Source organism: Leopardus geoffroyi, chromosome B1, assembly GCF_018350155.1.
Source record: "Leopardus geoffroyi isolate Oge1 chromosome B1, O.geoffroyi_Oge1_pat1.0, whole genome shotgun sequence".
Taxonomy (NCBI): Eukaryota; Metazoa; Chordata; class Mammalia; order Carnivora; family Felidae; genus Leopardus; species Leopardus geoffroyi.
The window spans coordinates 144752704-144896882 of NC_059327.1; the positions used below are offsets into that span (position 1 = coordinate 144752704).

General features: G+C 44.2%; 1 protein-coding gene across 2 annotated transcripts; it reads right to left on the bottom strand.

Moving 5' to 3' along the window:
• Positions 1-8538: 8538 nt before the first annotated feature.
• On the bottom strand, positions 8539-121260 carry PARM1 (prostate androgen-regulated mucin-like protein 1). Of its 2 annotated transcripts, XM_045473743.1 has the most exons (5): positions 121158-121260; positions 48253-48978; positions 46788-46841; positions 26177-26255; positions 8539-12713 (listed from the first exon to the last, which is right to left on the bottom strand). In XM_045473743.1, the coding sequence occupies exons 1-5, from the start codon at positions 121198-121200 to the stop codon at positions 12629-12631; spliced, it is 987 nt and encodes a 328-aa protein (XP_045329699.1). In that variant the 5' UTR covers positions 121201-121260; the 3' UTR covers positions 8539-12628. The 2 variants fall into 2 exon arrangements, with proteins under 2 accessions (XP_045329699.1, XP_045329700.1); XM_045473744.1 differs by lacking the exon at positions 46788-46841.
• Between the last annotated feature and the right edge of the window lie 22919 nt (positions 121261-144179).

Sequence of the window (144179 nt, forward strand, 5' to 3'; positions counted from 1 at the left end):
CCCCCCCCCCCCGATAATTTCAAATATAGATTTATGATACGTGTTTGGTTTTATATATTAAATAGGTATCTGTCAAAGTGGGTATCCAAAGTGAGGGATTTTACTTTTTATGATTAGTATTTGGCATTTTAATTATATGAAATAGATTTTTGGGAATAAAACTCCAATTCAAGAGGCAACATGGGACTCTTAGCTGTCATCCAGAGACTTTATTGTATATCATGGGCCAGTCATATCTGCATTTCTTTTTTTTTTATTTTTATTTTTTTTATTTTTTTTTTCAACGTTTATTTATTTTTGGGACAGAGAGAGACAGAGCATGAACGGGGTGGGGCAGAGAGAGAGGGAGACACAGAATCGGAAACAGGCTCCAGGCTCTGAGCCATCAGCCCAGAGCCTGACGTGGGGCTCGAACTCACGGACCGCGAGATCGTGACCTGGCTGAAGTCGGACGCTTAACCGACTGCACCACCCAGGCGCCCCTTCATTTCTAATTCCAGTTTGTCATTCCTTCTGAGACACAGAAGGGGAAGAGCAGAGATGGGGGTAATGGTTTTTGAGCGCTACACATAAAGGATCTTATTTAGTCTTTATAAACACGATTGCCAAGAAATGATTGCCATCTACACTTTTTTTTCTTAGGTGAGGAATTTGAGGCTCAGGAAGATTAGGTAACATGCCTGGGGTCTTTAAAGTGTGTGATTGACAGAACTGAGACATAGCTGCAGGTCTATTTTCATATGCTGCTTTTGCCAACAACCTATCCTACAAGAAGATGAAGATAATAGCATTGAATTACTAACTTGAAAGTAACTATCGTGACTTTTACTTTGTTTTATCCCAAAAAAGTCTGGCTCAGTGCTGGGTACTGTAAATGACCACAGGGGTAGGTGAGGAGCTGGGCGAAGCATGAAATTTGGAGCTGTGGCACCCAGGCTTCAGAGCCAATTCCCAGGGCTTCCCGGATTCACCACGAACCAAATACGTACCCTCAGGAAAGTCAGCTTCCTCGGACTGCCTATCTTTTTGGGTGGTTGTGGGGATTAATTGAGTTGATGCTAGTAAACCACTTAGGATAGTGTCTCATACATGATAAGTTCTCAGTGGATATTAGTTTTTATTACGATTGATCAGACGGATTGTACCATAGTGTAGGTATGTGAACTTGAGTAAGCCTCCTTTTCCTCCTTGGTAAAATATGGAAAACTCACTTATATGGCTACCATATTTAGCAAACATATGCTTTTATAGTCTTTGATCCATGCTCTGTGCTCTTCAGGTATTAATTTATTTAACTTTCATAATAGGCCCACGAGGCATATACCATTCTGACCCCCATTTTACAGATGAAGAAACTGAGGACCTGAGAGGTTAAATATTGTCTTCAAGGCAATACAACTGGTAATTAGCTGAGGTGAGATTCAAACTCAGACACTAGCTCTAGAGTCTGAGTTTGTCATGTCTAATCCATGCCACGGCTGCAGTGAAACAACATTCGTAAAGCATCTGTCCATTTCCTGGCAAAGAGCAGAGGCTTAGCAGATGTCAGCTCCTCTCTCATTTTCTCAGTATATACCCTTCAAAATTGTCGTGGAGTGCAACATATGCATTTATTAGCTGGCCAGCGTGCCTTCCAAAGATGCCCACGTTTGTGTAATAGCAGCATCCCTGGACTCTTTAGGGGTGCCAGACAATATGTGAACATACCTCTCTCTGATTAGGCCCGTCCTGGATCGTCCTTTCTGTTGCGACGCTGGAGTTCGAGGAAGCGGGACGTCAACATGCACTCATGCGTGTGCAGTGATCTCCTGTAGGGCAGTTGTCGGTGCTAACAGTGTGGAGTAGAGCAGCCGGAGGGCAGCGCTGGTGTTTCCAATGACGGAGAACAAGTAATGGAGATGAGGCAGCCAAAGGGATGGCACCTGACAGTAGTGTGCACACCCCCAGCTGCTGTTCAGGGTTCCTTGATGAAGATGCTAGGAAAATTTTAGGTGAGGCAGTCTGTATCATGTAGGGCTGTCCCAGGAAAATCAACTGTGGATGATTTCATCCACTGAAGGATTTCTAGCATCCTTTACTCCCAGATACGAAATGCTGGTAACTGCACCAGTCATGGCAACAAGCAGAAAACAAAACCCAAATATGCTGCCACACATTGCTACCCGTGGGTAAGGGGCAGTGGTATTGGCCCTATTGAGAATGGCTCCCTATTGGGCCCTTGGGGTCTGCCTGGGATTATGAATAGAAAGCTGCTTCTTCCACTGCCTTCCTGCTCAACATCAGGGGGCAGCGGGGAACCCCTAGCATCAGCACCACCTGGAGCTTATTACAAATGCAGATTCTCACCCCTTCTCCCCGACCTGTGAATCAGAAGCTGCATTTTTTAATAGACTTTACTTATTTATTTTTGAGAGAGAGAACGCAAGCAGGGGAGGGGCAGAAAGAGAGAGAGAGAGTCATAGAATCCAAAGCAGGCTCCAGGCTCTGAGCTGTCAGCACAGAGCCTGAAGCAGGGCCCGAACCCACAAACCAACCATGAGATCATGACCTGAGCTGAAGTCGGAAGCTTAACCGACTGAGCCACCCAGGCACCCCCGAAGCTTCATTTTAATGAACCCCCCCCCCCCCCCAGTGATTTGTGTACACATTAAAGTTTGAGAAGCACCATCATCTAGATAGAACATGGACTTGGGAATAAGAAGGTCCAGAGCTGAAATCAAGATTCTGCCTCTTATTAGCTCTGTCACCATGGGAAGTTCACTTAACCTTTCTGAGCCTCAATTTTCTGGTCTCTAAAAAACCCTTCCTCACCATGTAGGCACTTAACAGGCATTCAACACAGGCCATTTCCCTTCTGTCCTCCTCTCTTCCATCAGACGACACAGGAAGGCCAGTTAAACTCCTCGGTGAACCTTAGCGAATTTTTACTGTAGGAAATTGTGGCAAGATGAGGATAGGATGACATTCTCTCTCCCTGCCCCCTCCTCACTCTCCGGCTTGCTTTCTGCAGCGAGAGATACAATACTTACCGAGTTCCAGCCCGAGGCATCACTGGGCCATGACAAACACTGGAAGCACAGGCTGATCTGGGCGTGTCCGGGTTGGGGAGAAGCCAGTACCCTTGGCTCAAACGGGTCAGTTAGAAAGAGCAAGTAAGATTTCTAAGATAAAATCTTGGACTAATGGTAAAGGATGGATCTTCAAAGGAACAGCCCAGAGGGCAAGTTCAGGTCCAGGAAATTCATTAGGCAGATGGTAGGGGACTGAGGATCAGAGAGATCTCTGGGAATGAGGAAGATGAAACCAAACTTGTCAGGACACTTTCAGATCTTTCTACTACATCCTGTTCTGCGCTCCCAGAGTACCCTGTACATTACCAAGGTACCCATCACTCTGCGTGGAGTCACTTTTTATTATTAGATTGAAAGCATTTTGAGGATGAGTATTATTTTAGGGATCATGTCTTGTTTCATTTGTTTATACATCTAGAATGTATACACGAATACTGTTTGTTGAGTGGTGAATGAATGAAATTTTTGCTTCCAATGCTACAGTTCCACCACAGGCTATTCCTTAGTGGAATCCACGGGACCTTTAATGGAGCAAACAGTGAGGCTCTCAATGAACAACTGCTTCTCTGTTGATCTCTAGTCCCATATGCCTCTACCAGGTAGCAGCCTGGGTTTCCCATGGCCCCCTCTCCTCTTACAGCTAGTGTCCTAAGCACAGAGAAGGAACCGAGGGGAAAGGATACAAAGTGGGGCAGAATTTCTAGCCTACCCGTTCTCCTGTGTCGATGGTTTTGACTCTGGTTGGACTGAGAGCCTGTTATTCTACAGGGAACCAGCTGCCTCATTTCCAGGAGATTATAGAGGCTAGGAAAGAGTGATTTTACTTTTTTTTTTTTTTTTTTTTGGAAGAGCCACCTGTCAGCTCCCTGGATAGCTCAGGATGTCCAGGCCCAAAGGAGCTAGTTCAGGAATTTACCTGAACTCATGGGGGCATTGAAACTGGCCTAGGGGAGACAGACGTAAAATCCAGCCTCTCCATTATAGAGGAGAGGAGGCCAACAGCCAGGTATTGCTGGGAACCCTTGGAGGGTGGAGGCAAAGGCAAAGGTTCCCAGGCTGTGCTCCATGATTAGGGCTGCTTCGTGAGCTTGGCTGCTTTCCAGAAGTGGATGTTCTGAAGGAGAGAGCACAGCCCCTCATGCAGCCCCCGGGGCCTCAGGACTGGAGATTAATTGCCATCGGGGATTACTCATCCTGTAAGTGAAATGTATTTCATTTCGTCTCGTATCGGCTCCAGAGCTTGTTATCATGGTTCAGCAAGACCATCTGCAGCCAGGTGTTTCCTCACAAGGGGAGATGAAGGAGGGGGCTTGTTGGTGGGATGTGGAGGGAGGAATGGCCGGTGGAACTTTGAAAGGAAATCTCGCTCTTACTTTCCCCCTCTCTTCCTAGCAGATGTTTTTATCAAGTTCTGGCTTTCTGAAGAATGCATTATTCTCCTCAGAAGACCCCAAGCAGAGACGAAGGGCAGGGAGGAGTTGGTGGGTGGATGGGGGGTGTGGAATGACCCAGGGCTCTTGCATGCAGCAACCTAAGTGTTGGCAATGGTTTTGAACCCCTTCTCTACCCTAATTTTTGTTTGTTTGGTGTGTGTGTGTGGGTGAGGTGGGGGTGGAGAGAGAAAAGAGCAAGGAAAGTAGGGAAGGGAGAGTATTTGGCACTTACGGACCACGTAGGCATCTCTCTCTCTCATGTTCATTTGTTTGTAGGGTCCAGTTCAGTCGCACCCTTTCTTTTCCAGTCCCCAAGCTTTACTCACATTTTGGCAGAAAGTTTGAGTCACCCTGCCATGTAAAGACCCATGACCAGACGAGACGTTGGCTAAAACATGAGATGTTAGGGTAAAAGAACATGCAAAGGCTAGTGGAAGAAGGAAGTTCTCAATGCCAACAAGGTCTAGTGATCAGTTGCAGAAAGGAAGTCTTTTGTAACTATGTGTTATTCTCTTCCTCAATTTGATATATCTCTGTATCTGCCTATCTCTCTATTTGTCTAATCTACCTACAACCTATTTGTTATTTGAATTCATCAGTTCCTCCTCTCTCCTTCATCCCTGCCATGTCTCCCCGCCCCCGCCCCTTATCCAATATGAAGTGGTTAATCGTATAAGTTGGCATATAAGTCATTGGCTATCAAAGGAAGGTTGCATCTGGACTAGGAGTAAATGTTCCCAGAGCTCAAGTCACACATGGAATACTGTGTCTTTCTTTTTAGGGGGCAGGTGAGTGTGTAAGAGACAGTTGCATCACCTTAGGGATAAAATGATGTTGTTACTCTCCTCTTGAGGGAAGTTGTAATCTGGAGTAAGAAGGGTGGACTGTGCTCACTTATTTTCAGCTCAGTATCCTCACCACCTTGTCTAAGGTCTCCTTTGCAGAACAGAGGGGAAGCTGGGAACCGCATTTCTTTCAATTCCCTTTCCTACAGGGTTCTGGCTAGAGCTTGTCCATAAGATGTTCTCACATGAGATAGGAAAGATGGAAAAAAGGGAAAGTCATTCTCCAGACCGTTGCTGGCAGGTGTGGGGGTAGCTGGGGCTCCCCAGTGAGCTCTTAAGAACCCCCTGCCTCACTGCTGGAGCCTGAGACAGTGGCAGCCTCCCAGAGACCCAAGAATTTCAGCAGTTCCCTGCTATGGCTCCCCTACCCGTTTCTCTTCCTGCTCTTAAAAAGTTTGTGCGAGACTGATTTCTATGTGAAATCCTTAGCTTTGTGTTCAGATGTTCTTATATATTCCAGGAATGCACGGGGAAGTGTTTGTTGTTTTCCCCGATGAACGCCTGTGGCAGGTCTCAGTGTCCTGGCACGGGGGTCAGGGGTGAGCATTTGTCTCTCACACCACCTGACAGCCCCTGGCTTCCGTCGGGCTTGAGCTTTTCAGCACCTTGCCCAGCAGTGTTTGCTGTGGTGAGTTCTGTCCAAGTGCCAAGGCAGACACGGCTAGTGGGAGAACAGGAGTGCTCTGCACTGTCTCACCACAGCTACTGTGTGGACCTCGTGACAAGAGAAGGGTCAGCCCGGAGTCCCCTGCTGTTGAGCTGGAGGTTGTCAGGTGGGTGACCTTGTCTGGAAGGACCAGAATCTTGACAGAGGGAGCCCAGAGTCTGCCAGGCCAGGTGCCCTACGAGGGGGCCCCTGTGGTGACTCTAGAAGCCTCCCTTCAGGTAGGGGCCTTGCTTCTGCGGCGGGTGCCCGGCCTTGGCCACACTGGATTCAAACACGGATGTCTGGCTGAGTGTATGTGCAGGAAACTCGGGCACTGAGTGAGGGCTCTGTGGAAGCGGTCAAGAGCATGGACTCTGGAGTCTGACGGTTGGCACCAGAATTCTGCTCAACTTACCAGCTGTGTGACCTTGGGCAAGTTTCGACACCATTGGCCCTTAGTTTTCTCATCAGTACCATGGGAATACTGTATTAATAAGATCTACCCCCTTGGGATGTTAATCCATGTAAAGTACTTGGAACAGTATCTGGCTCATCGTAAGTGTTAGGTGAGAATAAGCCATTATGATGATGATACCAAGGAAAGACAAGTCAGTGACATAATGGAACAAGAGGGCAAAAGGGGAAGACATTCTGAGGGTAGAATTTCTAGTCCACGCTGCTGGGGATTCACGCTTGTCTCCTACGGAGAGCGGGGTGGCTTCAAGTGGAAGCTAAGAGGGGGGTTCTTCACTAAACTCTGGGAGACAGTCGGGCCAGTGTTTATGCTCTGACAGAAGGGGGGTAAGTAGAGGCAGTCTCTTCCTTGGCAGAGAACACAGCCCAGCAGGGCAGCATGAATTGGCAGAAAGGTGACAGTGCCTGGCAGGGGACATGTGCTTGGGACCTGACTGGGCTTTCTCTGGGCTGCATGCCAGACCCCCTCCAGATCACCTAAAACAGCTGAGGGGGGTACCTCACAAGACGGGGAAGGGCCCATTTTAGTAGAAGGTGTGAGAGTCTTAAGAGCTGGGTTATATTTAGATCGGAAACCAGCCCCTCGAGTGGAAAATAACCAACGGCTCTGGCAACAGACCGACCTGGTTTGAATCCCACTTCTGCCACTTACTAAACTGTAAATATTTGGCAAGCAGGGGCCATCTTATTCATTGCGGAGTACATGGAAGGAGTCCGTACATGCGTGAGTGAATGGAGTATCCTGGCACCTCAGTTTCCACATCTGTAAGATGGAGAGAGTGTAGGTGATCACTGAGTTGATCCAAGGATTACATTAGACAATGCCCACAGGTACCCAAAGTTCCTAATGGATACTACGTTCCTTCTGTTTTATAGTAAATATTCAGTATCTTGCTTAAAATAGGAACACAATACACTTCTTGCCTCCAACGGATTAATGCTGCTTTAGTGCTATAAATGGAGTCCATTCTGTACTTGTCATAGATTAGGTCCTTTAAAAGAAGAGACCGTACTGCTTACAGGCGTTTTCCCAATTTGATCATTGCTTTTCCATGGTCATTTATGACTCAATGCTTTCTGACAAACATCAAAATATAGCCAGCTATTGGTGAGCTGGGTGAGTACTACTGAATTTTAGGAGAGTAAAACATCACAGATAGGTTACTAAAGACTTGAAACATGTTATGATCTGACTTGGAAAAGCTATCATATAGGAAAATATATTGATGGGGACCCAATAACTCATAATATGTAAACACCACCCGTTAGGCTGTTTCTTTCCATGCACGTTCAAAGTGCTTTCTGACCGATTCTGTTCAGACAAGCTTGGTTGGAATCATGGACTGGTTACTTGCTTTTGTGCCCATGGAGGGCCTCAAAAAAATGGCCGAATCATCAACAGGAAAGGGTCTGTTTGATGTCTGGTCCTGTTTTTCCATCTAGACTCTTCCCAGTCAACCCTCCACATCGTGCCACTGGAAACCAGGCACCTAACCTTATGAAATCTGACCTTAAGTTTCACATCATCAAATCAACTTGCTCTAGCTTACAGGTGGCTCCGTTCCTCTCTTGTGTTGCAAAGTGCATGCATCTTGTTGCTGTTCTTCTCCTCAGAATCAGAATAATCTTTGGTTAGCTTCTGAGGGTTGATGGTCTATTCTGAATGATTGAAATTGCTTGCTATTTAACTGTCAGGATGGGTATGATGGACTTAATTTTTTTGAAGGAGAGCCAGCAAGCATCAAATGTACTTGCTGATGTCAAATATGCCTTAATAAGACTTGAGTTGGTCTCACTGCCTACTTACTGAATCAAAGTGTTTATTCTTACATCTACTTTCTAAGACGTGGTGTATTGTTAAGAGCAAAATCACTCCTTAGAAAGTTTCGTTTCTGACACTCTTCAATTCTGTTTCAAGATCAGAGAAGCCTTCCTGCCGTGCAGAAAATGCTATTTATTGGTGTGGGGTAAATTTTCTTTAAGAACAAGTCAAGGCTACTTAATATGAGCAGAGCGACTCAATGGCTTGAATAACAAAACATATCAAAATGTGAATCACTACTGTCAGATGCAGGCTTTTAACAACTTTAATTGATATAATTAGTATACAATATGTCTTACAACAAATGTAGGTACAATGACATCAAATATCAAAGAAGTTGCACATCTTTCCATCTTTTAAGTGATGTTGGCTAACTCACCCCAAGAAAGCAAGCTGGCATGGGTCTTCTGGTTAGCACTATTACCAGTATCAACTAATGCTTTAAAATCAAAGTTGAAATGGTACATTCATTTGCCAACAGGAGGTTAAAGGCAAAGAAGGTGAATCAGTGAATCAACGTGCAAATCAACACGGCCCAGTTGCAAAACTCATTTCCCACCCGTGAGGGTTTGAACCATGCACCCTTGCAAGCAAGACGAAGGGCAAACAGATGACTTCAAACCAGAATCAACTCTGTAAAGAACCCAGAATAACTTCGGGGTGGTGAAGGCCAGAGGTCTACCGCTGTTAGTGCTCAGGTATCTATACTGTGTTACCCTAACCTCCTGGATCCTAACTCAGTAGTCTGGGAAACCTATGTCCTGGGACATCTTTTCATTTGGAGACAGAAACCATTCTGGTCCCGGGCACAGCTAACCCTGCAGTCAGTCAACAGCACGGGGGGTAGCTCATAGCTATGACAGCTGCCTGATGTGGCTACGATAACAGCTGTCGCTTGATAGATGTAAGTGAAAATAACACACCAGTATCACAACAAACAAGAAACTGAAACTGAGATCCCTTATATATATCTGCGTAATACTTTAAATGTCCATAAATATCTTTTCTCCAGAAACTGAAAACACTAGACATCGTTTCATTAATCCTCACAACACGTTTGTGAGGTAGTGTAGGGTGAGGTCAATGTGAAAGCAACACCCTCATTTAAGAAATGAAGACAGACATCCAGGGAGGGCAAGAGACTTCACTGGGGCCAGGAGAAAAGAAGACAAAGTTGGATCCCACTGTTCATCATTTGCAATCTGTGGTTTTGAAGAGGCTGCTTGCCTCCCTCCTGCTCTGACATTCTATTGCTTTATTGACCTAGTCCTATTCCTGGAAGGAATGTGGTTGCGTTAGATCCGCTGAAGCTATTTCCCTTGGGTAGACCTGAACAGACTCTCTGATGTCTAGGCGTCAATTATCAGCATGTATTTCAGGGGTGTGTGTGTGTGTGTGTTAAGCAACCTATGTTGAATACAGTTGTTCAAATTCTTTGGCCAACTCAGAAAAAAAATGCACTTGGCAAAATAAGGTCCAACCTATGGTAGTTTATACTGACATAACACAGAGTGTTAGAGTTTTTATGGGAAGCTGTCACCTTGCCGAACAGATCTTCCTGAGGTCCAGATCTCTCCCTTTGCCATAAGGATTTGGAAAGTAACAGGAGCAACAAACCCACCAATCGCTCTTGAACAACAGAAGACTTTGGTTAGGACAGATGTTACTGAGTCCGTGGTTCATAACTGGTCAGCTTTTCCTGGGAAGAGGTTGGTCCCTCTGACCCAGCATAATGACTGACCCAGTATTTATCCAGAAGAGCACCACTTTGAAGGTGTTTCATGGACATTTTGTCAAAATGTTTGTGGCTGAGGGAGAAAATAAAAGGGATATCCTGTTTTTACTGAATTGTCCTTTGCTAAACTGAGAGCCTCTAGGCTTTATAAAGGGCATGAGAGTAGGGAAGAGAGACAACTATTCAGGCCCATCACGGCCAGAGGGGGCACCACTGGTCATCCCTGGCCATTTTTCTGAGAATGTCCACTTTTTTTTTTTTTTTTAAATCAGAGATATCAGAATTCTTGGCACTCTACTTCTCATTACCTAGTCCTATTGTAAAATACCTCTGGGGGTTGCTCATTCTCCTTTGATATGGAAGGAATTTAAGAATAATTTCTTCGCAGGGGCGTCTGTGTGGCTCAGTCGGTTGAGCATCCAACTTCGGCTTAGGTCATGATCTCACGGTTCATGAGTTTGAGCCCCGCATTGGGCTCTGTGCTGACAGCTCAGAGCCTGGATCCTGCTTCGAGTTCTGTGTCTCTGCCCTTCACGTGCTCACGCTCTCTCTCTCTCTCTCAAAAATGAAATAAACATTAAATTGTTAATAAGAAGAATAATTTCTTTGCAGAGTGTGGGATGGCAGGCTGTGGAAAGTGGAACCCTCCTGGCAACTGTGAACAGCGTGGCAACAATGGTTTTCATGTCAGTACTTGCTGGACCACAGCGAGTGACAGGTTGACCTGAGGGTCAAGTTTCTGGAAACCAAACAGAGCCATGGCAGCAGGTCCGAGTTTAGAAACAAAAACTGATCCCATTTCAAGTTCTTTAAAACACTGTGGGACAACAGAACACATTCTGAAACAGGGCCCAATTTACGTTTCCCAAACCATGGAAGTTTCCCACTCCAATCAGGACAGGAGATGCCATTTGCTAACATCAGGTGTTACGGGAGGATAGAGTTTGAGCCATGAAATAAAGCTATCTAGAGAACACACAGAAATACACAGCCAGCCACGCATGCCAAAACAACCCATAAGCCAACAAACTAAATACTTTTTAGATAACAATTTAACAAATTGCTTCATTTAATTAAAAAGAAAAAATACTACTACTCTGGCAGTGTCCTGTTTTGTTAAGGATGGGCATTTCAGTAACTCATGGTTTCTCAAACTCCGTACTATTGACATTTGGGGCCAGATGATTCTTTGTTGCGGTGGGCTAGCCCGTGCCCTGTAGGTTGTTTAGCGGATCTGTGGCCTCTACCTACTAGGAACACCAAGTTGTGACACTCAAAAATGTCACAAGACATTTTTAAATGTTTCCTGGGGGACACAAAATTGTCTGCCGGTTGAGAACCCCTGCAATAAATGGGTATCTGCAAACATGATCGGTTCCTTCTCAAAATTCAAGTTGTAGGGTCTTAAGACTGTATACCTAAGAGTGCTCATTAATTAAAGGGCAGAATTAGTGAGGTAAGTGTATGGGAAGAATGCACGGATTACTCATGGTGTCTGTTTCCTATGGAATTGCCTCCCTGAACAACTGCATATAGACTAATGCCTTTACCCTTAAAAAAAAAAGTTTACAGCCATTATCCAACAGACCGGAAGGCAGTGGACCAGCTGTTTCATGGGTATAAAGCAAGGATTCCAGACGCCCCTCCAAGCAGTGGATGACTCTGTTAGTTATTGAGGGCTGATTCCTAGTTTCCTTAACGCGGCACTCAGTGCTTGTCTGCTCCCAGCCTGCCCTCCCAGCCTCCGCCACTGCCCCACCGCACGCTCACTCGCTCACTCGCACACACGCTCCCCCTTTCTCTCCGATAACTAAACTCATGTCACAGCCCTCTCCCACGGAGAGCCTGGGGGCCACGATCCCAGCCGCAGCCGACTAGAATGAGCATCCTTAGCAGAGATGGGTGGCCTGGAGGGGAGAACAGATAGAGGGCACGCTGAACTCTGACAGCAACATGCTACTGTCCTTCAGCTTGCTGGCCTCCTCCAGGTCACCTTCTAGTTTCCTCTTCCATTAGTGAGGCAGTGAAGAAGCCAGGATCCAGCTTGTAGAGCCAAGCAGGCATCCTGTCAGATACAACTAGGTAAAAACAGATTAAAAAGGAATCCGAGCAGCCCCTGCTTCCTCACCTGCGGGGCGAAATCCTCCCAGTACTCATTTCCTTGCCCCTCACTGAGATTTAATAGAATTTCCTAAATAAAAGTATAAGAAATGCCACAAACAAAAAGTCCCTCCCAAAGTAACCGCCGCCCCCCCCCCCCCGACACAAAACAACTCAACCCCTGGCCCTCAGTCCCTCTTCCAGTGGATCCTGTGGTGGGTCCAGAAGCCTCCACCACGGTGGTCTGGCCTGTGGCTCCGGCTCCAAGCTGGCCCATTTTGGCTGCAGATAAGCCTCCACTCACCTTAAAACAAAGATTCTTTTTGTACCAGAAAGGGGAAGTTACAGCAGCCAGAGGAGAGGGAGGAAAACAAAACAACCAAACCAACAAAACAGGGCTTAAGATTGTCGCGCGATGCGCATCAGGTACTTGTATTAATTCTACTGGGAAAGCACTTATAAATAAAGAACAGTTATTTCTCATCCCAGCCACGTTCCTTCGTTAGGAGTCGTCGTACAGAGGGTTGTTGTAGTTTCCCCAGGATCCGTAGTCGTGATCATCCAGAAGCCTTCCGTAGGAGGAATGCCTGGTGGGAGGAGGAGAGGGCTGTGGTTATTTGGAGAAGTTGGCCGTCTGGGGCTAGCCGACAGCGGCCCGACAGCCTGAGCAGGGGAGGCCTCCAGGGCCCTCACGAGGGGAGACAGGATGCTTGCACCCACCAGCCGTGGAAGCCTCAGTCCACAAACCCCTGGAAGTTACCACCTGGGAACTGCTCACCTGCTCACCTGGGAACCCAGCTGGCACCTTCCACTGAGACCAGCTGGGTCCTTGTCCCTCTCCTTGACCTCCAGTGCTAGAGAAGGAGGGGGACCCATTCCTATGGCTACTTAATAAGAAGTAATGGCAAAGGGAATGTTGCATTCGGGCATTTCACTTAAGTACTGGACTCAGTTTCCCCGGAAATAATAATGACACCACTGTTCCTCTCTCCACCCCTCCTGACCAGCATATAGTGTTTTACAATCTACAAAACGCTTCTGTGTTCCATTCGTACTTGAGGGTCCTCAAAATAAGGCCATGGACCAGGTATTGCTTATTTTTCTGCTGGGGAAAATTTCTCCCTCAGAGCTGTTGACTGACGTGCACAAAGTCACCCAACTGAGCTATGAATCAGATTCCTACCTCCTGGATCCCGAGCTCTGAGCTCAGCTTCCCAGAGTCCGATTAGCACCCCTCATTCTGGGAACCTGTCTCACAATCATTATTTCTACAAGAAACTGAAATCAGATAGTGATCACTCCTCTGTTTAAAACCTCAGAGTGGCGGGGCGCCTGCATGGCTAAGTTGGTTAAGCATCTGACTTTGGCTCAGGTCGTGATCTTGAGGTTCACGAGTTCGAGCCCCACATCAGGCTGTCTGCTGTCTGTTGTTGGCACAGAGCCTGCTCTGGATCCTCTGTCTCCCTCTCTCTCTGCCTCACTCTGTCCCTCCCCAGCTTGTGCTCTCAAACAAAAATAAACATTTAAAAAACAAAAAAACAACAACCTTGGAGTGGGTCCTCATCTCATAGAGTAAAAGCCAAAGTTATTACAACAGTGTTCAAAGCCCTTCGGGATCTGTCCCCTGTTACTTTTCTGAGCACATCAGCTACTACTACTCCAGTCCTTCTCGCTCTTTCTGCTCCAACCATGCCTCCCTGCTCCTTTCCATCATGTCTGGCACCCTCTTGCCTCAGGGCCTTTGCATGTACCATTCCCTCAGCTTGGAACAGCTGTCCTCCAGGTGTCCACACAGTTCATTCCTTCATCGCTATCAAGTCTTTGCACAAATGTCACCTTTCCAGTGAGGCCTTCCTTAAGAGCTCTATTTAACTTGCAATTCCCACCCCCCCAGCATCCCTGGCTTGATTTTCTCATAGGACTCCTCACCTTCTCACACACTATATAATTTACTTGTTTATTTTGTTATTGCCGCCTCCCTTGAAGAAACTGTAAATACGGATGATTTGCCTACTTTGTTCTTAGCACCGTCTCCAAAGCCTCGAAGAATATCCAGCACATAAGTCCTTAATAACTGTTTGTGGAAGAAACAGTGATTGGAAATAAACTACATCCCGAAAAGCCAATCTGTTCCCAAGACAGAAGCTTCCCAGGGAGGATTATCATCATTTTACGGCTAAAACTAATGTCAGGACTGGGAGAACAGCACAAAATGAAACATAAGAGTGGTTCTGAGGTTCATGCCAGTGTGTGAATTATCACACCTGGCCATTAGAAATCATGTGGCCCCCCCACCTCCCTCCCCCCAATTTTTTTCTCGGCTCAACGTGAAAACTGAACAAAATGAAAATACAATCTGAAAGGCACAGAAAGCGTGCGTTACACTTACATCTCTGGCTACCTAATTGCTGTCGCTCTTCTATATGGTGTTTACATATACCAGGGATTTGAAAAGAGAAGATCTGTTGCAAAGAGCCAGACCCTTGCTGAATTCGTTTTGAGATTCTTAGACCTCAAAATTCTGAGAGCTGGCTCAGCTCACCCAGCCTATGCACCTGGAAATTTGAGAATGTTCCACCACGTGCTTTGTTTCCCCTAACGGCCCACACTCATTTCTGTAGGTGTGAGAAGGAAAGAGACCAGAAATAACACACCGTTGGATCTGATGGACGGGGATTAAGGGAGGCCAGTTTTGGTAAACAAGGTCACAGGCCATGCGTCGCCAACACCTCCCCCACACTTAACACCTCCAGCCTCAAACAAATCCTTCAATGGGACAGTTGAGAAATGGAAGCTATAGAATGAACTAGTAAAAACCTCAGGATTATAGGACTGGAGCTCAGCCTAGATTTCAGCATGACTTACTGTTGCACGCCTGGCCAACATCTACCTAATAAACTTGCTCCGATATTGATAGGGTACTCCTGCCTCGCCTTTGTATGGTAATATAACGTCTCGCAGCATTTTACATCTACCATATAATTTTATTCCCATAAAGTATCAGTTGGGTCAATAGATGCATGTCCTTGAATATGTTTTTAAACCCCTGTTTATTCATCTATAAAATGGAGAAACTTAAAATGTGTTCGAGCTGGTGGGAGGACTAAATGAGGTAATGCATATAAAAGGCCTGGCACATAGTAAATGCACAGTAAATGTTGGCCAGTATCGCTGTTTAATTTTTATTATAATGAAACTTACACAAGCACACGGCAAATAGTGGAAAAGGGCACTGAGTGAAAAGCAAGCCTCCTTCCCACCAAGGACTCCTGAAACTACACTCCAGGCATAGTTAAAAAAACCCGTCTCTGATATTATTGTTATTTGAATTAAAAAAAAAAATATTGTGCTGGAGTGGGGCCAGAGGATTAAAACTCTCTCGGTCATCAGGTTTTACTGCTTATCGTTATTTTCAGGCAAGACTATTTGATCAGAGCCTCCCTGAACCTGCTGTTTTCTAAGAGACATTCACGACATCAATACTAGGAAAATAAAAGCAAAAGATAGATCTTTACTTTCATTTTTCTTTGCTTTCTCATTTGAATGAACAGGGAGTTGAATAAATTACCAATAAATGAGGAAAGTGAAGCAAGAGATAGAGATAAGCCATAAGTGGGAATGTACTGAACTTGTAGCTTGTTTTAATATATTAACAAGGCTAAACAAGAAGAATTGGGTGTGCTGGGATCCCAGCCAGGTTTGGATAAATCGTATAATACTCTAGAGAGAGAAAGACAAACACGTTTGTGTGTGTGTGTGAGAGAGAGAGAAGAAAAGAGAGAGAGGGGTAAGAGGAGAACAATGACCCTTTTAAACTATCTCTCTAGGTCAGAACTTCTTAGATCATGCACGTTTTAGATGGAAATCGGGAGGCTCCAGATCGGTACTCGTGGCATCCAAGAGGTGAAAACAATCTCACTTTCAAGATTAGGAAGGTGAGGCTTAAGAAACCTACATGACTCTGTCCACGTGATTTAATGGTAGAGCTGGTATTGAAACCTGGTCTCCTGTCCCTGTTCTGCAACACCGCTTCACCTAATTTCACTCCGAATAGCAGTCTGTACGAATGTCACCGCTGTCAGGTCGAGGCGGTTTTCTTTACTCAACTTCATGAAGACTGGTACCATTCAACATAGCTGCATTTTCTAACTGCTGTGCCTTGGCTCCCTTAGATGGTAAACCTCTTGGGGGCAGTCTACGTCTTACCTTCCTTTGAATTTTCTGGACATCTAGTATGTTGCTCTTACTGCGGTGGCTCTTTCATAAATATTTGATGACGAGTGCTTACGTCGGGTACAGATAAATAGTGTATATGGAGTTTGCTTGGTCGATACCAGCAGGGATTAGTCTGGCCCGTGGCAATTCATTGTGCACTGTAACCGCGGCAAAGTGAAAATATTAAAGAATACAAAGGGTCAAAGCCATCACTTTGACCTTAATTGTAGGGAGAGGAAAGAGAAGTACAGCTAAATTTCTCTCATGCAGTGATGTGGCTTCAAAGCACCCAGCACCGTGCTCACAGGCCCTGTGAATCAACGGCACTCTGCTGTCAGTGCCCTTTTGCGGTACCGTATGGTTTAGGGAGCTAACAGCAGAACCCGGGGGGACAAAACAGGGAGTGATTTATGTTAAGCCCTGGCTTCAAGGCTTCCTTCTCAAATGGCTTGGCTCTAACAGGAAGCAGCCCTTCCTACTCCCCTCCTCCCTAACTGCTGATGCCTTGTGACAACTGGTACCTGTGGTGGTGACGTTTGTGGTTTGAGGCCTTTTCCACAACTGCAAAATGGTACCTATTTTAAGACAACTGTAGCATCAGTACTTAACGGAACTCCATTGTCTTTGAAAATGAATGAGGTGTTTTACTTGTGCTGAAACAAACTTATTTTAGATCTACCCTATGACCCAGCAATAGCAATGCTAGGAATTTGCCCAAGGGATACAGGAGTGCTGATGCATAGGGGCACTTGTACCCCAATATTTACAGCAGCACTTTCAACAATGGCCAAATTCTAGAAAGAGCCTAAATGTCCATCAAATGACGAATGGATAAAGAAATTGTGGTTTATATACACAATGGAATACTACGTGGCAATGAGAAAGTATGAAATATGGCCTTTTGTAGCAACGTGGATGGAACTGGAGAGTGTGATGCTAAGTGAAAGAAGTCATACAGGGAAAGATACCGTATGTTTTTACTTTTATGTGGGTCCTGAGAAACTTAACAGAAGACTGTGGAGGAGGGGAAGGAAAAAAAAAAGTTAGAGAGGGAGGGAGGCAAACCATAACAGACTCTTAAAAACTGAGAACAAACTGAGGGTCGATGGGGGGTGGGAGGGAGGGGAGGGTGGGTGATGGGTATTGAGGAGGGCACCTGTTGGGATGAGCACTGGGTGCCGTATGGAAACCAATTTGACAATAAATTTCATATTAAAAAAAAAAAGGAAAGAAAACACCTTCCCCTTTGTAAGAATCAGCCCCAGTTCTCAATGAAGGGTCCAGCTTTGTTTATTGTGACACCTCCCAAAGTTCTCACCTCTTTAGTCGAGGAGTGAGTCTTGCCATTCAATTGTTAGCTCTTATTATGTGCTAAGAAGAAGAGATGTAAAGATGAAAAAGATATGGCTTAGTGCTGGGAAAACACAGCCTAACCTGCAGCTCATTAGTCATTGGTAATTAAGCCTTCAGACTCTTATCACCCATTTGCAAAGCCAGTTCGGTGCAGCTGCCACTGTCTCCTTTGTTTCTGTTGGTGACTTTCTCTGTCATTTCCCTGGCTGGCTCCTTTCGTTTCAGTAGTCACTGAAACCTTACGATCTATTAGGCCCGATTCTGGAGCTGGGAGAACGGCCACGATCCCTGTCCTAAGGGACTTTACAATCTCCTGGGGGCCGACACAATAAATAAGACATGAAAAATAATAGGACGAATGGTAATATGTGCAACAGAAGACAACAAAGCAATGAAGGGGAATGAGGAGTTCCAAACGTGAGGTGGGGACTGTAACCACGAATATGGTTGGTGATCAGAAAAGGTCTCACTAAAATGACATTTGAACGGACAGGTAAACGAGGTGTGGGATGGGCCATGTGAAGGCCCGCCAGGAACTGCACAGGCAGAGAGAACAGGAGTGCAGAGGCTCTGAGGAAGGAGCAAACAACACATCTGTGTGGTAGCTACTGAACTACGATTGTTTCAAAATAAATTATTTATTGGAATGATTTTGGATTTATAGAAAAAATGCAAAGATGGTACAAAGAATTCACATATGGCCCCCACCCAGCTTCCCTTGATATTGACCTCTTATTTAACCATGGTGCATTTGTTGAAACTAGGGAATTAACATTGTCAGCTATAGTTTTGGAGCCGAGAAAAACTGCGACTCTTAGGGGTAGATTTATTTGCCCACAGTTCCTGAAGCAAGTTAGTGGCAGAATGAGTATTCTAATTTAGGAATCGGTTTCTGCCTTTCTACTAAAATCCCAATAATGGAAACATTCCAAACATTGATTTTCAAGGTGTTCTTCCCATGGTCTGGGTTTCTTTTAAAGAGCAGCTGTTTTAAATTTATCTTTAAGTAACGACCTCTACTGGGGCGCATGGGTGGCTCAGTCAGTTGAGTGTTCAACTCTGGTCATGATCTCAGAGTAGTGGGATCCAGCCCCACATCAGGCTCCACACTGAGCGTGGAACCCACTTGGGATTCTCTCTCTCTCTCTCTCTCTCTCTCTCTCTCTTTCGCTCTGCCCCCACCACTTGCACATGCTCTCTCTAAGATAAATTTTTTTTAAAAAAATAACCTTTACTTTGAAGGAGTAGATTAAATTTATTTTTTATTTTAAAATTATCCGCCAGTATCATACTGGCAGGCTCTCATCACTTGTTTATTTGTAAACAAGTTCAGAGTCAGGAGGTCACTAACGAAGTGTATGGTTTAATAGATTCCCAGAGCTTCCCCTCCTCTAAATCTAGTTTCCCTTTATTTGGAATAAATGAACACTGCCCACTGCACCCGAAATTTTCCTACCCAGAATTATTCACTCAGCCAGGAACTGTTTATAAAACAATTATGCCAAGGACTTTCTATCCTTCTAGTGGAGGAGCCCGACCAAGAATACAATGATTCCAGGACAGGGAACGGAGTGGTACAAAGGAAAGGTGTGCAGCTAGGAACTCACCCTGGAGAGGGTGGGAGGGAGGCTTCCCAGAGAGGGTCTCTTTTGAGATAGACAACCTGGAATTAGGCAGATAAAAAAGAGGTGAGCCAAACACCTGTGCCCGAGGGATCAACCTGTCCAAAGTAGCCAAGACATGAACCAGCGGGGGCATTGTATCTAGAATGTGTGTGTCTGGTGTGTTGGGAGATGGGGGTAGATCAGGGTCACTCAAAGTATGGTTCTCACACCCAGCGGCACTGGCCTCACCTGTGAGCTGCCACACGGAATCAGAACCTATGGGGACCAGCCCCAGGAAACCACGGTGGCGCTTTTTGTTTTTGTTTTGGGGGGGGAATGTCTTGAAATTTATTTATTCTAAAGACCCATGAATAACAGATATAGGAATGGGGACAATGGTCACAAGGAAGACACTTGAAGAAGAAAAAGCGATGAAATGATTATATAAATGAGTTCAGATAGAAATACAAATTTTTCCAATCATAAACATTTTTATAAATTGGTAATTTCTTTTCTTTTTTTTTTTTTAAGTTTATTTGTTTTGAGAAAAAGAGAGATAAAGAGAGACAGTAAGCATGAGTGGGGGGAGGGACAGAGAGAGGAGAGAGAGAATCCCAAGCAGGCTCCATCCACACTGTTAGTGTGGAGCCTGACACGGGGCTCGATCCCATGAACCATGACATCATGACCTGAGTCGAAATCAAGAGTCAGACGCTTAACTGACTAAGCCACACAAGCGCCCCTAGATTGGTATTTTCTAATCCTACATGTTTTCTCAGATTGGTATTAGCCTATAGGTGGATTAAATTGGTTGCTAAGCTTAAATATGCTGATTTGGAACATGACAATGAGCTGCCTAATGTCCATCAAAGCCTTTTTTCCTGTTTAGCAGACAGACAGGGAGCGCCTAACTTTGCTTAGATAAGCCATGGACACATCCTGGGGATAAAATACAGGGTACTAAATTAATTTTCATTTTCATTTAAGACCCACTTCCTTCATGAAGACTCTGTCTAGTATCACCTCTGAACATCTTCCCCTTTTTTGAACTTCCGTCAAATAAGGTTGAACATTACTAAACTGGGTTTAGGGGAACATTTAGGAGGCGTTGCTAACATTGCGGGGCGATCACATGAAAAGGAACCGTGTTTTTAATTACCGCCCCCCCCATTGATTCTTATGCACATTAAAGTCTCAGAACCACCGAGGTACAGAATCAAGTCAGTCAGACTTACGGAATGCCAAAAGCTGATCCGAAAAAAGTCAGCCCGCAAGTAACAGATTCTAGAAGACCTTAGACTTTATGGCTGGGCCCTACTCTTCAAACCTACCAACATCCAAAAGGAATCCCGTTGTATAAAATGTGGTCACTGAAAGACTTCAAGCAAGACAGGTGACTTCTAAGAGAATGCCCTGTCGTGTCTCTAAATCAAGATCACATTTATTTTTGTGACGGGAACAGCCCCTGTTGTCCGTGTGGGTTACCCACACCTAATTATAGCAGCATCCACATTGCTGGCGACAGCAGATACGGTCTCCTGCACAGGGGATTATCTCGTGGCAGAACAGCTTTGAGCCAATTTAAACACAGCAAACCCGACTTACCTCGTTCTTCAATCATCACTAATTAAAGCCACCCTTCTGCAAGAGGCAGGCAGGGCTCTTGCTTCCTTTTAAAGTTGCAAACAGGCCCTGAGATCAAGAGTGCTCAGAGATGGTTTCTGTTTATGAACATGTAACGTGGATGCAACCGCACGGGCGTTTAGAAGAAGCACAACTGAAACTGCCAAGTGGAACACGGAAGTCTGTACATCGGCGTGTAATTGGAAAACGGAGCTGCTGTGTCATCTTCCCCCCTCACCTCTCCCCTCTCCTTTGAATCCCTGCCTACCCAATAGGACTGTTGGCCGCTACCGTTCTACCGAGCACCTAAGTAGTAAGCGCTGCATTAACAACCATTACAGTGACAGGACGTCGTCCTTCCATCGTGCTCACTTTGAACCCGGTGCTGAAGGTTTCTCTCTGGTACAATTTAATCCTCATACCAATTCCGAGCTAGGTATTAGGTATTAGTAGTAGTTAGGTAGTTGTATTACCTAACCCGAGTTAGGTATTAGTACTATACTACTGATATAAATATAACTATATACGGTTATAGAACACAAAACTGATCACAAAGTGTGTAATACATTTGCCCTAGAGCACATGTTCTTAACCACCCTGCTGCACAGTCTTTGCAGGTGCCGTACGTTCATCACTCCATTTCATCTTCAAAAGAACCTTGAAAGAAGGGTGTTATCCACTCGATGTTTGCAGATGAAGAAATTCAGGATCAGGGAGGTTATCATTTGTCCAAGGCCACTTAAATAGTAAGTAAAAGGGTCAGTGCTGAACTTGACCGCAAAGCCCACGTTCCTCCCTCCGCACGATGCCACTGCAAGCCAAAATGCGGGGTCGGTAATAGAGAAGAGCCCTGGAAGGTTCTGGGCAGCTCATTTTTACGTCGCTTCCAAAAGTGGCTTAGATTACAGCAAGAGCTGGTTCCTTGGGGGGGGGGGGGGTATTGTGACAAAACTAGAGGTCATGGGTCCCTGAAGAACAGGAGTGTGGAAAGAGATGGCTGAATTTACCAACGCCTTCAGAGAGAATTAAGATTTAGGAAAAGGGGCAACTACTGAGCCACCACTGGCAGAGCTGACAGGACGTGCCCCTCGTCTGGTTGTGAGGCTGCCCTTTGAGGAAGACACTTCTTTTGCATTTGCAGGGACACTGGCTGGGCCAGGGTGATAGCCCGTGGTCACACGCCAGCAACTAATGGTTCCCTCACGGGCTGTGATTTCAGTCACTTTCCACCCAAGCCAAGTGAGCTGAAAGACCACAGAAAACAGACCGCTTGTCATGTTCTATTTCTCAGAAATCGGGGATGATAGAAATGGAATAAACTTCCAGCCAAGGAAGTATACACACACACATGCATGCACACAGGCAGGCCCCCATGCACACACGCACACGCACGTACACACACACATTTGTCGACTTAGCCAAATGTATTTTTGATGAATGATCAGTGGGGCTTTCCAAGAATCTGGCAAAACAACACTTGAAGCGCTTCTAGCCCAGCCTTAAGATGCACGAGGGCTCTTAACCTCCTTATGTTATCATTTTGCCAAAATAATTAACAGAGCAGCAGAAAGGGGTTTTCCTTAGGGGGTTTCTAAAGAGGGGTCTGATCACTTTACCCATCTTTAAATGTGTAGTCCCAAAGATAAATAACAACCTCAAACCTATACCACTGGGGCCTTTCTACATTTAAGACAGAGGGCCTACACGGGGAGGGAAGCCATGACGAATTCAGTGTAATCATTCACTGAGTTCACCTCGTGTTGAGAATGCCCAGAGAAGATATACTTTAAATTTTTAAAATAAAACGTGATGCAATTTTAATCAGCACTCATTAGAACCAATTTTTATGATCTGCTAGCAAAATATTCCAAACACAGTACATTCTGTGATGGGAGCACTGTGTCTCATCACTGATGGGACCCCAGTGCTAGAAGGGTAACTGGCACACCGCTAATGCTCATGAACTAGAATGCACCTGTTCCGCTGAGAGCCCTTCCCGCTGACAACTTTGATGATGATGGTGATGATGATGGCAGTGCTAGGTACCTGGGAAGCAAGGTCCATTAATTTTCCCAACAATGCTACCAAGTAGTTAATACCGTGGCCCTTATTTTTACGGGAGAAGGAGAAGTGAGGGCTTGTGAAGCTCCGTGACATTTTCAGGTCACACCAGAGCCTTCTAAGAAGTGGTAGAGTGTGGATTCAAACCGAGGTCTCCCTGCTTCTGGAGTCTGAATTTTTTTTTTAAGGTTATTTATTGATTTTGAGAGAGAGAGAGAGAGACAGAGGACATGAGTGGGGAAGGGGCAGAGAGAGAGAAAGAGATTCCCAAGCAGGCTCCACACTGTCAGCACAGAGGCCGATGTGGGGCTCGAACCCATGAACTGTGAAATCACGACCTGAGCCGAGGTCAAGAGCCAGACCCCTAACCGACTGAGCCACCCAGGAGCCCCTGGAGTCTAATTTTTAATCATGGTTCTAGACTGCCTGTCTGTAGTCAGTGGTTTGAGACAGTAATCTTGAATTCTCGCCTGGAGTCAAGATGAAGAGTCTTTAGATTCTTTCAAGATCCTTTTTGGCAAGTGCATGGAGAGAGGAGAGTGTTTTATTTCACTCCACATTCCAGTGGACGTCACACTTTTTGTGACACAGCCCTTAAGAAACTCACCACTGTGACAACAGAATGGTTCTCAAATTTACCCTTTTCTCAAAGTTCCTTTTCTGCCTCCTCCCACCCCAACACGGAGAAACTGGCTACAAAGGGGGAATGAGGTCCCCAGACTAGTTCACAAAAGCCAACTTAACTCAGAATTAAAATGGTGTATCTGCAGTGATAAACTAGTAAGGAAACCAGCTGGAAAAGAGTACCATTTAGTAAGATATAATTCATAAAATTAAGTTTTCTGGTCAAGGAAATACAGACTTAATGGAGAAAAAGATTTTTTAAACTACGAAGGAGACAAAGATGCTTTTATAAAGGCTTTTAGACACAGGTGACGCTGGCCCTTTAATTCCAATTTCTCTTTGAAACCTGGCTTTCCTGTGCTTTGTACCTTAGATACAGGTGATAGTACCAGGCGCTCTCATATTTAACACCATCGTTCGATTGATCCTGTGCACAATTTAGAACAAAAGATGGAGGGAGATAACAGGGCAAGAAGAGCGGAAGGGCACCTGGGTGGCTCAGTTGGTTAAGCGTCCTGAGTTTGGCTCAGGTCACGATCTCACACTTTTGTGAGTTTGAGCCCCATACTGGGCTCTGTGCTCACTGCGTGGAGCCTGCTTGGGATTCCGTCTCCCTCTCTTTCTCTCTCTCTCTCTCTGTCTCTCTCTGCCCCTTCCCTGTGCTCTCTCTTTCTCTCTCAAAAATGAATAAATTAACATTTTAAAAACAAGGGAAAGAGGCGCGAGAGTTGGTGAGTGTCAGTTTGGGCTGGGGTGGCCAGGGGAAATGAGACAGGGCAGCCACGGAGACGTGTGAAGTGTGATGGAGATGATAAATGAAGTCCGTGAGATCCACGGAGGCAAGCAAGCCAGGAGGGAAGCCCCGGATGTGCACCTCTTGAGGAAGCAGCACGGCTGAGGAGAAGAAGAACCTGTGAGGAGTGTACATGTGTGTGCACGGCAGTGCCCGAGTGACTAGGTATTCTTTTTTATTTATTTTTTTTTAATTTTTTATTTAATTTTTTATTTAATAAATTTTTAATAAATATTTAATTAATATTATTATATTTATAATTAATAAATAAATAAATTAATAAATATTTATAAATATTATTATATTTATAATAAATAAATAAATAAATATTTAATTTTATTTATTTATTTTTTAATTTTTAAACATTTGCCTATTATTGAGAGACAGAGAGAGACAGAGCATGAGCATGGGAGGGGCAGAGAGAGGGGGAGACACAGGATCGGAGGCAGGCTCCAGGCTCTGTGCTGACGCGGGGCGCGAACTCACAAACCGCGAGATCGTGACCTGAGCCGAAGTCGGACGCTCAACAGTGCGTCTAGACAGTGATTAACAGCTAGGACAAAAGTAATGAGGCACTTAGATAGTAAAGAACAAGGGCACCAAACTGGAAAGGAAGCCTTCTGGAAGATGTGATGTGAAAGCTTTGCGTGAGAGGCAGCTAGAAGAAAAGCCTTCAGGGAGGGGGACCAGCCAGAGCCAAGGGCCTGGAGAGAAAAAGAGCCTGGCATAGTCTGTAAGAATTGGGCAGCCAGCCAGCGCACCTGTGGCTCTGTGGTTAGGAGGGAGACGTGTGATGAGTGAGAAGAGGTAAGGCAGGCCCCGCGAATGACCTTGAAGGTCAAGCTGAAGGGTTAGAACTTAACTCTCAGTGCAGGGGGAAGCCACTGGGGGCTTTTAAGGGAGGGAGCACCAGGGCCACCATAAAGATGGCTCCAGCTGTTGAGAAGAGAATGGGTTGGAGGTCAGAGAGGGGCTGTTCTCACCATGGCCGCACGTGCCCTTCTGTCCCTTATTCGAGGCACCTCACAGACTGGCATGGCGAATAAGACTGTTGCTTGCCATGAGGCATGTTTTCGCCGTGAGGACCCTCGGTGTAAGTCACGTGGTTTTGAGCCGTTGGGATTTCACAAAGCAGGAGACAACAAAAGTGGGCGCTCATAATCTACTGCAACTTTCTATTTGACTAGGGCAAGTAAAACCTCAGCTACCATCTGTGATCACCTTCATTTCATAAAAGAGGAGATATTTTGAAACCAAAGATAGGACATAATCTCAGAGGGGAAAACCCTATTTTATAGAGAATACACTACACTTTCCGTGTATTTTCAACATTTTTGCTTTAGAACCCGTGAAAACCTCCTTATCGACCGGGTACATAGCCACACATCAGTGTTCTGTACGTCGATATTCAGGAACCACTGAGCTCACACCTCTACCCACTTCACAAGTGAGAAACCTGAGGTCCAGGAGGCAGGTGGCCTTCTCAGGGTAAAGGGGGTAGTTAAGGGCAGAGGGCCAAGGCTTCAGCCTCCTGACTACAGGTTCATTCTTGTCCCGTTACATCATCGTGCCGCGTATTTATTCTGCTTATTTATTCTGCTTTGCCAACATTCGGATACTGTACCATCTATTCCGGTCCAATGTGTAGTGCACCGGCCACTTTCACTTCCCTGCCAGGATTTCCAAGAACTAAGTACGTATCAGGAAACAAGCACTCAGCAATCCAGCTCTAATGGCATCCTTTTCTTCATAAAGAAGAAAGTGTGGTGCGTCTCACCTGATCTTCAGATACGCTGCAACTCCGAACACCAACAATACGACGGCAATGACAGTCACCGTAATGGCGGCGATGCTGCCTGTGGAGGAGGAGAGGCACAGAGAGAGATGAAGGAAGGGCATTCGTTTCAGATCAGTCTGCACAGAAGTCAGAGCTAGCATGAAACCCAGGGTCTTAATTCTGTCACCAAAATGCTTCTCATTCTAGGAGAGATTTGTTAAATGACCAACACTATTAGGACCTTTTGGCTGGTCCAGAGTTCTGGAAACAAGTCAACAGTAACATTTTTTGCTTTAAGGATGACACAACCTGTTGCTGTTGCTATTGGTGTTTGCGGGGATTTTCGGAGACTCTTGTCTCAAATCTCCTGACACCCTGTTTCCTTCTTCTATAGGCTCAGGCTCCTCTTTCTATCCCTTGTGAAATCTTGGGAGGCTTAGGGTGTTTTATTCAAGGGTCACTACAAAGTAATGTGGTTGGTTTTTAAATAAACCAGACCCACACAGCCGGATCAGTAGTGTCTGCTTCAAAAGGATCACCTTGGTAGGAGAAGCGCTCATTTTAACGATGCCATCAGATCATGTTTTAAAACTCCTTCTTGGAAAGTGTGTCGAACTTTCATCCTTGAAAGGTGAATTCGGTTTTGTGGAGAGTAAAGTCAAGTTTGGTGTAAAAATAAGGTCAAGTCTGATAGGTAACACCACTTTCTGTGTATAGAAATAACCAGATGTAATTATAAAGTAACACGAACGTTTCATTGTGTAGTTTGAAATCTGGCTCCAAAGGCAACTACTAATGAGCAGCTAAAAAACCCTTTGAGCACGTAGCCTTATGAGAATAGTCACACTGCTTCCAAGTATTACGACTTTGGAGCACAATGCTCTTTTTGTGTGAGCTTTGGATTGTGATGTGTATACTTCAGTTTTGTTTCACCTGGGAAATGCCAAGAATCAATTGGGCTCTTGTCCCCTAATAATTAAAGTGACTTTTTTTCGATGCTAAAGCTGGTGTTAGGGACCCCATCAGTCCACTGAGAAACTATTTACCACTGCAACCAACGCATGGGGCCCTTCGTCACACTGGAAAGAGCATCAGGGATCGGGAGTCCGAATATGTAGATCCAAGTGTGGCCCCATCGCGGTTAGCTGCGTATGTAGCACGGGTTATTTCGGTAACACCGACTTGGCATGCCCATCACCTGCAGCAACCGAGAGAGAAGAGCTGCTCCACCCCCCACACAACTTGAGGAGGGATTAAATGAGGAGCCATGCGCGCCAAGCCCAAGTCCTATCCAAAGCGTACTGTCCTCCACCGGTGCCCATCTGTCGTGTACTGGACCTCAAAGGTGATGGATCTGCCCCACGCTTTTGGAGATTTACCGTTTGTAGGTTATTTTGCCATTTCTCCTTTTATTCCTTTCCCTCTCTTATGAATGCCTTTTGTATATTGTTCTTATTAGACCTTTCCACCAAAGGAATTAGAGCAGAGCTAAGAAGCAAATCAGTCTACTTACTTATTAACTCTTTATTAACTCCCCAAAAGCTCTGGGTGAAAGAAGGCTACATCAAACATCCACGCGCTGCTGGTTATGTCTCTCAAAGGGAGCCAAGGAGGTCCGCTGCTAACCCTGAGGCTAAGACCAGAGCTTGACGTGTCTACACAGACTGACCACATTCCACCGTTTCAGAGTTGCCACACGTGTGGACGCTCACATGCCTACCTCCTTGCTCCTGGAATCCTTCAGAGCCAGCTTAGTACAATGATCAGGTTAATCCTTTTCCCCTTGTTACTACTGTAAAGATAGAATTGTGGCACGGAATGGTCCAATGTACAGATCGGATCGAGTAGAGAGAGTTCAAGGTCAGATCCCCTTACGGAAAACTTCCACTCCTCCTCTGAAAGGCTGCACTTGGCTTTGCGGCCTCCAAACTGTGCTGAAATTAGAACAATTCAAAGTTCAAGGAAGCCTCTTAACAGCTCTTTTAAAAGAGCTTGTGAAATGAGGATTATGACTGCAAGGTAAGGTGCTGGGGGCCTTTCAAGACTCACAGAGATACAGTGGTTGCAATTAGGAGCAGTTGAAACACTGACCTTTAAATTTAATTTGCCCCTTTCAAAAAAATGGGAAAAGAGACAAAATAGAGTTGATTTCTCTCTGAGACGACTCTTTCTTGCTCCCGCAGAGTTTAATGCAGGAAACTGTAGGTTTGACCTTTTTCAGAGTTTCTTTCCTAACCCTAGGCAGTTGGATCTTCTCCAAATCCGTGATTTACTGGATATATTTATGTATCGCCTCTCTCCAGAGATAAATCAGGCAGTTCCCCAAGTCAAGTGCCGTTCTCAAAAAAATGGCAAGCGATAGAGTGACCCGCTGCCCCTCTAAGTGGCTGCTGGCTGTCTAGCTCTCGAAGCCCCGATCCTCAAATGGGGCTCTCAAGGTCATCCTACCTTGTTCACAAGAGGGCAGCCCCTGCGACCAGAGCTGGGATTAGCAGGTGATTTTCCCCCTGCTGGGCTCTTGAGGGCAGCTGGGCAAAGGGGCCCTTCTGAGGGTTGGTCCTGCTCCACATGAGGTAGAATAGGTCGTACTTCAATATCTGGACCACTTATGAACTATTCCACCACCCGCTGGCTCTCCTCATAGGGTGCCAGCCAAGGGAGCAAGGGTCCTCTGGAAGTCGATCTCTATCAGGCCCCGAGCCTAGGAGGTCTTGTGTGGCAAGCCTGCTCTGCCCCCCACAGCAGCTACCTTCCGAAGCAGCAGCGGGGAACCTCATCCTGGGAAGTTCCGCACCTCGGGGCATCATGGTTCCAGCATAATGGGTTGCTGAGCCAACATTAGCACAACTTTTATGGTAACTGAAAAGGCTTGATTTCCTCCTGGTGAAAACAAATGTCACTTCCCCCAGAGTTCTGTTTAAACCAAACTGGAATTTCCCTTCTCCTCCTACTTACTCTTTTTTCAAGGAGGGGCAGGGAGAGAGAAAAGGAGGAAGGTGTGGCCGGCCAGGGAAGGCTTTGCCCTGTGAGGAAGGTATGGACACTTGTGGGCAGGGTGCTGTGAGTGGGGGATGGGGAGGAGGCTGGCATTTCACTTCCTCCTTACTGGGGTTTGCCAGTTACCGACTGGGTGTGACTCATGCTGAAAAGCCCTGGAGCCAGAAGGAATTAGAGAGAATTGGAGGAAACTTATCTGTATATTTTACAAGCTGAGACGCAAGAATATTCCACTGTGCTAGTACATTCCACTATGCCAACATGTTCGGCCTGACCGTAGGGCTGCTGAAGATCCACGCAAAGCCTCCTTGAAAACTGGGCCTCTCTGGAGGCTGGGATTTCTCAGGGTGCCATTTTGCCACTTTCACAACAACTCAGAACAAAAATAAACAAGCTAAAGGACAACCATAGTTGTCTCTGCACTCAGGTACTTTGGGCCAGTACGTGCCCAGAGCCTTACGGCCATTAGGTCACTTAAGTCTCTTTAGGAGATGAGTGGAATTATCCCCACTTTATGGATGAGAAAGTTAGGGCTCAGGGAAATGAAGAGCCTGGTTCAGATCTTACAGTCTGGTAAATGGTTACGCTAACATCTGAACCCGGACTATTTCATCGCACGCTTTGTATTTGTAATCACTAATATACGCGTTACGTCCACTGGCCCTTCTCTTAGCTTGGCCAGCTCCTTCTCTTTCCTCATGACCTAGCTAAATATCAACCCTTCCGAGCGGCTTTCTTGACACCCCCACACGAACTACCATGTTACTGTGGGTTCTCAACTCTTCGTGTCCGCTTCTTTCAAATGCTGTGTGTTGCGTTTATAAGCTTCCCCAGGCAGGTTCTAACCATATTCATCTCTTCCTCTTCTTCCTGCCCTCTCAACCCCAGATTCAGTCTCTAGCCCATAGTGGGTACTTGACTCATTTATTTAATGCTGAATGACGAAATGTAATGGCAAAAAAAGAGAGAGAGAGAACTGGCAGTTTTGGAGCCCCATCACTGTGCTGAGAAAGTTACCAAGCAGCAGGTTTTCCGTCTACCCATCTTGGAATCCCCTGCCCCAGGTCTTACCTGATTATCTACACGAATGACTCTATAGCCATGGTCCAACCCCTGCATCATGAGCTTGTGAGTGCCCACGGAGGACGGAGCTGGAGGAGTTATTTGGGGAACAGCCATCCAAATAGAGTCAGATGACATCCTTGTAGTAGGCAGAGCAAACTCCCAGAAGGCTATGCTCCTGGTCAGACCTGGCACTCCAGAAGGCAGGCTGTTCCGGAGGTCATCACTTGCCCTGCTTTGAGACTTTTCTGTGCCCTGTGCTGTTCTGGAATAAACTATGGCATCATTTTAAGGGGTCTTTCTCCTCACACCTGATACTCACGCAACAGGCATGTCCCTTTCTTGATCACACTCCTACTGGTCCTTCACGGACATAGAAGTCTTCATACTCCGAAGGGACTCCGCTCCTATCCCAACTAACCCCTCGCCCCACTTGACCTAAAGAGGCCCGCCTGTCTTAAATGTTCCTCTGGGGACTTCTTGTTGAAGGATTTTCTCTTTTCCCCACTTTAAACATGGAAGAAATGTTTCATATGAAATATTCAGCAGGATACTTGTCAATCTTATGAAGGATGGGAATATTAGGATGTGGCAGGGCAAACACGAACAACCTCTCGAAGAGCTTTCCCAGGCTCTTTAAAGGAGCTGCCATCGCTCTGAGAGCGCAGGAGGTGACAACGGGCAGCTCCTGGGTGACCAAGGTGAGCTGTCCGCAGGCGACTCCTGAACAATGTTTTCCTTGGAAATGCAACAACCGGCTTATTTAGAATGCACTCGTAAGTATTCTGACCAACTTCCTGGGTATGTGTGTGCACGTCTGATCTATTTTGAGAAGTCTGTAACAGACCTTTGGCTGTTTTTCAATATTCTTGCTCTTTTCTTTCCTTTTCCTGGTCCAGAGGGTCGGTAAGACATGGAGAAGAGGAGCAGGTGACCACTTCAGAGTGTGGCGGCCTCTCCAGTCAGGGTCACCAGAGGAAAGGAACATCTTTTCTCAAAGGAATTCTTCCTCTATAAACGCAGGTGTCTGCGCATGTGCTGGAGGAGGGGCGTGGGTAGAGAGTGGGGGAGAGGCTGCAGTGCAAGACCTCCGTGTGTGCCCGATTATACTAGGAAAAGTTCCTCCAGCAATAGTCTCCTATCACACCTCTATCCTCCCAACAACAGCGATAACAGTAATAACGCTAAAAATGATCGCGACTGACACTTTCTTGTTATTGGCTCTGGGCCGGGCACTGTTCTATGAGCTTCACTTACTCGAATTCATGTCATTCTCGTGAGAACTTCGTAAGGCAGCTGCTCTCATTATTTTCTTCTTACAGTTGGGGAAACCAAGGCACAGAGAAACTAAGGGCGGGGAGGCACAGAGTTGATCATTAGAATTGCTGGGACCCCAGCACAGGTTGCGGAGTCCATGTTGCTTGGGGCTGGGCTCTCCTGACACCCCGGGCTGCAGCAGTTAAGTGTGAGTTCACCTGGGGGTTAACTGGTGGCCCTGGCACCTCCTCTGCCCGCTGTCGCTGTCCAGGAACCAGGTCCTAACTCACGGCTGTGTGGCGTTTTGCGTCCTCCTATAGGTACTGGTGAAGTTGGTCAAAGCTCTGCAATTCCGAATACTTGTAGGCAGGACTAGTTAGAAGCAGACAATAGTCACAGAACAGCGACCTAATAAGGCCATGTGCTTGGTTTCCAGCATGTGTTGGGGTCCAGAAGAATCGCCGAGATCACTGCCCAGTGCTATTCACCGCAGCATACCGAGTCACCAGGGGTAGCTGGCAACTGCAATTCACGCTGGTGTGTGTGTGTGTGTGTGTGTGTGTGTGTGTGTGTGGGCGCGCCTGTGTGTGTAGGATGTGCTATGGGGGAGAGAAGGGAAAAAGAAAATCTCAGTTTTTGGATACTCTCACCCCAGTGGGTCCTAATTTTACCATTACTGAAGGTCACTTGGACTTCGGACCTTGAATTCTGCTTGGATTTCACTTCTGTTTTTTTCCCCCGTTCACTCTGTCCCACAACAGGGGAAGCTAAGCTTATCTCACTCTGATCCCAAATCAATCCCGTGAGTTTCTCCTGAATGAGCTGCATGGGCTCCTCTGAGCTAAGGCAGTTGCCGGGTGTGGAGAAGCAACAGGCAGGGCTGTGAGGTTTCACTTCCCAGTTGCAGAGACATGTGTCAGGCTCGGGAACCACACTGGGAAGCATAGGATTGGATGGATAGGCAGGTAGGTAGTTATGCGGGGAGGTGTATGGTACCGAACTCTATTTCTGTCTCTAACTTGGGGATGTCTATAAAAGTTGGAACCTTGGGGAGACATGGGAATGAGACTGTTCTTTGAAGGATGGACAGGACTCAAATAGACAGCGATGAAGGTTTGAGTCTGGGGCCAGGTAGAGGGAGAATAGACACCTAACATTTCTAGGCTGGACATTTAGCACTGAGTCTGGAGACAGAAGCACCTCAACTGGTGTCCTTAAGTAAAAAATGGCACATTTCTTGTCCTCTCCATTTCATAGGAATATTGAGATGGGGGTGCTTTGTAAATCAGCACAAATGAAGGGGACTGTTGCGATCTTTGCAGAGCCCAGCCCCTTGACTTTAGGGTTCAGGAGTCCTAAGTACTGACGGGTTCACTGAGTAACTTACCCAAGGTCACCCAATTTACAGTGGTGACAAAACCAAAGTCACACTCTACATAAAAGGATGTAACGGAAATTAATAGGGATCATGAAATGGTTAGTATTTGGGACCAAATCATGGAGTATTCTCAAAGTCAGACATGGTGTTTGGGGACACCATGACAGTATGGGGAATGGGGACCATGGAAGCGTTTTGGGCAGAGGGATGATTTGCAATAACCTTCTCAAAAGTCCAGTCTTCTCTTAGAACTCATCCCCAATGACGTCTGTTCATCTTGAGCCCTCTTTTTCTAGATATTTGCCCTTTTACTTAGCATGGCACCATTTTTTAAAGTTTATTTATTTATTTTGAGAGAAAGAGAGAGCACAAGTGGGGGAGGAACAGAGAGAGAGGGAGAGAGAGAGAATCCCAAGCAAGCTCCACACTGTCAGTGCAGAGCCCAACGCGGGGCTCGAACCCACAAACCGTGAGATCATGACCTGAATCAAAATCAAGAGTTGGACGCTTCACCGACTGAGCCACCCAAGTGCCCCCAGCATGGCACCATTTAATAAACTTATTCTAGTATATAGCTAATACTGACACGTGTGGTTATGGGTAGTTATGCACACACACACAAGATAAAGACGAGGTATGGTATTATACTAATGGTTTTATGTGAGCACGTTCTTTCTGCTCTCTCTAGACTGAAAATCCCTTAAAGCCAGAGATACCAAATACATTTCTTTATTTGTCTAGGCCCAAAGTAAGAAATTCATAAAATATACAATTGCTTCTGAAAGCGTAGCTGTTTTTAAAATTGGACTTTATTAGCAGCTATGATGCAAATATGGAGCTCCCTTATAAGGCATACAGCTTGCACGTGAATATGCTACAGAAATGGTTTTAATTAGCAAAACCTAAATTTGCCTCCGTAAGTTAGTCCTGCTCCCCCATGCCCCATGCCCCCAAACCTTTAAGTCATTAAATTATTGCTTACTCATTTCTTCAGAATGGCGGGGGGTAAACTTTATCAAATTTAGTCAAATATGACCGCAACTGGCATCTTTTATTTCACATTTCTACTCTTATTTAAATGCTGGTTAATGAGCAGAATTGCTTAATGGGCAGATGTGGGATTCAAATTTCGGGGCAGGATCCCGAATACCTATCTTTTTCTTCTTCTGGTAATCAGAAGACCTGCTTTGGGGCCTGGTTTCACTTTCATCTAAATATTTTACCTACTTGGGTAGCATATAAAGATGTATACTGGAAATACTAATCTCTTCCAAGATGTATATTGGAAATGTCAGTATCAGGCAAATGCTTATTTCCTCTGCCTCAGTTCCCTTTCATGTGAGCACATCAGCTGTACTTCAAGGATGCAGGGAGCACAGGTTTGCAATGAATACAAGTGGGCACGGTCCCTGGTTATCATGGTTTTAAGGTTTTGTCATTTCGGGGCACCAGGGTGGCTCCGTTGGTGAAGTGTCTGACTCTTGATTTTGTCTCAGGTCATGATCTCACGGTTCGTGAGTTCAAGCCCTGCACTGGGCTCCGTGCTGACTGGGCAGAGCCTGCTTGGGATTCTCTCTCTCCCTCTCTCTCTGTCCCTCCCCTGCTTGTGCTCTCTAAACAAACAAGCAAACAAACAACATGTAAAAATTCTCCATTTCACTTAACATTGACAGTCTTTCCCAACGCAAATGAAGCCTCTTTCCCACCAGGAATTTCTTCGGGCTATGCGTTCAGGTCCCCTGATCCCAACTCTCCTTCGACACTTGTAACGTGAACTAGCTTGGGTTTCTACGAACAGCAAACAGTGCTCCCCAGCCCCTTTGCCCATGGCCAGTTTTGCAGCCTCCAGTCAATGTCAGGGGGCATTCTTCTCACTCGGCACTCCCTAGACTAAAGGAGCCCTGGGGAATGAGAACGCCCTCCTGAAACGTGGGTGAGCCCTCCGTCTGAACTCTATTACAGAGTCTCCTCCAGGACTGCTCTGAGTTCAGTCTTGGTGCAGCAACCGCTCTCAGGGGACATCTGTAGTATTATGCTAAGAACAGTAATAACAACAGAAAGGAAAGCAAAGTCATAGCTGCCATCATTTACCGTGGCTACCCTGTGCCAGGCCCTGAGCTGGGCACAGCGGGGGAGTATCTCCACTTTGGTGGTTAGGAACTGGAGGCTCCAAAAGAAGTTACCAAAAACCTGCTCCACCAGTTAGTGGGAAGGAACGGGATTCAAGCTTTAAAGCTGCATCCCCCAAACCTATGCTCTTCTAGTTTCTGTCATCAGAAGACCCGGCATACAGACCTGCCTTATAGATGCACCCGCGAGCTGAGTAACCGTGGGCAAGCCACTTTACCCCTCCCTGTCTGTGTTCATGACCTCATTTGTGTCTCTGTCTCTACTTGTAAACCGAAGATTCTTTCAATCATTCACACAGCTGCTGTTTATTGTTTACGATGTGTCAAACTTTGATGAAACACACCCTGCCTCTCAGCACCTCTCTACAAATTAAATCGTTCATTTCAAATGCTTTGTCCATCACGAAGTGCAACACAAAGGTCTCACGGGCTCTAGGCACCTTCTACCCATAAAACTCTAAAGCCAGTAAGGAACTTTGGTTCCATAGGAGATGTGAGTCAACCTGGGTATTTTAGAAATGACCGCAGATCTCAAATTCAGGGTTTGCTTCCAGTGAGGTCATGACCAAAGGAACAATGCAATTTTACCATTCAACGGAAATTCTAAGAAGGTTCACTGAATCTAACCTCTTCATTTTACAGAATGGAAGGTGATAGAAATTAAGGGATTTGGTGGAGATCAGACTCCATCAGTTGCAGAGCTGGGACGAGATACCTTTTGATTTCTGGTTTGCATTCTTTTAAATTCTCTAATTCTGGGACTCATCCCAAGTGAAGCCTTAAAGGACTGATAGCTGAGACAACAGATAGGGATAAGATCCTGGCCTCTACTTCACAGCCATGTTTCCAAAAATCAAACATCTCCATACCGCTCTCATGATTTTTGTCCTGTCCACATCATCTACGCTATAATTTTCTGAACAGACGTCTTTAAGTCATTATTTTTCTTTAGATACTTACTATACAGATAGCTTCACCCTAAACAGTAATAGCTATGGAGTCATGAATTCAACATGCTGTTTTATTCTTTTCTCAAATCACATGAAGACAAAAACCAGTCTTTATTAGGACAAAAAGGGTTCGCCACCTTGCATGCTATCCACCCAGAGTAGGGACCACATTCTGGGAACATAGCTCCCAGGAACATCAGTTTCTCAAAGGGGTTGGGAGAGGAGATGCTGGGCTGGCGGGGGGGGGGGGGTGAGGCACCGGCCCTCAGGGCCCCGAAAGAGGCCAAGAAAACCAGAGGGCAGACAGCAGGGGCCAGCAGCGTCTGCCCTGTCAACTCCTGTCCCTGCCCCTGGGAATGCAGCAGCTTTATGAATACTGCTTCTTGGTGAAGGCCCAAGTTGGTGGAAATGTGACGTAGGAGTGACAACTGTCTCACCCTGCCTCACCCACTCCCAGGAGCAGTGCAGACACGAGGGAGGACTTCACTTCTGGGTCCATCAAGCTAAGCCCTATGTCTGCCCCTTCACATGCGCTATGCCAGTTTCTGCCCTTCTCAGCTCTCTCCTGTAGGACAAATTTGCAGTGCCTGCTTAATTTGTTTTATAGCCTAGCATAATTAGTTTTAAATTACTTTACACAAGGTATATAATTCAGCCTAGACTGAATTATAACTTCTTTACAAAAATGTTTTTGAATGTTTATTTATTTTTGAGGAGTGGGGGGAGAGGCAGAGAGAGAGGGAGACACAGAATCCGAAGCAGGCTCTAGGCTCTGAGCTGTCAGCACAGAGCCCGATGAGGGGCTTGAACTCATAAACTGTGAGATCCGAGTTGGACGCTTAACCCAGGCACCCCTGGACTGAGTTATAACTTCTAATGAGCTAAGAGAACTACAACTTGCCATGGGGTGGGGAGGGGGGGATTTCAGCTCAGGTTCCTGGGGCAGAGGGAAGGCGGGCAGGGTCGGAGAACAGAGAATCCCCTCTATGGTTTGCCCCGGATGAAGGAGAATTCTCTTTCCTCTTCTGAAAATTCTGATCTCTAAGTGTGAGCGGGTCAGCTGTGTCATGTCAGGTCACCTAATTCCTTGACTGAGGGACAGATATTTCTATTTAGGAGTCAAGTCAGAGAGAGGAAAAGAAATCCCTAAATCACTCTGCTACCCGAGTATCCTTAATGCAATTCGCGTTGAAATTATGGAAAAGAATTCCCTGGGGTTCTTTCAGGTGGGAACAACTAACTCCATGGCAGTGGGGAGGAGGAGGAGTGTGGGGGCTGAGAAGTCAGCCTTTTGTGGCCCCTGACTTTCAACAGTAAGGGACCAGGTCGAGAATCTCAACTCGGAAGTCATCCCTTTGTGAATTCCACAGAGGGGGTGAATAATGGATGGCACTGCTTGCTTAAAAGCTGTCACTGATCTCCATGGACTCCATGGACGGGGAGGTTTTTGTTATTGTTCCTTCAGTATTTCAATGAGGCCAATGAGGCATGATCATGGATAAATCAATTCTGGGTAAAATAAACCAGAAAAGTTGGCCTGGGCTCTTTTTGAGACTCGCCCAGTCTGCAAGGCAAGGCTCAGGGTCCTTTGGGGTCCACCAACCTTAGCAAGTGAGACCTTCCACACTGGTGTTCCCTTGAGGACATAAGCAAGAAGGAAGGGAGGAACCTCTCAGAGCCCGAGATAGAGACCTAACCCTATTTGCCAAGCGGTGTGCAAATGTATGACTTTTATCATAGAATATGGGTGGAGAGCAGAGAGTTACAGTTTCAGGACACCTGTTCCAATACGTACCTTGGCCAATGGCAGCGACACTAGTGTAATTAATGCAGCCCAAGGACTCAGGATCTCTGCAGAACCATTAATTAATTTAGCCTTGCCTCCATGTATTTAGTCACCTAGGCCAGGTAGAAATCTGCTTTTGGATATTATTATTTTACCAAATTTTAATTTTTCCCAGACTCAGGCCCCCAAGGTTTTAGCGTTAAAAACTCTGGAAAGAAAATAATTTCCGGGGCGCCTGGGTGCCTCAGTTGGTTAAGTGTCTGACTTTGGCTCAGGTCATGATCTCACGGTTCCTGAGTTCAAGCCCTGCAGCAGGTTCTGTGCTGACAGCTCAGAGCCTGGAGCCTGCTTCAAATTCTGTGTCTCCTCCTCTCTCTGCCCCTCCCCTGCTTGTGCTCTGTCTCTCTCTCTCAAAAATATATAAACATTAAAAAAATAAAGGAAAATAATTTCTAAACTTTGATGCCAGTAAAGAGGAGTGAAACCCTAGCTCCTAACTGGCCACACTCAGGGGCCAGTGGGTCCTTGGCAAAATCCTAGCTCGGCTTTTGTATCCCCGTCTCCCCGCAAGATTTCTTTTCTCCCCGCTAGAAATCTCCAGTTGTTGGAGATTTCTCTACCCTTTCCCTCTGCGTTTCCCAAGTTCCACAAAAGAGTTACTATTTCAAATGTGAACCTAGTTATTTCTCCTTTACACGCTTTTTTGATTATCCTTTTCTGTACTGTGTTATAGATGGGTACTTAAGTGGATCCTTATTACCTAATACTTACAGTAATAATCCTTTTGGGAGTCTTAAAGTGTTTTACAAACATTCCATTTTTTTCAAGTTGAGAAAATCAAAGTCTAGAAGAGGCAGACTCTTGTTGGTATCCACACAGAGAGCTGGAAACCCACTGTAACAATAATAATAGCTAACATTTACTTAGTGTGAACTGTGCAAAAGACACTTTATATATACTTGTCTCAGTTAATGCTAGTAAGCACCCTATAAGGCAAGTACTGCAATTCTGTTGTCCTTGTTTCATAGATGAGGAAAACGTGATACTCAACGACAAACAAACTTGTGCACGTCTCCTCTCCACCGAGTGGCGTCGGTGGAATCTGAACCAGGCAGTCTCTTGCCAAAGTTTGTAATTCTTACCCCTCTTGGAGCCTGTCTTTAAAGTGACCCCACAATTTCTCCAAACAGAAATACGGTGAAGTGTTTTTGATGGCCCACCTCCATGGACTCACTGAGATTTTATGATTTTAACCTAAATTCACCTTCAGTTTTGAGACTGTGGTTCCCCCCCCACCCGAAGGTTGGGAGTCTGATGATAAAGGGAAGGTACCGTGACATAAGATGCCGGTTCTTACTGGCCAATATTTTCCTTTCGTAAGACCAGAGAAACAAGGCATGCTGAGGGCAATATCAATTAAGCATCCAGTATGTGTTCTAGAACACGCTGGGGTGGGATTTTTACATTCTTATCTGATAAAGATGATGGGTTGGTGCTGATCCGTTTTCACTTTCCTGTTATTATTTTATGAAGAAAAAGACATGATCTTTGCAGTGCAAAGATTACGGTAAAGGGTCTGGATATAGAACTGGTTCTATTCCAACCAGTTTCCCCAGTGAGACAGTAAGCCACAGATTCATTAATGATATCAGCTGTGCTTATAAGCTAAATCCCACTCTCTCAGTGAAGCATTTCCAGAATCACTTTAGTCATATACGACTGGTGAAATTATTTGAAACAGAAAGTAAGAAAGTGTTCCATGGAGACAGAAACTCTCCAAATGTAATGAAAGGTGATGCTAAGACAATTAAAATATGGGATGGAGTTGCACCCCTACCGGGTAACAACATAAATGGTAACTAACTGGTTTCATTACCTTGACATATATTTTTTAAAGGATATTTTGGAAATATCTCAAAACCAGATTAAGGTTTAGGTAGTAAAAGTAAACCAAAGGATAAATAAAAGTCATAGAGACAAGAATGCAGAATAATTTTTACCTAAAATGAAATCTGATCTTTGGAGTTCCTTTGGGCAATTTACTTGGAGTTAACAAACTTTGAGGTTTTGCCTAAGCTTCAAAAATTGGGCACAAAATAAAAAAAAGAAATGTGAGTGAGGGCTTTACAGCAATCCATAATCTCATCAGCTCTGAAGTCCATCGGAACCAAAGGCAGGAGGCAGTCAGCAGGTTAGGAAGGAGGTGTGGTGGGAAGGGGCAGTGGGAACCCACAGTGGCAGCACAGAGCCCTTTAGGTCGTCTATAATGATGGCAATGTATTACAGGGGTATCTGTGTGCATGGGAGTTATGAACTAAATGTTTATGCCCAACCCCCAACTCATATGTTGAAATCCTACCCCCGGTATGATAGTATCTGGAGGTGGGGCCTTTGGGAAGTGACTAGGTCATGAGGTGGAGCCCTCGTGAACGGGATTAGTGCCCTTATAAAAGAGTCCCCAGAGAGCTCCTATGCCCCTTCTGCCACGTGAGGACACAGTGAGAAGATAGCCATGTGTGACCCAAGAAGTAGGAGGTCTCATCAGACACTGAATCTGCAGGTGATTTGATCCTGGATATCCCAGCCTCCAGAACTGTGAGAAATAAATTGTTTAAGCCACCCAGCCTGTGGTATTTTTGTCCTACTAGCTTGAACTGATTAAGACAGTACGTGAAAGTGTTTTTCTTCATCCTCAATCCAAAGGGCAGGGTTTACGAGGCTAAGAAAATACGTGGATTTATTATCTGAAGTTTGATATTTAGTCATTAAACTATACACTGTCGGGTGCTCGGAATTTCTTTGTGAGCCCAAACAGACAAGGCCCCACCCATAGTTACCTGGAAATGCAGGGTAAACGATGAACAAAGAGCCGCAAGCATAAATGTGAAGAAGAGATACAACTGAACTGTGACAGTGTAACTGGAAGACTAGAGCTAGACTGGGGGGCCCAAGAGAGACTTCCTGAACAGGTGATCTGAGCCGCTGAGACCCCAAGAATGAGTTAGAATTAATTGGTGAAGGGATGTGTTTTGGGTTCCCAGGAGAAGGTGTGTCAAGAGGGAGATGAGCACGTTCATGAAACGGACAGACGTCAGCGTGGAAGGGGCAGAGAGCAAGGAGTAGGGGGTGGGATGAGGCACGGATGGCAGGGCTCTGTGGCCTTATGGATTCCATCCTAAGGGCAGTGGGATGTCCCAGAGGGGCTGGGATGCAGGGAGGAGCGAGGGGTGTGTGACCTGATCAGATCTGTGTGTGATCCTCACTCTGGCTGCTCTTTGGTGAATGGGCAGGATGGGGAGATGGGTGCAGGGGAGCACAAAGAGGGGCCGTGGCGGTGGAATTATGGGAGCTCGGACATGAGAGCAAGAATGAAGTGAAGCGGATGCATTTGGCAGCTACGAAGATTTCGAAATCAACAGTGTTCGGTACTGAGAGGACACAGGGAGCGAAGAAGAACAACCTGAAAAGATGGTGGCACCTGTTATTGAAAGAGGCCAGGCTTGGGCATGCACAAGGATAGGATGTCTGTACCACTGAGCCTAAGACGGATATAATACACTTCAGGATTATCACTTCCTGACACATTCTGGGCATTCCAAAAGGATGTGATCGGCACATTTGACATTCTTTTAGATGATCTTCTCACTATGTGTTCTTATTAAATCACCATTTTCTCCCTTTAACATATTTTTAATCATCTAAATATGATGGTAATTAACTTACTACAACACACATTTTTTTATTCGTAAAATTTTTCCATGTGTCCTTTAAAAAATATTCTTCCATAATTTGCCTATTTTTGAATGATATGGAAAATTTTAACACTTCAGTGTGACTGTCAACTATTCAAGATTACATAGACCTTGCAAAATAGTTATATTTTGGTTAAATAAGTAAGTAAGTAAGTAAATAAATAAATATATTCTTCCATCTTTTTAAGGACTTAATTCTTTCTCAAATCTATACTCATCGTTACGAGTTAATCATGGAGTAAGGAGCTGTCGTGTAGAGCTAAAAGTCCCCTGCAGGTATGGAGGTAGAGATGTCTAGATGCCCATGCCTGCCGAGTGCCCTTTATTTAAGGGTATTTATTAGCACAGTTTGTACTGAATAAAGATGGGGGTTCAGACAAGCAATTTAAAGTTCAAAGGCCTGCGGCACCTGGGTGGCTCAGTCGGTTAAGCGCCTGACTCTTGATTTAGGCTCAGGTCATGATCTCGTGGTTCATGAGCTCTAGCCCCGTGGCAGGCTCTGTGCTGACGGCGTGGAGCTTGCTTGGGATTCTTTGTCTCCCTCTCCCTCTCTGCCCTTCTCCTGCTCACTCTCTCTCTCTCTCAAAATAAATAAATGAACATTAAAAAAAAATAAAGTTCAAAGGCCTTCATCGATTTTCACAATATGTCCTCTTTGTAACGGGAAGTATAAGATAGCATAAAGAAGGCCAGTGGACGCTTGGATTTTATAGACAAAAGAGAATATCCCCTTTGCATCAAGCAAAGTGACTGTAATTTTAAAGTTTTCATTTGCATAAATTGAAGACATTTTGAATATAACCTGGAGCGTGATGTCAGTTAATCTCTCAAGCATTTGCTGAGCACCAAATCGTGCACGACACCGTTCAATTTAGTTTATGGGTCAAAACATATCATAGTCATGGTTTCCGCCCTTTCAGAGTTCTGATTTAGTAACACAAGAGGATCCAAATTTAACATATCGTGCATCTCTTTCTTTCTTAAAAACAAAACAGAAACAAACATCAGAACTCATTTGCCCTGCAGAGCCGCTTTGGGATGGCCGCGACTACCACCTGCCTCTCCTTCCATCAGGCAGCCCCACCACCCCTTGGACTCGGCTGGCCGCACTCCATCCACGGGGCTTATTTCCACAGTGGTGCTGGAGGCCATCAGTCCTCCCCTGACTTTTCACTTCTGTGATTTCAGGTAGGATGGGTCTAGTGGAATAAACTCTTGACTCAGGGCCAGTTAGGAGAACTGAATGGCAATCCTGGTCTGGGTGCTCAAGTGAAAACTTGAGTAAGTTACTGAATCTCTTTGGTTGAACAGATACCATCGAGATCACATCACTGGAATGTTCTGAACATCACAAAAGGGGCTTACCTGTGTCAACTGCTAGCCTGACTCTTAGATACGTATATTCTCAGTCAGCTTCATATGAATATGGATCTCATTCTTCTGCATCGGACAATTGTAATACACAATTTCATGGCATGGTAAGCCAAAAGGACCTGAAAGATTGTCTCTCTTATATTTAGTTTATAGCTAAGAACCCTTAAAGTCAAAGTAGTTAAGTGACATAGCTTATCAGTGGCAACAGCAAACTGGAAACCAGGTAGAAACTGGTCTTTGTGTTTCTAGCACTGAACTTCCTGCAACTTAACCATACATGTTCCTGACAACTGAATATTCTTAAAATATAATTCTCAGCATTTTCTTCTCCTGATCAAAAGCTCTTGATGACTCTTAATCGTCTGGCAAGTAAAGTAAACCACCTTATCCTGCTACTCAGGGTCCTCTAACACTTGTTCTGAAATCTTGTTTCGTGCTTCTGCGAGTTTCCTCTCCATGCAGTCTGGGATCCACTAAACTAGGTTACTTGCCATGTTGTGTTCATGCTACATTGTAAGCTCCATGAGAACGGTGATGTCTCATTCATGGCCAAATCCCCAGTACCTAGTCAGATGCCTGACTCATAGTTAAAGCTCAATGAAAGTTTGTTGAAAATGGTGGACATTCTTCATTACAATAAATGTAACAGCAACAGAAATAATAACAACAGTAAAATGGCAATAATAATAATGATAAATCATAGTAAAATAATAATCATAGATATTGACTGGGCCATTGGCCAACAGTCACTAAGCTATAAATTTCTTTTTTTTAAGTTTATTTCATTTATTTTGGGGGGGGGCAGGGCACAGAAAGAGGGAGAGAATCCCAAGCAGGCTCTGCATCATCAGCACGGAGCTGGGATGGGGGTTGATCCCACAAACCGTGAGATTGTGACCCGAGCTGAAATCAAGAGTTTGATGCCGAACTGACCGAGTCACCCAGGCGCCCCTAAGCTGTAAATTTCTTAATTAAACCTTATAATAATCCAGTCATGGGGATACTGTTCTTATCCTACTGATGACATGACCAACGCTCAGGGAGATGAAACAACTTCTCTGGTGTTGGTTGACTGACTCATTCATTCACATGTTCAACAAATGTTACTGAGGGGCTACCCTGTGTCAGGCTCTGTTCTAGGGATTGGGGATGCAGCCTACATATTCCTCTTCGTGAACAAGCTCTTTGCTTTCAGGGAGCTGACACTCTAATGGCAGAAAACACACACCCACTCACTAAATAAATGAGATAGAAAGTGGTAAGAGATCGTGATGGGATGACGGTTTCATACAGGGCTAAGGGTAAAGGCTCACTGAGGGGATGACAGCCGAGGTCTTGAGTGATGGAAAGGAGTGAGCCGTGAAAGACCTAGAGGTTTTTAAAATATCTCAGGCAAAGGGAACAGCAAGTACAAAGGACCTGAGGTAAGAGTGTCTCTGGTATCTTCCAGAAAACGGTAAGGCTGCCGGTGTGTCTGCAGGTGAAGGTGGAAGAAGAGAGCAGAAAGACCGCACAGATTAGATCACGTGAACACTGCAGGCGCCTCACAAACTTGGCTTTGGCTCTGATTCAGAAGGTAAGCAACCGGAGAGTCAGAGCCGGGGAGTGACAGGTTCTATCCTGGGTTCTAAAAGGATCTCTCTGACAAGGATGTAGCTAGTGGGGATCAATTACAGGAATATTAAAATCGTGTCTGTAACTGAAGGCAGAGGAGCCTGGGTTCTGATGGGCTGCATGAGGAGTCTCTGAGGAAAGGAGTCCAGGATTAGCCCAAGGTTTCTGGAAGGTGAGGGAGGAGCAGGTCAGGGGCTGAGGATTTCAGGACCTTAGCACATACACATTCAGTGCAAGACGCCTACGAGCCACGCACGTGGAAATACGAGTTAGCTGACAGCTGGATGTACACGTCTTTAGTTCACTGAAATGAAACAGGGATAGAACTTTCTGTCTCCAAGTTATCAGCATGTGGATGGCATGGTGAGTCCTGTGGTGGGATGAGATCATCTCAGGAATGAGTGTGGAGAGGTCAGCAGAGAGGAGGGCAGGACTGGCCCTGGGGTTGCTCTGGTGTGGGAGGGGGTGAGAGGCAGGGACTTTGGAGGAGTGGTCAGCGAGGCAGGTGAAGGAATGAGAGATGTGTCCTCGACGTCAGATGGAGACTGTGCTTTAAAGACCAGGGCAGTAACCATCCCTGTCAAATGCTGTGGAAAGGTCAGGTCAAGCCAGGCCTCAACCCCTAGACTCGGTAGACGTGGAGGGCATTGGAAAACTCACCAAGAGCAATTCTGGGGCTTGCAGCTGCTGGGTAGATCCTGAACTACTTTGCCACTGCTTCCCTACTTTGCACGCAGGTGCTTGGATCTCCCTTGCCCTGTCTCTCTTTAGGTCCAAATTCCCTTCCTCTCCTAGGACCCCGCTCCTGTGCCCCCTCCATCACAGAACCTTCCCTGATCCCCTAGTCAAATTTCACTGCCGTGGCATTTACCTTGTTTTAGCATTATTCATTGGTGACTGTATCTAGATATTTGTTGAATGGATGAGTCCCTGGGCCAATAAAAATATGCCATGTGAACTTCATGCAGAATAAGACAAAATGCTAAACAAAAGTGTGGTATTATTACTGTCACAATTAGGGCAGCTCATGCATCTGAACACGAACACCCCCAAACGGTAACCTGCCAGCACGGTCTCTGGGTGCTGCTGGGCCTGCGGGGCTGGGGGAGGAGGGAGCGCAGAGACACCGGCTGTTGAAAGAAGACTTGATTGTGGTTTTAAGGATCTGGGCTCTGGGCCCAGCTCTGCCACTGGGTGGTGTGACCTTGGGTGAGGCCCTCCAAACTTCTGGGACATAATTTCTTCACCTTTGAAACGAACGAACAGATTGTACCCCATCTGCTCAAAGATCCTTCCACACACTTTAGTTTATACTCAGGTTAGAAAGTAATGTGGTCACTCTAATGGTATTAAGAGTTACTTGTGCCCTTTCTCTCCACTCAAACTGCAAAGATTCAAAGACAGGTCTTTGCCTCAAGTCTCTGCCTTGAGGCAGACTCTGCCCCACGTCTCTGCCTCAAGCACAGTATACTGGTGGATGCAGAGGAAGTGTTTTTTGATTTAATAGATCACAAGAATAAATCCTTTCTGGTCTATGAAACGTACACTGGCCCGATCTCTCTTCACCCTGCCACCCATCTCTCTTCTCAAATCGGTCCCTCCTTCCTTCCTTAATTCACCTCGGAGTTGCTACTGGGTGTAATATTCCCTAGAGCTATAAAGGTTCATGACCCAGCTCTGTCACTAATTTTGCACGTCTTGACTCTGTTGGCTTAGAGTTGAGGACATCGAGACACAGGTTCTACAACACAGGCCAGAGCACTGGAACTGGATGGTCTCAGATAATCCAGCCCATGGAACTAGGGTACTTGTAGAAAGTGGTAGGTTGTGTCTGATTTTGGAGATTTATGCATGGCAGGCTCAGCATCTGTGCTCAGGAATCTTAATCCACCATGTCTGAGTATCCCGGAGGGGACAGAATGCGGAGAGAGGGCCATCAGCCAGAAAGCCGAAGACACGGCGTCACGGGGGGTGGTGTCGTGGCCTGAACTAGGAAAGAGAGAAGAGATGAAGGCCACTTCGAGCCAGTACTTTGCTGGCACCTTTGACAGGGACAGTCTTTCAGACACTCAGTCAACACCCACCCCGTTCCAGGAACTGGGTCCGTGTTACAGATGTCACCTGCAGGCTGGGAGCACAGCATCCTACAACACCACACCGAAAGGCACTGTGATGAGTGCTGGCCGGAGGTGTAAACAGGGTGCCAATGGGGATGGGGGCTGCACAGACGAATCGGCCTTTCAACTGGGTGTGCCACTCTCTACTGTACCCTTCTCCACTTTGCTCTCTGATAGGCCCTCTGGGAGGCTGACCTGTATGGACGACATCCATGGGCTTCCCCATGTTCTTGGCTTCTGGCTGTATATCTAAGGGAAGGGAGCTGGGGAGGGCAGAAGGTTTATTTATTTCACTCTCAGGGTTAGCTGTGTCTCTCTCAACCAAGAGTCGGTGCTTCTGTCAAGGTGGTCTGTTCTACAAGACTCTCCTTCTGGGTTCTGGTGACTGTTCCCTCCTCCAAGGCCTGAGTCACGACAGCTCTGCTATTATGCTCCCCTGTGGTTACCCTGGACCTTCGTAATTAATTCCTTTACCCCCGTTTGACTGCCTCGCTGTCTCTTTTAGGACTCTCGCAGATATATTAGGCCTTCGGCATCAGAACGCGTAATTCTTCGGAACTTCATCCCCTAGTAAACTCATCTTCCGTGAGGAATCATGTCTTGTTAATCTTAGCCCTCTCTCCCCACCTCCACTGCTTACTGGAGTTTCTGTTCGTAGAGGTTTTCATCGTTAAACGGGAGTTCAATTCTCCTCGGTCACAGCCATTCCTTTGACTCCAGCTGGTCATGTGTGGCTCTATTCTGAATACTCCCAGGGCAGCCCACAGCTCTGGCAGGACTGTCCCAGCAAAGGGGCCACAGAGCCATTTCCCCCTTCACCTTCTGGCTGCTCTCACCTTATTGTTTCTTGCTCAGGAGGCCAAACGCTCCCACTAAAGCCTATTCCTGCTCAATACCCTCAAGTTTACCATCTTTACGTCAATGTCACACACATGGGACCTTCGAAGAGACCCTAAATCTCCCTCTGCTGTAATTTCCGAGATTGGAAAATCAAGATAAAAATAATACTGACTTCACAGGGCTGCTGGGAGAATAAAAACAAATCCAATGTCCTGTAAAATTTATTGTCTTTCCCATGAACTCTAGCAGTGACTATAAAGAATCAGCCAAGTTCTCTACACACACCCCCCCCGCCCCCTCCCTACTTTGCTTTACTGGTTTCCATGAAGTAAGCACTTCGTTAATACACTGAGAAAAATACTAATAACTGACACGTCCTGAGCACTTACTAAGTAAGCACTTCACAGGCATTGCATAGAATCTCCTCAAGGATCATGTACGATAGAACCCCTTGTGTCCCCATTTTACAGATGAGGAAAAATAAGGGCACAAAAAGATGAAGTCACGTGCCCAAGGTCAGGAGCCGGAACTAAAACCTAGGAAGCGTGCCCCAAAGCCACACTGTCACCCCCTTTGCTTATACTGTCTCATCTGCTGCCATTGTCTGTGACATCTGTGAAGACAAACTGTAAAGACTGGCTGTAATAATGAGATATCCTGTAGAAATTATCACGTGACTAAAGGCAAAGTTTGCACTTCTGTGGACATTCTTGTGAATTCAGCTCAGGCACTGCACCCCCAAATTCAAATGTAACCTACTGTGTTGGGTTAGCGGAACCGCATTCTTTAACATCTCCGTGGTCTAGTGACTGAGACTCACCTGAACTTAGAGCATGCTCCACTTCCTGCATGATCACCCCGGGGGAGGCAGTGGTCTCGACGTCGATCAGCATACAGGTCACTTTGGCCGGCACCGTCGCTTGGGGCGTCGTCTCAGTGGGCACGGGCTCTGCTGTGGCATGCGAAGTGGGTGTGTGTTCAGTGCTGTGCTCTTCTGCTGGGGACTCTGGTGTGGCTGGGGCTCCTGTGGGCTTGAGGCTGGTCTCAGCAGAGCTGTGATTGGTGCTGGCAGAGGAGGCAGACGAAACCTCGGGGGGTGAGGTTGACAGGGGTGGAGGTGATGAGGCTGCAGCCTGAGGGGAGGTGAGTTCGGGAGACTCCGTGGGGGACTCAGCGGGGGACTGAGCTGGGGTCTCAGAGGGGGACTGCGACCCTGTGGGTGGCACGCTTGCCTTGGGAGTGCCTGAGCTGTGTTCTGAGGGCGTGGGTGTCAAGTGCAGCCCCCCGCTTGTTGGGGAGGGGTCTGTGTTCTTGCGTTCCCAGTGAGAGGCCGGGAGGCTGGTGTTTTCCTCTCTGGGCTCTACAGAAACGTTCTTGGGGAGTGTAGGTGTTGGAGCCGAGGTCGTAACTGGGAAGACGGATGTGCCAGTGGTCGGGGAGGCAGGGGGGCTTTGCGGAGAGCTTGTCCAGATGTCCGTCGACGAGATGTTTGTCGGAAGAGAAAGAGGCAAGGGGCCTGATGTAGGCAGGCTCTGGACCCTCAGCCCTGTGGAAAAGCCAGTACAAACGTGGTGAATGCGTGAAAACCCGGGAGGCAAGGCTGCTTTATAGCACGTTCACAGATCTTTCTCATTTTGCATTGCGCCTCCCCAATTGTGCAGGTGACTTTTAAATATTTTCTTCCCGCTAATCGCTCCCTCCTCCCTTTGTGACTTATCAGTAGGAACCAGCCCGAAGGCTCCGTAAGAATAATTAGTGGGTCAGGCAACACGAGCCCCGGCCAACACACTGAATGAACTCATCTCGTCTCCTGCTTGCTTAGAAGTGTGCCCTTAAAATAGTGAGACTCTCTGAGGAACTGACCTTTATGGGGATTTGTCCAGACTGCTGAGGGGCTGGTTCCCCAATGCCTGCAGTGATACCCAGGGTAGGTGCTGAGGGTGGGGAAGGCGTGGTTGGTGAGGGCACAGCTGGAGGAGCTTACTGATTGGCTGGTCCCTCTGAGGGGAGCTCACTGATTGGCTGTTCCCTGTCCCAGGATTGTGGGCTCTGCATTTATGCACAGGGATGCTGGTGCTATGGGCTTGCGGGCTGGCATGAGTCAAGATGTGGACACATCCCTTGTGAAGGAGGAAAGGGGGGGAAATCCCAGAATAAAAGCTGAGAGGAGGAATTTGAGGTTTGGAAATATCATCTGAGACTGGAACCCAGTTCTTTCAAATTCTAGCTAGGGTCTTTACAATCGTACCATCTTGCAAAATGTTCTCCTTCACATTTTGTAAAATTTAGAATTAGTTTTTTCTTCCTTCCTCCCTCCATTTACACATTCCGTTTAATTAACTAATTAATTCTTTCATTCAAGTACTTAATAAATGGCTTCTATGTGCTATCACTCTGCTAGTACTGGGTTTTGATTTTTTTTTAAATTTTAATGTTTATTTTTGAGAGAGAGAGATAGACCATGAATAGAGGATGGGCAGAGAGAGAGGGAGACACAGAATCTGAAGCAGGCTCTAGGCTCTGAGCTGCCAGCACAGAGCCTGATGTGGGGCTCAAACTCAGGAACTACAAGATTGTGACCTGAGCTGAAGTAGGTCGCTTAACTGACTGAACCACTCAGGCACCCCTTGATTTCGCTTTTTATGCAAACCATCTTTTGATTGACTCCCATGCCCCTTATCATCCCCCCAACTAGCTTTTCCCCTAGTCGTTGGCACCCTCTCTCACTCAGCTGCTCGCTTAAAAACCGAGTCAACCTTAAGTCAAAACCTTAAGTCATCTCTTTCCCTCATACTGCACATCAAATTCATTGGCAAATTATAATGGCCCAACCTTGAAAACATCACAACTTAATCACTTTTCACCACCTCCCCCATTATCTCAACATCACCTGAGCCACCAGTCACTTGCTAGACTATTGCCGTAGTCTCTTCATTGGTCTTCTGCTTTCCAGACTTTCTCCCTTTCAGTTACTTTTCACATAGCAGCCAGCATATTTTAAAGTGATCAATCAGATCATGTTCGTCAACTGGTCAAAACCCTCCAAAGCCATCTATCTGCTGCACCTAGAACAAAATCCCAAACTAATCCCCCATTGTCTCCCCATGCTCTCTTCATCATTCCAGTTGGTCTCTACTCAAATGGCCACTTCCTTCTCAGAGGAGCCTTCCCAGATGATCCTAACTATAATCATTCCTACTCCAGCTAGCTCCTTGGTTATTTTTTTAAAAGATTACTTTTTTAATTGTTAAAATATACATAGCATTTACCATTTCCACCATCTTTAAGGGTACAGTTCAGTGGCATTAAGTACCTTCCCATTATTGTTCAACCATCACCACTAACCCATCTCCAGAACTTTCTTATCTTTCCAAACTGAAACTCTGCATGATTAAATAATAGTACTCTCCTTTCTTCCCTCTCCCCAGTCCTGGAAACCACTATTCTACTTTCTGTCTCTATGAATTTGATTGCTGTAGGTAATGCAAGCAAGTAGAATCATATTATAATTGTCCTTTTATGATTGGCTTATTTCACTTAGCATAATGTCTTCATGGGTCACTCATATTGCAGCAGGTGTCATGATTGCCTTACTTTAAAAAAATGTTTATTTTTGAGACAGAGGGAGAGAGAGAGAGAGAGAGAGCGCGCACATGCACAAGCAGGGGAGGGGCAGAGAGAGGGGGACAGAAGATCTGCTGTGTTGACAGCAGAGGCCCCCAATGAAGGGCTCCAACTCATGAACTGCAAGATCATGACCTGAGCCAAAGTCAGATGCTTAACCAACTGAGCCACCCAAGAGTTTCCTTCCCAGAAAATTCCACCCAGAATTTCCTTCCTTTTTAAGACTGAATAATACTCCATTGTATATATAGACCACATTGTATTCATCCATGCATTCATTGATGGACTTCGATGGTTGCTTCTACCTTTTGGCTACCGTGAATAATGCTACGAATCTGAGTATACAAATATCCATTTGAGACCCTGCCTTCAATTCGTCATATACCCAGAAGTGGACGTGGTGGGTCATATAGTAATTTTATGCTTGATTGCTTGAGGAACCACCATACCCTTTGGTCATTTTTGTGTTTCGTAAAATAAAATAGTTTCTTCCTGAAATAATTTTATTTATTTATTTATTTATTTGTTTGTTTATTTATTTATTTCTCTCTCTCTCTTCTATCAGAATATAAGTTCCATGAGGGTATAGGGACATGATCTTATTCATTGCTGTTTGCCTCAGACAGTGGCTAGGTCATAGTAAGTGCTCAGTATGTACTTGTAGAAGGAAGGGAGGAAGGGAGGAAAATGAATTAACTTAAGAACTTCATTCAAAAATACCCCAGAATCTCTCTATTCTCTTCTATATATCCCTTAGTATGGCCACACCCATCATAGCTACCTCAGCAATGGCTGCCTACCGGGTGTAACATGAGGGAAGGAACCTTGCTTTGAAAGTCAGCCTCACTCTATGTCACTCTCCCATGACATATACCTATCCCGGATGTCATGTCAGGTCTCCAGCTATTTAACCCTCCATACTCTGAGGAGATTTCCTTGGGGATAGCATATAGGTAATGGTCAACCATGATCAAAATTCATAAGGAATAAAACATGGGCTAGATTCCAGTACAGAGGAAGGGGGGAAAAGATGTATATGGATGCATTCAGGCACTTGGGATAAAACTGCTTACTTCTTCATTCTTGTGCATAGTAGCCTCAGCAACTGATGAAAAGTTGTGCTACGGAATCTATCCTGAAAACATAATTTTCTCATGCTTAACCAAATTTAACATTTGGATTGTTATCAAAGCACTTGGTTTTATCTTACAGAAAAGGAGTTGGTCAAGACCGTAAACCATACGAGGGCGACTGTCCTAGGAAACAGGAGGGCAGACCTCCTAAGTTAGCCACATAATAGTCCATGTTGCTAGGGCGGACTTTGGGCAGTTCTGAAGTGTCAATGGTTTCAGGATGGATACAGATCAAGAGATCTCTCAAATATGGACAAAACAACAGTTGGGACAAAAGATTATTAAAACACTAGACCTTCATATGTGACCTTTGGAGCTTACTAGCTCTGCCTCCTGGTAGCTCCCATGGCTCATTATTCTGTGGCCACAAAACAAAAATGGCAATGTTTACTGTTGACAGTATCATTGAACAGACTGGCAGAGGGAGGCAGAAACAGTCTCAGTCTGGTAGGCGAGTCAGAATCTTTGGAAACCTGGGATAAACTAGGAATAAGTCATATACAAAGAAACACTCATTCATTCATTCATTCATTCATTCTTTCATTGAGTAGCTTCTATGTCTATAGCTTTGTCCTCAGGGAGTTCAATATCCAGCAGGACGGAAACGACACCTGACTTCCTGAAATATGATGTGGTAAGTGCCTCGCTGAAGCAAAAGCAGGTTAGAGTGGGAGCCCTGAAGTACAATGAATCCAATCTGTATAGGGACCATGGAATGCAAAAATATACAAATGTCATTTTCAGAGGACATTTAGAGAAGTCACAGAAGAGATGACATTTGAGTTGGTTCTGAAAGGATGAGAACACACAAGATGCCACTTAAGGTATGTGATGTTCAGGGTGACACTTGCATTGTCATTTCCAGTGGAGCTAAAAGCTGTACCATGGAAATCATTACAGTGCTAAAAATAACATGCTCCAGTAATTGGTTTTGTTGCTAGAAATGTCCATTTTCTTGTTTAACCCTGACTAATATACTTTAATATTACCTAATATTACCTAGTACCCTTCCTGCTTCCAAAGAAGACTGGAGGTGGTCATTTCCCATGGCTACCTTCTGAATACTTATTTAAGGTTTTTTTAAATGTTTATTTATTTGAGAGACAGAGACAGAGAGAGAGAGAGAGAGAGAGAGAGAAAACATGAGTGGGGGAGGGACAGAGTTGGGGGGGCAGAGTGTGGGGAGGGACAGAGGATCTGTGCCCCATATCTTCTGAATACTTACTTAAAATACTTTCCAGTCTAATTCAAGCAATTCCTACTCCTAACGAAACAACAATGCAGGAAGTTGTGACCGTGCTGGTTATCTTCCCTTGAAAAGGAATCAGAAGCCTCCTGATTTGCCTCATTTGACGGTACACACGCCATACTGCTCTGATTGCATGGCGGTGGGTATCTTCAGCGTGAAGATATCCAAGGCTTATTCTGACTGTCCTAGGGAGTGCCTGCTGTCTTCTGCTGTCTTCAGCTCAGGCTGCCAGAACAAAATACCATGTCGACTGGACGGCTCTAAGAACAGAAATCTATTTCTCTCAGCTTGAAGCCTGGGAAGTCCAAGCAAGGTGTGGGCCTATGCAGTTTCTGGTGAGAGCTCTATTCCACACTTACAGATGGCCACCTTCTGTGTCCTCACAGGGTCTTGCCCCCTGGAGAGAGAGAGAGAGAGAGAGAGAGAGAGAGAGAGAGAGAGCTCCCTGCTATCTCTTCTCACAAAGGTACTAATCCCATCCTGAGGGCCCCACCCTCATGATCTCATCTAATCATGATCACTTCCCCAAAGCCCCATCTCCAAATACCATTACATTGGGGTTAAGACTCCAACGTTCAGAACCACTGAGAGAGTCTGAGGAAGTATCACTTCTGCTTTCTTACATGTTGGCCTTGTGTTTCCCAAGGGCTACCAAACTGAGTAAGTCAAACAGATAAGGATGTATACTTTCTCAGATTAAAAAAATTTTTTTAGAGCTGAGAGGGCCTACGTGGTGAATGAGTACAGCTCCTCATTTGACAGACGGGGGACAGACTCAGAGCGGAAGTGGTGTCAGTGACCTCAGACTTCTAGGAGGAGGATCTGGGCCACGTTGCCTGGAAAGAATCATTTAGGGACAGAATCGGAAGTAGACCTTCCATCCTCAGCTCCCCCTACTCCACACACACACACACACACACACACACACACACACACAATGCCCCTGACATGAAAATAGTGGTAGAATGTACTGTAGTAACCGCCATTACAGAGGAAGCAAGGAGGCGTCCATAGGAGACTGGGCAGTTGAGTAAGTTAAAGTAATGCAGTGCCCCATACACCTTCCCACCCAAAGCAGAGTCCCTTTGCCTTGAGGAAAACAATTAGTTCTAATATTTCCTTGAGAAAATGGCAGAACAAATAGGATGAAGAAATCCAACCTATTAATCTCTAAATTAGAGGTGAATTGTGCATTGTTCCAAAAAACAGTGACCCACATGGTCAGATACGATGTGCGCTGCTTGGGCAGTGACAGGCCTCCATGCCTGAAACGGACTGACTCAAGGATTGACTCTCTCAGACTTGGCCCGCATGAGAATTCTAGGGGTATGATGACCAACCGAACGCGATCGGAGATTCCTCCTCGTAGGCTAACGAACGGCAGTCTTTCCTGAAGTGTGGGCAGCTTGAGGCTTTTATGTTGCGAGAGCAGCTGGCAGGCTGATGCTCAGAAGAAGAGCAGATTCTCAGTTGGACTGAAAAGGACTCACGTCCACGTCCATTGGGCTGTATGGGGAGAGACCGATATCCTAGTTTGTGTCACTTGGATGGATGAAAGAAAGGTGTCTGGCTCCAGCCCCGGTTTCTTGCCTTGCTAGGAGAAGGGACTTGGCAGCTGACAGCTGGGGCGGGTAGGTGAGTTCTCCCAGTGCCGAGAGGAGTCACAGGATATTCCAGGGAAGGGAGTCTGCACTGTGCACATGTGTTCACGTCTCCCCGCCCGACTGGCCGTCAGCAGCAGTCGGGAGCGTTGGCAGCCGGCGGACAACGAGTGCCCTGAACTGGCACCTCTTCCCGGGCTTCGTGAGCAGCAGCCTGGGTCAGTGCCAGAGTCCCAGGTAGCCTGATTACCTGTGCTCCTTGCCTATCCCCCACCCCCACCCCCGGCATGTCCTTTCCTGCCCTTGCCTCGTCAAGTACCTGAGGAAACATGTGACAGAGCTTTGGCACGATCAGTGAAACTCGATCAAAACGCAGTCAGGCTCTTCCCCATTGCTGCCAAGTCAGCGTGAGCATTGCCTTTGACTGTGGTCTCGAGGATCACGCCAGGCCTGCCTGGCAGAGGCCCCGTGGCTGCTAAGTGATTGCTAAGGTTAGCCAGACAGCCACGACAGTGAGCTTCCTAAAAGGCCGACTGGACCCTATCACACCGCTCTGACGGTTGAGAGGAAGAAAGGAAGCCCGCACTGGCTTCTCCCTCCACTGAGGATAAAACTTCAAATCCCCAGCAAGGACTGGAAGGCTCTCCGTGATCCCAGTCTGCCCCTCCAGCCTTGCACCCCACCAAGCCCTCAAAACACACCAGGCTTTTCCCTTAATTCTATTCCTTCTGCCTAAACAGTGCTCTCTCTTTTCTCTGCCTGACTTCCTCCTATTCATCATTCCAGTGTTAGCTTAAGGGCCTTCGCTGATTCTCCTGCTACATCTCTCCCTTCCCTGCTCCCAATCTCTCATGTGCTCCGAGCACCCAGTCCCTTAACGTCAGAGCACTGCGATCCGCGTGTTAGCTATGTCATTGCTTACAAGAAGCTTGGTTTAATGTGTGCCTCCCTCTTTAGCCTCCAGAATTCACGTGGAACAGGGACTCTAGTGGATTTGCTCACCACGTATACCTCACTGCCTGGCCCATAATAGGAGTTCAATCCCTAAAATGACAATATTTTGGCAATCTGAAATATTGCCTCCTGTCTACCTCTCTGCCTTTGCATTTGTTGTTCTTCCCACCCCGAATCCCCTCTTCCCATCCCAATTCCGAGAACTCCAGAGCCTCCCCTCCTCTGTGAAGTTGCCACAGCACTTCACACAGATTTCAATTGAAGCAAACTGAGCCATGATTTCTCTCCACGTTTGTCTTCCATCCGTTGGGAGCCCTAATAATAGAGACTGCGGCTTGTTTGTGTGTGTGTGTGTGTCTTAGTGCCTGGCACAGAGAAGGGACTCAATAAATATTCATTGAGTACAAACATGGATTCTCTACCCTCTGAAAGACAGAAATGTTCTCTGGCTTATAGGCTGGGCCCTGATAGCACAAATGCATTTTCCCTCTGATTTGTCTGTAAGTTCCATAAAAACCATTGGCTAATATGAAATTGTAGACGGGTCTTGAAACAGACATTTGCTATTTTTGCTTGCTTGTTTCCACTTTGAAGACTGCAGGAATTTCCCCTCTGTGAGCATGATATAGACCAGGGTTACCAGCTCTTGAAATGCTGGCCATCAAACAGTTGGCCCAAACACAGGCCAGCCTTACCATCTCTTTACAGAATGGACCACCCTTCTGTTAAACAGACAGGAAAAGAGAGAATAAAACTCATCTTAACATGACATATAATTTTCAATATCAAAGCTAGGTCCTAGTGTCCTTTAGTTTGAGTGAAGTCACCATTAGGGACATTCACACTTACAAAAATTGCCCAACCGAGGGCACCCGACACTTCAGAAGGTTCGTCTAACATCTGCAAAACCATTACTAATCAGAGTCTGGTCCAACCATATGGTATTTGAAGGCTATCGTATGTCTAGACAGAATGTGTATGCCCCAAAGCCATCAAACTGTGTTTAAGAAGACACTTGTTTGAAGTAGAAAAGCCATATTCTCCTCAGTGTTTTGTTTATGGAAATGAGATGCAATTCTAGTCCAAAAAGAGGAAAAATGTTTCTGTTTTTCAGCCACCGAATCAGAACCTGCAAACCTGGAGTATGACTCAATTTCTCTATCCATAAAATCAGGACTAATGATATCACCAGGCTCCCCGTGGGTGCTGTGAATGCCAACGAGGGAATAACACTTGTGAAGAATGTTGTACTTCCTGGAGAAAAAGAGTAACATTTTCTTCCTTTTCCCCAGAAGCCACATCTATCTTTGGTCAGTCGGATGTCCCCCAAAACTCATTCTCTTTGGTTGAGTGGGGGTTGTGGTGGTCTGTCTCCAGGAGGAGGCTATGCTGAGCAAGGATGCCAACAGATACCCAAAATTCCAAAGTACCATATTGGGGTTTCTCAGGATAGAGCAATGCAGAGAAAGAGACAATGTAGGGAGGGCGAGAACCTTCTCATCAGCTGTTCTGTGGCTGAGGGGGATATGGGCGTGTACAGTGGGTGGTAACAGGATGGAAGAAGAAGAAAATCTAACACCTCCAAGGGGATGTCCAAAGGCTCAAACCCACGAACTGTGAGATCACGACCTGAGACAAAATCCGGAGTCGGACACTTAACTGAGGGCACCACCCAGGTGTCCCAGGGAATCTTCTTTTAGGTTTCAAATGGCCCCCATGGCCAAGGCAGCCCTGGTGGAGGTCACCACTGCCTTTTCAGCCTAAATGCACTTGCCCACTTCTTCCCCCAGGTTGTGCCTAGTTCAGGGTGCCATCCATGACCCCTTGCTCCACACAAAGAGCTGGAGCTCTTTAGACGGCCAGCTCCACATCAGTCTGCCTTTGAAAGGACAGTTCTCAAGGGCATCCCAGAATGACGCATCCTGGCATTCTTCTTGGTGAATTAGTAGGCAATCTGCCTAATTACAGGATAATGCCCCAAAATGCAATCAGATATTGTATTCCTGTTTGCCTCACCACTAAAGTTCACCAATGATCGCCCAGAGGTCATGGCTCCGGTGCAAACATATTTCCATGACGGGGCTAATGACTCAGAGGAAGTTTCCTCTGAAGGGACAGGACAGCAGATCTTTCTGAGAGAAGACAAATAACCCATGACATTGGTGGGCCCCCTTCTTCTTCCTACCACCAGTTTTTTTCTAAGAGTTTCCTCCAGAAATGGCAGTCAGCATAAATGGTACGCTTCATAGTTTCTTTTTTTCTCTTATTTTTGATGTACTTTTAAAATCAAAATGTAACATACCTGCGGTATGATGCACACACCTTAAGGGTACAAATCAATGCATTTTTACACGTGTATTTCCTGGCATAACCACCACTCAGACAAAGATACCCTCTCCAGCAGCCCAGAACGTTCCCTCATCCCCTCTCACAGACTTAACTCTCCAACGGTAACTCTTACTCTGACTTTTATCACAAAATATTAGTTTTGTCTGCTTTTGAACTTCACATACATGGAATCAGTGTGTACTTTTATGTCTGGATCTTTCACTCACTGTAATAACACTGTCTTGTGTTTTATGTTTAATAACCCATCATTTTTCATCGCTGGATAGTATTCGATTGTATGAATACACCACAATCTATTTATCCCCTCTGCCAGTGGCAGACATTTGGGCTCTTTCCAGTTTAGGGCTGTTATAAATGAGCTGCTTGCTTCCTATCTTCTTAGTTAACACTTTTCTAGTGCTTACTCCAAGCAAAATTTTCTGGGGAGTTTATAAGTATTAAGGTGAGCCATCTAAGGTGAAAAGAGGTTAAATAACCTCTCAAGACATATAACTCAAAGGTGGTGCAGCTTGTATTCAGTCTAGATGGCAATCTATCTCAGTGACTTGCCTTCTTAGCCACCTTGCTAGATGGCTGCCTTCTATGGTGAAAGCTATAAGCCCAACCACTTATTAGCTGATCGATCTCGGGCAAGTCTCTTGATTATCGTCTTCTCATCTTCAGACTGGGGATAACTACAGTATTCCTTTTGTACCTCTATCATGAGGATGACATAAATAATATGTACAAGGCAGACACTGTTGCTTGACTAAGCTAACATCCATTCCAAATCCCCTCTGGCCTGCCTCCCTATAGAGGCTGTGAAAGCTAGATGCACTTTTCCTAGTCTCCTCTGCAGCTAGAAGAACCTGTGAACCCCAGTTCTGCACAGTGAGATTGATGGGATGTAGGTTAAGGGGCTTCTGGAAAAATTTTGCTTTCTAATGAAAGGCATATATAAGAAAGGGAAATTCCCTTCGTACCTATTCTTTCCCCCTCCTTCCTGTCTTAATTTTTTTTAATGCTTATTTTATTTATTTTGAGAGAGAGAGAGAGCAGGGGAGGGGCAGAGAGAGAGGGAGAGAGAGGATCCCAAGCAGGCTCTGCACTGTCAGCACAGAGCCGGACACAGAGCTCGAACTCACAAACCATGAGGCCACGACCTGAGCAGAAATCAAGAGTCGGTCGCTTCACTGACTGAGCCCCCAGGTGTCCCCCCTCACTCCCTGCCTCCTTCCTGTCTTTAATGCAGATGTGATGTCTGGCACAGTGGTAGCCATCTTGTGAAGCTAAGAGTGAAAGTCAATTCACTAGGGAGGATGAAGGCATAAGAGAGAAAGAGCCTTTTTCCTTGATAATACTGTTGATCTTGCCAAGCCAGGACTGGTTTGCCTGGTCTCCAAACTTCCTGTTAAATAAACAATAAATGCTGCTGGGGATTAAGGCACTATTGGTCAGGTTTCTCATGACTTGCAATTGAGATGAGAGACTATGTAAAAAAGCTCATCCCAATGCCTTGCACAAAGTAAGAGCTCAGTAAATATTAGGCCATTGCGTTGACCACTATCTAATTGGAAACTGGGCCCTATTGCCTTCACCTCCTTTACTCTGCTAATAATTTGCAGAAGGCACTTTTTAGGCACAATCAGAGAGAGTGATTGTGGCATGGCATCAGCTGTGAGCCTCGGAGATGGAGTGCCCCCACATCCTTGAACGAAGCCACAGGCAACAAGGCCTGTCAGCGTTTCTGGGGGTGTTCGCTAGGCTGATGCTTCTGGACGCTGAGCCACCTCACACACCCACAATGTGCCTCAGAAAGGAAAAAAAAAAACCAGCTAAAGGTGATTTGTATTTTTCCACTTTATTAAAAAAAAAAAAAACATTCAGAGAGTCCTGGGCGGTTTCATCATGAATCTCGATATGACATGAATGAGGCTGAGTGGCTTCAGTAGGCTGAGCAAGCTGAGGAAATAGCACTTAACTAACCACCAAGGACCTGCCTCTCGTTATTCTCAGGCAAGAACACCCTCACGAGAATGGCATCCTCCTACTATTTTTAAATTTTAAGCTTTGCTTCGCAGTTTACTTTTTAAAAATTCAATTAGACTTTTGTTTGTTTAGGTCCAATGTGACCAATCCCTATTGCGCGCCTGCTATGGAAGAAGGCATACTGGGGGAGATAAATTTGTTTCATATTTCATATAGCCTTTCCACTCACCACGGCAATTTGACTCTAGTTTTCCCCCGTGTATGTTGATGCTTTATCCCTTTTGCACCTGACACTTCTGAGTAAAGACCTCTGACACTGGAGCAGTCGTGACTCCTCCTCTCCCACTCTTCCCCCACACAAATCATCTGTTTTGTCAAGTGTGCTGAAAGGTGGGTGCTATAGTATGAATGTTTGTGCCCCCCCCCACTCATATGCTTCCTATCTTCTTAGATGGTACTAACCCCCAATGTGACAGCATTAGGAGGTGGGGCCTTTGGGAGGTACTTAGAACATGAGTGTGGAGCCTTCGTGAATGTGATTAGTGTTTTTTTTTTTTTTTTTTTTTTTTTTTTTTTTAAGATAGAGAGAGAGAGGGAGAGAGCTGGGGAGAGGACCAGAGGGAGAGAGAGAGAATCTCAAGCAGGGGCATCACACAGCGCAGAGCCCTACTGGGGGCTCGATCCCACAACCCTGGGATCATGATCTGTGCTGAAATCAAGAGTTGCACACTCGACACACTCAGCCACCCAGGTGCTCCGGATTAGTGCTTTTATAAAAGAGACCCCCACAGGACTTCCAGCCCCTTCCACCTTGCGAGGACGCAGAGATGATACCAGCTATGCCGGGAAGAGGGCTTTCCACAGAACGCAACAGTACTGGTGCCTTGATCTTGGACCCTCCAGCCTCCAGAACTGTGGGAAATAAATTTCTGTTGTTTCTAAGCTACCCGGTCTGCGGAATTTTGTTACAGCAGCCTGAACAGAGTAAGACAGAAGCAGATAAACAAGCAGATAAACAACTAGGTGAAAGGGATTGGTAGGCTATGAAATAACACACTGAATTAATTAATTATAATTTCTGTGCTTTTGCTCTCTTTCTGCCTTTTAAACTGTCTCCTAAATAACAGGTTTAAAAGCGCAGAGTGTTGGCATGAAAAGGTGCTTAGCATCACTCATCGTCAGGGAAATGCAAATCAAAACCACAATGAGATACCACCTCACACCTGTCAGAATGGCTAAAATAAACAACTCAGGCAACAACAGATGTTGGTGAGGATTTGGAGAAAGAGGGTCTCTTTTGCATTGCTGGTGGGAATACAAACTGGTACAGCCACTCTGGAAAAACAGTATGGAAGTTCCTCAAAAAGTTAAAATTAGAACCATCCTAGGATCCAGCAATTGCTCTACTAGGTATTTACCCAAAGAATGCAAAAACACTAATTCAGAGGGATACATGCACCCCGATGTTTACAGTAGTGTATATATGTATATGTGTATATGTATACATGTGTATATGTATATATACATGCATACATGTGTATGTATATGTGTATACATGCATATATACATGCATACATGTATATGCATATATACATGCATACATGTATATTATATGCATATATACATGCATACATGCATGTATATATGTATACACATCACCCTTTCTTTATCCATTCATCAGTCAATGGACACTGGGCTCTTCCTGTAGTTTGGCTATTGTTGATAGCACTGCTGTAAACAGTATAAACATATAAACATATGTATATATGTATATATACATGCATGTATATATGTATATGCATATATACATGCATGCACATATATATGCATATACATGTATGCATGTATATACGCATATACATGCATGTATATATGTGTATACATATGTATACACATATATACATGCATGTATATGCATACATATGTATATATGTATATATACATGCATGTATATATATGTATACATACATATATATATACATGCATGTATATATGCATATATATGCATGTATATACGTATATATAAAAATATGGAATATTACTCAGCCATCAAAAAGAATGAAATCTTGCCATTTACAACACCATGGATGGAGCTAGAGTATTATGGTAAGTGAAATAAATCTGTTGGAGAAAGACAAATACCATATGATTTCACTCATATGTGGAATTTAAGAAACAAAACAAAGAGGGGAAAAAAAAGAGGCAAACCAAAGGGAAAAAAAGACAGAGAGAGGCAAACCAAGAAACGGACTCTTCACTATAGACAAAAACTGATGGTTACCAGAGGGCAGGTGGGTGGGGCGTTGGGGCAAATAGGGGGTCGGCAGTGCACTTGTCGTGATGAGCACTGGGTAACGTATAGAAAGAAGTGTTGAATCACACTATATTGTGTACCTGAAACTAATGCTACATGGTGTGTTAATTCAAATAACAAGTTACAAAAAAAAAACACCTTCCAGTGTCAGGACATAGCCCTAGATCGGAGGATCTCTCTCCTCTATAAACATCTGAGTGAGAATGCGGTCTGTTACTCATTTGAGTGTTCTAGGCGGGAAGCGCTTTGCGGGTGTCAAGGCCACGCACTGTGCCGTGGACATGCTGCTTCTCCTCTCTGAGACTCGAGTGTCCAGTCATTAACCCCTTTTCTGGTGAGGGGGCCTCAGTGCTGTGCTTGGTCTCTCGGCTGAGAGGTGTCACTTTTCATAACTAACCCTGGGTGGGGACTGACAACTGTGTGGATGGAAACACCGCATGGAAAGACCTCATTCCTCACCAGACACTCCAGGAGAAGACTGTGTTTTATCTTCTCGTGGAATGTGGTCCGAGTCCTGCTATGTTGTCCAAGATAGGCACAGCATCCTAGGGGAACAGAGAACCATGTACCCATTATTTCCCTGAATAAAGAGGGGGGGACTCGGTCTGTAGGCGCCTCCAGTCACATGTGCAGGCTCACAGCTCACACGAAGGGGCGAAGGGCAAAAGCTCAGTGGCGACAAAGCTTATTTCCAGTTTATGTGCTATCAGGGTACCCGGTTAATTTCGGAGGAGTGACTCTTCTCCGCAGAAACGTTCCCTATAATGAACTAAATCAGTAGAAATCAGTATGAGGAACCACGCTTTATAGAAGAGATGTTGTGGGGTGATGAATTTTAATCAAATACGTTAAGTGATGAGGGGAACTGGCTGTGTGAAGAGATTCCACGGTGAATCCTCATTTGATGTGATTAATTACTTCCTAATTTGTCGCTTGTGGAAAGCAGCTTTCTGATTTCTAATTTGCCTAGAAACCCAGACTCTCTCACGCTCTTGCTCCTGAACGCATTCACCACTCCAGAAAGAATTAGCCTGCTCTCCCTAATCGCCGAGTTTACGTCGCTGCTTAAAACACTGTAAATCACTAGTTGGGTACACACAACCGCATAAACATCATCTCCAGGGTTTCATTGGTTAACCACCGCCCCCCACCCCCCAACTGGCGCTCCTCTCAGTGTCTCTGCCGCAAGGCCACCTCTGCTAGGAAAAGTGTCAGCAAAACCATCGGTGGGGATACTGGAGTACAGCGTATTCTGATGAAAATCTTCGGGATCCAAGAAAATGCTGCTCTGCAGCCCTTGCTGACGGATGCTATTAAACACATCAATCTGGGAGGACAGAGGCCGGTGGCGTGAGCTAATTTGGATGGATTGACGGGAGAGGTACAGAAATTGGTAGCTCAACTCGAAGAGTAATTTTTTTGCGTTCAGTACACTTAGAGTAAATTGATAAGTGTTGCTGCTGAGAGAGAGTTTATGCAAAAAGTAACTGCCCATTTGATACCTTCTGAACCACTTCTTTAAATATTCCTAAATTCCCTCCAGTAACGCTGGGACGGATGACACAGAGACACCGAATGCACGTGTGCTTAATTTGAGGCCGAGGCAGCTTTAGCTCATGGCTGTATTTTAGGTTTTTATTTAGTTATTTGTTTGGGGTGGAGGGGCAAAGAGAGAGAGAGAAAGAGGAAGAGAGAGAGTGAGAGGGAGAGAATCCTAAGCAGACAGCTGTCAGTGCAGAGTCCATCACGGGGCTCAATCCCACGAAGTGTGAGATCATGACCTGAGCTGACATCAAGAGCCAGATGCACCCCCTCATGGCTTTATTTTATTTTATTATTTTACTTTTTAAAAGTTGATTTATTTTGAGGTGTCTGGGTGCCTCAGTCGGTTAAGTGTCTGACTTCAGCTCAAGTCATGATCTCAGGGGTTGTGAGTTCGAGCCACGCGTCGGGCTCTGTGCTGACAGCTCAGAGCCTGGAACCTGCTTCAGGTTCCGTGTCTCTCTCCCTCTCTCTCTGACCCTCCCCTGCTCACACTCTGTCTCTGTCTCTCTCAAAAATACATAAACATTAAAAAATGTTTGGAATGTATTTATTTTGAGAGAGAGAGAGAGAAAGTGTGAGTGGGGGAGGGTCAGAGAGAGAAAATCCCAGGCAGGGTCTACACGGTCAGTGCACAGACAGATGTGGACTTGAACCCGCAAACCACGAGACTGTGACCTAAGCCTGAGTCAGATGCTTAGCTGACTGAGCCACCCAGGCACCCTACTCATGGCTTTAATTTAAAAGCAATTCCCAGGCCAACCTATCCAGCCTCTTGGGTTCCGGTGCTCTATTTCCAAATGCCATTTGGGCTTTGCACTCAAACTCAGTAAGTCCAGCAACTGGTTCACCTTTCCTCCTCTCCATCTTCTCCACCAGCTCCTTCCCTTATTTCTGGCATTACCTTCCCTTATCCAAGTTCCTTTTATTTTATTTTTAATAATGACCGTATATATTTAAGGAGTACAACATGATGATTATACATATACACATAAAGTGAAATGACTTTTGTGAGTCAAGCTAACTCACGTCTCATCTCCTCACGTAAGTGCCCCTTTTTTGTGTGTGTGTGATGAGAGCACCTGAAATCTTCTCTTAGCACACTTCCAGTATTCAGCACAGTATTGTTCACGGCAGTCCCGGTGCCATACATTAGATCTCTAGACTTAGTCATCCTGTGTATCCGCAACTTTGTATCATTTGACCAACGTGTCTCCCCATTTCCCCACCTCCAGCCCCTTGGTGACCACAGTTCTACTCTCTGCTTCTATGTATTCGACTTTTTAAAATTCTACATATGGGTGACATCACAGTTTTGTTTTTGTTTTGTTTTTTTCCTTTCTGTGTTGGTTTGCTTCACTTAGCAGAATGTCCTCCAGGTTCATCCATGTTGTTGCAAATGGCAGGATCTCTTTGTTTTTTTTAAGGCTGAATTAATATACATAGAGATAGAGATAGACATATAGATATAGGCAGATATAGGTGCCATGATTTCTTCATCCGTCCATCCAAAGTCACACAGCCCACAAGAGGCAAACCTGGGGTTTGTTTCAGATAAATCTAACTATTTCAGCAATTCTGCAAGTCCTTTTGTAAGGAGGATCTTATTCCTGTAGATATGGAAGCCATAAAGGCAAGTGTTTACACTATGGTTAAATATTAAGCTACAAATGAATGCACATGTGCGCATGAGTGCGTGCACACACACACACACACACACACACATATATACACAGTCAAGCCAAACGTACAAATTCCTCATATATCCAGTCAGAAAGAAATGGGTGGGTCATTCTTTAGACTATAGGACAGGCACCCACATATCCTTTGGCAGGGATTATCTCCCAGCCAGACTACTGACACGCCTCTTGTCCAGCTCAGAGGCTATTTTTAGCATGACAGCATCACATCTCACCCTAAAAGCACTTATCAACTGTTAGTTGGGTCTCTGCAGACTGAAGCAGAAGGTCTCTGCTTGCTTGGGTATGGCTATGGGGATGGAATCGCATTCACAAGTCTTCATCCAGAAAATCTACCTTTTATTAAGTCCTTATCAAATAATGATACATAGAAAAGCCAAATTATTCTTTGCAAGATCAGGAATAGCATTTCTATTTGCTGTGTAATTGAATCAAGAGCATTTCGGCTTTGGCTTCTCTCTCTGAAATCCGTCCTTTCATTTATGACCTAAGCAAAGGACAGCAGAATAAAAAAGATACAAGCAACCTTTCCGAACCATTCAGACAAAATTAATTCTCCTTTCTATATAGGGTTGTACACACACCCTGGAGAGGAATGTGTTTGATGAGAACTTCAATTTCTGTTTCACTCTAATAAAGCTACACTTTATTAAAGTAATCACTACCGAGCGAAGAAAGGAAAGCAAGATTCTCTTTAAAAAAAAAAAAGTTTGGGGCGCCTGGGTGGCTCAGTCAATTAAATGCCAGACTTCGGCTCAGGTCACGATCTCACAGTTCGTGAGTTCGAGTCCCACGTCGGGCTCTGTGCTGACAGCTCAGAGCCTGGAGCCTGCTTCACATTCTGTGTCTCCCTCTCTCTCTGCCCCTTCCCCGCTCGTGCTGTGTCTCTCTCTGTCTCCAAAATAAATACACATTAAAAAAATTTTTAAAAAAGGTGGTATAAATTTTAAGAGGGTAACATTAGCAAGTCTGAACCTCCAGCTTCACAAATGAGCCCGCAGTTCCATCATTCCAGCGGCACACAGGGCATTCCTTAGATGACATTTCATCACCAAACTCAACAGGTCCCAATGTAACCTGAACAATTCCAAAACAGTTCTAAATGCTCCCCTGATGTTGCCCAATGGCACTAGCTAGTCCCAGTGAATTAGAAGGAAATTTGATTTCTTCCTTACTTTTGTTTTCTGTATCCCGTCAAACTCAATCCTTGTTTATCCTTCAATTAAAACAACTATCTAGAGCCCACTCTGTGCTAGGTACCATGCTAAGTGTTGGGGATAGAATGATGAGCAAGGTCACTGCCCTCACAGAGCTTAATATTCAGTGGAGTGAGCCAATTAGCAAGTGTGAGGTTAGACTGCTGTGTAATTAGCGAGGGCACAGGGCACTGGGTAGGCACATCAGAGGGAGGGCTGCAGGCATATGCAGGTCAGGGGGTCAGTGTGGAATTTCTGAGTGAAGTGACCTCTCAGATTGGATGTGAGGGACGTGTGGAAGTTAGTCCATGGAGAACAGGGAGGGTGGGAAGAAGGGGGAACAGTATTTTTTTTTTAATTTTTTAACTTTTTTTTTTTTAATTTTTTTTTCAACGTTTATTTATTTTTGGGACAGAGAGAGACAGAGCATGAACGGGGGAGGGGCAGAGAGAGAGGGAGACACAGATTCGGAAACAGGCTCCAGGCTCCGAGCCATCAGCCCAGAGCCTGACGCGGGGCTTGAACTCCCGGACCGCGAGATCGTGACCTGGCTGAAGTCGGACGCTTAACCGACTGCGCCACCCAGGCGCCCCAATTTTTTAACTTTTTAATGTGTATTTATTTTGAGTGAGAGACAGAGAGCAAGCAGAGGAAAGGCAGAGAGAGAGAGAGGGAGACACAGAATCCGAAGCAGGCTCCAGGCTCCGAGCTGTCCGCACGGAGCCTGACGCAGGGCTCGAACCCACGAACTGTGAGATTATGACTTGAGCCGAAATCAGATGCTTAACCACCTGAGCCACCCAGGGCCCTGGGGGAACCGTATTTTACATAGAAAGAGCATCAGGTATGGAATCCCAGAAATGAGAGAGCATGAAGTCTCATGTCATGTCTGGAACCTAGAATGCCAGAAAATCTGGGACCAGACCAGGTAGGGCCTCAGAAAACACAGATGAGCTTTGGACTTCATCCCAGTAATTCTGAACAGGGGTGATGTGATCAGCTTTCAGCTTCTGGAAGATCGCTCTGCGGAGGGTAGAGAACTGGCCAGAGCCTGGTGAGTCTGGAGCTGGGGAAGGCAGCTGGAGGCTGTTTCAGAGAGAAGAAGCTACTGTCCTGGACGAAGGCAGGGGCCATGGGCTCCTTTTATGTCACTTTCTGTACTCGCATGGGGACCGCACAGAGAGAACACTTGTGGGTCTGCAGAGCAAACATACCACTCTGGGGCCAGAACAAGATCTTCAAACCCCGACGCTGCTCCTCATTAGCTCTGTGACCATGCAGAAGTTACTTAATCTCTTGGTGCCTCGGTTTTCTCAAATGTAAAATAGGGATAATAATAGTGTACACCCCGTAGTAAATACACAGTAGATGCAGAACTCCTACATCTAAGCACTTAGAAAAGTGCCAGGCACAGAGGAAGCAATCAATATTAGTTATTATTATTAAATGTGTTTGGAATTATGCTGCCACCTTCTTTACTCATTCTCACCACGCTTTACTTGGTCTACCCCATGGTGACATGTCCAGCCCTCCCGCCTCACCCCTTCCTTGCTTAAGTCTACTCTGCTCATGCCTTCTACGTCATTGTCAGCACATTTTTCATCACGTCCCTCTCCTTTTCCAGATAGCAGAGGCCTCCCAATCAAGTCCCACATCCTTAATCTAACAATAAAACCCTACTTTAACCTGGTCCTATTCGCTCTTCTCCAAGCTTATTTCCCAGTTATACCCCAGAGTCTGCCCTTCTGGCTTACAAGAATTTAAATTTGCAAGGAGTCTCATGTAATATCGGCTTTAGCTTATGATGATGCTTTTATTCACATTTATGAGAACTGCTTTGGTGTGTGCTTCCCAAGTATTCGAGTGCCAGGAAACAAGAGCCCCTATGAAGTCATCTTCCCAGTGGTGAAATATTCCCAGCGTTTTTTGGTTCATAAGTCTATAGCAGTGACAATCCGATGCTTCATTTACATTGCTTTTATTGATTTCTGTTGTCTTCTGTTGGCTAAAACAGAATAGTAAATGTTTAAATGTATGGTATGCAATAGCCATAAATAAGCTGAACAAAGGCATTCAGCCTTATCACAGAGTAATTAACGAAGGGAAATTGCCTTGGAAGGCCATGCCATGACAACTAATGCCATTTAGTTAAGTGACAGTGTCCGTTTGAAGGGGATTTGATGTTGTTTTAGAATAAGTAGATTAATTTCAGGGCTCAGGAAGTATCAACATCTCTTGAAATTAATAGTAATTATGTCTCAGACATACAGGAATTTGCCTTCTGGAGGTTTTCAGGAAGAAATTACCCTTGAAAGCCTGAAGAAGGCTTTTTCTCAAAAGATACATTCTGCTCAGTGTTGGGCACTGGCTTATTCTTCCTGTCCACACACCAATCCCAACTCCTGCTTCTTGGTCTTGATATTCTACCCTCTGCCTTAGTTCCCTCCCTCCTTTCCTTCTACCACTTTACCAAAGCCCGACTCTGTGGCTAGGTCCTCTGTCCTTGGTGAAGTCTTTTGTGATCATTACAATTTACAACCGCTTCTCCCTTCTCTAAACTGCTATCGTTTATTTTTTATTCTTTTATTCCCATCTTTTTCGAGCATATAAATAATGTATAATTAATGCACAATGGGATTTAACCCAAGTATACTCCCATGAAACCATCACCACAGTCAAGAGAATGAATGTACGTACCACCTCCAAAAGTTTCCCTGTGCCCCCTTGAAATCCCATCCTTCCCCACACCTAGCCCTGTTTCTAAACCACCGATCTGCTTTCCGTCACCACTCATAAAAAAATTCTCATGCATTTAACTTCTTCATTTGCTACAAAATCAGTTTTGCCTTAAACACTCAGTTATCTTATAGAGATATGTAACAAACAGGGCAAAAGTATTTTATATCTATCCCCATATATATTCCATTTCTCTTCTCCTGGCATACCAGTTGCTGCCTAACAAATTATTCCAAAAATGAGTAGCTTAAAACAACACGTATCATTTTGCAGTTCCTGTGGGACGGGAATTAGTATGCAACTTAATTGGGTCCCCTGTCTCCAGGTGTCTCACAAAGCTGCAAACAAGGTATCTAGAGCATCAGTCGGCTCAAGATTCAACTGGGGAAGGAGCTGCTTCTAAATTAATTCATGGGGTGGCAGGATTCAAGTCCTGGTGAGTTTTTGGACGGAACACTTCCATTTCATCATGGCTATTGGCTAGAGTTCACCCTCAGTTCTCTGCCACCTGGGCTTTTCTATAATACAGCATACAACATGGTGGTTTGCTTCATCTGAGTGGGCAAGCAAGAAGAAACAGAGAGAGAGTGTGAGCAAGATGGAAACCACAGGCTTTTATAACCCAATCTTGGAAGTGAGATTCCAGCACTCTTGCTAAATTCCATTCCCCAGAAGCAAGTCTTCAGATCTATCTCACACACAGGGAAGGGAATTAAACCTGGAAGTGGGGATCACTGGGAACTACTTTAGAATCAGACTACCGCTGTTTTGTTCCTGTTTTTGTTTTTGGTACATATATCATGAAGAGCACAACACACTTTTCATTTCTGCTTTAAAAAGAGAATTCCTGGAGCTCTTCATTCTTTGGTTAGATGTAGATTTCCACCTGGCATCATTTTCCTTCTGGATTTCCTTTAATATTTCTTACATTGCTTGTCTGTTGATGCACAGTCTTTCAGCTTTTATATGTCTGAAAGAATCTTTACTTTGCCTTTGTAAAAGTTAGTTAGTTTAGTTTAATTCGCTGACTTTTTTATTTTTGCGGGATACAGAATTCTTGACTGACAGTATTTTTTTCAAGTATTTCAATGCTGTCACTTCACTTTCTTATGACTTGTATTGTTTCCAATGAGGAATCTGCTATGATTTTTATCTTTGTTCTTAATTGTCTTTTTTTTTCCTGGTTGCTTTAGAGACTTTCTCTTTTTCATTGGTATTAAAACAATTTGATTAACATGTGGCTTGATGTAGTTTTTCTCCATGTTTCTTTTGTTTGGAGTTAGTTAGAATTGCTTATATTTCTAAGTTTATAGTTTCCATCAAGTTTGGAAAAATTTCAGCCACAAGGTCCTCAAATATTTTTTCCGAACTCCCCATTTCCCTTGAAGACATGTATATGAGGCCACATGAAGTCATCCCACAGCTCATTGCTGCCTTTTTCAATTATTGTTTAAATCTTTTTTTATCTTATTTCGGAAAATTGTCTTTAAATTTACAAACTTATCTTATGTTGCATGTAGGTCCTGTTAGTCCCATTCAATGTTTTTTTGTTTTGTTTTGAATTTGGGTCTTTTTGGTTTTGCTTTGTTTTGGTGATGTTTAAGCATTGTAATTTTCTTCTTTGTACCTTTGTTTTGGCTCTTTTAAAAATCTTCTACATCTCAGAGTGCCTGGGTGGCGCAGTTGGTTAAGTGTCCAGCTCTTGGTTTCAGCTCAAGTCATGATCTCATGGTTCGTGAGTTCAAGCCCTGCATTGGGCTCTGTGCTGACAGCAGAGAGCCTGCTTGGGATTCTCTCTCTCCGTCTCTCCCTGCCTCTCCCTTGCTCTCTGTCTCTCAAAATAAAGAAACTTAAAAAAAATCTTCCACATCTCTCCTTAAAATGCTTTTCATTAATTTTTCTTTTCACTGTGAGTTGTATTTTATTGCTTCTTTACATGTCTGGTAATTTTTGATTAGGTGATAGGCAGTGTGTATTTTCATGTTGGGTTATTTATTTATTTATTTATTTATCTTTTTAGCTATCTATTTTTGCATTACTTAAACTGTTTTTGAACTTTGTTTTAGGACATGGTTATTTGGAATCATTTTGATTCTTTCATGGCTTACATTTAGGCTTTGTTAAGTGGGACCACAGCAGGCTTTAGAATAAGGTTAATTTGGCCCCTGTACTTAGGCAATATCCTTCTGAGTACTAAACCTGATGCCCCATATATTATTAAATTTCTCTCTTGTTGCTGCTGGGAACTTGAATTACTCCCAGTCTTGAATGAATGTCAGAAATTTTTCTGTCAAATCATGTCTGATGCTTCTTTCTTCAGCTCTAAGAAGTTTTCACACAAGCATGCATGAATCAGTACCCAGCTTAGGCCTTGAAAAGAAACTTCTTCAGGTTCTGGAGCTCTTTCCGTGTGTAGTTCTGGTAGGGTACCTTAGGAATTTTAGCTTCTTTGTCCTCCTCTAAAATTCTCAATTCCGTTTCTTCAACTCAGGGAGACTGCCTGGCTCTACCTAAATTCTTTTTCTCTGTATCCCAGACTGGCACTCTAAGTATCAGACTGAGGCAATTGTAGGGCTCATCTTGATTGCTTCCCTTCTCTTAGAGGATTACTCCCTGTTGTCCAATATTGGAAAACCATTGATTCATATAGTTCGTCTGGTTTTTTTTTTAGTTGTTCAAGGTTAAACAAGTTAAAACTGGTCTCTGTTACTCCATTATGTTCAGAAGCAGAAATCTATTCCATATGCTTTAGTAAGCTATAACACAGTTTACCCTCCTCCCCTCAATTTTCATATATCCCTTATGCTCGTGAAAAAGTGCTCCTGGAGGGAGACACGTATCATTTTCCTTCTTTTTCACCTAACACAGTGCTGTACATATATTGAAAAATATGTTTCTTTTTATATGGTCTCTTAGAAGGGCTGGCTGTGAACTATCTTCTGTTTGCTCTGTAATAGTGCATCCTTGTGTTCTTTCTCTTATCTCTGTTTTCTCCATATTTAGTTCTTCTTGTCACCCCCTGAATATAAGAGCTCTTTTGCACAATGTCACCAAATCTGATGGCTTCAGCTCTCATCTTTGTTAAATCCTTAGTGGCAACTTTACAACACCAGAGGACTTCAAAGTGGAATTTATGTGTCAAATATTTTAAAGAGGAACACAGGCAAAAAAACAAAAAAACAAAAAAGCAAAAAAAATCCAAAACCTGCCATTTGGAAAAATTAGTCTAATGATCTTAATTATTATACTTGGTTGAATCCCATTAGTTTAGTTATCTTCCCGCCTTCTGATCCCGAGCTCCAGCTCTCTGTTGTGATTTTCAATGTCTTCTCAACTCAGATGGCAGCATCCTACCTGTCACTTACCAAGACTTTCCCTGGATGATCCTAAGTCCCTGTCTCTTGGATCACAGACAGAACCTAAGGTCCATGTGCTGTTTCTGGTACTGTCCTAAATTTCATCTTTAGCTAGATCTGTGTTGTTCTGAGGCCAACAGTATTCTGGAGGAGCTCAATAATCCCTATTTATACTACAGTTGTGAAATTCTTCTTCCTCCAGCTGGAAAAACTGGTTTTGTAGATGAAGATATCAATGAAATTACTATCTCACAGGTGAAATTCATTGCTTTAAGGACCTACTGCAGTGGCTCCAAGGCCTTGCTTGCTTGAATTAAAAAGCCTGCCAACTATGCGCACACTCTGTTCTTACCTCGAGTCCAGTATATCCACAATTTATCTTATCATCTCTCTTGCCTTTCTGATCCTTCCTCCGTGGTTCCCATGTTCATTAATGGTGCCTTCAGTCTCCCATTTAGGTAAGCTTGAAGTTCAGGAGTCATATTGGACACCTCTGTCTCTTCCTGTTTTCACCTGATCTGTTTTCCAGTTCCAACAGTTTTATATTTATGATGTCTCCTGTATGTTACAGATTCTAACCCTCCAATGTGTTCTCTTATTCATTTTTTTTTCTCTATATTCCCATCATCATTCCATTCCTGCAAGGCCTCATCCCTGGACCCCTGACTCTGGTATCACCAATCCGTCCCACGTGGTCTTTCTAGATAAGTCTCCCTCAGAGGCAGCCCACTTATGTGACTTCCCTCCTCAAAAGTTTCAACAGCTGCCCACTGTCTACAAAACGAAGTCCAAACAAATCCTCCAGCACTGGAGGCTCTTTCCTCAGTGACTTTGGCTTATGCTACCATGGTGATCTTACCCATCATGACTCCCCCCACAGCTGCCATCTCCATCCGAACTGCACTTTTCTTTTCTCTCGGAATTCTCTGAGGCTCAGTGGCGCCTGTTTAAACCTACACGTCTGAACATTAAGGTCCAGCACACATGCCAACCCCTTCATGTCATTTTCTCAAAGTTTCTAGCCACAAGTAATAGCCACGTGCTTATGCTTAGAACACTGCCTGGCACCCAGAAGACACAAATGAAGTGTTTATTTGATCAATAAATGACTCCTTCTCTTCCATGCTTTCATAACATTTTTTTTTTACTTGTCCAATAGCACTTTTATCATCATCCTGCCTTGATGCACTGATTAGTTTATTCATTCAACAAGAAATGATTGAGCACCGATGATGTGCAAGGTTCCATGCTATAGAGTTAAATGAATAATGTTCCGTCTGTCCCATAGCAGTACGAATGTGTCCACTGTATACACACCTATCTTTCCCATGGCGGTATGAATGTGTCCACTGTATACATGGCTGTCTCTCTCATGGCAGTGTGAATGTGTCCACTGTATACACAGCTATCTCTCCCACAGCAGTGTGAATGTGTCCACAGTATACACACCTGTCTTTCCCACGGTGGTATGAACGTGCCCATTGTATACACAGCTGTTTCTCTCATGGCAATGTGAATGTGTCCACTGTATACACAGCTATCTCTCCTGCAGCAGTGTGAATGTGACCACTGTATACACACTTGTCTTTTCCATGGTGGTACGAATGTGTCCACTGTATACATGGGTGTCTCTCTTACGGCAGTGTGAGTGTATCCACTGTATACACAGGTATCTCTCTCCCACAGCAGTGTGAATGTGTCCGTGCATACCCGGCTATCTTTCCCATGGTCATGTACAGTCATGTATGGTCATGTCGAAGTATATCTGGCCATCTCTCCCATGGCACTGTGAATGTGTCCACCGCATACACGGCCATTTCTCCCCTAGTGAGGTTCCCAAAGGAACAGACCACATCTTATTCCTCCTGACTTCATTCATGGAGCCTAGCACAGGATCTTGAATGACTTGAATGACTTCCGAATTAATGAAATAAATGCAGCTCAAACAAGAGTCAGGATGCCAACAACCTGTTTATGTCTCAAATAATGGAAAGGAGGACAAAGGTCACTTAGTACCCCCAGAGGAAGGAGGTGCTGACTTACTTCTTTTTATTTGACTTTAATCCCTTTCAAAACGGAACAGAATTCTGTCCTTCGAGATCAACCGTAAGAGAATACCACAACCAACACAAAATCTCTCAAGTTTAAGTTTCTTCAAAAGCTAATCAAGCTAATGGAGTGGCAAACTTTAAAACTGCACAGTTTCATCTACTGGCGTTGACAAAATCTGGCTTAAATAACACCTCAAGTATTTAACTTTTAATAAACAAAAGGGATATTCAGTGAAGCTATTATTTCAAATTTAAAAGGAGTCTTCATAGATAATTTTACTTCATGATCCTCTTATATACCATTTAGAATAGGGTTTGCTTTATGCACACCTTTCCTTAATATAATTGTTGTTTACAGATAGGGTGACTAGAATATTCACTGCCTCTAACTTTTTTTTTTTTTTAATTTTTTTTTCAACGTTTATTTATTTTTGGGACAGAGAGAGACAGAGCATGAACGGGGGAGGGGCAGAGAGAGAGGGAGACACAGAATCGGAAGCAGGCTCCAGGCTCTGAGCCATCAGCCCAGAGCCTGACGCGGGGCTCGAACTCACGGACTGCAAGATCGTGACCTGGCTGAAGTCGGACGCTTAACCGACTGCGCCACCCAGGCGCCCCTACTGCCTCTAACTTTTAATGATGAATATTTATAGTGAATACAAAAATGCTATCAAAATGTTAGTGTCTTCCCTTCTAACAATGAATAACGGAATGGGCCCCTGTCACACCCAAACACTGGTCCTGTCCTCCAATGACAGCTGACTGGACCAGGGGTGTCGTCACCTGACCCAAGTTGGACCAATCAAATCCTTTCCTCTGGAAAATTAATTGCATTTGGGACCGAGACATTAGGTGATTTGTCAGAATTAATGTTTAAATTGGGATGGCATCATCCCGTATGCATAAAGAAGGGGAAACCAATTTACAAATGAAAAAGAATGAAGCAAACATAAAAGAGAAGCACAAATAATATTGAACATTTAATGTGTCCAGGTACTATGTCACTGAATTCTCACAGAACTCAGCTAAACTCAAGTATTTACAGTTAAGAAAACTGGGGCGGGGCGCCTGGGTGGCTCAGTTGGTTGAGCGTCCGACTTCGGCCCAGGTCATGATCTCGCGGTCCATGAGTTCGAGCCCCACGTCGGGCTCTGTGCTGACAGCTCGGAGCCCGGAGCCTGTTTCCGATTCTGTGTCTCCCTCTCTCTCTGCCCCTCCCCTGTTCATGCTCTGTCTCTCTCTGTCTCAAAAATAAATAAACATTAAAAAAAAAAAAAGAAAACTGAGGCAAAGAGAGATTAATGGGAATGGCAGGGCCGCGATGTGAACCCTGTCAGACTGCAGAGCCCAGCTTGTTAGCATGACCTTACACTGCCCTGGACCAGCAGAGCTGGGTGAGGGACCTCGAGACCCCAGGGAACAGAGTTGGCTGGCTTCTTTATCAGATTTCCTGATCTCGCCTGAGACTCCTCTGAACTTTCTGCCTTTGGATATTATACGGAAGACCAATTTCTTTTATGAAATTCTCCCCCTTCTGCGTAAACCATGGCAGAGGGTTCTGTTACCTGCAATCTAAAAGTCCCATACAACAGCCCCGGGCCCTTCATTCACACTCAAAGTCAGACCTTGCTTTGTCATTGAACTTCACGTGCCTGTGCTCATATCCCATTCCCAGCAACGTCTGGTGCTGTTGTGTTAGTTTCTGTACATAGGCAACACCCATGCGCCTCAGGTCTTTGCACCTGCTTCTCTGCTGTACAAATAAATCCGCTACTTGTCATGGAAACGTACAGAGAATAACACAAAGGGCAGGAGATGCCTGGGACTTTGCTTAATTGATGGGCCTGGTTAAATTATGAGAAAATATTTTATTGTGAGCTGGTGTCTGTAATGTCTGCAATTAATGTTTTTAGTATAATTAGGCAGTTCCAACATTAGCTAGAGAAGGGTAATTAAATCTGTGTTTTGCCTTTCATACCGCAAAAGAAACCTTTCAAAACAACCAAGAAAGGTAAAACCTAGCTAAATACATTTTTTTTTTTAACCAGGAAAGTTTGTGGCAAACTTTTGTTGGCATCAAAACACGTGTAAATCTTCAAGCTGGTTATTCGCGGCAGGCCCTGCGCATTGTAAACATGCCACCTCTCAGCATTATCGTTATTAAAGCAAGAAGGCAAGCATCGAATTATTTCATCAAGCGTATAATGTAAGTCTAGCCCTTGTGGTTCTTGGCTTCCGGCTGAAGAAAATGAAGAAACTGTATTCAGGGCTCTGCATTCAGACGGGTCAGGGCTAAATCACTGCTCACCGCCTCTGAGCTGTGCCACCTTGGGTAAGTCACTGTGTCGTTCTCCTTCCTCTAAGCCTCGGTGTCTTCATCTGTAAAATGGGAGATTCATTGTATTTACTTCACAGGATTGTGGCGAGGATGAATCGGATGATCCCCTGCTGGGAAAGGCCGTGTGCCCCAGGCCCCAGCATCTGTAAACTTCCTTGCTGAGGGTGCCAAACTCAAGGCCCAAGCGTCCTCTGACACTGAGCCATTTCTGGAGCCAGTCACGTAGCCAGCGAAGGAAGGTCCCCAGGGGGGACCTGGCTTGTTCACTCCTTGCTATAAAAGGTGCTGAGCCCCTCGTCCCGGATTCCTCAGCTTTGCACAATTGCCTGCACGGGTGACATCTGGGCCACAGTGTCGGGTGGGATTTAGTGGGAGAAGTGTTACCATGTGACGCTCCTAATGTCTGCCGTGCTGTAAGGAAAAATGGGCCTCGCTGCAATCCACTGAGTCTCACTGTCTTCTTTCAGCGACTGTAGGGTTTTGGCAAGCCAGTCTTCCTGCTTGCTTACTCACGCCCTTTGGGTCTTTTGGGGGTCTTTTTTTTTTTATCCCTTGCCATCCTCTATGACAGGAGTTGGCAAACCTTTTTCTACAGGGGCCAGAAGTAAATACTTCAGGTTTTCGGGCCACGTACAATTTATACGGCAGATTTTTTTCTTTGTGAATTTCTTTTCTTAAACAACCCTTTCAAAAATGTAAAAAACCACTTCTAATTCACAAGTTGAACAAAAATAGGCTGAGGGCTGGACAGGACCCTCACTTTCATGAGGCTGGGGTCCTTCCCTGCTATCCACACACAGCACTTAAAACAATATGTAGCAGATTAGTGAAAATTCAGAAAACGTTAGCTCTTTTCACACTTCCTGCTTTTTGTTTGTTGATTTCTAAACCTAAGGAAGCCCTGTTAGTGCTCAAAATCAGGGTCGCAAATGACGGAGAACTTTCTGGTACACATCATAATGCACCGTGACTAGTTTTTCCTACTCCTGCAAGTGAGTTCTGCCTCTTTGGTTACAGGACAATTCTTTACTATCAGGCTTTCCACTGCAGTGCCAGGAAGAGATTATAGGTTAAAAACAAAAAGAATAGATTACAGGTGTGTGTGTGGAGACACTGAACCCCTCAGCCTTCAGGGCAGCTGGGCAACTGGGCTGGGACACTCGCCTCTGTTTACCCCAGTGTGCTGGGTAAATGTTACCATTTTTAACATGATAAAGGTTGTTAAGCTCTGCTTCAAGCCATTAAGTTATTGTTTCCTTAAGTCCAGCTTTGGGCTATATGGGGTTTTGCATGTTCAAATCACTCTTTTCAACTAGAGTATGGAGGGTGTGGAACTCCGAGTCTCTTTACTGATCCCAGGCGATGATACAAGTCACATTAACTGGCGAACTCTTAATGGTCTAGACAGCCTCTGAGGAGAAAGATGAACTAAAGCAGCTAAGAAGACATGAAGGCCGGAGAAAAAATAAAGACAAAGTAAATCTTAGAAGACCGCGAGACTGAAAAGTCAAGGGTTAGCGGGGAAAGGGAAGCCAGAGGGAAGTAATCATTCAGTGCCCATAAATTTCCAGGCACCGATTCTCGTGAAACAGGCAAACTCTCTGGGGCCTGACGTAAAAAAGAGACGAGAGGAAAAGTAGTAGGAGAGAGAAGTAAATGGGAGGAAGAGGGAAGAAGCTAGGGTAAAGTGCTGTGGGCTGCAGAAGCTGCTCATAGGAACAGATGCACGACAGGTGACGCCGTGTCTCGGGTCCAGCATGGCCACCAGCCCATGGGAGGACAGACTCCCCCTGGTGCCTCATGGCCGGACATGCCCACATCCCACGGCATCGCTGTATCACGGTGCCTTGCAAGAGTGACCGTGTATCACCCAGAGACGTTAACAGTGAGTTATATACAGTCTGCTTTGTTTTCTGAGTCGGGAAAGCATTTCAGAAAGATTTCCCTCGAAAAACAGTTGCGAGTTATGGTTTCAAAAACACCTTCCATAAAAGGATAGAGATTTTAGTTTTCCGAACAGCCTCATTCCCAGACCATCGTCAGTAACAAAAGCCACACTCTGCTAGGACTCTCACGGCACGTGAGTGGCGGTGCAGGTCCCCCTGGACGGACCTGTCCTGGTGCCCCCTGTAGTCGGCTCCTCTAATTTTTCCTCTGAGTATAACATTCTGAGCTGTCATTATAGAAATACGACAATATCTGGTCCCTGGAACAATTTCTTATGATATCAGGGGTGAGCTAGGGCAGTGGGGATCTGATTTTTTTTTTTCCTGTTAAAGTGTTAGTGGAAAAGAAGGCAAATATGCACGAGGCTAACAAGCATCCTTTATGGGGTCAGAGCCCAGAATCCTCTGAATAGTGAGCTGATTGACTCCAGAGGTGACAATGATTTTCTGTATAAAAAGAATTAGAACTAAACTGTACATGTCCTGGAATAATGGCGTCTTAATTCAGGCATATCATTGGGGAAATTGCTTTAGAATTTTTTTTCTGTTAAAGCTTGACTGAACTTCTCAGAAAATGTTCCTGGAGGAAGTATTTCTGAAAGGCACCCTAAACCCTGGACGTGGAGGGCCACCGCCTCGGGACTAAGTTCCCATTCACCAATGGTGGCCAGGCTTGAAACCTTAATCCCCAGTGGCAGCGACTTTATTTGAAAAATACATGCATTTCACTAAGGTGGAACACAGGTGTTCTTTGTGTGGTTGGAAGAAGAAGTTGTTATTTTTTTTTTTTAAGTTTGCTCGTTTGAATTTCCTAATTTTCTACAGAACATACATATTGCAACTGTAATAATGCAGAGCTTATTTATTTATTTATTTTTTTTTTAAAACTTAAAAAAAATGTTTTCATTTTTTTTGAGGGACAGAGAGAGACAGAGCAAGAGCAGGGGAGGGGCAGAGAGAGACAGGAGACAGAGACTCTGAAGCAGGTTCCAGGCTCTGAGCTGTCAGCACAGAGCCTGACATGGGGCTTGAACCCGCGAACCGTGAGCTCGTGATGTGAGCCCAAGTCAGACGTTTAACCAACTGAGCCACCCAGGTGCCCCAATACAAAGCCCATTAAAAAAGAAAAGGAGAGGAGAGGAGAGGAGAGGAGAGGAAAGAAACGAAAAAAAAAACTATACCCAAGCCATTGTAAGAGGGTTGATTATACAGGGGTCGGTAAATTACCAATTTATCTGTCTCTCCTAACTCTATTAATCTAATCAATACAATGAACGGAGTCAAAGGCGACTCAATACCAGTCTTTCACAAACCTCTTCAGTACACAGACACCTGTAAATGTCTGGGAAGTGTCAAAACCTAGTAAGGGATATCCCTCCCTTTGTATTCATAGGCGTGCTTACGTCTTTCAACTCTCCCAAAACTCACAAAGTGGATCAAGGAAATTGAGATCAGTGATCTATTGCTGGTTGGAGCCTCCCATCCCATATTGTTGTTTTGTTTTGTTTTGCTTTCCAGAAACAAAAACAAAATCATAATCTAGCCTGACTGGGAAGGGCAAAACTCTCATTAACTACATTGTCTGGTTATGTCTCATGACAGCCCAGTTAACTGTAACACTAGGCTCAAGATGCCTTAAAAAAAAAAAAACAAAAACAAAAACAAAAACAAAAAAACTGATACATCTGAATTTAATGCATCTAATAGAAGCTGTAATCTTTCAAAAACTGGATGGTGTGGCCCACCTGTTCTAGCTTTTCAGAGGCTGTGCTGACAACCAAAGGTGGGGGTTGGGTCAGTTGGAAATTTGCAAACTGTCCCCTGAGCTGATAGCACCAGCTTTCAGAGTAAGGTCGTGCTGGACAGAGTCTGAATGAACCATGCAGTGGGGTCCAGGATCGTTGCTGTGTCTGGTACTGCCCCTGAAACTCATCCCCATTAGGTGACCACATCTTGAGACTCTACTGTGGATGCAACCACCTCCACATTCTATGCTGATAAACCAAAATGGGGAAGGAAGGCTAGTGTGGCCAATAAAAGTCTTATATGTCTCCCTGTCTCCTGAAATGGAAAGAACAGCGCCATATAGGCAGAGATACGGAAGTCTAAAAAGCAGGACAAAGCCTCTCTCGGATGCTATTCCACAGTCCCCAGTGGTGGTCTTTCCCCCAGCACATCTGTGTTAGGTCGAGAGGGAGCTGGGGGTGCCAGGGTCCTGACACCCGAGAGAGGTGGCCTGGGCTCCCTTGCTCCAGGACAGAGGAGACAGCCAGAATCTGCAGCGTGTGGACAGTATGGGTTTTCTACATCTGAAAAATGTATGTTCAACTCAATGGCCAGCTCGAGGCTTATGCCACTGCAAGAGGGGGGAGGATCTGAGGTTATCTAGAACCCACGGCAGGACTTTGTCTTCAACTTACACTCTCTACCAGGACCCAGATGCAGATGAGGACACCTGACCCGCCAGTGGCCTCCAGAAGAGACAATGTCCCCAGCTCTACCCCGGGGCTGTGAATATGAATACTGGAAAAAGTGCACTGCCTGCTTTCAGGATGCTGAGAATTTTCGGGGGGAAATAAAAGTATTTTACATGCTGAGATCATTTATTCTTTTATACTCTTTGTAAGTCTGTTCACATTTATTTGAAAAATGTTAGTCTCTTCCGCGTATACTCTCCAGCACTGTCTAAATAGCAGCTCTTGCTAATTATCCTATTTCAAGTGTATGTTGCATACATGTGTCCCACTGTGAAAACAACCTGAAATACAAAACCAAAACCAACATTCAAACCAAAATACTGAACAAAGTTTCTGAAAGCACTGTGGAAATGGGAAGGGAGGAGTAAATTTAAATATCTAATGTGTGATGGGATTGTAGTGTGTACATGTGCATACTATTCATTTACTCTTAAGAATAACACTCTGGGGGGCCTGGTGGCTCACTGGGTTGAGCACCCGACTCTTGGTTTTGGAGCAGATCATGATCTCACTGGTTCGTGGAACAGAGCCCAGTTTGGGATTCGCTCTCTCTCTCTGCCCCTCTCCTGCTTGCCTGTGCGTGCTCTCCATCTCTCAGAATAAATAGATAAAACTTAACAAAATTTTCTAAAAGAGTAACACTCTAAAGTATTACTGTCTCATCCTTTACAAATGAGGAAAATGAGGCTGGGAGAAATAAAGACCATTTAGCCGACAATGGGAAGGGCCAAGGTTTTCAACTGTCACCTGCTTGAAAGCAAATCCCATGCTTTCTCAGCTATATTGGACCAGCTCCCAGACGTCCCTCAACTCTCCTATGCCAAAATTGTAAACTTTCATTTCATCTCACTGCCTGGAAACCCAGTGCATCATCAAGATTACATCATCCAGGACTTTATATTTAAAATGAAATAATCCAGGGGTGCCTGAGTGGCTCAGTTGGTTAAGCGGCTGACTCTTGATTTTGGCTCAGGTCATGATCTCATGGTTCATGAGTTTGGCTCCACACTGGGATCTGTGCTGACAGTGTAGAGCCTGCTTGGAAGTCTCTCTCTCTCCCTCTCTCGCTGCCCCTTGCTGCCCCTCTCTCTTTCCAAATAAATAAACTTAACAAGTTATAAAATGAAATAATCCAGAGAACACAGAAGCACCCATTACTAGGCTCAGATTCAATCTGCATTACTCTCTTAGAGTCTCGGCCGATCAGAATAAGTAATCGTGGGGTACTACTTTGAATGTCTACGGAACATGTTTTCACATGGGTGTTTAAGTAAAAGATAAGTCCCTCAAATATACCTCTTGATTCTAAGAAGCCATTTACAGCACAATGTCAGCGCTCAAATAACACTACTGAAGAGAAACACTAAGAGACAGAATTTTGAGAACACTCAGATTCAACCACGATGTTTAGGAAGGCAAAGATTTCAAAAAGGTTTTAACTGGGGCGCCTGGGTGGCGCAGTCGGTTAAGCGTCCGACTTCAGCCAGGTCACGATCTCGCGGTCCGTGAGTTCGAGCCCCGCGTCAGGCTCTGGGCTGATGGCTCGGAGCCTGGAGCCTGTTTCTGATTCTGTGTCTCCCTCTCTCTCTGCCTCTCCCCCGTTCATGCTCTCTCTCTCTCTGTCCCAAAAATAAATAAACGTTGAAAAAAAAAAAAGGTTTTAACTTAGTTTTGTGCTTCTTTCTGAAGTTACCTTATTGTTCTAAAACATACAAGCATACAGCTCAACGATAAACAGAGGAGTTCTGAAAGAAACGGAGAGGTTTCAAAAAACAAGTGGACAGAAAGGGTTGAGAGGGAAGTATTGTCACAGGCATTTTTGTTAACACTGTAAAACACACACACACACACACACACACACACACACACACACACACACAATATTTAGGGCAAAAAGCAGGGATCCCCAAAGCGGCACAAGAGGCTGCGGATGATTGAGAGATTCCAGAGCAGTGTGGCACTGACTTAACTCATCCTTCTCGGCTCTATAGTCCCTCAGGAAGGTGATTCAGGCAGCCTTGCTCCACCAGGCAGGACTCAGGAATTTCGACGTTTCCACCCCCTGCCCTGCTCAGAGACAGGGACATGCATGTTATCAAGACTCCTGCTCACCCTTGCGCACCTTTGTACATGCCAGCCCGGCCCCTACTACCTGTGACCTCAAGGAGCTATATGCGAATAAAGAAGGATCTGCGACAAGAAGTCATTAGGCTGGTGGCTGTCCTCTGGTCCTGGGGCAGATGAGCACCAGCCAGCTAACTGGTGCTGCAGGGAGAATGTGTTCTGATACCCTGGACTTCTCAGAAACCTTTGGGACTTTCTTCTGAAGAGTACAGACGAGACTGGGAGAAAATTAGGATGAGGCATAAGGTCATTAAACAGTTTTAAGCCAGCCCCTCATGTGCCCCACCAGTGGAAGAAGGCGATGGAATGAACAATTCAGCAAAGTGGAACTCAGGACCTCAGAGCTGGCCTCCCCAACCTCTTCATTTTCGGGTAAGCAAACGTAGCCCAGAACCATGACTGTACTTTTATGAAGCCTAAAACGTAATGATGATCAGATGCACCATTATTTCACGTGCCATGAAGAGAGAGCCAAAGTGCTGCCCACAAACCACGACAGGCCACCAATTTGGAGACGCATCCAGGTTCAGGGGTGGTAAATGTAAGACAAAAAAGCGGGTGTCTTAGAACTGATGAGCTGTAGGAAGCAACTTGCCCCCAAACGCCCCAATCTCCGCCCTTGGGTGTCTTTTGTCTGTGCTGTACCGTGCAGCTTCACCTTACAGATGAGGAAGCTGGGGTCCAGAGGTTGGGTGACTCACTGAGCCACTGAGCTGATAAAGAACAGAAGTGGGGCTCCAACTAGACCCTGACCCCTACACGTGGCCTCTACTTCAAGGTATCGATCTCTGGCTTTGGAAAACAGAACTAAAAATGTGTCTGCAGAACATCTGCTTCCTGACTAGGTTTTGCTTATGATAATACAAAAATTAGATTGCTGTCCTGAACCCAGGGAGCAGGTTGGAAGCAGTCAGGGTAAAGGTTTGCCAGTGCGGGAGACAGTGCCTCTGGACTTATAAATGCACCCGGGAAACCTATGAAGTAGGTAATTCACACGCCTGGCAATTGAGGAACTACTTCTGGCGGATTTGATGTTTCACTCGACCTAGACTTACCGGAATGTGGAAGGGGGTGAAAGCCACTTTCTTTCCCACAGGCCTAGCCCTTCCCTCCCCAAAGCTACCCATGATTCTTCCACCAGTCCTGTGGCACCATGTAAATAGTGGAAGCTTGCCCTGTTTGTCACTACACGCTTTGGTAGCTGACCAGCTCCAGGTGGCCCAGAGCCCCCCCAGACTTGAGAAGAGGGCCAAAGCCACACAGGAGGATGGCCCCCTCCTCAGTGCCTCCTCTGGTCAGGCTGGCATCAGAGCACAAAAGAGGCTTGGAAAAGAATGATCTGGAATGTCTCATCTGGCTGGTGCCCCAGGAACCCCAGACACTGTGTACCTCTTGTCCACATACTGTCACTTCTAAGTTTAGCTCAGGGAAGCATGGCCTCTAAGTCCTCGTGTGGGGACAAGCTTCCAGAGCATTCCAATACCTGGATTAAAGGTGAATGCCTTTAATGTCCCTCTCACTCTTCCCGCCCCCCCCCCCCCCGCCCCAGGGCCCAGGGCCCAGGGCTGGTCACCTGGCTGTGAACAGCCTTGGTTCCCTGAGCATGCCGATGTCTCAGACAATAAATTAAAAAGGTCGTGCCCAGATTCACTTGGCCCCTGTTAGGAGCCCTGGGAGCTCAGCCCACAGATCTTCTCGAGATGAGAGTGTGATCTCAAAAGCAGTGGGAAACAAAACCCCGCTGCTCCCCGGCCACTCTCTTGTTGCCTGGCCTGACAGCGAGGTGTGGAAAGGCTCCCCAAAAGGGGAGCGGCCAGGCTGCCCGTGCTGGGACAGGAACAAAGGCATCGCGTCCTCTCCAGGTGTCCGCTTCCATCATTCCCCCACTAGGTCTTTCGGCCTTTGTTTTCCTTGCACTCCGGGCCGCAGGAAGAAAAGAAACATTCTCAGAGTTGTGCCTTCAGACCCAGTTGCTGGAGAAAATGTATCATCCCTCTCGAGACACTGTTTTCAGGAGCATGACAGGCACTTCAGCCCTTGGGATGAAATGTGAGGCCATCTGCCTTCCCTGTCTTCCTCTGCAGGACCACTGTGGGACTCAGGGAGGCAAGACATAGTCCTGCACCGAAGAAAATGGGAGTGGCCAGTGCGTTCAGGTTCGGTGTTTGCATGTCAGCGGCTTGGGTAACACAACTTCTGGAAGCCGTGCTGTGCTCTCTGCATTTAAGTGCCTCCTCGTATGTTAAGCGGGAGTTTAGGTTTGTGCTTTCTTCCCAACGCCTACAGACCCTTTTTAAGCCACTTAACCGCCAGGAAGGGGCCCTGGACCCCCAAGGTGACCACAAGGGGCCTGCGAGCTGGGCTCTCTCTGGGGGGTCTCCCAAGTGAGCCTGACCAGGAACGGCCGGAGGATATCAGCTGCTCCTTCCCACCCTACCTTGTCATCAGGAGAAGCCCCACGTGCACACGCCAGGGCCACCTTAAAATAGCCACCTGCAAGGAGAGACCGCAGCCAAACGTGGTTTACCTCAGGCCTGAATTCAGTTTAGTCTGGTTCTCTGTCCGGAAGGTTATTTCTGGTTTTGAACACGAACAGCTTTGGCAAGCTATAGCTCACCATCTACTCTCGTCCCTCACGGCATTTCTTTGGTCTTCTTTTACAAAGAAGTATTCTTCCAATTGTGGTTTTTCACTTGAGTTATACATTGGAAGCAGGCGGTGATGTTGCAAAATTACCAACATCCAAGCTCCGTCCCCCGAGTTTCGGGTTTGAATGCTCTGGTGTGGGGCCGTGACAGTGGAACGACATGGGTGTCGAAGCTCCTGACGCTAATCACGTAGTTGGAGACGTTCTCCCCTTTACCCCACAGCATCGCTTAAATACGGGAAAGCACCGCTATTCTCAGAATGAACAGAAACCCAAATCCTGCAGGTCTGCCTCTATTTCTAGGATACGAGTTTGAGACCCTCCCAAACTTAACGCTCGGTTTAATTCAGTCTGATGAAATCACATCAGGGATTTTGCTACCTTTAAGTAACAGGGAGACAGAAGTACATGATCAAAAGGAAAAGTTGCTTTTTGTTTTGTTCAGGGGAACAAAGAAAGAAACCAGATGCAAAACTGGCCAAAGAAAGCACGGCGGACAACTGACCCTAAACTGCCTTTTCTCGTAGGGAGAAACTACATACGGTTGGCAGGACCATGTCAGCAAGAGGGAAGTTGATTTCACACTGTTTAAAATTTTTTTTTCTTTAGTTTAAATTTATTCCTTCTGAGAGACAGAGAGGGAGAGAGAGACAGACAGACAGAGGGAGAGAATGAGTGGGGTAGGGGCAGAGAGAGAGGGAAAGAGAATCCCAAGCAGGCTCTGTGCTGTCAGCACAGAGCCTGATGCAGGGCTTGAACTCATGAACCATGAGATCATGACCTGGGCCGAGATCAAGAGTCAGTCGCTTAACCAACTGAGCCACGCAGGCACCCCATGATTTTACAATTCATTACGGTTTCAGTTCATTTAAGTGTCAGTATTATACTTCTCTCCTTTTCCTTCTTCAGTGCACCCTGGCAAATAATCAGGGTATGACATGAGAAAATTTCAAATCTCCTTTCGGGTTGATATGGTATAGAATTCAGGAAGCATGAAAGTCTTCTTACAGAACATAAAACCCACATAAAGGGTGAAGCATAAAACCAGAATAAATCAACTTTCTTATTTCCTGACCTGTACAAACTTCGTTATCTAGACCTGATGTTTCGGTAACCTGATTTCCAAATGATGCAATGTCCCTTTCCTTTAATTTTTCTTGAGACAAATACTCTAATTTTATTTGTAGGATTTGGGGGGAAGGAAAGTTCAATGTCTAATTTTTCTGATATATTTAGAACTATTTTCCTCTGCTTTCTAGGAGACCAAACAGAGAAACAGAAATGGGACCAAATTCTATAAATCAATTATGGTTGGCTTGTCCTTAAATATCATAAACTGCTGAAAAGAAACAAAGTCAAATAGACATGTATTAGTTTTATTTTGAAAGCTGCCTCAGAGAGGGTGTTAAAATAAAGAGTGCTGCAAGAACGAAAATGAAAAGAGGGGGGGAAAAATCCTGGGAAGACTTCAGAAATAATGAACTATTTCTTACCAGCCTCTTCTAAGCCATCAGAATCCTGTGCCTGACACTCTACCCACTGTGCTGGTCTGGATACGTAAGCGATCCAACGTGGTGGGGTTAACAGCTGACAGTCTGTCACTGTGTTGCCTAATAATGGGTGCATTTTGCCCAATATTCTAGCCACTGCTTCACCTTCTTGGCATATTAAAATATCCCCCAAGGAAAAACCACAAGTTAAATAACAGCAGAGCAAGAGGACCTTACAGGTAGACGTGGATTTGGTTGGATTTTATGTCCTGCTTTCATGCCCTTTCAGAATTTATTTAAGGAGTTGGGAGAGTCAGAATGTGTTAGCTTATGAAGTTTTTTTTGGAACTGAAACCAAAAAGAAAGAAAGAAAGAAAGAAAGAAAGAAAGAAAGAAAGAAAGAAAGAAGAAAGAAAGGAAGGAAGAGAAAGAAAGAAAGAAAGAAGAAAGGAAGAAAGAAGAAAGAAAGAAAGAAAGAAAGAAAGAAAGAAAGGAAGAAAGGAAGAAAGGAAGAAAGAAAGAAAGAAAGGAAGGAAGGAAGAAAGAAAAAAAGAAAGAAGAAAGAAAGAAAGAAAGAAAGAAAGAAAGAAAGAAAAAGAAAGAAAGAAAGAAAAGAAACAACTTTGAACTTAAGCTTTCACCAGCTCAGCCTGTGTGCCAATGTCAACCTCTGCTGGTTTCCCCGACAAGCCCCACCCCCACCCCGTCTAGTGCGCCCCATGGCAGTCTGTCTCTGCAGGCCGAGCGCTAAGGTGTTCCCACAGCCAAAGCCAGGTGGAGAAGCGGGACCACCGTGAAGATCATTTTAGGTCAGAATACAGGCCAAACCCCCAAACTGGTTCTGCCCAAAACTGCCTGGCTGTCCTTATTTTATCACTTGGCTTTACATGGAGAGACACGGTTCCAGGACTCACCACACGACAAACAACTGTGACATTCTACCCCAAGACTTAATGCGAAGTGGAGACTGAGCTGATCAGTGTTTGCAAAGCCTTGCACACCTGGATATGTTAATGTGAACGAATGTGCTGGCTGGCACAGGGGGAAACAAAGCCCTCCCGCAGTTCATCTTCTTGACCTAAACTGGCAGATTTAGGGGATTTGTGTTTGCACTACGTCCAAAGTTCTTACATCTGCGTAAGGATTTCTGACTGGAAAGAGGACTTCTGCTCTGGGAAAGAACTGCCTGGTGGATTCGAGGTACCAAGCCATCTGCAAAATTCCACGCCAAATCCTCAAAGCTTGCTGTTTCCAGACCCCAAAGCTAATCAATTTGGGAGGAAATTGGCTCATACAATACCAACCCAGGAATGCCAGCAGCCAAGATCCAGATGCTGGATGTGAAATCACAGGTGGAATCCGCTCCCAGTCTGCAACACGCCAAAATTACAGATGTAACCAAATCATCTGGATAGGAGTCAAGAGGGCGGATACTGAGAGTATGGGCGCCACTCAAATTGGAATCAGACGGCATCAGCGAGACTGGTGGTGATAAAGACTCTCCTTGACCAAACTGTAGCCAGGTTCCTCTGGGTCTTCTTCTCCCCTAGGCCTTGACACTGGGGTCCCTCCTCCCCCTCCGCATCCTGTCTTTGGCTTTCCTAGCCCAGTCTCAGCAAGAATCCTGCTAAGTCAGTTTACTGAGCCTCCCCCCACCTTTGAAATCTGATCACCTTTGGTACCTGCTAAGGAGCCTCCTTCCTCTCCTTTGATGTTCTATACATTTACTTGCGCGTGTCTTTGGCCTACCTTCAACACGGTTCCGGTGAGGTCAGTTTAGCAAGAATCCCCCAACCCTTGATGTGTCCTCTTAGTGATTTTCCATCCACTGCCCCCTCACCCTGTTCCTTGGCTGTAAGTCCCCACTTGTCCTTGCTGTATTTGGAGTGGAGCCTGGGCTCTCTCCTCTAACTCCAGAGTCTTGGCACCTACTGCAACCGTCTCGAATAAAGTCTTCTTTACCATTTTAATACATGTTGGAATAATTTTTTCATTAACAGTAATGACTGTACTGCAACAGGACCCAAAGGTCAAGGCATTTTGGTGACAACAAATGTCACCGTCTGCTTAGCAGGGAGCTTATGTTTTCCTTTGTTTAAATAAACTTAAAAAAAAAAAAAAGAAAAAAAACCCTTATTTATTTTATTTGCTTCCCCTACTAGTTTAACAAAGAGCCATCACTGAGTATTTTAGCTTTAAGGCTTTATCTTTATTTATTTATTTTTTTTTCAACGTTTATTTATTTTTGGGACAGAGAGAGACAGAGCATGAACGGGGGAGGGGCAGAGAGAGAGGGAGACACAGAATCGGAAACAGGCTCCAGGCTCTGAGCCATCAGCCCAGAGCCCGACGCGGGGCTCGAACTCCCGGACCGCGAGATCGTGACCTGGCTGAAGTCGGATGCTCAACCGACTGCGCCACCCAGGCGCCCCAAGGCTTTATCTTTAAATAAACTGTTTATTTTGGAATAATTTTAGATTTATAGAAAACACTGGCTATTTCAGTTATGAGGCTTTACCTTTAAATCAACTGTTTATTTTGGAATAATTTTAGGTCTACAGGAAAATTGGAGCGAGAATACAGAGAGTTGCCACATAGCCCTACCCGGTTTTCCCCATTGTTAATATCTTACTTTTGTCAAAACTAAGAAATTATCATTACATTACTATTAGTGAAAAATTTAAATTTAATTAAAATTATTGTTAATTAGACTTTCTTCAGATTTTATCAGGTGTTCCAATAATGGCCTCTTTCTCTTCCAGGATCTAGCCCAGGTACACACTGCATTTAATTTTCATGACTCCTTAGTCTCCTGGGGTCTGGGACAGCTTCTCAGCCTTTCCTTGTTCTCATCTCCTTGGCCTTCAGGAATGCTGGTCAGGCGTCCAGTGGGATGTCCCCCAATCTGAGCTGATCTGATGTTTTTCTCATTAAACTGCAGTGATGGCGTTTTAGAAAGAATAGCACGGAGTAAAGTGTCCTTTTCATCGCGTGGTCATGTTTTTGTGATTATTTGGAGCGTTACAAAGATGGCAGGTTTTGCCCCTTAATTTCAGAGCATGAGTCTTCACATTGCAAAGGTATCCAAGGGGAAACCCACTACCCAAGACATTGGTGAGAAATTTTACTGGAGGGTTCATGGCGGAGGAGGAGAACGTTGTCTGGCACGTGACAGAGAACAAGTTAATGGAAATCCTCTCTAACGTCAGTGTTCCCTCTTACACAGGAAGGTCAGCTCATGTGGCCTCTTATGTGTGCCCAGGTAGCCTCTGGAGCCACCAACCCCAAGAACCCCCTCAAACTCCCATCTTAAGCATCTGTACACCCATCTTCTGGCACAGCAAAGGCCATTCTGTAGACCCATCTGCACAAAAGTCACCTAGGGATAATAAACGAAATCATTTTGTCAATCACAATTTTTGTCTTTTACATAAGGAAAGTTTATTAAATTCTTTTCTACTCATAATCTAGTAGGCAAAAAAAAAAAAAAAATGACTTCAATATAGAGGCCACCCATGCCAGATGAACTGGAGAGTTAAGGCAAATTGTTTTGGCCATGGGATCTGGGGTGGAGGGGCAGGCTGGGTGAGTAGAAACTTATTTTGCCTAAAGTTTCGAAATTGCCCCTCTTCACAGTCACGCACACAAGGCAATCCCAAAGTCACTCAGTTCGCTTCAGTTGTTGGCCACTCACCCCTCCCTCTCTATGTCCCAGATAATCTTCAGGCAAGACCACCCCTAAATTCCAGGAGAAGGGAACATGAGATGAGGAGGGCAGGCCATTGAGTCATTCATTCCATCACTCAACAAAAAATTATTCCTTATGTTTAGCTGTTAAATCAGGCAGTCCCTGCCCTTAATGCAGCTTTTATTTCTTTAGGTTTTAATTCAACAGATGTTTTTTAAGCTCCTACAAAATGTCTGGGAATGGACTAGACCCTAGAAACACATAGTAAATAAAACAGATACAATCCCTACCTTCACAGAATCTATAGTCTAAGGAGAGATCAAAGAATCATAAAAATAAACTCATTTTGGGGCGCCCAGGTGGCTCAGTCGATTAAGCATTCAATTCTTGACTTTGGCTCAGGTCACGATCTCACCATCATGAGATAGAGTCCCATGTCATGTTCCATGCTGGGCAGGGAGCCTGCTTCAGATTCTCTCTCTGCCCTTACCCTCCCACCTCTCTCTCTCTCTCTCTCTCTCTCTCTCAAAATAAGTAAATAAATATTGAAAAATAAACTCATTTCAAGCTATGACAAGAATCACAGTGAAAGCATCAAGAAAAGATGTAATAAGATCTACTCTGTGTGTGTGGGTGAGAGAGAGAGAGAGAAAGAGGGAGAGAGGGAGAGAAGAGAGAGAGAGAGGTTTGCAGGGTGGGGGAGCAGTAGATTTAGTTTTTGGAAGTAGGGGTCAGGGGATGCCTCTCTGGAGGAGTAACATTTATAGGGGAGGGACCTGGGGAATGAGTAAAATTAGTTAAGCTACGAAAAGCACAGTTCAGGCTGAAAGGAGGGCCTTCTGGAATGTTCCAGGAACTGCAGAGGACAGTGTGTCTGGAGCATAGCGACTCTTATGACCTTGGCAATCATTCAGGGCCAGGTTAAGACCACGTTCAGGGTTGTGAGTGCTGCCCTCCCTGTAGGAGGCATGGGGGGTGCTCGGGAAGGCAGGAATTAAGTACCGCCTTCACTTCATAGAAGAGCCCTGTGCAAACTGTGAATAAATGCTAACTGACCTGTCCCCACCTCCGTTAGCCAACCACCCTGCTTCTTCTACACCCACACCCACATCTCAGGAAGGAGAGCAAGGCAGCAAACCCCTAACCAGGGTCTGATACAGATAAAAGCTGAAGCTCCTCTCTCATGAGAAGGAAAGAGCTACATTTGTAGACTGGGTACCATGCTAGTCCCCTGGGCACGCCTGCCTCTGAATTCAAGGATGACAAACTACACTGGTGGTTGCAAAGACTTGTGTCTACACCCCAGCATCCCTCCTTAAGCAATGACTCTGCTACATGGTTCAACAGCGTCAATTTTCCAACGGTAATTTGGGCTCACGTTTTGTAAATAGGGTAAGAAGGTCCGTATTTTTGTTGACAGTTTGGTTAACAACCAGGCAAAGCCACAAAAAAAAACAACAGTAGTAGAACAATGACAACGAAAGCCCTAGTTACAAAGACAATGGTGTTCAGCATTTTGTACCAAATGAGCGGCCGCAGACGCGTAATGCTCCCATTAGCATTTGCCAAAACCGGGGACTAAAATATCTGTCAGTTGGGGCGCCTGGGTGGCGCAGTCAGTTAAGCGTCCGACTTCAGCCAGGTCACGATCTCGCGGTCCGTGAGTTCGAGCCCCGCGTCAGGCTCTGGGCTGATGGCTCAGAGCCTGGAGCCTGTTTCCGATTCTGTGTCTCCCTCTCTCTCTGCCCCTCCCCCGTTCATGCTCTGTCTCTCTCTGTCCCAAAAATAAATAAACATTGAAAAAAAAAATTAAAAAAAAAAAATAAAAAAAAATAAAATATCTGTCAGTGAATTATGGATTATTGGGGATCTACTGGGTGCAGCATGTGTCTGAGAAACAAAAGGGACAGAAATGTTTACGAAGGGGGAAGGAGAGGTGGCCCAACGGGGCATCAGAACCCACAATGCTTATGCAACAGGAACTTTCTAGAGTGAAAAGGATAATCCAGACAAACTGCAGGATAATAAGAGCCTTGCCCAGGGAGCCAGAAGACTTGCTGGGTTCTAGCACTAAGTTTGTCGTTAACTATCCGTGTGACCCTGGGCAAGTCAATTTCCCTCTCTGAGGCTCTATCGCCACATTTATATCATGGTGCGGGGAAGGAGGAGCCTGAAGAATGTTTATAGCAATCTCTAAGGTCCGTATCATCTGAACCTTCTATGATTCCATGATGCTAGATCTCCACCGTCTATTCTAGAAGCCACTAGATGCATGTGGCCATTTGAATTCGATACAACAAAATGAAAATTCTAGTTTTCTGTTGCACTGGTCACACTGCAAATGTTCAATAGCCACGGGCAGCTAGTGGCTGGTGCCGAAAGAGAACATTTCCATCAGGACAGAAAGTTTTCTTGGACAGCACTGTTCTAGACCTTCTTCTTTATTTTTTTTTTATTTTTTATTTAAAAAAATTTTTTCTAACGTTTATTTATTTTTGAGACAGAGAGAGACAGAGCGTGAACAGGGGAGGGGCAGAGAGAGAGGGAGACACAGAATCGGAAACAGGCTCCAGGCTCTGAGCTGTCAGCACAGAGCCCGACGCGGGGCTCGAACTCACAGACCGTGAGATCATGACCTGAGCCGAAGTTGGACGCTCAATCGACCAAGCCACCCAGGCGCCCCTAGACCTTCTTCTTTAAAAGAGACTCCTGAAGAGTCTAACGTGAACACTACTCATGTTCTTAGTTATTGAGTTTATTGTAAAATTAACTACTGCTGTCACAAACACTACTAAGAGCTGACATTCATTGAACACTACTTTGCTAGAATTGTGCTATGGGCTCCTTTTGATTCTCACAAAAACCCTTAGATATAGGGGCTCTTATTTTCCTTACTTATAAATGAGGAAAACAAGGTTCAGAGTGATTATGTAGGCTGTTCAGAGCCACATCCTCAAAGTGGCAAGGATAAGACTTGAGCCCACTGACTGTCATCATCCAGAGCCCCCCCGATGTTTGTTCTAAACTTGTTCTCTGGTCTCACTGTCTTATGACCAAGCCTCTTGGACTTCTCAGTCTCTCCCGTGGTAGACGCTATACCTTTGCACATGCTGTGTGTAGGATGCCCTCCTTCTCCTTTTCTCCTTTGCCTGGCAACTTATTTGTCTTTTAAAAACTAACTCAGATATGGGGCGTCTGGGTGGCTCAGTCGGTTAAGTGTCTGACTTCAGCTCAGGTCACGATCTCGTGGTTTGTGAGCTCAAGTCCCATGTCAGGCTCTGTGCTGACGAGCCTGCTTCAGATTCTGTGTCTCCCTCTCTGTCTGCCGCTTCCCCACTTGTGCTTTGTCTCTGTCTCTCACAAATAAATAAAAACATTAAAAAATTAAAAAAAAAAAACCTAACTCAGGTATCACTTCTCCATCAGGCAAAACAGTTGCCCTGTCCGCTTTGGGTTTCCACTACGCTCCATTCATGCCTCAAGAGAGCCCACAAGGCTCCGTTATGATATCTGCCTGCAAGTCAGGTCTCCTAGCAGACTGTTCGTGCATTCAAGATTAAGTCTATACAATTTTTATATATCCTCAGTTCGCAAAATTATCTTTCTCAGATTATGAGTCACCACCTTTTCCAACCAAATATCTTTCTCAGATTATGAGTCACCACCTTTTCCAACCACTGCCGCTTATCTAGATGCTTTCCATTTTCCCTGGAACTTGCAATTTAGATGCATTCCTTACCTGCAAGCAGACGGTTCTGGGTTCTGGGTTCTGGAGCCTGCTTCAGATTCTGTGTCTCCCTCTCTGTCTGCCCCTTCCCCACTTGTACTCTGTGGCTCCAAGTCTCTCTACTAGCAGGCCGTCACTTATAAGCAAGGAAATGTTGCCACTTCCTACCAAGTCTGGTGAAGTTCTGTCCGCATTTTCCGCCATGCACCAGGCCTGGGCAGCACTCTGGGCTAACTGCCTACAGTGTTCAGAGGCTGTCCAGAAACACTTCAGTCCCATCAGGGTGCAGCTTGGCCAGTGTCTTGCTTCAGTCCCTCCCTGCAGCAACAGGACTTCCCGCAGCTGCTTTATGAAGGATGTTGAAGTTGTTCACAAGGGTCTTGGTGCACAGTTAACAAGATACCCGGTAACCCCCACACATTCTCCCCAGGAGGAGAATGGCACTACCCTGCTCCCCGCCTTGTAGCTCTTCACGGCACTTCTGTAGCTCTCAGAGAAAACAGGAGAACAAAAAGTTCTTCCTGCCTGCCCTCCCTGTCCTCTAAAGTCATACAGACACCTGTATTCAGAGTTACCTTTTGGCTTCTGCATTTTCAAGAGCTGAGGTAGGTCCAAGTCTTAAAAACAAAACAAAACCCCTAATTGACCAACCTAACAAACAAAAACAGAATCAGAACTATCAATAGAACAAAGCGTAGGAAGAGAAATGCTATTTCGGGTACCTGGGTGGCTCAGTCGGTTGAGCGTCTGATGTCGGCTCAGGTCATGATCTCAAGGTTTGTGGGTTTGAGCCTCGCGTTGGGCTTTGTGCTGACAGCTCAGAGCCTGGAGCCTGCGTCGGATTCTGTGCCTCTCTCTTTCTCAGCCCCTCCCCTGCTCACGCTGTCTCTCTCTCTCTCTCTCGATAATAAATAAACATTAAAAAAAAAAAAAAAGAAATTCTATTTATGAAGATCTTCTGTGTAACAGGATTGTTCTGGGTAAGCTCATCTCTTGTTATCCAACAGTGCAAGAAGGTATACTGAATGATCACATTTTACAGATGGGGATACTGAAGCCCAGAAAGCACTGAATAATTCAAAGAGCAAGGGCTTACTGGCAGAGAGAGCTCGGTTTAAACTTGAACATCACTAGTTCTTTGGTTTTGGACAAATTTTTGGATCTCAAGTCTCTGTTTCCTCATTTGGAAATAGACACCAGTAGTACCAACCTTCCAGGGTTGCCGCAGAGCTGGACAAGAAAACATCTGTAAATGGGGCGCCTGGGTGGCGCAGTCGGTTAAGCGTCCGACTTCAGCCAGGTCACGATCTCGCGGTCCGGGAGTTCGAGCCCCGCGTCAGGCTCTGGGCTGATGGCTCAGAGCCTGGAGCCTGTTTCCGATTCTGTGTCTCCCTCTCTCTCTGCCCCTCCCCCGTTCATGCTCTGTCTCTCTCTGTCCCAAAAATAAATAAACGTTGAAAAAAAAATTTTTTAGAAAACGTCTGTAAAGTGCCTAACACGACATCTGGCACTTTATTAGGTGTAATGTTAGCTCCCCCTTCCCTTGCCTGCTAAGTGGCTGAGATGGAGTTCAAAAGCAGGGTCATGGGCTCCAAACCCGAGTTCTTTGCAGATCTGGAGTGAGAACGTATCTCAGCTGCCCCTCTACCGCAAGCTGAACATGAGCGGTTCTGGCAAACGGTCTCCATTATTTTATGTATCTCTGCCCAGCTCTGACTCTTTTAGAAACCAAAATCAAAATATCTCCAGTGCATTTTAATGCACCTTCAGCGCAGCCTGCTCATGAAAATATCTCTGCCAGCCACTTAATGTCATAGAACCACTTAGGATAAAGGTTTAACGTTGGCAAAAGATAAGAGAACAATCATTGGGTTTCAGTTTCTATGGAATTTGCCAAAAGCCCATAAGATACAGGGAGCAACCATAGTCTTTCCTGTCCTAAATCTTTATCGTAGTCCCCTTCCTTTGAAGGACGCTAGGTATTCTTGCGGAAAGAAAAAAAAAATAGTTTTGTATAAAGTTGTGGGCTGCATTTAGAACTGGGGAGGATTTCAGTTTCGGTAGTTTTCTTGCTGGCCAGAGATATATTTGTTCTTTGCTTGGTATATGGTAGAAGATTCTGAGCTTCTAGAAAAACTCTTCAAATCTAGACTCCAGGCAGTGCACTGTTGATCTTCCCATGGAATTTCTTTCTCCTTCTCCAATGCACGGGTCTATGCAAATGTGGTCTCACATGTTTACGTACGTTGTCACATGACCACGTATTTCCCAGCCTATGCACCCCTTCCCTACTTTCAACGCCCTAAGAGCATTGTAGAGACGGCTGTGGTACAACGAGAAGGCGCAAAGTTGGAGTGGTGAGAGTAGCACTGAGTTCTGGCTCTGCCCCTTTCAATGCGACTTTGGACATGTTGCCTCACTTCTGTGAGTCTCGTTTTTTCTCATCTGTACAATGGGGGTACGAGCCAACTGCCAAAAGCTTGTGAGGATCCAGTGTCATTTTGCATCCGAAAGCTCTGTGGAAACTACCAGGTGCTATTCAAATGTTTTCATCAGAATTTAAGGAGCAAGAGCCTGAAGAACTACATGCTTAAGGTAGTCTTTTCCATTTGTAAAGTTTTTTTTTAATGCTTATTTATTATTTTTGAGAGAGAGCGAGGACAAGTGAGGGAGGGGCAAAGAGAGAAGGGGCAGAGGCTCCATGTTGATAGCAGCGAGCCCCATGTTAGGATCGAACTCATGAACTGTGAGATCATGACCTGAGCTGAAGTCAGACGCTAAATCAACGGAGCCACCAGGCACCTCAGTATTTTCCATTTTTAATTTTTTAAAATTGTTTTATTTATTATTTTTGAGAGAGACAGAGACAGAATGTGAGTGGGTTAGGGCAGAGAGAGGGAGACACAGAATCTGAAGCAGGCTCCAGGCTCCGAGCTATCAGCACCGAACCCACTGTGGGGCTCGGACCCACGAGCTGTGAGATCATGACCTGAGCTGAAGGCGGACGTTCAACCGACTTGAGCCACCCAGGCACCCCTCCATTTTTAAATTGAAGTTCACAGTTGCCAGTAGTCTGATTAATTTTGGATCAGGTATGGGAAAGCTTAGAGATTAAAGACTTTAACTAACACACGTGATTTCCAAAATACGAAACTGTGCATTAAAATGTGGCTTTTATGGCATTCTACCAAACAGACTGTAATGGGAAGAGCAAAGTTAAAACACCCATGACTCGTTCCCAGGGCTCTCACTGACCCACCACCTCAGTGACACATCTCTGAACCATTCTGCCCCCCCCCCCCCACCTACAATGATTTCCTTATCTGTAACTACAAGGACAATCTCTGCCTTTGTGGGTGATCAGAGGGTGATGAGGATGCATCCAAGAGCAATCTGCACATTGGAAGCTATAACCCACATAAACTTGAGCCAGGACTACCGCTAGTATAAGGACATCCTCTGGCACCAGACCATCCTGAGGAGCCATATGTATTTTCAAAGCAAGAATGAACATCAGATGTTCTTAACCTTATTAGGGACCCAGAGTTCAAGTACTGGATGCAATCTATGGATCTTCTCCCTACCCGCCCCCGCAAAAGGACACATAAGTACATATATGCAATGCTGGGTACAACTTTAGGAGTTTCATGGAGTTCCTGGTGGTCATTTATGGATCAGCCAGGTTTTCGTAGACTTCAGGTTAAGAATCTGTTGCAGATCATAAAGGGCAGATGCCGGAGGTCCTCGCAGTTGAGACTTTTACTTAACAGATGATACACGGAGGCAGGGCACTTATCAGTGACCTAGCCACAAATGTTAAATATAGTTTTAACAATGTTGTTCTTCCATTTTCAAAACCTGACCACTCATATTCTATAGAGAAAGCTCAGTTATTTGGACTATTTTATTGGTAAATAAACATTTAATTTGTCATCCCTGTTAAATCAAGACAAGTTTATGCATATCTTATCCATTTTCCATACCACAAATTGAATTTATACCTTGAAATGATGCTGTGTAGCAAGGAAGTATAGACTGAATTAATCCAATGTCCCATTTGAAGCCAAACTGCTAATGCTTTTAGAAGGATACTTTATCCACCAGGGCTTAAACCTAAATTCTTAGATGCATTTTGATCTACCTATTAATCATGCTTCCTGAATTTATATACCAGCTGCCAGTACCCCATCCAAAAGAAAAATCAAGTGTTGGTTAAGTCTGATGCTAAAAAAGTGGATCTTTATAAAAATAAAATCAAGAAAAGTTGTGAACAATATAATTTGCACATTAAGGAGTCCAGGTGGTAAGGGTTACCACTTCCCTTGCAGATGGGGATTTAGTGCCTGTTACTTATTCACGGTCATCACAACCAGTAGAAATTTCTTTCTTGCAGTGCAGTGGGGTTGGTTCATGTTTTCTCAACATGTTAGAGCATATCAACAGTGTCACAAGTGAACAGCAAATTATCTGGTTTGTAACACTGAGTTTATAGCAAAGTCCAACCTATACGTTGCTTGCTGTGTAGTTTCAAAATAGCAGCATTTTTTGGCCAGACATTATGAGTCAAAACACAGGTCAAATTTGGGATGTTAAAAACCTTGTAGTGTATAAAAGACAACCTGCTGAGTGGAAGAAGGTATTTGCAAATGACATCTCTGATAAATGGTTAGCATCCAAAACATATAAAGAACATACACACCTTAACACACACACAAAAAGACAAAACACAAAAAACAAAAAACCAAATAATTACAATGGGCAGAAGACATGAACAGACATCTCTCACAAGAAGATATACAGATGGCCAACGGACATGTGAAAAGATGCTCAACATCACTCACTCTCAGGGAAATGCAAATCAAAACCACAGGGAGATATTACCTCACACTGTCAGAATGACTAAAATATAAACTACACGAAACAAGTGTTGGCGAGGATGTGGAGAAAAAGGAACCCGCTTGTACTATGGGTGGGAATGCAAACTGGTGCAACCACTGTGGGAAACAGTATAGACGTTCCTCAAAAAGTTAACAATAGTGTTACCATATGATCCAGTAATTCCACTACTGGGGATTTACCCAAAGAAACTGAAAACACTAATTCAAAAAGTTATATGCACCCCTATGTTTATAGCAGCATTATGTGCAATAACCAAATTATGGAAGCAGTTCAAGTGTCCATTGACTGATGAATGGATAAAGATGTGGTGTATATATATATATATATATATATATATATATATACACACACACACACACACACACATATATGTGTATATATATATGTACACACACACACACACACACACACACACACACACACTGGAATATTACTCAGCCATAAAAAAGAATGAAATCTTGCCATTTGCAACCACATGGATTATTTAGAGCATATGATGCCAAGTGAAATAAACCAGTCAGAGAAAGACAAACACCATATGATTTCACTCATATATGGAATTGAAGAAACAAATGAGCACGGGGAAAAAGGAAAACCAAGAAACAGACTCTTCACTATAGAGAACAGACTGATGGTTACCAGAGGGGAGGCTGGTGGGGGGATGGGCGAAATAGGGGATGGGGATTAAAGAACACAGATATTGTGATGAACACTGAATAATGTACAGGATTACTGAATCACTATATTGTACACCTGACACTAATATAACATTGCATATTACCTACACTGGAATTTTAAAAAAAATTAGAAGGAAAAAAAAAAGCCCTTTTCAGGAAGCAAAGGAACATAGATGTTCTCTTAAATCCAAGCTGCTATTGTTGATAGTTCGACCAGAAGAGGCACAGCTTCAGACAGAAGATAAATGAAGTCACCTTGGCTAGCACAGACCTGGTGAAGTACCACCTGGCTCATGTCAGTGAACTTTGTGCCTCTAGTTCAAGTTTTCTGTGTCTTCCTAGAAACCCAACAACAATGACGTCAAAGAGAAATTGGGTCCTTTTCTCCAGAACTCCTTTCCCTTCATACACCATCTCAGCAGGCTTTTAATTTTTCCGGGGTAGTTCTTGCATCAATAGTGAATGACCTCTTCCCACCAATTCTGAGAAGAATTTATCATGGAGATTGAGGCTTAGAGCTTCGGAGGTTATATCCCAGATCTGCTCCTAGCTTCTGCCTCATGTGCCGTGTAGTCTCAGGCAGCTGCCATTCCAAGTTTGGAGAGGAGGTGGAGAGGTGGCCAGGCGGGTCACGATAGAACTGGTAGCCTCCAAACTGGCCAGCTTGACTTGCCAAGGGAGACAAGTTGTTTCACCAGACCTGACCCACTTTCTTTCCTCTTCCCATCAGGCCCCTCAGGGTTTGAGCCCAGCTGGCTCATCTGCTTTCTTCGGTCTGATGTCTCTGGAGAGGCCAGGATGTTCTCAGATGTCAGTGGTGGGGATCGCTTTTCAGACTTTAATGGTTCTTGTCACTCCTTTCATTCTGGAAGAATTATCATAAAGAACAATCTTCCATGGAAAAGATTGGTCATTCCAAGCATGTGCCCCAAAACAGATACATGAGCTGGTTGACTTGCTCAACCCTTATATAACCTCAGATTTCCTGATTAACTCCTTTAATCTTAATTGTTTTAGAAAAAAAAAAATTCAAAGCTTCTAAAGCTCTTTACTCCTAGTCTCCTGGGCACTGATGTTGGGTCCCAAGCTGTTTGACCACATTGCTTTGGCAAAACAATGGCTCTCCCTGGGATTTTAAAAATATAATGAGGCTGTTCTTTTGCTTTGTAACTATTTATCTCAGCATGGACTCAGTTCTCATCAAGGAACTTTGTTTATAGCTTTACATTTTTTTTACTCCTTTGAGAATAACCCAAATCAATAAAGACTTTAGACAGTAGACCTCTCACTTTTCTTAGGATATTTCTCTTGCTTATATAAGCAAAACTATCTAGGTAATTACATCTCCTGTAAGAGAAATTATACTTTTTCCGGGGAAAAGAATTTCAAATATTGATTTTCACTCTGCCCTATCAGGAAAGCTGTAATTCCAAAACAACATTAACTAGGTAGAACCAAACAAATGTCCATGTCCTACCTAATCAGAAGATGTGGATGTATATGAGTATAGCTATTGAATATACAGATTATCCAGCTTTTTATGGAGAGGAAGAGTTGAGTTTTAGATATTACAAAAAATGCATGAATCCACTGAATATTAATTTTCCCTGAAAAAAACATCCTTTCTCACGTTACCTGGTCTCCTCCTTTTTAAATTCTTCTAATTATTTTGGTAAGGAAGGATGCAAGTAAGAAAGGAGGAAAACACACATCCCACCCACAAATACAGCGGCAGAGAAGTGAAACAACGCCCTCAAATTTGCCCCATGCCTCCCAAACAGCATACACGCTACAAGTCATGCCATTATTACAACGTTCCTGAAGCATCTAGAGTATTCTTGAAGTTAAGCTGGCTGCATAAGCAGAATTGCTATTGCTTAGTGCAACCCATTCTGTGATCTAAGGAGAGTCATTAAAAATCTCATTAATTTAGACCATTGGTTTTCAGGGAGGCTGATAAGTTTAGAAATATGTGAAGGCATTTCCTTCCCTCCCTTCTTTTTTTTTTCTTTTCTCTCTCTCTACTTTTCTTTTATCTTCCTTGTCACAATGTCTGTAGGTGCTACTGTTTATGTAGTGGTCAGGGACCAGGGATGCTGTCTCTTTATGCTATGTCCCCTCCAAATGCCCACAGCACTCTGATTAAAAAAATACTCGATTTAAAAGGTCTCAACCAGCCCTCTACAATCAAGGGAAATAGAAATTAAAAAGTTAACAAGTAAAATAAAAAATACCTGATGCGACTGCAGCTGCTATCTTGAATAAAAAGTTAACTTATCGTTGATTAAATTATTGCCTGCTTCTTTTATCAGTGGGGGGGAGTGCCTCTCACGAACATGGCTTTGAAGTGAAAATAATACAGCTGGCATGGGCTGAACCGTGTGCCGGCAAAAAGATATGTGGAAACCCTAACCCCTCGGCACCTGTGAATGTTACCTTAGTTGGAAATCTGGTCTTGGAAGATATAATCAAATTAAGATGAGGCCATACTGGATTAGGGTTGGCCCTGATGCAATATGACTGAGTGACCGGTGTCCTCCTAAAGGGAATCTGGACACAGACGCAGAGGGAAGAAGGTCACGTGGAGACGGAGGCAGAGATTGAAGTTAATGCTTCCACAAGCCAAGGAATGCCTGGGGTAATCAGGAGCTGGAAGAAGCGAGGAAGGGTCCTCCCCTTGAGGCTCTGGAGGGAGCATGGCCCTGCTGAAACCTTAATTTCCAACTTCCAGCTTCCACAACAGTGAGAGAATACATTTCTGTTGTTTTAAGCCATCCAAGTTTGGGGTAATTTGTTATGACAGCCCTAGGAAACTAAGACAATAGCTAATCTATATTTATCCCAAACTTGGCAGTTTGGCACAGTCCAAGGGAGCAAGCAGTTTGCAGCAGAATGGGGGGAGTGGTGTTTGGGTACAGGCCACTTACTGGCATCTTCTGCTGCCGGGTGACAGAGAAGGCAGGAGCCGGTGTCCCCTCCTACCCAGGAGAGCACACTTTCCTTTGAATACCTCTACCTATGAATCCTTTAAAGGACAATCTTTACTGGATTCTCTTAGCTAAAGTGAAATTTTATTGCATAAGTATGTGCCGCTAAGGGTGGTTGTCCAAAGACAGCACGCTTGTTTGGAAAGCGATTACAATTCCTTCCCAAATTTCACGAGCTGCTGTGTGATCCTGTGAAGCAGGCTAACAGGATCTCCTCTCCTTTCTGTGCTTCCCCTGGGACCTTCTGATGTCCCTTGCATTCGTGGAGCCTCTCACCATGCAGCCCCTTACCCAGGAGCTGTCCCAGCTCCCAGGCCACTCTCCACTCCCAAAATGTTTTCGTCCTACAGGCTACTAGAGGCTCTCTGCCCTTCTATGTGCCAGTCCATGGCAATAAATAAATTACTCTCAGCTACTCTAATGCATTACTTCTTTTTTTTAAGCTTTTTTTTTTTTTTGAGAAAGATAGAGCATGAGCAGGGGAGGGCAGAGAGAGAGAGAGAGGGAGAGAGAGAATCCCAGTCTCCACACTGTCAGCACAGAGCCCCACACAGGGCTTGAGTTCACAAACCCCGAGATCATGACCTGAGCTGAAACCAAGAGTCAGACGTTTAACGGACTGAGTCATCCAGACACCCCAATGGTTTACTTCTTTCAGAGATCATGAAGCCTTTAATCCTAACTCTAAGTGGAGGAGTGCTAGGGAACAATGAAGAAGGGGCTTTGGAGTCTTTAAAGTTGGGGCACTCCTATTCCTATAAACATGAGATTTGTAGTCTAAGTTCAGCCGCTAAGGAGCTGTGAGATCTTGGGTCTCCATCCTTGAGCTTCAGATTCGTCAGTTCAACCCAGTGAGTCCTGAGCACCTACTGTGTATACACTCACACCTGGGCAAGGGATATGAAGCTAAGACAGCATTCTTCCTCTCCAAAGGCCGGAAGTCTAAAGGGGTAACGTATGCAAACAGCTGAAGGGGAATCTGAGCTTACAGGATGAAGAGAACTTTGGCTGGCAGCCAATGGAGTACAGCTTTCTAGAATGAGGAACTGGCAGGGCGAAGGGCTGAAGGTCGTGGCGTGTGCTTCCATCCTGGGGAAGACTTCCCAAACAAGAATCATCTATTTGTTTCTGTAGCCTCTCATACCATGAGTACCCGCACTATCTCTCTTTCGTTCTGCCTCTCAGATCTTAAGCCACTTGCTAAGCAGGTTGGACTTGTTTCTGTAAGAAATGGGGGGTTTCTGGAAAATTCTTTATAAAAACTTTGAATAATGGGAAAATTTAATCATCTACAAAAAATGGGAGAGAAGAGTGCAGTGGACCCTTATGTACCCTTTGCCCAGTTTCAAGAATTATCAACCCAAAATCATTTTTTTTCTGTTAACCCCCCCCCCCCAACACACACACAAAAAACTATTTTCTCTAGGATTTTGAAGCAAATACTAGGCACAGTGGCACTTCTTATGTAAATATAACAGTGTGTATTTCTAAAAGATAAGGGCTGTGGGGCACCTGGGTGGCTCAGTCGGTTAAGCGTCCAACTTTGACTCAGGTTGTGATCTCAAGGTTCATGAGTTCGAGCCCCATGTCAGGCTCTGTGCTGACAGAGCTTAGAGCCTGCTTTGGATTCTGTGTCTCCCTCTCTCTCTGCCCCTCCTCAACTCATGCTCTCTCTCTCTCAAAAACAAATGAACATTTAAAAGGGCTATTGCTAAAAACATATGGGTATGTTAAAACATACTGAAATGATAATACATTAATATCATCAAATGTCTAGGCAATGATTAAATTCCCAATTGTCTCAGAAATATCATAATTTATTCTTACAGTTTTGGTTTGATCCAAGTAAGGTCCACAATTGTGACTGGTCACTGTGTCTCTCTTAAAGTCTCTTTTTCATCGATAAATCCTGCCTCCCCATCTTTCTCTCAATCTCCCTTTTTTCCTTGCAATTTATTTATTGAAGAAACCAAGTATGTCTGTCTTGTAGAGTTGTCTGTGGTCAGAAGCTTGTTGATTCCACTTCTGTGGTGTTACTTAACACCCTCTTTGGGCCTCTGTATTTCCTGTGACTTCACAGTTGGATGTGGAGGCTTGATCAGATGTGGGTCCCCTTCAGTGTGGGAAGCCTATTTCACAGGGGATGGTGTACCTTTCCATCAGGAGATATAGTATCTGGCTATGCCACCCTTCACGGTGTTGTCAGCCAGTGAAGGTCAGTGCCAAGATTCACTAACTCATTAGGTGATACAATATGGTGCTCTTCTATTTCTACAATGTCATCTTCATTTATTAGCTAGGATACCTATATAAAGACAGTCATCCCATCATCTAGGATGTGGTCACCCCGTGGGACACAGCACAAAATAAAGGCAAAAATAAGATCAATCAATCAAGAATTGTAATTCTATTTATCTTTTATTTCCCAAAATAACAGCCTCCTCCAAGGGAGACCAATGAAGCTGTGTGCTGTTACTGTTTTGTTCTGGTATCACAATTAACTCGTGAGTTTGAGCAATGTGATCCAATCCACTGCAGTTATCCTTACTGACGTTCAATTTGTTCCATCGTTGGCCAGTGGGAGCCTCGTTAAGTGGTTCTGAGTCTTTCTGACAGGAGCCTGGTAGCCTTTGACAGCATTCTTACTACCTGGTAGAACAAGATATTCTAGGCTCATCTTATGTATTTTCTAACACAGACGTGGAATTCGCCACTTCTCTAAGAAGCCTTCGTTCTTTTTAAAATTTTATTTATTTGTTTTTGAGAGAGACAGACAGACAAGAGTGAGAGAGCATGTGTGAGAGGAGGAGGGGCAGAGACAGAGGGAGAGAGAGAATCCCAAGCAGGCTCTGTGCTGTCATTACAGAGGCCAAGTCGGGGCTGGATCTTATGAACTGTGAGATCACAACCTGAGCTGAGATCAGGAGTCGGACACTTAACCGACTAAGTCATCCAGGCACTCCTCCTTTGGTGGAAATGGGGTTTAGCAGCCACAATCAGAGCACCTAGAAACCTAGAAGACTCTTAAGTAGACCTAGGGTTGCTTCTCCTCCTTTGGTGGGGAGCAGGCAGTTTGGCCTGGCCTGAATGATTTCCAAAAGAGTGGTGAGAGACTGTGAGAAGGGAAAGGGTGGCCAGTGACCATTTAGGAGTTACTGTGACAGTCTAGGAAAAGATGACAAAGTCCTCGGTCAAGTCTGTAGATGCGGGGATGGGGAAGAGGACCAGAGTCGAGAGAGAAACTTCCGAGACCAAATTTACATAGTCTGATTTGGCCATTCAAGACAGTAGAGGCTAAGGTGGGTAAAAGATGACAGACCTGGGTTCAAAGCCTAGCTCTGTCACTTATCAGCTGTGTGATTACTTAACTTCTGAGACTCAGTGACCTGAACTACAACATGGGATTGGTACTGTCTCTCCCATGGGGTTGTTAGAGGAGGATTAGATGAAGTGGCAAAGGAAATCAACATCATAGTATAGTGCGATACCTACTAAAACTAAAAATTACAAATGCGAAATCTCTGCCTTATACTAGCATGTTTATGAGCCTTATTTGGAATACAAAGGGGTTGCCCTATATGCTCATGGGCTGTTAGTAATGGATGCTTTCACATTTGTTTAAACCACATTTCATTGATTATTTTATCAAAAAGATGATATAACAAATTTAATGTTGCTGAAGAAAAACAAATCCTATATTCTTTGCGGACTGTTTTTCTTATTTGATGTCTAAGATGACAGATTTCATTTTAGAGAAGGTTAGAATAATGTTTTAATTTAAAATTGCTCCCATAAGTGACAAAAACATCAAAATCAAGATATTAAAAATGAATGAAGTATCTGAAATACTGATCAGTTAAGTCAGAGTTTCTTAAAATACTGAGACAGTTGTTCTGATCAATGATTTATGTAGCGCTCTGGTTTTACAAAATATAATATTACTTTAAGTTAATTCCTTCCCAGAACCTTCCCTGCCCATTACGTCAGTGATATCCTGTAAACCTTCCTGAGGTTTCCGCTTTTCTAAGATAGAGTTTTTGAAGGCTCCATCAGAAGGATTTCTGAATCAAGATTTTGAGGATAAAAATAGCTATCCAGCAGTTACTATAGCCACATTAAATGTTGATAAAGAGGAATTGAATTATTGATACTATCTTTACTTTTTTAATTGTGAAGGTAATACAAACTATTAAAAAAATTTCAGGGGCGCCTGGGTGGCGCAGTCGGTTAAGCGTCCGACTTCAGCCAGGTCACGATCTCGCGGTCCGTGAGTTCGAGCCCCGCGTCAGGCTCTGGGCTGATGGCTCAGAGCCTGGAGCCTGTTTCCGATTCTGTGTCTCCCTCTCTCTCTGCCCCTCCCCCGTTCATGCTCTGTCTCTCTCTGTCCCAAAAATAAATAAACGTTGAAAAAAAAAATTAAAAAAAAAAAATTTCAGACACAACAAAAGAGCATAAAAAGCAATACTGATCCAAAGCCCACCTGCCAGAAATAACCACTGGATTCTTCTGAATCATTTTCAGTGCAGGCACAGACATAAAAATAATGCTTTCAATATTGCATCACAATGTACATTTATTCTGTAACTTGCTTTTCTGATACAATTGTGAAATATAAAGTGACAATTATTATTTCAGCATATCGTAACCTATTTAATGTGTTAGTACATAAATAAACCAACCGCCTCATTCATCCAAACACTTGCTTGGTATTAGGTGGTTGAATGAACCTTGAATGTATGCTAGTTTACTGGATTAGTGCTTTATACCTAGACATTTACATTATTTCCAATGTACTAACATTTTAATTATTTTTGCCAACGTATTAATATATTTTTACAAGTTCTTCACCAAGGGTTGCCTGGGTAGCTCCGTTAAACAGCTGACTCTTGGTCTCAGCTCAGGTCTTGGTCTTGGGGTCATGAGTTCAGCCCCATGTGGGGCTCTGCAATGGGTGTGAAACCTACTTAAAAAAACTACTTAAAAAAAAGTTCTTAACCAAAACAAACAGAATCAAGTCTGTGCCAGTAAGAGACACATTCTTGTCAATTTCTGTGTCTATTTATAGTTTCCATAATAAGAAAAAAAACAGTGGGGGGGGGCAGCTTTTAAAAACTGTTACAAAACAAGAGACAATAATCCCTTACTGACATTTCATTTTTTTTTAACAAAAACTTGGCTGTAAATTTCCTAATCTCAAAAATCACATCTCTCCCTCTTTCTGATAACCCTCCAAACTGGAACGGTTCTCAGTGATGTAATAATTTTTGCTCCTTCAGCAGCCACATTTGTCTTCGAGATTTGGGGAAACTTGTCTTGTGGATGCATGTTCCTTTCCCTTCCTTTATTTAAAAAAAATTCACTTGAGGGGCGCCTGGATGGTTCAGGGGGGTAAGCATCCAACTCTTGATATTGGCTCTGGTCATCATCTCACGGTTGTGGGATTGAGCCCCGTGCTGGGCTCTGCACTCACAGCACGGAGCCTGCTTGGGATTCTCTCTCAAAAGAAATAAATAAAAACTTTAAAAAATGTTACTTGAATAGCTTTATTGAGATGGACTACACAAATATAAAATGATGCAGCTACTTTCGAAAACAGTCTGACAGTTCCTCAAAAATTAAGCCTAGAATTACCATAGGCCCTGCTTTCCATCTCAGTCGGGGACACAGTCTTTCCCAGAGCGGGGAGGTGGGGGAATGGTCACCTGTCGTCCAGAGTCATGCCCACAACCCCAGAGACAGTTCCCTGCTGGTCCTCCAGCGTCGGGGCAGACTCACTGTCCTTTGCTCCTCCCCAGTTTACAGTCAATGTTGCTACACTTCAAGATGCCTGGGCACCTTCCCGCCTCAAGAATGGGCAATGGACCTCACTGGTCAAGCAAGGCAGGTGTTTTTAATGCAAAGTGTCATCTTTTCTATTCTTTGGTTTGTTTATAGGTTGCGCTTCAAGTACAATCTTAAATTTTACCATTGCCCCTGAGGCTTCCAGACAAGAATGTGGTTATATCCTAAGCTCCTGTTCTTTTTGGCAGCTGCTATATAATGAAATGTTTCTATGTGAGCCGGAGAGTTCCATGAACATTTGTTGGATAATGAAGCTGAGGGATATGCCAGCCTGGGTGATTTTAACACCAGCCCTGTCAGGGGGTGTCAGCCCCGCAGGTTGGTAACACGTGCTCTTGGGATGCAGGTTTGATTTAGTCAGGGCTTTCATCACTTCCATCCATTGCTTGGACTAAAACACAATTCATATTTCAGAATGACCAGTGAAGGCAGAATGCAGAGTCTTTAAGGCCAAGAAAACTCCCCATTCTGTTCTCCAAGTTTATTAGTAAATAACTTATGCTCTCAACACTCAGCATCTGAATTTACTTAACTTTCTCAAACATCACTGGGAAACCGCCAGTCATGCTTCCTTCAGACTCAAATTACTTTTCACCATTGGGTTATTTTTAGTTATTCAGAAAATTCTCAAAAATGTTCAAATAGTGGAGGTATCTTTATCTTTCTAGCTGAGCTCAAAGGTGACATTTTCTTTCTTTCTTTTTTTAATGTTTATTTATTTTGAGAGAGCAAGCATGTGCACGTGCAAGGGAGAGGCAGAGAGAGGGGGAGAGAGAGAGAGAGCAGAGCCGGATGGATGCAGGGCACCATCCCACAAACCATGAGATCATGACCTGAGCCGAAATCAGGAGCTGGATGCTCAACTGACTAAGCCACCCAGGTGCCTTAAAGGTGACATTTTCTTTTTTTCTTTAAAGTTTATTTGTTTTTTTTTTTTTTTTTTTGAGTTAAAGGGAGAGAGAGCATGAATGGGAGGGGCGGAGAGAGAGGGTGAATCTTAAGCAGACTTTGTACCATTAGCGTAGAGCCTGACATGGGGCTCAAACTCACGAACCAGGAGATCATGACCTGAGCTGAAATCAAGAGTCATATGCTCAACCCACTGAGCCACCCAGGTGTCCCAAGGTGACTTTCTCTCTTTTAGTTGGGGAAGGAGGGAGAGAGAGAAGAGAGACAGAGAGAGAGAGTGGGGAGGGGCAGAGAGAGAGGGAGAGAGAGAATCCCAAGCAGACTCTGTGCTGTCAGCATGGAGCCCAACCTGGGGCTTGATCTCAGGAACAATGAGATCATGACCTGAGTCGAAACCAGGTCAGATGCTTAACCTACTGGGCCACCCAAGTGCCCCCCAAGGTGACATTTTCTTAATTGGCCAGAGAACTTAAGACGTTTCAGCTATTTTAAAATGACATCCATGGGGGGGTGGGGGTGGGGAAGGCTTACATTTTTAAAAGAAGTGTTTTGTATGTGCATAGCTAAAAAAAAAAAAAAAAAAGCTGATTTTAAAGCTTAGCTTTTGTAACCCTCAATGAAAACTAAAGGCTGACTCATATTTTTTAAAAAACTAACTGTAAACACTAGACATAAGCACCTGATAGTAAGTGAGTTTGCCAATGTCTCATTTTTGGGTGATCTAACGTAAAATTTGAATTAAGTCTTCATTTTGGCCACCCTCAAAAATGTATTTTAATCATTCAGTTCAACAAATATATTTTGGGCACACCCTAAGTGCCACATAGTATTTAGCACTGGGGATCCTACAGAAAACAACCGACAAAATCCCGGGGGGGCAGGGATGGGTAAGGGATGGAGGGAGATAGACATTGAAGAAAAAGCAGAGGGAAAGGCAGTTAAGGGGCACTGGTAATATGGTATTGTGAGGTGCAACAGGCTGTAATTTTAAAGTGCTGGTCAGGAGAAATCTCATTGAGAAGGTGCCATTTGAGCAAAGATTTTCGTGAGGTGAGGGAATTAGCCATCCGGAGAAAGGATGCGCTAGACAGAGGAACCAGCCATCGAATGCTATAAGAAAGCCAGTGTGGCTAGCGTGGGATGAGTGAAGAAGATGCAGAGGCCCAGGTCCAAGGATGAATGTGGTGGTGGCTCATGGTGGTCTTAATGGCCACGGGAAGGACTTGGGATTTCACTCTGGGTGCAATAGGAAGCCACTGTAGAGCTGTGGATAGAATGATGACGTTATCTGATACATTTCTATTGGATCAACTGTTGCTATGTAGAGAAAAGACTTTAGGAAGGCAAGGGCAAAAGTTGGTTGACCTATGAGCCAGCCACCACAATATTCCAGGAGAAAGAGATGGTAGTTCACCCAGAGTGAGAGCAGCAGAGGTGGCAAAGGGTGTTTGAATTCTGTATCTATTTTAAAGGTAGGGCAACAAGATCCTGAAGGATTGGGATGAGGGGCACTGAGAGAAAAAGACTCAAAAGATTTTCAACCTGACTCAAAGGGGACTCGTGATTTTCAACCTGAGCAGCTAGAAAGTTGAGTTGCCATTAATTGAGATGGGGAAGGCTGCATTTGGAGCCTTTTGGTGGAGGGAAGTCCAGGAGTTCAGATTTGGATATGTTGGGCTTGAGATGACTATTAGATGTTCAACTATTGATTTTCTTCTGACCAAGTCAAAATTCATCATCCTCAAAGAATGCAAATTCTTTAAGGGTAGAGTTTTGTCTGTATTGTTCATTGACGTATCGTGGACAGAGTCTTGGACAATGTTTAGTATATGTAGGTTATTTATTAAAAATTAATTTAACAAATATCTGTGAAGCACTCATTGTATGTCTCATTCTGTTCTACATTCTTGGAACACAGTGGGGACAAAACGGCTAAAATTCTTGCCTCCTGCAACTTACAACCTAGGGGTGGGGGGCAGGCAAGCCAATGAAGTAAAATAAATTAAACCTACTATATGTTGGCATACCTGCCTCATAAACATTTGTTGAATATTAACTAACATGGCACTCAATCCAGCAAAGGAGGAAACTCAATGTATATTATCATAACTCAATGAGGGGGAAAATTGAGATCTTGGGAGTTGGCACTCTATGCCAGCCTGACTTAGGCCAAAGCCCATTCCACCGCACCGTGTTGCTTCTCACAAATCCCTTCCTCACCTGATACATTTCAGGGCTGTGCTTCTCTTCCTATAAGGATTTAAAGGGGATTCTGTCCAAAATAGGGCTCTTTGAGGTGCAGGCGTAAGACGGCTGCCGGGAAGTGCACATCCTCGGGCCACTCAGCCCTCCTTATTGGATCCAAACCAAGCAGCAAATTCCTCTTGACATCTTGAAGTGTTTTCTCACTCTACTTACCCTTTTACAATGCTGGGGTACCTTACTTACCTGCCATTAAATGCCACCGCATTGTTTTATCTGAAAGGCTCAATTTGCAACCCTTCACAAACCCAAAAAGGTATACCAATCGAAGTTTTACATTCATATAAATTTGAGGAGGAATCTCTTCTCCTCCCCCCTCAAAAAATGAAACCTGAGGCATTTTCCATTCCCAGCAGTGGCATAAGGGTGGGGGGGGGGGTTTGGTCTTCAGAAGCCCCAAATTATTTTAATTATTATGCCCTATCACCACCACCCCCACCAACACATTCAGGCATCTGATATTCTCTGTCTCATGCAAGGGACCACCCCCAGCCTCTCCCATGTAGCCTATGTAGAAATTCTGGAACAGCCATCATCCCTTCCTACTGTCCATTTCTGACCCAGTTTTCACATGTAATTTGAGGTCACACTTACTTTCCCACCAACATTTCCTAGAATGTAAATGATGAATGATCATTTATCCTTCAAAACTGATAATTCCCTTTCTTGCTCAGGCCTGTCTGAACAGCTCTTCAAAAAGGAGAATTCCAGAGCTCTCGCCTCCTGAATGCTGTCCCCATTACCCCTGTAATTTTTAAGACAAACATCCAGGGTTCCGTTCCTCATCAGCTGGGTGATGGCCATATTCATCTTGATGTTGCCTCTCAGGCAGCATCCATCGATAGCAAGGATTCCTGACTGGCAGAGTGTGCCCGCCAATAACTTGCCTCTTTTCCCCAGCCAACAAAGAGGTGTTAGGGCCACCAGATCCTTTAGGACCTTCTGATGAACAGATGGGCATCTAGATTCCCTTGTGTTCTCATTCTCAGATGTGTTGAAATCCTTTCATAATCTGATATAACTTGACATGTTCCATGAACTCAGTAGAATGATGGTGTCTTAAACATTTCCCTAAACACGTATTGACAAGGCATTGTAGTGAATAAAGAGAGCATTCACTATTTGCATAGTGAATAAAGAGGGCCTCCTTTTATCCTTACAATGATTGTCATTGTTCTTCCTAAAGAATCCGAGTTATAGTACAAAGCAAGAATCATATAGCATGGAGTGTTTAACAGTCAAATAAATGTTCAACACCAGTATAATGGTATCTGTCTGTTGCCCATATGCGGGATCACAAAAGCTTTTCTAACAGAAACTGAAAAGATTTTCTAAGAAGCGGATAGCACCGGTAATAATCCGATGTCACAGATACAATAGTAACTGAGCAAACTCTGTCAGTAATGAGGTTATGCTTCTGGACAACACAAAACTGGCAAGAATATCGTAATTTAAAAGGTAACATATATTTTCATCACCCCATTCAACCATGGCCAAAAAACAAAACAAAACAAAACAAAAAAATCAAACAAAATCTTCTCCCCTCCAATTCTTTTCATGTTCAACACCTGCGCTATAGAGTTCCTCTGTCCTTATTTTCTCCCTCATAAAAAAGTAAATCAGGTGTCAGAATTTGGAAGATGTTATCATCAAAGTATTCTACCGTTCATCTTATTTTGTATCCTATAGACATGTTTTCTAAATACCACACTGGTAACTTCCCACAATGGTTTTCCACGAACAGTTACCTATTCACAGATTTTGCCTTAGGTATAAGAGGTGCAAATTCCCACCACAGTCCAATTGCTTCAGGTTGTTGTGTTTTTTTTTTTCCAATTTGCCTTGAAATTCTAATATGCTGCTTGAGGCTCCATACCTACAGATTTCAAGTATTCCAATAGACCTATACAGCAGGAATTATGTAAACCTTATATAATTAATATTTGTGAGATGTACGAAGATCCTGGCACAGAAGAAAGCATTGAAATCCAAAGCTATTCTCTAACTTTCTTTTTTAATCAGTTGCCAGCTGGATTCTAGAAGGCTTCTAGTTCCAGCTCTCAGGCAAGAACATTGCTACCATTTAAAATACGTATACTGTTGTGTGTGTGTGTTTTTTAAAGGAACGGTACAGGAGGCTAAGGTAATAGAGCCTCAGGAAGGCTACAGAAATCCCAATTGTTCAAAACCACGTAACAGTGCTATCCTAGAGACAGCTGCTCTTAAATTTGTCTTCCCAAGAACAGACTGAAAAGGTACAGGACAACTAATGCTAGGTGAGGTGGGGTTCAAAATAGAGCTAATCCTGTATCAAACCCCTTGTTTAGGTGAACCGCAGATGAAAGGCCAAAGGTAGGGGTTCTAGATAAAATACGGGATGCCCAGTTAAATCTGAATTCGAGATAAACCACGAAGAATTGTTTAGTTTAAGTGTCCCAACTATTATGAGGGACATACTTAGAATACACTGTTTATTTGAAATTCAAATTAGACTGGGCAACCTGCATTTTTATTTGCTAAATCTGGCAGCGCTAGCCAAAAGAAAACTAAAACAGCTTATTTTCAGTTGACATTATACCACCCTGTACCAATGAAAAACATAGATGGAAAGAATTATGTAATTGTCTGTTTTGTTGTAATGATTTCTACATCATTGAGACCTTGGCAAAGGTCTCAAGGTTTATAAACGACATTAAAACAGGTAAAAGACAGGTGAAAGAAACGGGCTACTTTGGCATAAGGATTATGACGAGCCCTTAATGATCTACACATCAGAAAATCTGATGTTTCATGAATTCTGTCATTTAAATAATTGAAGCTGTGACTAAAAATATAAGTAATGCCACACATAAGTCCGTTTTATTTTATAGTCACGCCACTTGCACATTCACTGGACAACAGCCTATTAGCCCTGCATTTCCAAGTAAAAAGCAATCATTGCCTAAGGCACGCACTCACTACCTGCCTACCTCTTTTCAGAATTGCCACTGTCTTCCAAATGAAACATTATTTTTTCCCAAACAACTGTTTCACTCAGTATCTTATTAGCAAAGCAAATATCTGATTCCGAAACTAACATGTCCAACTTAAGTGACAGATACTTGCAAAAGAAAGCAAACTGTTGTAAAGGCTATGGGTGTTAAGACAGCCAATCCCTTTTGAAAGTATTTTTAAAATGTCCATTGTTTCCAAATTCTGTGGCCACCTCCTCACCTGCCCACCCCTGCAGAGAAAACTCTTGCTTAAGAATGTCTGATCAAACATCAGACATTGGCCAATATTTTCCTTATGAAAACACACAATTAAACCTGGCCCAAATGCTCAAGGTAAATTAGAGATCTGGCCATTACTGATGATTTTGGGCTTGAGAGACAAAGACAGAGAGAGAGAGAATGAAAGAGAGCCATTCTGGATCATTCAGATAACCATGAGCTGCCTATTCCTGAATTCTTGGATCTGAATCATCCAAAATTTATGGCTCTAGGAATCTGACTTTAAGGTTTAGCTGAGTTGGGCTTCTGAAACACACACAGTTTGCAAAAGGCTTTGTGGAAGAAATACAGTCCTTCATGAGACTTGACTTCTATTCGTTACAGAGCATTTTTTGGACTGTTGTGCTAATGCTGAGAGGACACATTATTAACCTTTCCAAATTAGGCATTTAGTAGGCTCAGTTGAATATTTTCTTAATTTGCACATTAAGGTTTGCCAGAACAGCTGGCACTGTGCTAGGATATTAGTTGAGATCTTTGATTTACATAGTCTAAGCACAAGCACAGAAACTCTATTTCCGAGAGGGGGACGTGATGGGTAGCAATCGCTAGTAAACTTTATTTACAAGAGTAATAAAAACAACAGTGGCTAACACTTATTCAGTGCTTACCACATCCCGGGCACTGTGTATATTCAGTCACTTAACAGTTTCAACAACCTTATGAGATTTTACTTTCCCAATTTTGTAGAGAAGAAAACGCAGAATGGTTCAGTTTCTTGTCCTAAATTACACACTTAGTACGTAGTAAAACTTAGCTTTGTACCTAAGCAATCTAGAATCTTCCCGCTTACCACTTTGCAACACTGCCTTGGTAAAGGTATCAGATAACAATGAAGAGCTTCCTCCTTCTCAGGTCAGGTTTCATGGGAAGGAGGTGTCACTTCTTTGTGCTACTGACTTCAGGGGAACAGGAGATAACCAGGCTAGAGGACCGTGAGCAACCCGTCACCCCCACTCCCAGACAACCACGGATAACCTCACTGTTCTTAAATGTGTGTGCATTTTTGGTTTATTTTTAATAGGTTTATGATATGATTTATGATGAGGCTTTCCTATGCTTATGATAAGCTCTTGACCTATATATCAGGATCGGCAGTGAGAACACAGCCATAAATGTGTAGGGTGGGGTTGCCCTTCCATGATAAAGACATTCTAGATGTTAGTCACCTGGAGAAGAGCTACCTGATAAGCTCAGAGCACAAACAGGATCTCTAGCTGGTGGCCGACTGCAGTCTAGCTCTCCTGGTCTTGATCACCAAAGGGCAACCAGTCGTTGCCTAGGGCAACCTAAGTACTGGGGTAAGATATGATAGTTTCTTGGCGGAGAGAGCAGGGATAGACAAGGCAGACTCTCCAGGACAGGAAAGTAGGATCATGGGGTTTGTGTTTCTTTTACCTGTGTTTGCTTCCCTTTTGTCCCCTGTGAGTGTTGGAAAAGGGCTTTGTAAAGTTCTAGTATATCTCAGATGTCTCAGTGAGGAAGTTTTTTTTTGCAGGGGTGGGGGAGAGCGCAAGCAGAGGAAGGGCAGAAAGAGGGGGACAGAGGATCTGAAGCGGGCTCTGCACTGACAGGCTGATAGCAGAATGCCCAGTTTGGGGCTGGAACTCACGAACCACAAAATCATGACCTGAGCAGACGCTCAACCAACTGAGCCACCCAGGTACTCTTGAGTGAAGAAGTTTTTAAACAATTCAGCCATAGAACACCAAGAGGTGGCAATGATGGTGGTGGGCAAGGAGAAGAGAATCCAGAAGGGAGAGGGAAAGGAATGAAGATGGAAACTTCCTGCACCCTGCCATCCTCCCTCCTTCCCTCCTCAGTTCTGCAGCCAAAACGTGATGGTGCCAGCTTGTATTTCAATTTGGAGGCAGGACTCCCGTGTGCCTTGTACAGAGAGATGTTTGAGAATGGTCTGTGAAATACCCTTAACAGTTTATGCCACAGTCAACTTTGAAAGAACTGAAGACGGTCCAAGCTTTCTCTCTTCCTTCTTTTTAAAATACAAGTGAGTAAGTGTCAAGATTACTTTTGTTGACAATGCCCACATATTTGCAAGTGTCCAAGTGTCCATTATTCAGGCAGGAGTAAGTGCTATGAATATACCGAGTGGATTTACTAAGCTACAAAATGTCCCCTGCCAAGCCCCATTCCTGGCTCAAGAAGGTATCACCTGAAGAATTTTACTGGAGGGGTGAAAAAGAAGGAAGAGGAGAAGGTAGAAGAAGAGGAGGAGAAGTTGGAGGAGGAGGAGGAAGAAGAGGAGAGGAGGAGGAAGACTAGAGGAGAACACAAAAGTAGCAACTATTGGGTGAAACTAACCAGAGCTTCACCAGAGGAGCTGGGAGAGGAGTCACTGAAACATACATGCCACACTCATTTCAGGAACCCTCACCCCTCTCTCCTTTACTGCCGCTTCTATTGTTTTTCCTAGAAAAATGCTATTTTGGTTTCTGAAAACACCTTACTTTGGGATGCAAAGAATCACATGAGGTATTTATGCCAATTTTTATATTATTTTCCTGACAACTAACTGCAAGTAGCCTCCCCTAAAGAGATTCCTTCAGATGGAAGTTTGAAAGACATGCAGAAACGTTACCTATGTTTCCAGGGTCAGGAGAGCCCCCAAACTGGGAGGCTGTGGCTTTCTCCCTTCAGAACCACCCCCCACCATGTGTACATGGATGGGGATCAGGCTACTCTGTGTGTCCACCAGCCCTCTCTCTCCACTGATGGACAAGGGCAATAGTCTCCCCTCCAGAACAGCTGGGCTAAACTCTAAACCTGACCAAGAAAAAAAAATGTTGAGTTCCTTAGGAAAAAAAAAAAAAAAAAGCTACAATACACTGCCTAGTAGGGTTAATCTGGGTAGTGCCAACTGCCAGAGCTATCAATAAAAATTAAAAAGACAATGGAGCCCCTGGGTGGCTCAGTCACTGAGCCTGACTTCAGCTCAGGTCATGATCTCAGGGTTCTTGGTTCCAGCCCCTCTTCCGGCTGAGTGTTGACAGCTCAGAGCCTGGAGCCTGCTTCGGATTCTGTGTCTCCCTCTCTCTCTGCCCCTCCCCTGGTCACATTCTGTCTCTCTCTCTCTCTCAAAAATAAATAAACATTAAAAAAAAAAAAAAAGACAAGCCACAAGCTAAAATTAGGAAACAAACCTATCTATAGGCTCTACTGGCTCACTCAAGTTTTTCTGAGCTTTGAGCTTCATGAAAAGATTCCTAGCGAGGAGAAAAGTAAAGGCACCTTTCATGTCATTTCGTAAACACCTCTTGCCTGGAGTGGGGCTGGAATTGCCTCACATGGCAACCCCGTGGTTTGGGATAGCGGCTGTTACACCTGCTAGGATCCTGGCGCTCCCCGCTGAGGCTGTGTAGCCAAAGCGCCCAGAGTGTTCCGGAACCTCCGCAGACGCGATTGCTAACCGTGCGGATACCAAAACGAAAGGTTTTCTCAGGCTTTCAGCAAGTCGAGAAAAACAAAAACAAAAACAAAAATGAAACAAAACACGCTATACTCTCAAGTCTGGAAACTTTTCCTGAAAATTGCACTCTCTTTTGTGAGCTGTCAGGAAACTCCTGGCTTCTTTTCCAAGGATTGTAACGACCGCTGCCCACAATTACAGGAGCCCAAGCGATTCAGGAGGAAAAGAATTCACGGACTATAGGCAGCAGTCAAATCGGCTTGTGCCATATGGCTTTGGAACATTCTTATCGACACATACCGGTGTCCGCGTACTCCGCTGCTTGTTCCACTGCCACCTTATCCAGAGTCAGCTGTCCCTTGTCCGGCTGCATTTTCTGGAAAAGCTCGGTACCCAGCACCAGACTGAAAGCGTTGTTTGAATGTCTCCCGGACCCCACTAAGCCGAACTCAGTCCTGATCCTCTCTCCACAGCCCCTGCCAGAGGCCGCGGTCGGTGGTCCCGAGACCCGCGAGACGCGCGCGGCGAAGACATCCCGAATTGGTGTCGGGGGCGGGGGGTAGTTTTAGCCAACTTAACGGGTTGTGCCACGGTTTCTCCCCTTTTGAGGAGGCTCCGGGTCACGGGGTAGAATTGCAACACCAGGTTTGATCGCGAGTCAGGCAGCTGCCGGTGGGGCTGTTAGTGCCGCATCATCCCCAAGCGCACTTCCTCAGAGACGCGGGAGACAGGAGAGCAGAGACCGCCAAGTCTCAGGGACCGCAACCAGACCCGCCGCGCGCGCAGCCACCGCTTAGAGCCATCCAGATGCCATCCCCCGTCCCCTTCTCCCGCTTTCTCTTCCCTCCCAGGGTCCAACCGCCTCAAGAAGTCGGCTGCCCGACTCTGGCAGGGTGTGCTCGGAGACCCGAAAAGCCTCAAGTCGCCATCAGTGTCGCCCACCAGGGTTCGAACGCGTCGCGCAGCCACCTGTTCCACAAAGCCCCGAGTTTGTGCGGGCGCGGGCTGCGACAGGAAGGACCCTGTCACCCCCTGGGTCTCGCACAGCCCAGGCTCTCCACAGGCTCACACCACCCCAAATTCAAGTGCGCACATACCTTCACGCAACTCCGGAGGCTCGCGCCACTCGGGCCGCCCGCGCGCGGTGACTTACTTCCCGGTGTCCCCGCTCCAGCCCCAGCCCCGGCCGCCGGAGCCCCTCCCGCGCCCGGCCGCTCGGGGAGGACGGCGCCCCCAAATACCTGCCGTGAAGATGCAGAGAGCGAAGAGAGTCGTGCAGACCATGGTACCCGGGTGTTCGGTGCCGAGCTCCGGGAATGACCGAGCGCTCGGGGCGCGTACGGCTCCTCCTCTGCCCGGCTGGCTGCCGCGGGAGCCGGGAGGCGAGGGCGGCTCTGCGCTCTCAGCCCCGGCGGCTCGGGTTTGTTCCTGCGGCTGACGGAGAAGCCAGGCAAACGCGGTGCGGCTCCGTCAGCTGCGTGTGCTCCCGCGCCGGGCGCGTTTCTGCTCCATCCCAGCCGCCCGAGCCGGGGCCGCCTCTGCCGCCGCGCCTGCCCCCTCCAAACCCCTCCCACCCGGGCCCCGCGGCGCTGACAAGGCCACCCCCTGGCCTCCCCTCTCCCGGCGCGCTCGGGTCCCGGGAGCCCCGGCCCAGGGCGGCCTCTGCTGGACAGACTCGAGTTTTGAAAAGGTTTAAGAGTCTAGCACGGTGCTGGGAACTAAACGGATGCTGAGTGTGAGCAGATCTCTGCCCTGGGGAGTTCATCTCAACTTTTCTCATGAATGCTTACAACAGGTGACCATATGCCACCTTAGGCGTCAACCCGAGGAGCCAAGACCCCACTATTGCGTAAGAGAATACACATTACTTTCCTGCGTGCAGGTTACACCCTCATGCGCATTCAACCCCACTGCACTTCCTGCTGCCTGAGCCAGGATGTCTTTTATCCTATTCAGCTTCTTACCAGAGGAAATAACACTAAGGTCAGGTAACAGTGATCATGGGATCACTGAGCCAGGCAACCTCCTAGGTGTGGTATCATGACTCCTTCCAACAATCTTGTGACATAGAATTGCTGCTATTCCATTTTACAGATGAGAAAACTAAGGCCTAGAGAAGAGAAGTAATGCACTCAAGGTCACATAGCTGGTAAGGGCTGGGACCCCATAATTGAACAGTTTGTGCACCGGGGTTACAAAAACAAAGGCTGACATTTCCTGAGTGATTGCCGTGTGCTGGGCAACTGTGCTGCACAGATATTAACTGTGTGAATTCTCACAACAGTCCCTTGAGGTGGGCGCTATTATATCTTCGTTTTCAGGGGAGGAAGTGGAAGTACAGGGAGGTTTAAGTACTTGTCCAAGATCACACAACTAGCTAATGGTATGGGTAGGATGTCCCCGTCCCCCATCCTCTGTACTAAACTTGGTTTTCAAACCCCAAGGTTTCTGTATGTTCTGTATGATCAAAGCTGACCTTGCACTTAATCTTCCCCACCACCTTAGACTTGCTTGTTTCTCACACCTCTATGAGACCAGATGCCAGATCATCTCTAATATCTCTGTTGTTATGAGCCTGCTGGTCCCCTAGTCACCAGAGCTGGAAAGCGGCTGGAATTAATGAGCCTTCCTAAAGAATTAATTTGCTCAGGACCATTAGTAGCGCTGGGGAGCAGCTTTCTTTTCCTGTGGCTTCTCTTTCCTGTACTCAGGTTTCATTTTCTCACTTGTTTGGGTCTTATCACGGTATCTGTGATGACGTGCATTCCTCTGCCTGACCCCACCGTTAACCGTTAACCACTCGTGCAGCTGGTCACGCCTTCCACAACCAGATGAAACTGGGCTCAGAGGTTTGATGGTTTGTTTTGTTTTACTGGGATCTTTTTTCTTGGTTAATTGATTGATCCTTGTTGGAATGAGAAGTAAAAGATACCACAACCAGGTGCCTATCCTCTTTCCTCCTCCCTAGCCAGAGAACCTGTAAATTCAATTTGTTAAACATGTCTTCTGAGTGCTTTTGACCTTGAGGTTTTTCCAGTTTCTGGTGCTCTCTACATGATTATGAAAAATTTCCGCATCGGCGCTGTGGTTGTCTTGGGGGCAAGGATCATACACAGGTGAATTTTATATGTAAAATAAAACGTGTATATTTGTATATACATATTTCTTCTTTATCTTATTTATATATAAAATTTATATAAGGCAATGATGACTTTCAAGGAGGGACATTTCAGTAACTAACTCTATGATAGAAATAAATGTTTTTCAAAATCCCTGTACAGAGAAAAATATTCGATTGGATTTCAGCAAAACTTTAACGGAAACCCTCTGGGGCACAAAGCATGTGTGACTCCAGCTTTGATATCTAAGATGATGGTTTGGTACCCAAAGGATGGTGATTCCCACGTCTGAATCAGTTAAAATTTCCAAAGCTTTTCATTGTGTATGGAATAGAGTTGAAAATGGTTTCGTTCACTAAAATCAGTCATTTTTATTAATGGTTAAAACTTGTAATTTATTAATTTGGTGAAAACATATTTGATCACTTACTAGATGCCAGACCTCATGCAAGGCTGTGGGAATGTAATAGGTTGTAAGAGTCAGGGTAGGCCAGGTTATGTTGCTGTAATAACCCACCCTAAAGTCTCAGAGGCTTAAGCAATAATGATTTATTTCATGCTCATCAACGTCTGCTATAAATCCAGGTCGTTTCCCAGAGTAGCTATCCTCTACATCGGGGAACTCAGTGCTATACCTCCATGTCAAATCCTGCTTCCACAGTCACCGAGATAGAGGAAGGGAGAAGCGGAGACTTAAGTGAGGCCTTTCCATCTTCTACCTGGAAGTCGCATGCACTTCTGCTCATATTTCGTTGGTTAAAGCAAGTCATTGGCCATGCTCAACTTCAGGAAAGCAAGAAAGCACAATCTTCTTCTTTGCCCAGATGGAGAGGAGAGCTAGAGAGCAGGGGACAGTTGTGATGTGTGCCACAGTGCTTCATTGTCTCTGCCATCAGGAGCTTACATTCTGGTAGTGGAAAGTCAAACATCGAATGAACAATCATAAAAATACATGCAATAACTTATTGTATTAAAAATGGCAGGGAGACAAGAGAAATGGGTGAACTGTTTTTAAATTTTTTCTTTAAATAAATAGAATTTTTAAAGAGTTTTGAAATATATGCAGTAGCTTATTGTATTAAATTCTATAAATAATAATACCCACTAACATTTATGGAACTTCTGCTATGTATTAGGAATTGTTCCAGGCGTTTTATGTACTACGTTTAAACTTTGTACTGCATAAGGTTATATGAACTTTACAAATAAAGAGACTGAGAGATACTAAAAGAGACTGTAAGTGTGAAGGAAACCAAAAGATGCTATGAGATATTCCACCAGGGGGACGTGGACTCCTCAGTGGGTCCAGGAATGGGATTTGCATGCAACTCTTGAGTCACGTCTTATAGCAAAAGCCAGTTTCTTCATAGAATTCTCTTAGTCCCTTTATAATACTCCAGTGGGATAAAATCTAAGATAAATCTGCCTTTTACTGACTTCCACTATTTTTTGATCACTGTTAAAATGAATTTCTAAGGTTGTAGGCTTTCAACATCTTATGAAAAATTGCCCTTGGTTGACTGAGTTTTCGACATCCTGAATTTATTATAATTTACAGATAATATCAAATAATATAGTTAGGTAATACAAAAGTGTTAGCTTTGGGCCCTTGGATTCTTCCCGGCCTGGGAGAGACAGAATAACTTGGTTGAGAGAGCGGGGTGAGGCAGTACGTGCAATGGTTCGAGGCTGGGTTCTGATGTCTATCTAGCCCATGGTCCCCGAAGGCTGGATTCTCATCTGCTTTCTACCATCTACTAACTGAGTGACTCTAATTACTTGGCACCGCTATATCTCAGTTTCCTCCTGGCATTATTGGGAAAAGGAAATGGATTATATAGGTAAAAAGGTCTGCATGTTCTCAGTGCAGATCAATGTTATCTATTATTAGAGGAGAAACTTTGGGGGGGGTGCATTAAAAAACATTTGTGGATCTAAAGTACAAGAGCAAAACGTTACTGCCTGCTACATTTATTTCTTCACACATTCAGCTGTGGACTGGGCTTCTGCCTTCAGTAATCCCACGCTGCTACAACTGGGTTGCAGGGGAAAGGCTCTTAACCTTCTGTGACAGCCCCTCCCCACCTCACCCTCTTCCCCAAAGGCAGGAACGCAGCAGCCTCCAGACACTGATAGCTTTTGTCCTGGTTTTATTTCTTTTCTCAAATTGCATTGCAAAAAACGTCTCCATGGGCTCTGCTATGTTTCCTCACATCGCTTTGCTTTTCTCTTCTCAACTCCCTATTTCCTCTTTTTAAATATTAATGACAGCAAAGAGTAAAAGCAGTTATGCAATATGTGTAAAAGTGTAAATTTGGAACTTTGCCAAGAAATATTTGCTTGAACAAGAGCGATTTTAAAAGGGCGTGATGAAACATGATTACATCCCTCATTTAAATACAATTGTTTGAAGCCGCTTGGGCTCTTTGAGGACACAAAACCACATGTCACTAATTTTTATTTTAATTAAGGAGGAAGCCCTTAAAATATTTCAGGAAGACACTGGTTTCTTGGAGGCGATGCACATAATGAGACCTCTTATTTAAACAAGTCTAAAACGTGATTGAGTTGATGCTGGAGACCTGGATTATTAAATAGAAGTAAAAGATAAGTCACATGTGTAGTTTAAAAATTTCTAGAAGTCTGATTTTAAAAAAGGAGAAAGAGGTGAAATTAATTTATTAAATGTGTTTAATAATATGCTTTATTTAACTTAATGTCTCTAAAATATCATTTTACATGTAATGAATATAAACATGTTAATGAGATATTTTACATTCTTTTTTTCGTCCTAAGCCTTCAAAACCCAGTGTGTATTTTATACGTACATAACATCTCAATTCAGACGGGGTGCACTTTGAAAATTCAATAACCTGGCGTGGCTAGCAGTTATCATAATGGGCAGTGTGGTATAGAACATCGATTGGCCCCGCGCATTACCTCATGATACATCCTGTGAAAGTACGAAGCAGTGCTTGTGGGACTTTCTTAACTGACAGTGGAGTAGTTAGAAGTCTAGGATTTGCTTATTGCATGGCCTCTAACCCTCATTAACCTCTCGACTCTCAGTTTCCCCTTCTGTGAAATGGAGATTATGCAGGGTGCCTGGATGGCTCAGTTGGTTAAGCATCCAGCTCTTGCTTTAGACCTCACAGTTCATGGTTGTTTTGTTTTGTTTTGTTTTCCAATGTTTATTCACTTTTGAGAGAGAGAAAGATGGAGTGCAAGCAGGGGAGGTGCAGAGAAAGAGGGAGACACAGAATCCGAAGCAGGCTCCAGGCTCCAGGCTCCAAGCTGTCAGCACAGAGCCTGAGGTGGGGCTCAAACTCACGGTCGGCGAGATCACGACCTGAGCCCAAGTCCGATGCTCAACCGACTGGGCCACCCAGGCGCCCCCACAGTTCGTGGTTTTAAGCCCTGCATCGAACTTGGGATTCTGCTTGGGGATTCTCTCTCCCTCTCTGTCTGCCCTTCCTTGGCACATGCACTCTCTCTCTCAAAATACATACATACATACATACTTATAAAGAAATGGAGATGATGATAATAATAATGATATATCTTGCTTCAGAGGATTGTTGTAAGGATTAAATGCACAGAGGGCATTTAGAACAGACCCTAACAGAGGAGAGCCTCAATAAATGTTAACTGTTACAGTTGGTAGGAATGGTTATGATGATAATGATGAGAAATGATTATTAGTAGTAAAATCTTTTCAATTGTTATTGCAGTATTTGCAATAGTAAGTTCCTTACTATTCAGAGGCATTGACCTTGTCGTTTCTGCCTAGAAGTTTATGTACGCATTCAAAGTTTAGAACAACATTTATCAAACATTTTGGTTTCAGGAACCCCTTACATTCTTAAAATGGATCAAGAACTCCAAAAACTATTTGTTTATGTGGTAGGGGCATTTTCATGACCCTTTCAGATAATTGTAGCTTGTTTTCTTTTACATTGCACCAAAACCCAATCAGCGGTCTTTTCTTAAAAGTTAGCAGCAGTGTGGAATCTGAAAGCGTCTCAGTGAAAATTTCATATTCTGTTCCATAAAAATCTGTTGGTCTAGGGGTGCCTGTGGGGCTCTGTGGTTAAGCATCTGACTTTGGCTCAGGTCATTATCTCACAGCTCCTGAGTTCAAGCCCCGTGTTGGGCTCTGTGCTGACAGCTCAGAGCCTGGAGCCTGCTTCTAATTCTGTGTTTCCCTCTCTCTCTGCCCCTCCTCCTCTTGTGCTTTTCTCTCTCTCTCTCTCAAAAATAAATAAACGTTAAATAAATAAATAAATAAATAAATAAATAAATAAATAAAATCTGCTGGTCTATTTTGCACATTATATCTTTTACCCACGTATAATTTTGTTACATCATGCATTGGTCATATAGAAAATATTGGTTCACTGAGTTATGAAGATCTTCCAAATCTTAACATGCTTTGTCATACAACATCAAAAAGATTACATTCGTTAATATCTCCACCTATATCATCAGAAAAATCTTTAAATATTAGGAAGCTGTCAAGTTAATGGTGGAGGATACAAGTTCGGCCAAATTCTAATTTTCACTTGACAGCTTGAATCTTACCATTGGCGCTAATCACTGTCAACTGCATTCCTTGAAGTGACAGCCTCGCGTATGGGGAAGATGTCATCCAAATATCCAAGTCTGAATAACCGTAGTTTGTCTGAGTCATTTTTTCAACTAAAACTCGTGTTCCACAAAAACGTGGTTAGTACAGCTTGAATCATCACATGAGTACGTTTCCTTGGGACAATCATCTCATTTTGGTATATGGCAAGCATGCCTTGTGCATACGTCCCACTTATTTACCTAGACTAGAAAAAAAGATGTGTATTTAAGATGATGATTTGATAATGATTTTTGCTGCTTATTGAAGGACATTTCTAAGCGAAACATGTTTTTTTTCCCCTTTACACTGAGCACGCATGGTGGTGAAGAATATAACGGCTGCAAGTATAACGTGCTGCCACTGCCTGCTGTGACGCTAAGACACCAAAGTTTTACCTACAATTGCTCTGACACTATCAAGGCCTAAGTCAACATCCAGAAAGATTAAATAAAATTAAAAAGGCAAATAGCATCTTCGTGTTATTATGAGGATAGTTTTGACTTTGCAGACCTGACAGAATCTTGGAAACTCCAGGAATTAGTGGACCACACTTTGAAAACTGCTGGTTCAGGGAAATACCTTCAAAGTTTGTTAAGGATGCTGACTGTTTTATCTGTCCAAGGAAGACCCTTTTTTTTTTTTCCTTTTCCTTTTTTTTTTTTTTTTTTCGGACAGATGTTTACTCCCCTTTTGTAAGCAAGTGGCTCGAACGGTGATCGCAACTTCCTATAAAGCCTGCCTCTTTTGCAACAGTGATTGGTATAGGGTGGACATCAGACTCTGATTTACTGAGTGCACTTTCCAGGATTTTAATACTTGCTACACCAGAAAATGCCACTAAGGGCTGCTCTCTGGAGATGAAATTATGGGGCTCTGGTATTCTGGTAGCCACTCCAGCATGTGGAAAAAAGCTAGTCTGAAGTAGGATACAGAAACCTGACTCTCAGAGAGAAGGAGGAATGGGAGAAAAGAGGTCCGATGGCTTTCCGGTCCCTAGTCACACTTGTCTCTGAGATGTAACCACACCTTTGCCCTTCTTGCCACTCTGAGCATTTCAATAAATTGCCCCTTCCGGTCATGCTAGTTCAAGCTGTGTTTCTGTCATCTGAAACCAAAAGAAATTAGCTCACGCCGAGGGCAGCAAAAGCTAACTTCCAAAGTCATTGAGTGAATGTTCAGTAATAGAGATTGAGGATTGTCTTTTCATTCAGGAAAATTCCAGTCTCAGCTATGAGCTACAAAAAAAAAAAAAAAAAAAAAAAAAAAAAAAAAAAAAAAAAATCACAGCAAAACCACACCACTACTAAGTTATTGGATCAATATATGGTGAAACAAGTCAGGATATTCAGCTTCTATTAAAAAAATATGCATGGAACTGAAAGTGGTGAATTCATAAAAGTAAATAAAGTTCACCAATGACACTACAGGCTTAATAATACATTATAAATTCCAATTCTTTCCACAAATAGTTGTAATGAAAACATAATGAATAACCTTGGTTTTAAATACCTTACATTCTCATAATATTTGTAAATTTATCCAACGAATCCTTTTTTTTTTTGTTTTTGTTTTTTTCTGTTCTACACATGTTTTTGCCACCATCAGTTGTAACACATCTTAATAGATTCTACTTCGGATTGTACTGAGTTTGCGTTTTTTTCATCTTCTTTAAAAATATTCTTGGGGTGCCTGGGTGGTTCAGTTTGTTAAGTGTCCCACTTCGGCTCAGGTCATTATCTAATGGTGCATGAGTTCAGGCCCTGCATTGGGCTCTGTGCTGATGGCTCAGAGCCTGAAGCCTGCTTCAGATTCTGTCTCTCCCTCTCTCTCTCTGCCCCTGCCCTGCTTATGCTCTGTCTCTCTAAAATGAACAAACGTGGGGCGCCTGGGTGGCGCAGTCGGTTAAGCCTCCGACTTCAGCCAGGTCACGATCTCGCGGTCCGTGAGTTCGAGCCCCGCGTCAGGCTCTGGGCTGATGGCTCAGAGCCTGGAGCCTGTTTCCGATTCTGTGTCTCCCTCTGTCTCTGCCCCTACCCCGTTCATGCTCTGTCTCTCTCTGTCCCAAAAATAAATAAACATTGAAAAAAAAAATTAAAAAAAAAAAATAAAATGAACAAACGTTAAAAAAATTAAAGAAAAATATTCTTGACTTTAGTTTTCCTCAGACATCCGTAGATGCTGATTTTCCAGTCATTTCAAATTCAGTCAAATAACTACAACTGAGCAGCGTTGATAACGTCTACTGACCCATTAAGAGTCAAGGAAAACCATTAGAAACATCTTCCCAGTTTTTAAGTTGACTAGTGCTGTCACTCCTGATGTCCTCAACACTATGAGCAGTAGAAAGGCTAGCAGTCCAAACCAGTTTATTTTTTCTGGACACTTATTTTTGGCTGCTGCAATCAAATACAATTTAATTAACTCGCCATTGGTAAACAATTTTTCTTCCTTGGCTAACAAATGAGCTACTTAGAAAGTTCCTTTGGTTGCAGCTTCATTTTGATTTTTCATTTTCATGGAAAGATTCTATTCTAATGAGGTATTTGTTTTAAATCTTATAATCTTTCTAACTGGGGAATAGTATGTATTGGTAACAGCGTGGTGATTTTTAGTCTGATTATACTGAATTCTTTTAGTACAGCAATAGCATAATGCTTTGCAGTTTCGTTAGATAACAAAAGAATCCACACCTCCTTGTGCTTAAAACGTGAGACACTTAGGGACTACTTTTCATTTTTTTTAGTTAAAGTTTTTTTAGTTAATTTATTTATTTTGGGACAGAGCTAACAGGAGGGGCAGAGACAGAGAGGGAGAGAAAGAGAGAGAAAGAATCCCAAGCAGGCTTCCACACTGTCATAGTGCAGAGCCTGATGTGGGGCTCCAACTTGCGAACCGCGAGATCATGGCCTGAACCAAAATCGACAGTCGGACGCTCAACCGACTGAGCCACCCAGGCACCCGTACTTTTCACTTTTTACATTTGTTTTGACATGATGGGTACGCGATAACAATACAAAGAAAATAAAACGTGGCGGTATAGTGATGCGCGTGACACTCCAAATGCTGCCTGGTTGCGACTTCATCCCTGTGATTTGTAGCAGCAGCGTGAAGCCCCGAGAACGCCACGCAGCTTGTCACCACCGCTCCACCAGGCACTGCAGCTGGAGTGTGAAAGAGCTGTAGGCAGCACGTCAGCACACAAGTACAGCTGTGTCCCAATAAAACTTCAGTTACGGTAAACGCTGAGATGTGAACTTCATACGATTTTCTTATGTTATGAAATATTTTTGTTTTGATTCCCCCCCCCCGCCCCGCCCCCGCTATTCTGACGTCACAGGCAATACAAAAACAGATCTGGCCTCCTGGCCATAGTTGCGGAGCTCTGCTGTAGCAAGGCTTTGCGTTGGATTCTGCTAGGTCTCTGGGATTCATTCTAACCTAAAACAACTTCAGATTATCAGCCTGGAGTGTCTTGAACTTGATAATGTATATTCATACTCCAAATCCATGTGAGGTTACAGCTAGGGTTCTGATTTATGAGGGAGATTATTTTCCTTATTATTATTTTTTCTCTTTTTTCACATGGAGCTGAGCAGAGTCTCTGACAGACAAGTTACCTTTTGTGTTTCTCTTTACCAACAGGTATATTTTCTTCTAGCCTATTTCTCTTTTTTTTTTTTAAATTTTTTTAATATTTATTTATTTTTGAGACAGAGAGAGACAGAGCATGAACAGGGGAGGGGCAGAGAGAGAGGGAGACACAGAATCTGAAACAGGCTCCAGGCTCTGAGCTGTCAGCACAGAGCCCGACACGGGGCTCCAACTCACGGACCATGAGATCATGACCTGAGCGGAAGTCGGCCGCTTAACCGACTGAGCCACCCAGGCGCCCCTCTTTTTATTTTTTTTTTACATTTATTTATGTTTTGAGAGAGAGAGAGAGAGACAGAACGTGAGCGGGGGAGGGGCAGAGAGAGAGGGAGACACAGAATCTGAAGCAGGCTCCAGGCTCTGAGCTGTCAGCCCAGAACCTGCTGTGGGGCCGAACTCACTGCGAGATCATGACCTGAGCTGAAGTCAGACGCTTAACGCACTGAGCCACCCAGGCGCTCCTATTCTAGCCTATTTCTTTATTAAAATTGTAGTCATCCTTCAGGGGCCCTTGCAATATGTCAGAAATCTAATCCCATTACTCATGCAAGAAATCTAATCCCCAATTTATGCAAGTCAAGCTCTTATCTCTTCGTCCCCATTTGATCATCAAACCTAGGGCCTCTATGGCTTTAAGAACTGCAGACTGCTCTCGTTGCATACAGATCTATGGTCTTTTGGGGGAAGGGATCTTTGCTTTCTTTTGAGTCCAGAAATATATTTATGAAAAGTTTGCAGTATTTTATCCAGAGTTTTATAAATTGTTTGCCTCAGGAGGTGTTTTTTTCAGAATAACTAGACTTATACATTCATAGATATGAAAGTCTCTTGTATTTTCTTAGCCCCCACTCCCCTTTTCTAGTTTTAATTCCCTTTACTTTGTCTAACTCGATTTCTATTTTAAGCCTTACATCCCATTAAGCTGGTGGAAAACTCTAACCCTAGTCGTTGTGATTTACCCCCAACTTTCTGGATTGTTCCAGGATCTTATGCAATGCTAACATTTAGAGTGGGATGACAGCATCTGGTTGTTGGGTCATCTGTTTTGAAATCCAGTCATTCCCTTCAGCATAGCTGTTCAAATCCAGGGGCTCTCTGTCGGGATGGGGATGTAGGAGATTTTGCAAAGCTGCCTAGATTCTTATAAAGGTAGTCTTTTCATTACTGAAGTCTTTTCACTCCTCTAGTGGCTTTGCCTAGGACATGCCCTCTGTATTTAGACCTTTGGACCTCTCTGTTCTCATTATGCAAATTACACTCTAAAGTCTTGGGAATTTCTTTCCTGTTTTAGGGAAATTATTTTTCTTTCATGATTCTGGCCTAGATACTTTGCGCTCTATCTAATCTTCTAGTTTTAGCGATTACTCCTTTGGAAAAAAAGCTTGGGAGATTACCAAACTATTTCTAATTTTTGCTCTGCTATAGTCTCTTTGTCTCCGTCCCCTCCTACCCAGCTGGCAACAAAAACTGGATTGATTATTTGAATTGGGGCAAAGGAAGAAAAAAAGTACAGCAATAATTTTATTTTATTTTAAATTTTTTTAATGTTTATTCATTCTTGAGAGAGATAGAGAGAGAGAGAGAATGAGAGCATGTGTGCGAGCACACGGGCAGAGAGAGAGGGAGACACAGAATCCAAAGCAGGCTCCAAGCTCTTAGCAGAGCCTGAAGCAGGACTCAAATCCACCAACCGCGAGATCAGGACCTGAGCAGAAGTTGGACGCTTAACCGACTGAGCCATCTAGGCATCCCTACAGCAATAAATTTAAAAGTAGATTAATAGTTTAAAATATTTTCCTGACACATGTTTTAAAGCCGATAGTAGATGAAAGTAGTTCTGATAAAAGCTAATGACGCTTAGAAGAGAGCTGGGGCAGTCAGGATGGAGGGATAAATACAGACTTGACATATATTTTGGAGGCAGAAAGAACAGGACTACTAACTGATAATGTGATGAGGGCTGAAGACGAGGTTGGAATCGAGTGTGATCCCCAGATTTCTGTTGGACTATCACTTTGTGGATATTGACCAGTTTGGCCAATCTTGCATCCGTTTGTAAATTCACTTCAGCGCTCCTTACCTACCTAGAAATACATGGTTTTGGAGTTGAGTCAGTTGTAACATCTTACTGGTTCCCTCGTTTACTAAGGAGTTAAGTAAAACCTTTGCTATGCATTCATTTTATGAGTCATGACTTTTCCTTTTAAAATTGTTTTTAAAGGATTAATCACAACTTATGATATTATAATGTTTTTAGTCTAAATTCGTTTTTAAAAATGTTTACTTATTTACTTTTGAGGGAGAGAGAGAGAAAGTGAGGGAGGGACAGAGAAAGAGAGAGAGAGAGAATGCCAAGAAGGCTCTGTGTTATCAGCCCCGACTTGGGGCTCTAACTCACAAACCGTGAGATCATGACCTGAGCCGAAATCAAGGGTCCGATGTCCAACCAACTGAGCCACCCAGATGCTCTGTCTATATTCTTGTTAGAATAATTATAATTATCGGATGCCTGGATGGCTCAGTCCGCTGGGCGTCAGACTTTGGTTCAGGTCATGATCTCACGATTCATGAGTTCCAGCCCCACATCGGGCTCTGTGCTGACAGCTCGGAGCCTGGAGCCTGCTTCGGATTCTGTGTCTCCCTTTCTCTCTGTCTCTCCCCTGCTTGCACCGTCTCTCTCTCTCTCTCTCTCAAAAATAAACATTAAAGGGGCGCCTGGGTGGCGCAGTCGGTTAAGCGTCCGACTTCAGCCAGGTCACGATCTCACGGTCCGTGAGTTCGAGCCCCGCGTCGGGCTCTGGGCTGATGGCTCAGAGCCTGGAGCCTGTTTCCGATTCTGTGTCTCCCTCTCTCTCTGCCCCTCCCCCGTTCATGCTCTGTCTCTCTCTGTCCCAAAAATAAATAAACGTTGAAAAAAAAAATTAAAAAAAAAAATAAACATTAAAAAAAATTTTTTTAAAGGAATAACTATAATTATCATTAGTGTAATGAATTAATATAATTAATAATCTATCAAGGGTGGCAAAAATCTTGATGGCTTTATTGTCCACTGTCTTCATTTCACAGATGAGGAAACTATAGAGCAGAGAAGTGAAGTGATGTTACCAAAATTGTCATCGGTTTCAGAGAAAAACCCTCTCCAGCAACTTTTAGTTCAGTGCTTTTTTCATTCTACCCTTTAACTGAGCGTACTTTCTTCACCTTCTTGTTTTTGTGAATGTGGGCAATCCATGAAGCTTGAGACGGGTTGCTTCAGAATGATAAGTTTAAGCTCTAACCACTTTCTGTGTGTCTTCAGAAAACAAACAAATAACAAAACGAAACAAAACAAAACAAAAAACAAACGTGTATCTGGAAAACAGAGGGGAAATTTAACTCTGAGGCTGAGAGGGAAAAAAAATGGTCATTCGATATATTTTCATGATATGTAACACTGTTACCACGGCTAACCCAACTGGCTTGGAAACTTATGTCCTTCCCTCTACCATCTTTCCCTTTGGGTTCTATCATTGCGACTTTTTTGGTTGTTTTGAGCATAAAAATATTCTATTTATTAAAGCTAAAAATGCTGAACCTTTTATGTTCAACTTACAATTTTATTCTGTTTGTTAATTCTATAGACCTACGTAGACTATATGGCATTTTGAAAGTTTTTAGGTAATAGCCTCTTATGCAGAACAAGTTGAATATCTTAAGACATTAAATTCCATGGTGAATTTAATGTTTGTATTTCCCTTTTAGGTATTTCCGATGTCAGGCTCCATGAACAAAACCTCTCCGAATTCTTGGATAATTCTTTTAAGACTAAGAAGCTAAGTTTGCAAATAGTGACTCTTTAGTTCCTTTAGATATTCAGATAATATGTAAACTCGAAAACTTTCTATTTAAAATCACCAATTATTTATTTATTTATTTATTTATTTATTTATTTATTTTTAAGTTTATTTATTTATTTTTAAGTTTATTTATTTTGAGACAGACAGAGTGGGGCAGGGACAGAGAGGGAAGAGGAGACAGAGAATCCCAAGTAGGCTCCATGCTGGCAGCTGAGGAGCTGGAGGTGGGGCTCGTACTCAGGAACAGTGAGATCACGACCTGAGCCTAAAGAAAGAGTCAGATGCTTGACCAACTGAGCCACCCAGGTGCCCCTGAAATCACCAATTTAAATGACCGATTTGTGTATTTTGAAAGAGAATTACAAATGACTCTACTAATAGGCCAAATTCTCTGAAGCAGAAGTACACAAAATACAAAATATGTGGAGATTCCTAAACCACAAACATTATTATTATTATTGTTATTATTATTATTATTATTAGTTCATTATAAATATAATTCTCTGACACATGTTTTTATACTTACCTTTAAATCTTCCTGGGATTAAAATATGTTTACCCACTAAAGAAACATTTATCAAATCCTAAGGCATTTTAGGGATATCTTCTCACACATATGATGACTGAAGATATTAGCCAAGGTGATGACTGGATTCGTCTGTCAACACCAATTATTAGAAGGACTTCATAATGTAAAGTATTTAGGCTCCCAGTCCATGAAATCCACTTCTCTGCTCTGCTCATGAAAGCCTTCATTCCCATCCAGGTGGCTTGACTGACCCTGGTGTTTCCTTGAGTGTTGACATAGTTGTAAATTCTTTAAACTTGACAGACCTTCTTTCAAATGCTTCTGTTTTGTGGAGCCGTTCAACTCTTAAAGCTGTAAAAATGACATGCAGTTGAATCTTGGAAATCTGGTGCCTTTGGGTGACTATTTGATCACTAATTTTAAAGTCTAAAGCAATAAATGAGTTTGTTTGAAGGATATAGACCATCCAAAATTGAAGGAACATTTAAAGGTCAGGCCTCTGGAACCAGGAATCCTCCCGTGAACAGAAGGAACAAAAGGAATGGTTTTTGGCAAGGACAAAGGAGGTTCAAGAAGACTTTTCTTCATCCATTTTCAGTTAAGACTACACACACGGGATTAAAAATCTTAGGTGACTGAGTTCATTGGCCTGCTCTGTGTCAAATGCCGTCCCTTAGCCAGCGAGGTCCCAGAAGGAAAACATACCCTAGGACCTGAGAAAAAAATCTGAAACTTGAGAGGCTAATGAAGATGGCCCTACCAGCTTCTGGGGATAACGATTGTTTGGACAGCTCTGATTTCTTTCAAGCCAATGACAATAGTCCCTTTTGGGTAATTGTTGGAATGCCAGTGCTAGTGTAAAACTAATCTCAATATTTAACCAATTTCGATGTTATTACCATTCTAACGGAACTCATGCTAGAAAGCAAACTTGGAGCAGTATAACTTTTCCCCCCAAATTGACTCCCATATCACTTAATCCTAAAAGCAGTAGCAAGTAATCTTTCCGGAAGGAGAGTAAGGTCACATAAATAATAAGGTCAACCCAACTGCCTTTGGCCAAAGAGCATAATAAATTGACTCCTTGAGGCCGAGAGGGTGTCGCAAATCACCAGTGACCACATGAGTAACTGCTTCATCACCGCATCAGCAACCATTGGATGGGAGCATCCTGAGAATTCAGGAGAGCAGAAATGGTCCTCTTGGTAGCCACCGTCATAGAATCAGCATCACCTACTTTTGATGGTAAGCACTGCACATTTAACTTTTTTTTAATAATTTTTTTAAAGTTTATTTTTGAGAGAGATACAGAGAACAAGCAGAGGAGGGTCAGAGAGAGAGAGAGGGAGAGAGAGCATCCCAAGCAGGCTCCATGCTGTCAGCACAAAGCCCAACGTAGGGCTCGACGCACGAGTTATGAGATCATGACCTGAGCCAAAACCAAGAGTCAGATGCTTAACTGACTGAGCCACTCAGGCACCCCGCAGTTAACTTTTTAAATCAACGTGACCTCACAAGAATATTCTCCTTTGGTATTTGCATTAAAATAGGAATCCATTTCCCTATAGTAAATCCAAGGAAAGACTATGATCCTCAACTAATTTGTTTTGACTATTACTTGCAATATTATTTTCTGTTTATTGCACTTGACATTGGGGATACACTTGCTATTATTTAAGTGACATTTTGTGCCTGTAAAACATCCAAAGACATTAACGAGTAATTCTTGGCTTTAGATGTGGCAAGAGTTCACGAAAATCAATTAGAGATCCCTGTATTAGTTCTTCTCCTTGATGCTAAAAAAACCCATACCGAGCTATAGTTTAAAGCCCAGTGCCACCCAATTTTAAATTATTTACACTTTTATATGTTATTGCAAACTGTTTCTGGGTATACAGCCATGCTACATTAGGTTATACTACTGATAATTAAATAAGGGTAGGCTTGGTGATTAGAAGAGAACTTTGTCAGCCAAGGAAATGTTGAAAACACTTAGGTAGTTTTTTGCTGTATGTAAAATTTGACACCCCATTAAATAAAGCTATAACAATAACCCAATAAAGCTGAAACAGCTTCAAGGAGCATAAAGAGAGCTTTCAGGACTTTACTGTTAACAATGCAAAATGTCAGTATGAGAAAGGCCTTAATAGGGCCATGATTTCACATGCAAGATTGACTAGCAATGTGCGGAGCAGAGAATTTGGGCTTCTGTGTTTTTGGTAGGGAGGGTTGTTTCGGCTTGAACTATCTGGGTTGGCCTGATTGTATGTTTGTGCTAGTTACATTTTAGACATCCACGAAGAATCTGGACTCTCTTTTTCACATGTCGTACTGTCACTGCAGGGAGGATGCCGAGACAAGGACTCCATTTCCCAGCACCTCTGCCTCCAGATACAACAGATGATTAATCCCTGTGAATGGAGTGTGATCAGAAGTGATCTGTGTTCCTTCCAAGCTGAGACTTTTAAAACATAGACGAGGCAGCTCTTACGCTCCCTTTTCTCCCTTCCCAGGACAGAGGGAGCCTGGGTTCTGACTCGCCATGGAGGAGAACCCCTCTCCCCAGCTAGGAATACCTGCATTAAAGTATTATGTGACAAAGCCAAGAACTCCTATTGTATTAAGCTGTTATGATTTTGATGTTTTTGTTATCAAAGCTAGTGTTGCTTTGATTAAATATAGTATCTTTAGCAGGATACTTGTGCGACCGTCTCCTTTAATTGGTCCTATCCATCCATTCATTCGACAAATACTTATTGTCTATTATGTGCTAGGCAGTATGCTGGGCATACGTAATCAAGACATAGGCTGGATATTCTGTTGTTTGTAGTGTAAGGGGTGGATTCCTTGGAATGGATTGGGGGAAGAAAGAGGAGAAGACAGGCCTTTAGAAAAAGTCAGTTGTGGGAAGAGAGCAAGGAGAACTACAGCTGCTAGGAGAACATGTAAGCAGGGGAACCTCATCTAATTAGGGAGTCAGGAAGGCCTTTCCATCAAAGTGGCCTCGGAGCTTAAGTTAGAAATGTGGGTAGGAATGAACCTGACAAAGGCTGGCAAGTAAGGGATGGAGGCAGAGGTGGGAAGCCCAGAGAGCATTCTAAGCAAAGACAGCACTGTGTGAGAGCCTTTCGAGTAAGGAAAAAGGCATGGTATTTAACAACCAAAAGGAGATAATGGCTAATCTATTATTTTATGTGTAGTGTTTTTAAATAGACAAATTACAGCACTAACATTTTCCAAGGTGTTTCACAGGATGACCCATTCTCGTCAAACATCGGTAACCTAATCAGAGTAGTTGGTATGGCCTGATTAGCTGTGTCTTTCTTTTGTAAACTGTACTATTACTGTGTCAGACTAGGAACAAGGCAGCTAGTTATGAGCAGACTTTCAGCAGCTGTCTTTTATTGGTGTGGCAAAGATGCATCTCTGATTCTCCAGCAGCGTCTATTTTAAATATTTTGTCTTGTTATTTTTTCATAGACGTGCACCTTTAAGTCAGAACCCAAATTGGTGAGGCCATGTTGATTCCACCTTATTATTTTTCCTCTGGTCTCCTCCTTTCCTACTCTTTCTCCTCCTCTTCCTTCCTTCCTTGCTCTCTTCAGTTATTATATTCCTCTGAGTAAAAATTATAGGCAAATACCAAAAGTACCGCGTTGTGTATCTCTAGGAACTCATGAAGAACAAAAAACAGTTAACAGTGATCCACGGAAGCCCCTGTCTCACCTAGTGGCTGGTATCTGGGAGCCTTGGATAATTGTGTACTAGAAATATTTATCATATCAAAAATACTTCTTCAAGTGCCCCCCGCCACCGCCTCCCCAGACATTGATTTCCTCCTGTAGAAAACAGGCACAGAATCCAAGGGGCAAGCAAATCAATTCGGCAAACATCGGCACTGACTCATACTATAGCTTTCAAACCTATAAAAGCACAAAGCAGCTGAAAGATTTGTCTCTCAGAGGAGAGTCAAGATGAATTTTATTAGACCTGGATTAGGTTGAGTTAACCCGAGAGAAACCAGTTGAATACCTATCGGCCCAGGAGAATTACTCACTAGAGAGGTCTCCCCATTTCCCCCGGTCCTTTGTGGATCATAAACCCAACACTTATAACAGCTACCAGTGATCACATTCCCATGACGTTTGGGTTTCTGTTAAATTTCTTTTCTCCAACAACACAGGTTGGTTACCTAGCACTGAACGGGTCTGGCTAGTTTCTCGCTGCAGCCCCGGTCAAGAACAGGCTGAGGGTCAGTGACAGGATGAGGACATCTGTTGCTGTAATTACTAGTTTCAGACAATGAAATTATTTTAACATTGGATATGTTAAAAATGACCTGTTTGGTTGTTATTATTTCAGGCTTATAGATGAAGAAATTTAGAGCTCGGAGAGTTTAAATGGCTTTCCCCAGTCACACATCTAATGAGTGACGGAACTCAGAAATTTCCTAAGCCCCTCTCCTCCACGTAAGCACTGCTGCTTCCTAAAGCTGCTGTTCACCAAGGGCCCCATGTCACTGTCAAGTGCTTTAGACATCTGCAACCTGGTTGAATTCCTCCTCACCTGGCCTTGCAAGAACCAATATGAGCCGAGGCAGCTGGTCCCCTGCCAGCTTTGGAGTAACTTCCCTCTCCAGCAGGTCCCTTTGCTGCATTCCATGACCCAAACCAGCCTGGCTTTTTAACCGAATAACTTTTTTTTCAATTTGGATATTTTAGGTTTCTTCTGCTGAGATTTGGCAACTCAGCTTTTGCTTCAGCTTCTTGGCTCCCAAACCTCATGGTGTGGCTGATCTGGTTTTGGTTCTGGATTCCCTACTTGTGGGTTGGGCAGCCCGAACTCACCCCATAACGTGGAGACAAGACCCCTGGTTCCGGCTTTCCAGCCCTGCAGTTCTTTTTTTTTTTTTTTTTTTTTTTAATTTTTAAAAATGTTTATTTTTGAGAGAGAGAGAGAAAGAGAGAGACAGAGAGAGACAGAGTGAGAGTGGGGGAGGGGCAGAAAGAGAGGGAGACACAGAATCCCAAGCAGGCTCCAGGCTCTGAGCTGTCAGCACAGAGCCCAATAAGGGGCTCAAACTCACGAACAGTGAGATCATGACCTGAGCCAACGTCGGACACTTAACCGACTGAGCCACCCAGGCATCCCTCCAACCCTGCAGTTCTACTTGGTCCCTTCCCTGCAAGAGAGCAACAGCAGGTTGGCACATAGAGGAGGAATGAGCTAGGAGTCAAGGTGCTTCATCTTTCCAGGGATCCACTTGTTATTTGTAAAAAGAGAATAATGGTAATAATAATCATAGCCACTTTATAAGATCATTTGGAGGGTTAAAGAGGTGATAATTTTAAGTGGGTCCAGCACACAGCAGGCACTCAATAAATATTATTAGAATCACATAAAGAAGTTTACCTTTTCAAAGCGCTTGGAACATACTAAATTTTACACAAACGTGAGCTATTAATCAAACTTTGGGGGCCAAAAGAGACCTTTGAGGTTACCAAGTTCATTTCTGTTTTGTTATACTGGGAAATATTGTTTAAATATAGTGACACCTTGTACTTCCTTGTTTTATTTCGTAATTACAGTAAGGACATGCCTATATTGTTGAAGAGTGTGCATATTACAGGAAAAAAATCCTACCAACTTGTAAACGTCTATTTACAATAAATGCACCAGGAATCAGCCACCTTATTAGGAACTATCCCTTTGCTCACATCTTTGATGATCAAAATCACATGGAATTTCACACTGTCATGCTATTTTACTTTAAGCACAGCACGTCATATTGATACTAAGTCCTCTTTTATTTAGGCTAGTGAGATTTGGAGAACTGCTCAATATTAGTAAAAATTCTAATGAATGGCTCAGAAAAGCAGATATTTTGGCAACGATGCGATCAAGATGGCAGCATAAATTGTTTCTGACTTCTGTCCCCCAGTGGGCAGCGACCAGCCATTGACAAGACACCGCTGTGAAAATCTCAGAACATGGGTGAGGCTGGAGCACCCCTCTGGACCCTAGGGACCAGAGACAGTATTAGAAGGGTAAGAGGAATGCTGCACTCTGAGCACCTCACCCTCCCCCAGGATGGCACATCTCCATGCTGAGAGGGCCTGTGGGGAACTATGGTTTCTCTGGTGGGAAAAAAAGAACCCAGGGTGGACATGCTGCTCCCCTAGCATTGTGGCTTGCTTCCCTGGAGGCCAATCAGGTGTGGCTTTATGGGGATCACGGGGAATCCGGCTTGACCACCAGAGATTAGATTGGTTACAGAGAAAGAGGACGGGCTTTACAGAAAAAAAGGCCACGTATGCTAAGTCCAGAGCTAACATCATAATCAGTGATGGAAGGTTGAAAGCTTTGCATCTAAGATCAGGAACAAGACAAGGGTACTCACTCTCACCGTTCTTTTTCTTTTTCTTTAAAAAATGGTTTTTTTTAAAAATGTTTATTCATTTTTGAGACAGAGAGAGACAGAGCATGAACGGGGGAAGGTCAGAGAGAGAGGGAGACACAGAATCTGAAACAGGCTCCAGGCTCTGAGCTGTCAGCACAGAGCCCGACGCGGGGCTGGAACTCATGGACTGCGAGATCATGACCTGAGCTGAAGTTGGACGCCCAACCATCTGAGCCACCCAGGCTCCCCAATTCTTTTTCTTTTTCTTTGTTTTGCTAGAGAGATAGAGAGCAAGTGGAGGAGGGGCAGAGAGAAAGGGAGACAGAATCCTAAGCAGGGTTTGTGCTGTCAGCCCAGACCCCAACCCAGGCTGGAATCAAAAAACTGTGAGATCGTGACCTGAGCTGAAATCAAGAGTCTGTCGCTTAACCGACTGAGCAACCCAGGTGCCTCCTCCCCCTCCCCGCTCCCACTCTCACAGTTCCTATTCAGTATAGCATTGGAAGTTCTAGTCAGGGCAATAAGAAGAAGAAATAAAAGGAATCAGTCAGAAAGGAAGTGAAATTGTTTCTATTTTAAGGTGACATGAGGGGAACCTGGGTGGCTCAGTTGGTTAAGCCTCCGACTTTAGCTCAGGTCATGATCTTATGGTTCCTGAGTTCCAGCCCTGAATTGGGCTCTGTGCTGACAGTTCGGAGCGTGGAACCTGCTTTGGGTTCTGTGTCTCCTTCTCTCTCTGCCCTCCCCTGCTTGTGTTCTGTCTCTCTCTCAAAAGTAAACCTTAAAACAAATTAAAAAAAATAAAGATGACATGATTTTATATGTGGAAAGTTCTAAAGACTGAACCAAAAACCTGTTAGGTATAATTAATTAATTCAGTAATTTGCATAATACAAAATGAACATAGAAAAATCAGTACCATTTCTATATATTTGTAGCAAATTACCCGAAAAAGACACAAAGAAAATCCCATTTACAACAGCATCATAAGCAATAAAATATTTAGTAATAAATTAAACCAAGGAGGTGAAAGATCTCTATACTAAAAACTATAAGACATTGGTAAAAGAACTTGGAAGAAGTACAAGTAAATGGAACAATATTCTGTGTTCATAGATTGGAAGAATTAATATTGTTACAATGTCTGTAATGCCTAAAGCCATTTATAGATTCAATGTAATCTCTATCAAGATTCCAATGAAATTTTTTAATAGAAATAAAAAAAAAACTATCCTAAAATTGGTTTGGAACCACAAAAGAGCCCCAAATCTAAAACAACATTGATAAAGGAGAATAAAGTTGGAAGCATTACACTTCTTGATTTCAAACTATAGTATAAATCTATAGCAATCAAAACAGTATGGTATTGGTATAAAGACAGACACGTAGACCAATGGAACAGAACTGAGAGCCTAGTTTAGTACTAAACCCACATATATGTGGTCAGCTAATATTTGACAAGGAAGCTAAGAATACTCAAAGAGAAAAGATAAGTCTTTTCTTTAAATGGTGTTGGGAAAAGCTCTTTGACAATGGTCTTGGCAATTTGTTTTAGATACAGCACTTAAAGCACAAGCAACAAGATAAAAAATAAATATGTGCAACTACATCAAACTAAAAAGCTCTGCACAATCTCAAAAATGATGAACGTGGGGCTCCTGGGTGGCGCAGTCGGTTAGGCGTCCGACTTCAGCCAGGTCATGATCTCGCGGTCCGTGAGTTCGAGCCCCGCGTCAGGCTCTGGGCTGATGGCTCAGAGCCTGGAGCCTGTTTCCGATTCTGTGTCTCCCTCTCTCTCTGCCCCTCCCCCGTTCATGCTCTGTCTCTCTCTGTCCCAAAAATAAATAAACGTTGAAAAAAAAAATTAAAAAAAAATGATGAACGTAACGGAAAGGCAACCCATGAAATGGGAGAAAATATTTGCAAAACATATATCTGATAAGGGGTTAGTATCCAAAATACATAAAGCAGTTATACAACTCAATAGCAATAAGCCAAATAATCCAATCAATAAATGGGCAAATGACCTGAATAAACACTTTCCCAAAGCAGATATTCAAATGGCCAACAGGTATTGGAAAGGATGTTCAGCATCCGTCAT

Bases quoted from the DNA above. Each gene is read 5' to 3' on its own strand.
- PARM1 (XM_045473743.1), bottom strand. From the start codon at position 121,200: ATGGTCTGCACGACTCTCTTCGCTCTCTGCATCTTCACGGCAG. The intron at 48,979-121,157 runs GTATTTGGGGGC...GCTTTTCCACAG, and splicing joins TCTCTGCATCTTCACGGCAG to GGCTGAGGGTCCAGAGCCTG. The intron at 26,256-46,787 runs GTCAGCCTCCCA...CCTCCTCCACAG, and splicing joins CATGGATGTCGTCCATACAG to GCAGCATCGCCGCCATTACG.